Below are 117,365 nucleotides of genomic sequence, written 5' to 3'. Positions count from 1 at the left end.
TAAGGAGGGATGAAGATAATACAGCAACTGACTGGCTTAAAGAATCTGTTGTAGGAATGTTTTGGCAGGGCGGGCGTGGGCGGAGCTTCAACTGAAACCTGAATCGGACCGTTTCCTTCATGGGTATAAAATTAAAACTGATGACAATAACTCATATTTAAAAGAAATGACATCTCAATAAAGCCATTAGTAATATTTTATCATATATTGTGCCTACCATTGCCCTCAAAAATTAAAAAAAAGAATGATCTGGAACCTTTGATTTAAAACCACAAAATGTATTTGTAGTATAAGTGCTGTTATTTCCTTCTCAGTATGAGATCTTAGCTCGTCTCCATGGAGATGAGGCACAGAATGTTCTGAATTATGTTCATTGCAAAGTTTTGACCCTTTAAAGAACTGCCAACAAAGTACAGCGTGTTCTGTTGTTTGGGTTATAGGGCAGTCAGCGGGGGCTCCATGTTTATTATTGGATTCAGATGTTTTGATATCTAACAGAAAAGACATTTATTTGACTTTCTTTTCACTCATGTTCTCATTTTTCTCTTTTCTACTATAATAATAACAATAATAATAATAATAATAGTAATAATAATAACTTTGTTCAAATGGCGCCTTTGAGCAAAGCTCTGCACAGCATACCACAATCTAAAACAGCATCATCAGCTATAGTCAAATGGAGTAAAATATTAAAATCAAAGATGATATAAGCACATGCTAAAATAAGAAGTTATGTTAAAATGCCTAAAAAGTCATCAAACATTAAAAGCTGAAGTGCAAAGGTAAGTTTTCAGTTTAGCTTTAACCCTACCCACTGTCCTAATGGGTGTGACCCGCGGGGTCACCCATAAAGACAGTGGGAGGGTTAAACACTTCCACCGAGCATGCTCGTCTGACACCCTGTGGCAGACCATTCCAGATTGACACTCACCCAACGTCATCTGCTTTGTTTTTGGAATGCATACAATATTATAATATTGTATTATGCAAATATAAAACAAGCAAACTGTTTTATTATGAAAAATATATATTTTCACCATAAATGTGTTCAAATGACATTTTTCCTGTTAACGTTGCTGTTTGTTGGCTCAACCCATTATCAACTAATGTATGTTCAATTATCTGAATTGCATCAAAAACAATACAGAAATGAAAGCCATGCCACATTCAGTTTCTCTTCTTTCTGCAGAGTTTCTTCTGTTGTAGGAAAACCACATTTCAATTTTAAAACTAACAACTGGTTTACTCAGAATGAACTGATTTAACAGACTGGCATTGGACGCATCATTCTTTTACGTGTAGGGGCAAAAATGACAAATAAAAAACAACAGAGTGTGAGTTCTAAGAATCTGTCGTGTTGAGAAGAGCAAAAATGGACTGAATACTTTTTCTAAAGGTCAGCATGAACCACGTCAGCCCATGGTATTTAAACTAGACGGAGCTCATCATGGTGTCTCATGTTGAGTTCGCCCTGCAGTCTTTATACTTTACTGCTACAACGTATGTTTTATTTTATTATCTTAAACAGGTGAAGCTAAAAAAAATTGAGTATGGTGCAAAAGTCCATTTAGTTCAGGAGTTAAACTTAGACTGAGAGACCATCTAAAGGCTCAGGAGCCCTTTGCAGGTGTTTAGGATTTATGAGGCCCTGTCCACACGTAGCCGGGGATCTGCCAAAACATAGATATTTTTCTACGTTTTGGCCTGTCATCCACACGAAAACGGAGTTTTTTTCACACGAAAACGGATCTTTTTAAAAACTCCGGCCAAAGTGAAGATCTGCGTTTTCTCCGTTTTAGGTGTCTGCGTGTGGACGGACAAAACCAGAGTTTTAAGGTCCGCAACGTCACTTTCCGTGACAAAAAAATGCTGACATCACGTGTGCGACCTGTGTTTACACTAGCCAACAGCATGGATGCCCTCAGAGCTGCGCTCGCTTTATCAATTGTCCAAGCGCTTTTTGCTTGTTTGTTTTTGCAAGCGGAATTACTGCTCCTTGCGGAAGACCACAGACGAAGGACGAGGTTAAGAACGGGGGAAGTACTGCCGCCTACAGGTCTGGCATGTCCTTAACAACGTATTTATCCGGGTACGTGTGGACAGAGTTTTTTTTTTAAACGAGGTGGTGTGGATGCAAGTTTTTGGAGGGACGGATATTCGTTAAAAAAAACGTCTACATGTGGACTAGGTTTGAGTCTGAGGTTTTGAATTTGGAGTTTTCACAAGCTGTAAGCCATAATCATCACAATTACAACATATAAAGGCTTAACTTATCTGGCTTAACTTTTGCACCACTTAGACCATGAGTATGAAACAGCTTTGGCTGTGGAGAACTGGCTCAGCAACAAACTACATGTACTTGCCTCAAAGTAAAACCCATGCTTTTTATTTTTACTGAAGATCTTATTTCCTGTAAGTATTTTTCTCTACATTTAAAACCCAATTTCTCAATTCTGTACCTACAAAAGGCAGAAATGAGAAATTCATTCTACTTCAAGCTGTACGGGTGGTGGGGAAAAGAATGCTGAAATACATCCATAGGGATTGATCCAGAACATCATCCACCCTACACACTGGATAGACCATGGAGCAGCTTTCCTATTGGCGGCTCTGCTGTCGTAGCAACCAGAACATCTGCAACAACATCTACCACCTGGAGCTGTTGTAAATGTTGCCTTTGTAACTAATTATCCTGCTCATTATTTTTTCTTCTCAAAAACCTTCAGATCTTCTGTTGTTTTAATGTAGGCTAAGGTCTTAGTCGAAACAATCAGCAACTCGTTAGCGGAAATCAGTCTGACACAGAAAATCTGCTTTCAAAGGTGAGAGAAATGACACCATTCCTCTGAGGTTGACAGTTAGTTGTCTTTTTTCTCACAATAAGGAATTTAAATGAAAATTGTTGCATTTTACCTTTATACCCTCCACATTCACAGTTTTAAAAATATATATATGTATTTATTTTGCTGAACACGTGTGTGTCAGTGTGAGTCTCCCAGCTTGACTCCAGGGAATAAACACACCTCGCCAGGTTTGCACCTGCAGCACTGCAGCTATCTGTCATTCTGTCGGACTCTTCTGCCTCTCACTGTGGTGGTGACTGAAAACAAGTTGAGCTCACTTGTCTAAAAGTGATTCTCTGACTATAAACACGTACTAATGTACCTGTTCTCCACTCAGCAGTCTCCTCCCTACCTTGTCAGATCATCTTCTCCTCCCACCCACCTGACACCCAGTCGAAGCAATCCACATGTCAATAAAACATAAATGGTAGATGACAGTATGTATTTTGTTGGGATTATTAGCAGTTCCTCATATCCAGATTTCTTTTAAATTGTTGCACATTGTGTGTGGATTTTGCTTGAGGACATTTCTTCAGAGAAGCGTTTAATTAGAGCGTTTGTGACATTGGGCTTATATAATTTAACCATTTAATGTTCTAATCAATCATGAAGTTAAAAAACATGTTTGAATTTGAATTATTGTCATGACTGCACTAAGTTATTAGAAAAATCCAAAGAATCAAACAGTTTAGTTTGGAAGTTAAATGATTTTTAATGGTTGTGTCAATTTACCGGAAACAAGCTACACAAATGAGCAGTTTTAGGACTCAATGTCATTTAAAATTAAGTTTGAATAAGTGAAAGGAATATTGTTGATGTAATTTTATCAAAAGGTTAAAAAAGATTTAACATCCAAGCTATTGTAGATATTGTCCTGAACTTCATCAAGCTTGTAGAAATAGAGCTGATGACAAGGTAAGGGTTAGTTAGTCACACACTCATTGACGGCCTTATAAACTCCCCTGCCACTCTGGTCTTTACTCAAAAATAAAGAGAGAGTCCAATCCCATGACAGTAGAGGGCACCAGTGAGCACGCCAGTGCATAGCATGCTGCAAATTCATCAGAAGAAGGTGACGAAGTAGATGATTTCATGGGATTTACAACAATAATGGTAATGCTTATTAACGAAATAACTCTTAAAAAGTCAACTTGAGTTAGATGCTGAAAATATATTTCAGCTTTATAAATTTTAATAGTGAAGGCAAACTGTCAGATCGGGACTCGAAATCGGATCAGATTTGAAGCTAAAAGATCTGATCGGAATCTGAAGCCTAAAAGGCTGATTGGGACATCCGTATTTGTTGTGATGTGAAGCTGCTGATGCTAACAGTTAGCTTCTGCTAGCCAAGAGGTGCTCTACTCTCTCCTGAGCAATAAATCAACATGGCCTTCCGAGGTTGCAAGCCAGGCTGGGTGAGTCCATCGCTGTGTCTAAATTCAGGGTCTGCATCCTTCGAAGGACCTAGCCTACTCAGCCGACGTGGGCTGGGTCCTCCGTTGGCTGAGTAGACCGGATGTTAACGGCTGTGAATTTGGACAGGCCTAGCCTTCATGAATTCCCGCCACTCCCTCGGCGAACGTTCCGTCGCCTAGCAACCGTGGAACCGCTGAGCAGAAGGGAGAAGGAACTTAAAACGATGGAGCTCGAAGTTTTATTTAGCTTTTTAATCATTTCCTTGACCGTTGGAGAGCTAATTCAGAGAAAACACTTTCGGCAAGCTGAGCCTGAGCAAAGATGTGACAATAGTTTTTAATACTTTCTAAGGGTCATAATTTGACCAAAACCGATTTATCACCTTTTAAGACTTTTCAAGACCCATCAGATACCCTGTAATAAGCAATTCACATTTGTAAACAAAAATAAAATTCAAGTGTTTAATACAGAATTTATTTTATTTAGATATTTCTTTTATATGTACATGTTTAATCTTTCTTAACCATTTTTTCTAGCAAAGTAAAAAGCCTGTCAAAATTCTCCCTTCTCTCCTGTGCCCTCTGCTGCTCTGCCTCCCTCTGCAGCCTCATGTCCTCCCTGATCAGCTCCAGAAGTTGGCCATCGCTGTCACATGTAAGAAAAACAACAGGAAGAGAAAAGATAGAGAAAAGAGGACAACGGGTTATTCATTTCATGTTTTCGCAGAAAAAACTAAACTCAAACGATCGTTTTTAAAATATGAGATGTTATTGTACCTCCATGCCACAGCTGCCGAATACTTTGCTCCAGTGAACGTGGTCCATCTCTGCCCTAAGCTTAATAAAGTCTATGGTTTTCTCTTTTGTCCCTAAAATACAATCTTCTATTCAAATCAGGGGAAAAACGTAGCGTGAGAAGTACGACACCGAGCGGCCGAACATACGAGCCGAGACCGCAATACGAGCGCTTTTACTGTAACATTTCAAACTAAAATAACATTCATGTATCACAAAAAGCCCTTAACCTAACAGTTTTCAAGTTTATACTGACATTCATATGCGCAATCCTCTCCGACAGCTCCCGCTTCACTGTCCGCCATTGTGTTTAAAAGTTCTGCCGTCCGACCCGCAAGGCATCTTGGGAAATGTAAACCATTGAAGGATACACCGGACCCATCCTTCATTCAGGCGAAAAGAAGGCCGGATTCGTCAACTGCTTTTGAAGGAGTCTTTGAATTGGGAAAGGCCTAGTCGCAGCGCTGTGATGTAACCGGCCGACGAAGGATGCAGACCCTGAATTGAGACACAGCCTATGTCTCACGGCTGATCAGGGAATGCCTTAGGATTCCTCCGGAGGTGCTGGTCCAAGTAGCTGGAGAGGGGGAAGTTTGGGCCTCCCTGCTTAGGCTACTGCCCCCGCGACCCGACCCCGGATAAGCAGCCAAAAATGAATGGATGGATGGATGATAATTCATGTTTCTCAGTGAACTTCCCCTTTAAATTCTGTGAAATGGTAGACAGTAGATTTTTGTTTTAGATTAAAATAACACAACCAGATTCCTCATCAGCTTTAATGTTTCATCCTACCTCAACAGTAAACTGAACTGGTCTCGCAACACAGATGCTCTGTATAAGAAGGCTCAAGTCAACTCCGTCTCCTGTGGAGGCTGAGGTCCAAATAATCCCATCTGCTAAAATCCTTTTATCACTCAATTGTTGGCTCTGTTATCTACTCTGATGTGGTCTGTTGGGGTGCAGACAGCTCTGACTGAGACAGGAAGAGACTGAACATGCTAGTTAAAACTAGTGTGATTGGCTCCAGCTGAGTGGACGCTGGCACGTTTGGCTGCCACTGCTCTCTGGTCTTTCCTGTCCGTTTTTAACTTAGACGGTTTTTATCTGATTTTATTTTTATCTGTTTTTATTTTTTATCTGTTTTTAATCTCTTATCTGGATATCGGTATTTTTCTTTAATTAGTTGTGTATACCAGTGGTCTCTTGCTCCCTGTACCACCTGGACAACGCCCTAGCTACCTCATCCACTGTGCAACAGATGCTCTGAGTCACTAAAATCTGACTCTACTACCTGAACTATTCTTGGCTTCAACACTGACTTTACAAACTCTACACCGTATCCCTGCAGCCTGCTCTACTCACCATACCGAGGAATCCAGGAGATCTTGCGGTCAGCCTATCCACTGTGCGCCCAGACTCCCACCGTTGACAGGATCAAGCCGTAATGTGGGCCACCAAGATCGTCGCTCTGTATATATTTCTCTTCATCCTTCTCCCTGACTGTCGTCGCCCGGTGTCCGGCTGTACCAGTAAGTGGCCGCAGAGATCCTCAGACTCCGGTCCTCACACGCTGGTCCTCCACCTCCTGGGCTGCTGCTACATCCCGACATCGTTCTCCCTCCTCGGCGGAGATACACACACTGGGGGCCCGGAGAAGCTACAACATCAATGGAAATAAACCTCCATATTCCATCTGGTCTGTTACTCGTCGCCCTTCCAGGAGGCTTCCACGCTCCTTCGACCACTCTGCGCTAGCTTACCCAGCTAGGACCGCTAACGCTCCGGCTGGCCGACAGCCCTCCGTCATCAACTTCGGCCTCCTCAATACCCGCTCCCTGACGAACAAGGGCCACCATATTCTCGACCTCCTCTCCGATAATAACCTGGACTTTCTCTGCCTGGTTGAAACGTGGCAACATCCCAATGACTTCTCCTCGCTCAACGACGCTACTCCTCAGGGCTATGTTTACACATCTGAATCCCGCGGCTCGCGGGGAGGCGGTCTCGCTGTAATTCATCGCGAGAGTTGGAAAGTCCTCTCCGTGCCTGTCCCTCTGCTCAGCTCTATGGAGTGCCTGGCGCTTCAGCTCCCTGGACCCACTCCCACCATCATTGCTGTTATTTACCGTCCCCCTAAACCGCATCCTGACTTTCTATCCCAGTTTGCTTCACTCCAAGCCCATTTATCCACTCTGTCATCCAAAATAATGCTGCTCGGTGACTTCAATATTCACATGGACAATAACACGCTCCCCATCACTAAGGACTTTTCTTTATGTCTCCATAGTCATGGATTTCACCAGCACATCAATATTCCGACCCACAACAAAGGACACATCCTAGACTTAATCTGCTGCTCCGGTCTCATTCCTCTCAACTGCTTAGCTACTGATCTCCACATATCCGACCACTTCTTTCTTTCATTTTCTCTCCAACTACCTGTTAGCCGTACTAAGACACAACGTCTTATTCATTTTAGGAAAATCAACGACATCAACCTAGACACTCTCTCTTCACATCTTTCAACTATTAACTTCACTGACAAACTCTCCTCTCCCGATGAACTGACTAACCACTACAGTTCCAGCCTACAAAACATCCTTGACACCTTGGCTCCATTAAAAACCTGTATTGTCTGTTTTTCCACCTCTGCCCCCTGGTTCACATCTAACCTCAGAACATTAAAAGCTGAAGGACGCCAGCTGGAGCGCCTCTACAAGAGAATGGGCCTCTCTATACACAAAGACCTATACACCGCCCACCTAGCCCATTATAAGGATTCTATTTCTCATACCAAATCAGATTACTACTGTTACACCCCTCCAGGCCTAGGATTACCAGGAGGGGCAACACAAGTGTGGTGGGAGCAAACACGAGGACAATAAAAAGTCAAAAGGAGTTTATTTGACTAAAAGTATCCCTGGCAGGTGAAAACTGGTCCTTGAAAATAATAAAGCCAGAGGTCTGTTTAAACTAGTCTCTTAAAAATATAACTAAAGCTCTGGGCAAGGCCCCACACTCGTATAATACCCTCCCTTGGGTATGTTGTCCTCCTTTCGGTCCCGTGCTGCTCCTAACGTGGTTGGCGTCTCACGCTCTCCCGTTTCCTCTCTCTCTCTCTCTCTGGACGCGGATGGTTCTCCTCCAGAAAACATCCCTGTGTTGTCTCTTGTCAGTCATCTCTTGTCTTTCTCTTTCTCTGCACTCTTCTGCTGAAATCCGCGCTGCTGAACTCTGCTTTCTGCGCCTTCGAACCCCGCGCTCTGGATCCTTCTCACTGAACTCCCCGAACTCTCTGACTGGACTCCCCTTCTTTTTTTTCCTGCGTCCTCGCTTCTTCTGGCCCCACTCAAGCGCTCCTCCGCTCCCTTTGTAAGGAGTCCTGATGAGTGCTGATTACCCGCAGCCGGTGTCAGCGGGCCGGCGGGAAGGGTGCGTCTCGACGTGCCTCTCTCCATGGCGCTGATCAGCTGTCTCAGCGGTTGGAGAGAGGAGCTGTCCACGGTGCAGTGCTTTTAAAACGGAGCCCAGGAACGCAGGGGTCACAACACCCCCCTCCCAAAAAGAAAAAGAGGCAGGACTGAACATCAATAAAATCATGAGGCCTCTTTTGAACTAAAAACAATAAGTGACCAGCTGTGTTCCGTATCTGGGCGACGGATCTGCCACCACACTTGTGTTGCCCCTCTTGGTAATCCTAGGCCTGGAGGGGTGTAACAACTACTCCAGTCTCATCAACCATACGGAAACTCCAAAACTCATTTCTCAGTCCTCCATAAAATTTTCAATTCTCCCTCTATACTACCCCTCACTTCTACTCCACTGACACCTGTAATAGCATCCTTTCATTTTTTAACCATAAAATCACCCAAATCCACCAGAGTCTTAGCTGGTCACATGGTGTTAATCGCCTCTCGTAACCCCCTGTACACTACACGACGCTCGGCGCAAAACTTGCCCCGATCTCATGGCTTCTCGCATGAGTGGAAAATCGGCTCAAAAAAGTGAAAAGGTCGCACAGTGTACGTCCGGCTTTACCCTTCATTTGCTCCATCATTCATGCCTCCCTCCGGACTGGAATCGTTCCCTCAGCCTTTAAAACTGCAGCTCCAACCCCGTTTCTCAAAAAGCCCGGCTCAGACCCCAACAATTTCAATAACCTTCGCCCCATCTCCAACTTACCATTTATCTCTAAGATACTTGAAAAAGTTGTTGCTAACCAACTACACTCTCATCTATCCAGCAACTCCCTCTACGAAGTCTTCCAGTCTGGTTTCCGCCCCCACCACAGCACAGAAACGGCTCTGATCAAAATCACAAATGACCTCCTTCTTGCAGCAGACTCAGGCCAGATTTCCATCCTCATCCTACTCGATCTCAGTGCAGCATTTGACACCATCTCACACACAGTTCTACTCCATAGACTATCCACCATCATCATTTCAAAAACTCCTCTAAATTGGTTCAAATCTTATCTATCTAATCGCACTCAATTTGTCCAACTGCGCACCTTCTACTCTAACCCCAAGCCAGTTACCTCTGGAGTTCCTCAGGGCTCAGTCTTAGGTCCCCTTCTCTTCATAATCTACTTACTCCCACTTGGCAATATCTTCAGGAAATGTAATATTCATTTTCACTGCTACGCCGATGACACCCAGCTCTACTTCTCTACCCAACCAAACCCCCCCGCTCCCTTCATCCTCCGTTCTCAGTTGCCTCACCGAAGTCAAATCCTGGTTTTCTTCTAACTTTCTACAGCTCAACAGTAATAAGACTGAGATCCTCCTCACTGGCACCAAGTCATCTTTATCCAAGACCAGTTCATTCTCACTCAGCTTCGACAACACCACACTTCTCCCCACCGCCAAAGCTAAGAGCTTGGGTGTCATCTTAGACAACACCTTATCCTTCATTCCTCATATTAACAACACAATAAAAACTGCTTATTTTCATCTTCGCAATATCAATCGGCTCCGCCCCTCCCTCAGTCAGCACTCCACTGCTATTTTGGTTCACAGCCTGGTCATCAGTCGCATCGATTACTGTAATGCCCTCCTCTCTAGTCTCCCTCTAAAATCACTCAACAAGTTACAGTTAGTCCAAAATTCAGCTGCCCAGATAATCACCAAGACCTCCACTTTTTATCACATTACCCCTGTCCTGCAACAACTTCACTGGCTCCCTGTCAAATACAGAATTGACTATAAGATACTTCTTCATGCCTTTAAAGCCAACCATAAACTCGCTCCCCCATATCTTTCTAATCTCCTCCACATTGTCACTCCCACTCGCTCTCTCCGATCATCATCTTCACCTTCCCTGTCTGTTCCTCGCACTCGTCTCAGTACTATGAGAGCCAGAGCTTTCAGCCACTCAGCTCCAAAACTCTGGAACACTCTACCGCCTGACCTCCTCAATATAAACTCCTTCTCAACCTTCAAGTCTCAACTCAAAACTCACATGTTCCGCCTGGCGTACTCACTGTAACTGTCCTCCTTCCATCTACTCTTTTTAGTCTATTATCCATTGCACTGCTCCGACTCTACCCTTGGGAATTACTAATAGCATTTATTTCTTGTTGTTTGTATTGCTTGCTTGTTATATTTTGTCTTGTACAGTGACCTTGATAGCTTTGAAAGGCGCTTGAAATAAAATGTATTATTATTATTATTATTAAAATGCTAGCTTGGTTCGGTGCTGCCAACTAGATTCAGTTGATTCCTCCTAACCACAGCACCCAGCTCTGGACAGCTCTTTCAGAGCCAGACTGAGACGTCCCAGATGTAAACCAGAACGCTGCCGTAGGTCATTCATCCCCTCTGCAGTAAGAGTGTATAACTCCTCAGTTTAACTGGTACTGGCATTACCCTGTTACACAATAACATCAGTGCAATATTCAATATGTGTTCAATACTTGCGCAACACCTGACATGCATTAGTATGTATGTGTCCTTTATCCTGCATAGTTCTGGAAACACAAGTTTCCTTTTTATTAATTGTTTTTAGCGATTGAATGTAACAATAACTACTGACTTTTCTCTAAGGGTATGTGCTGCAGCATATGAATAAAGTCTATTCTATTCTAATCTATTCCATTCTATTCTATTCACTGGGCTGTTTGATCCTTAGCACCTCTGCGTAACAGTGAATTTAAAGTAGTAGCTGACCAGGTGACCATCCAGAGTGACAGCTCAGCCATGATGGACATGCATGTGTGAAACTTCTGTAAATGTGTAAAAATGAGTGCTTGGTTGGAACTTTCTTCTATAGAGGCAAATAATTGGAGGGTATTAGTCCGAGTTAGGTAAGCTCTCAGCATGTTGACATTTCAAAGTGGCAGTTCTTTGAGTTTAAAATTGTAACCTTCCATGCGTGTGTGTGTGTGTGTTCCTGTGGTTTATGCCATTTCTGGAGAATGTCTGAAGTGCAAATATAAAACCTGCAGAAAACTGTGTGTTAAATCTGAACTCATCTGTAATTATTATGAACATCATTTGAAATAATTGTTTTAAATGTAAAATCTTTCATTTGCTTTAATAGGACTGACCTGCACAGACACATGACAACATGCACGTTACACCAGGTCTTTATAATAAATAGGAATTTTCATTTATTGTTCATTGAAATTCCATTAGAGCCGACGTCAAATGGTTAGAGAAGTGAAGAAAAAAATTTGCCGCTAGAAGCCTTTCAGGGTAATTTTCATCCAATTATTTTTTTCATCATGACAAATATGTAAAAGCCCAATAGTGGCATTTTCACATCATCCAAATGTACCACGGGTCAGAACTTCTGCACGAACAGACAAAGCCTGACTCATGTGAGAGCGTTGTGTTCTTCACCCTCTTCATCCACCCATTACTGTGTAACAGCAAAGATCTCCAGTGGGTTCTGCATTGACACGGACATTTACCTTTAATGGCTCACAAGCTGCTGAAGAACCTATTTAGCACAAATCTAAAGTTCCACTTTGGCTTAAAGTACTTTACTGATGGAACAGGGATGAATCATGTAGAGAAGTGTGGCTGAACCCTTTCTTTTTTCTCACTTTATGTTTTGCAAAACACACAAAGCTCTTATGTGCTCTCTTTTTCTTTACCTGTTCCTGTCCAAAACTCATTTCCATATCACTTCCACTTTCTACAAAATTGCCCCACTCCTTCTCAGTCACAGCACAGCTGTGCCTACCCATTATTGTTGCTCTTCCAGCTTTCGCCATCCGGTGTCGGTCGAAGAAGGGCCCGGCGTCGAGTCATGTCCACCTTCCTCCTTATAAACCGGCCCGCTGATCAGCTGATTGGAAACAGCTGTTGCTCCCTCTCCTGAAACCAAAACACTCAGGGATAGTGAGATGATGAGACGAGTACTCACCCCGGCTCATGACAGCAGTAATTTTAATATTGCCTTTATTTTTGATTAGGACAATTCTCTGCGGCTGCACAGTGGTTAGAGCTGTTGCCTTGTAGCAAGAAGGTCCTGGGTTTTCTTACCAGCCTGGGATCTTTCTGCATGAAGTTTGCATGTTCTCCCTGTGCATGAGTGGGTTCTCTCCGGGTACTCCGGCTTCCTCCCACGTCCAAAAACATGACTGTTAGGTTGATTGTCCTTAGGCAAGGCCGGATTAACCATACGGGCAACTGGGCAATTGCCCAGGGCCCACGAACTTTAAAGGGCCCAGGGCAGCAAGGGCACGAGCAAGATACTGTATCTGTAATCTTTAGATTAAACCAGTGTGACCATACGTCCTCTTTTCCCCGGACATGTCCACTTTTTACTCTCTGTCCGGGGCGTCCGGGGGGTTCTTGTATTGATGAAAATGCCCAGTTTTTCATCCAGGAGCAGGGATCGAATTGTGGGGGAGCTGTATATCCTACACATCCAAGGGAGCCGGAAAAAAGTTTTCTACCTATATTACATCATTTATGGACTCTTCTGAGCAGAGACCACAGAGAGCAGAAGAGCGCTGATCGTTGTAGCGCAGCGCTCCAGACTGCTGCTTCCAGCGCACGGTCCATTCTCAAATTGGCGCAACCCAAAAACTATAATTAGCATACGATCGTTCATGTCCGCACATGTTCTCTACTTTCTGTCTTATTTGTGCCTGAAGCGCTCTGCTACTGCGGAGCTCATCACCTGTGCTGCGGTGATTTCACCTCACTGACGCAGCATCGAAACGCGCTCTCCGCTTTGCGGTCAGGAGATCCCTTTGATCTGCTCAAAAGTAACTGATGAGGTTAAAAAGTAAGAATCCAGGCAGCAGATTTTCTGGAGAGTTTAGAGGAGATGCAGGAAGATGAGAGACAGACAGGAAGAGTTAAATAAAACCAAGAAAACAAAACAAAGTGTTGAAAAGTAAAATGTAGGTAGATTTATCTCCACTACACGTTTTTACCTGTATAAAACAATAAATTACACACATCTAATATTTATACATCTGATACAATTCAGATCGCCTTCAAAACTCAGTCACACACCCAGGGCCGTTGCAAGACATTTTGGGGGCCAAGGCGACCCTGCGTGGACAAAGTGGGTTCAGAAAATGGATGGATGGAATTCTCTGCTTGAGGACACCTTTGAGGCAGCAAGGTGGTGTGCCACAAGGTCCTTCAAAGGAAACATTTCCCTTCCCCAGGTCATCACCATGGACAGGGAACTGCTTGCCAGAGGGCAGTGGAGAGGTTATGCTTCTGTGATGGCCTGGATGAAGAGGAGATGAATTTGCAGGGAACCGTTCCTGTTCATGTTTAATTTTCAATCAGACTATGAGGAGTTCTGCAAAGAAATTGTGGACAAAAGGAAGATGAAGGTGTTTTCTGGCTTTGAAATGCCATATTACAGCAGTGTCAAACTCAGTTTTTGCATTCTGTTTCCTCCTTACATCGTTTTTTTTAGGTTCTCTTGTTTTTTGTGTGCTTTTTGGTTCATTTGTTTGTACTTTTTTATTCCTGTGTTGGCTGTTGTTTGCTCTATTAAATTTACCTTTTTGAAGAATTTAGTCTGCATTCTTGGGTGTCTCACACAATGTCTCACCACCCCGCCTCAAACCCTGGCGTGTTTTAAGAAGTGTCAGCACAATTTAAGTCTCTGGTCCTCTTAATGTAGCTGATATAACTGGGTGTACAACAAATTTACCCGTGTCTGTCTATACTGTTTTACACTCACTTTGGAAATGACTATTAAAATAAAGGCAGCATTGATAAAATAAAATATTAAAATGGTTTTGACAGGTTCAATCTATCAAACGCTTGAACCTTTTATATAGGTACCAAAAGTATAGCTAAAAGACACAAATATCTATGTGCTATAAATACACATACCATACTCAAAAGTAGAAAAAAGAATAAAAATATCAGAACAGACTGGATAAAAAATGGCGCCTGTTTCATTTAACTTAATTATCTGCCCTTTCTTTAAAATTATCATGACATCTAGCAAACAAGTAATTTGATTACCAATGTTATGCTTTACATGGGTTTTGTGGGTTTTTAGGACTTTTTAATCCTTAACTCAGGGCCTACTCGCGGTTTCCCGGTTCCATTGAGAGAGGAGCAGGAGTAAAATGGTTGTCGTCGCCCACCTATAAACGTTTGATCCCGCCCACATTTTGCCCCGCCCCGATCTCCGGGAGGCAGTCAGGGGTAGTTGACTTAATCAGAGCAGAAATAAACATGGTTCAAAACACCATTTTAGCTTTATTAGGCAAGGCCGGATTAACCATATGGGCAACTGGGCAATTGCCCAGGGCCCACGAACTCTAAGGGGCCCAGGGCAGCAAGCGCACGAGCAAAATACTGTAGGCATGTCTGTAATCTCCCGCATTATATTAAACTAGGGTGACCGTATGTCCGGTTTTCCCCGGACATGTCTACTTTTCACTCTCTGTCCGGGCGTCCGGACTGGGGGTCCGCGGTCGTATTGATGAAAATGTCCGGCTTTTCATCCAGGAGCAGGGATCGAATTATGGGGGAGCTGTATATCTTACACATCCAGGGGAGCCGGAAACAAGTTTTCTATCTATATTACATCATTTATGGACTCGTTTGAGCAGAGAGCACAGAGAGCGGCACAGCGCGTTCTTGCGCGGCGCTCCAGGCAGCTGCTTCCAGCGCACGGTCCATTCTCAAAGTGGCGCAACCAAAAAACTATAATTAGCACACGATCATTCATGTCCACACATGTTCTCTATTTTCTGTCTTATTTTTGCCTGAAGCGCTCTGCTGCTGCGCAGCTCATCACCTGTGCTGCGGTGATTTCACCTCACTGACGCAGCATCGAAAGGCGCTCTCCGCTTTGCGGTCAGGAGATCCCTTTGATCTGCTCAAAAGTAACTGATGAGGTGAAAAAGTAAGAATCCAGGCAGCAGTTTTTTTCTGGAGAGTTTAGAGGAGATGCAGGAAGATGAGAGACAGACAGGACAGGAAAATAGTTCAATAAAAACAAGAAAACAAAACAAATTGTTGAAAAGTAAAATGTAGATTTATCTCCACTACACGTTTTTACCTGTATAAAACAATAAGTTCTACACATGTAATATTTATACATCTGATACAGTTCAGATCACCTTCAAAACTCAGTCACACACCCAGGGCCGTTTCAAGACATTTTGGGGGCCAAGGCAAAATGACCCCCCCACCCCATAACTGGGCTCCCCAGAAGCCTCTGTGTAATTCTTACCCTCTCCAGGAGTGTTAGTTATACAGTGTTTATAAAAGCCCCTCAGACATTACTGACATGTTCAAATGTTATCAGATGAAAAACTAAATTATCAGACACGCTGTCTCATCTGCTTCTTTTCTAAACTTGCAAAAAGTAACAAAACCAGTTGAAAGCCACTATTTGTGGATTATCTGAAAGTTTCCATGGAGTGTGTGACAACTTATGTTTTCATTGATCCTATCGTCTAATCTCACAGCTGAAACAAGCATCCTTAATAATCTGTGCACAGGAAGCGTACCGATGCTGTAGTAAAACAAAAGGCATAATAATTTATTATTAATAAAACCTTGTTGCAGCACTAAAGCAGAAAAATTAGATTTTGCAATAAATATGCTACATATTTACATATGAATTGTTTTAGAGCCCTTTTATTGGCAGAATCTGATATTAATTTAGTTCTTACAAAAAAATGGGTCCCAACGTGGTTTGTGTGGCGTTGCCATAGTGTGACGTCATAGGCACAGATCCCCTGTCCTCTTGTTTGGAAATGGAAATATGGTCACCCTACATTAAACAAACTGTCCACTTTTGTGCTGCACAGAGACGCTTCGCTGCCTATGACTTTGAACGTCAGTTGAGAGTCAGTCTCATGCAGACTGACCATTGAAGAGAGGGCCTCAAGTTAAGACCCTCTCCTCATTGGTCAGTCCACACAAGATGGGTCAAAGGTTATCCTGAGCGGGTTACGTGACGTCAGGCATTCAAGCATTGAGTATATTTACTGCATATTACAGAAAAATATTCTGTATGTGACCATATTATGGTGATCCTTGGGTCGTGATGATGGGGCCCTTGAATATTGTTGCCCAGGGTACAACGAAGTCTTAATCTGGCCCTGTTATTAGGTTTAGTTTACTGTCATGACAAATATTAGGGGTACATTTTTTTACCTTGTCCATTTAGATGTAATTAAAACTTGACATTATGAATCCTAATGGCAGCGTCTTTTTGACTGACAGGTAGCAGAGGAGCTATCAGCGCTAGCAGATAGCCTACTGCTTGCTCCAGGAAAGGCCTCAGCCAAGTGTTACAGGCTAGAAGGCGGATGGTTGAAGAGTTGTTGAATCACATATTTCTGGCTAAAAGTGCCCACCAAATTCTGTTAGCTTTGATTAGCTCAGTTAGCTCGTAGCTACATTGGCTCAGAGTTAGTTGTGTGTCTGCCCCCACCCCCTCACAGCCCTGTCATGAGTCGGGGTGAGTACTCCCGTCGCACATTCCATCTTTGAGTTGTTTTTCAGGAGAGGGAGGCTCCCAGCTGCGTCAGGTTAGCAATCAACGGCACTGGCTTCTTAAGGAGTTGGAGAACGCACCTCACCGCGGGATGATTATTACTACCCGGTAGAGTCCAGCCTCCTTGTGCATTGTGTTTTCTTGAACCGCTGGTGATTCCTCTGGATTTATTTATTTTTTGTGTTTTTATGCTCACACCTGCTTCAGGATTTTTGGAAAGTCTCTGTTGAAGGAACTCCTCTGGATTCTCTAAACTCATCAGGATCCTCACCGCCTCTACATAACCTTCTGGACACAGCTCCCCAGTGTTCTCCATCTCTCCAGTCGCTCCACTCACCTGCTTCCCCCACGCTCCCTCTCTTGGATATACTCCCCTCGACTCACCCAACTCTCGACCTGCCCCTCCCCATCCCTCCTCAGCTCTTTTGCCCAGTAAGTCTTTTCTCTGCACCTCCCTCAGTTAAGACTTACTTCTCAGGACTCACCTTATTTCTGCCCTCCCCTCCTCAGACGCTGCAGTGCGTGCGGATTTTTCTCCATCCACTGGAAGTTCCAGTGTGCTTTTTGTTCCCGTTTTAAAATAAACTCCTTATTTTGATTAAATTACCTGTGAGTGTGTTGATTCAGCATGTCCTGGGTTAAACTCCTTCCCCAGACCATGTCAAGCCCCACTCTCGGCTCCGTCTTTGTGTGTCCTAGGACTGAAGAGATGCGTGATGCTGCCTAAATGGCAGTGGTGGGAACTACCAACTGGACTTCTACTTGTCTCTTCAGATACCTACAGATGACGTTACAGAGGCTCAATCTAAATTATGTATTCAGTCAGTGGTTCACTGTGTACTTCAGAAACCACCAGTGAACTATCAGCAGCAGATGGAGCTCATTGTGCAACAGTGTATGGGGTCCTCATTTTAAAGTTTGCTCACGCAAAAACTGGATATGAAACAATGTGCAAGTCATTTTCTACACAAACTTTGTGATATATTAAATAACTTAATGGGAAAATGTGTGCAACTTTAAAAAAGGGAAATAAAACCATGTCTCTTTTCAATCTCCTTTGAACATTGTGGTAGTAAACACTTACTTCTCTTTACATTCAAACCGCACAATGCTGCAAGACAGTCATCTATTTGGCATTCTGAGATATATATCTTAAAACAATGATAAAATAAAAATAAAATTCAGACAACATTTAGACCTTTAGTGTCTGGATGCCTGAATTTGCCTTTCTGTGTCCACCTTGCTAAAAAATGACTGTATTTCCACCAATTCAAGTGCAATTTATCTTAAATTAACTCAAGACATCATGGTGTGCTGCATGAGAATGACAGTGATGAAAACAACTCAGAATAAACGTCGTTGTCATCTTCCTCTGCTTATCCGGGTCCGGGTCGCGGGGACAGCATCCCAACTAGGGAGCTCCAGACTGTCCTCTCCCCGGCCACCTCCACCAGCTCCTCCGGCAGGGCCCCAAGGCGTTCCCGGATCAGATTGGAGATGTAACCTCTCCAACGTGTCCTGGGTCGACCCGGAGGCCTCCTGCCGGCAGGACATGCCCGAAACACCTCCCCAGGGAGGCGTCCAGGAGGCATCCTGACCAGATGCCCAAACCACCTCAACTGGCTCCTTTCGATCCGGAGGAGCAGCGGTTCTACTCCGAGTCCCTCCCGAATGTCCAAGCTCCTCACCCTATCTCTAAGGCTGAGCCCGGCCACCCTACGGAGGAAACTCATTTCGGCCGCTTGTATCCGCAATCTTGTTCTTTTGGTCATTACCCAAATCTCATGACCATAGCTGAGAATTGGGACGTAGATCGACCGGTAAATCGAGAGCCTGGCTTTCTGGCTCAGCTCCCTCTTCACCATAACAGATCGGCTCAGCGTCCGCATCACTGCAGACGCCGAACCAATCCGCCTGTCGATCTCCCGATCCCTCCTACCCTCACTTGTGAACAAGACCCCGAGATACTTAAACTCCTCCACTTGAGGTAGGACCTCTCTCCGACCCGGAGTTGGCAAGCCACCCTTTTCCGGTCGAGAACCATGGTCTCAGATTTGGAGGTGCTGATCCTCATCCCAGCCGCTTCAAACTCGGCCGCAAACCTACCCAGCAAGAGCTGAAGGTCAGAGCTGGATGAAGCCAGGAGGACCACATCATCCACAAAAAGCAGAGACGAGATTCTCCTGCCACCAAACTCGACACACTCCACACCACGGCTGCGCCTAGAAATTCTGTCCATAAAGGTAATGAACAGAACCGGTGACAAAGGGCAGCCCTGGCGGAGTCCAACCCTCACCGGGAACGGGTCCAAATTACTACCGGCTATGCGGACCAAACTCACGCTCCTCTGGTAAAGGGATTGAATGGCCCTTAACAGAAAGCCACCCACCTCATATTCCTGGAGCGTCCCCCACAGGGTGCCCCTGGGGACACGGCCATAAGCCTTCTCCAAATCCACAAAACACATGTGGATTGGTTGGGCAAACTCCCATGCCCCCTCAATCACCCTTGCAAGGGTATAGAGCTGGTCCACAGTTCCACGGCCAGGATGAAAACCACATTGCTCCGCCTCAATCTGAGATTCAACTATCGATCGGACCCTCCTCTCCAGTACCTTGGAGTAGACCTTTCCAGGGAGGCTGAGGAGTGTGATCGCCCTATAGTTGGAACACACCCTCAGGTCACCCTTCTTAAAGATGGGGACCACCACCCCGGTCTGCCACTCCACAGGAACTGCCCCCGATGACCACGCAATGTTGCAGAGACATGTCAACCACAACAGCCCTACCACATCCATAGCCTTGAGATACCCAGGATGGATCTCATCTGCCCCCGGGGCTCCGCCGCTGTGTTGTTGTTTGACTACCTCAGCAACTTCTGTCCCCGAGATTGGACAGTCCATCCCCAGGTCTCCCGGCTCTGGTTCCTCCTCGGAATGCGCGTAGGTAGGATTGAGGAGCTCCTCAAAGTATTCCTTCCACCGTCCGACTATAGCCCCAGCTGACGTCAGCAGCTCCCCAGAATAAAGTTACAGTAAAACCAACGTTTGAGTCTTTCGTGCAGGTCATGGATTTCTGCAACAAGAGTCCAAAACATTTCCAACTCCATTCTTATAACTAACTGCAGCGTTGGCTTGGAGCAGACTCGGCAATCTCACAGGTTCACTGATTGTAAACAGTTACTACATCCCTTTTTGACCATTTTAAGGGAGAAAAAGGGACAACCACCCCAGCCGTCTGAGGAGGAAATCTGCTTCAATGTAACCTTCCTTCCAACATTATTGAGAAATTTAACTGTTGAGTGATTATTTCAATGTAAAATTTTTACATGTTGGTCCTATTACAAAAATCTACATTGAATTAAATGAAACAAAAATAAGCAATTTGATTTTATTTAATTTAGTTGCAATCTTTGATTTCCATACAACAGCAAACAAAGTACAAACTATCATTTCCTGAATTACAGGAAGTCTTTTTTTAATAAAACCATACACCTTCACATGTTTATGTACAGAAATTTTACTGATTTAAATTTTCACACATTTAGCTCAACAAAAAAAATGTATCAGTGACAATAACACTATCCTGATATATATATATTTTTAGTTTTTCTGCATTAATCTTTAAAGATCTATTTGGTTTAAGGAATTCAAATTATTCAACACAACAAAAATACAAATGCATAATAAATGTTACTGACTTTGACTTGATTAGTTTGGGTTTTGGAATATTATTTATTTATTCATTTTGTGTTGTTGCTCTGACTCACTACGTCCCAGAAAGTGAGTCTGTAGATATGCAGCGGTGCCTAATCAGTGCTGCAAACATTCATCTAATGTTTTCCAGATGTTGAATTTGACAGTGTGCTTTAAACTGTGTGTTGTTATCTGACATGGTTAGGTTGGCATTTCTGAGATTTAAAAGGGAACATGAAGTAAGAATGTCATCCTGTGGTCAAATTCTCCATTCTGGTTGCAACTTTAAAAATGAGGTTTAAAGAATAAAACATTTTAAAGTCACTTAAATAATGAACTATCTGACCTCATTCTGTGGCATAAACAATCTTTTGTTAATTATATTTCCCTCCCCTGGTCTCTAAAGCAAAACAAAGATATGGCATTGAACAATAGAAGTGTGTATCAAAAAGAGGGAGCTGTCAGTCAACGAGAATGCGCCCCAGGTCCTAGCATGCACTGCGGGGTGACACGCAATCACCTTAGCAAACTGACCTAGCTTTAATGCTAACTCAACCTGGACTGAATTCATGTCCGTCTGTAAACTTTAAGCTAACTGTGGAAAAGGAATAACTATACATTGGACTATAGTCTTAGCCTGTTTTAGCATTAGCAGGGATGTGCTAGCATCACGAGTGCCAGATTTCTGCACATTTTAGATGTTTCCCAGCTTGAACACTGCAGATTGTATTTAAAGCTACTAGCCAGAGGTACATTTTCTTTGAATGGCATATCTAAAAAGTATTAAAACACAAGTTTTTTAAAGACCGCAGTAAAAAAGAATAAGTTAGCCTGTGGTCTTGGCGCAACACTGATGCTTATGTCATACCGGGGGATTCCCTAACAAAGCTATTGTAAACAAAATGTATCTGCTGTTTCTTCAGCATTAGCACAATGGCAGATGACAGTGTTTCATCAGAGTCAGATGTAGCATCTGAAACCTTTGCTAGTCATTCAAGAACGAATATCAGTGTTATGGCCGTCGTCTGTGTTTGGGGACACCACCTGCGTTATTCTGCTTGCAGCTCTGCGCCGAGTTTAGCACCATCAGCAGTTCCCACTTGATGTGCCCCATGCAGATCAGCACCTAGGAAAGTGTCGCTAGCTGCACTAGATTAGCCTCATCATGACTAAACAGGCAGCACCTATAAAAGGCACAAGAAGACTTGTGCTCAGGGGAGAATATTCTCCTCTACTTGACGACGCCACACTATGGACCCCAGCTTTAAATGCATCTCTGACTCATTATTATGGCTCCTTATTTCTGGTTGAGTTGCAGAGTTAAATTTTTTTTGTTTTTTATTAATGATTTTGTTTTTCAAAGCTGTGGGAGGAGATTTAAAAAGCCAAATAATAACAATTGTGTTTCTGTCTTCGTGTGCTGACACCTTTGAATGAAAACATTTGCTATATTGTCTGATTGATGGTTTGCACTTGCTTTCACCAGTGTCCTTCCCTCCTCCTTCTAAACAGTTCAATAACAGCCTCATCACGACAGAAGGCAGACCTGAACATGTGTAAATGAAACATGTTGGGACTTGTGGTTCAGGTCCATTTCTTGTTCATCGTGATCAGAATTTAAAATAAATAATCACAACAGGATGGAAAAAAACACCAAAGCTCTTCTTGTGACAGACAGTAGAAGTCAGGCTGGTTGCATTCAGATTTTTGTACAATTTGTGCAAACAGAGACAGAGGTATTAGGAATGATTTGGTGAAAAAAAGTCCTTCTGTAAATATCCAAAATGGTCACAGTGTAATCAAGACAGTCAGATTTCCATCTGATTTGTCTTCTATCAGAGGAGCCAAAACACAATAACAAAGAAACTTTGGAACAGCAAAGATGAGGCGAAAGATGACTGCAAACTGGGATTTTAGTAAAATGACTTTAAGGTATGGCGGAGGATGTTTCTGACTTTCTGGAAATAACTGCCCTCTCGACGTTTAAAAAAAGTGTGCATGAGAGAGAACGCTCCGTTATCCTTGTGCTCACACTGTTTACAAATAGCTTCTGGCCTTGCAGCTAACTTCTTCTAGCAGTAATCTGAAACTGATTTCTCCAAATAGCATGCCGAACTTTAGCTTACCTGTCGAGCAGAAAACTAGCAACTGAGGCGTCTGTGGGGAGCCCAACCTTCGTTGAAAAGAGTCTCCTAAAAACACTTCAGGCACTTTTCCCTTCCGACTGCCATTTTCAAAGAAACCCATATTGCGTATTGCTCTACACATAAACAGAATGCACATGCACAGGAAGTGAAAACGAGTCCAGGAAGGAGCCCGTACGACGTCGGCCTTGCGTGAAAGCTTCACCAGAATGATTGACAGCTATGTGGAGCAAAGGTTCAGATGATCCACTCGGAAGAACACGATCCTCTGCTATACCTTTAAACAGGTGTCATTTTACGACACTAAGTAATAAATGACATTGTAAAACCCTCCCTGCACATTCTCAGGAGGACACAAGAATTTACATATGAATGCTGAAAATTCACAAAAATGTGTCATTTACGGCTCAGCAGTCTGGTTTGTGCAAAATTGAATTAAAGCCTCTGTAAAAGAAGACCGATGTGCTTCAAGTAGACAAACAATAAAAAGGTTCAAACAACGAAATGTAAGCTAAGTCCACTAAAGAAGCTCAATTTTTTGAGGAACTTGGAAACAATCACAAAGCTTTTAAATTGAAAATCTTCTCAATGGACTCCATTTAGATTTTTTTTCTGCAGATATGCAATTTGTGACAAAAGGAAATGACAGTGGCAAATGCAGAGTGAAAAAAGCTCATAAAGACAGTGAGGCTGTTATTTTATGAGCTTTTAAAGAAAAGCTGTCACAGAATTTGCTTTTTAAAGTCTTCAGGAAAGCTTTTATCTCTCACCCTGCAGCGCTGGACCAGCCAAACGCCTCTTCTTCTCATGTTTACTACTTCTTTTAGAATATTTTCCAAAATGAATCCAGGTTATCTCTCAGTCACGATGGGCTCCACTGAGAGGATATCAGTCCTCCCAGTGAGGGCCTGTCTGGCCGTGAAGAGCACATGTGCATCTTTCATGTTGTGTGATTGACTGGACGAAGCGTGGCTCTGCTGCAGCGAGTCCTGACTCAGCTGCGGCAGGGCGTTGCTCGGCCTCGAGGACTCGTTGTTGTCAGGCCAGGCGGCTCGGTGGCAGGGAGCACACGCGACTGCTGGGCGATGCTCCGGCGCCGACACCACCGCCGCTCTCCGCCTCCACTGGCACCTGTCGAGGAGGAGGCGCAGCTCCTGGCGGAAGGTGGGGTTCAGGCAGCAGTAAATGAAAGGGTTGTAGCAGGTGGAGCTCATGGCGAGCCAGTGAAAGCAGAAGTACAGAGCGTTGGAGGACTGGATGGCCTGGCTGGAGAGCAGCACCACGTAGCAGTTGAGGGGAAACCAGCAGACGGCGAACACCCCCACAACCAGGAGCAGCATGGCCAGCGTGCGGCGGCGCTTCTTTCTCCGGGTGGCGTGTTGGGCTGTCGTCGTGTCGCCAATGGCGTTGTGGCGCCACAGCCGACGGGCCATTGTGGTGTAGGAGGCAGTGATGATGAGCAGCGGCAGCATGTAAAGCAATATGAAGGTCAGGAGGTCAATGTACTGCCAGTAGACGTCTGATGGCTCTGGGAAGTCTGGCACACACAGGCTTCGCTCTTTTTCCTTACTGGAGACGGAATGTGGAAAAAAATGGCAGAGATGGAAAAAGTAAATTAGACCAGTCACAGTTCAATTGTGATAAAATCAGTAGTTTAAAACAGAATTCCAGAGTATTCCTCCTCTTAGGAATCATTATCTATTTCCCCTGATGCCAGAATTCAGACTTTGTGTATTTTTCATGTTCTGTAAATGTCAAAAACTTAAAATAATTAAAGAACCAGACTTCACAGAACTCAGAGCTGATAAGAAAAAAGCGAGAGACAAAGAAAGAGGCTAGATTGTAATAAAACTTTATCAGATGTCAGAAAAAAATCTATAAATCACAATAACAACATTTCTGTTATGTTTTATGACTCCCAACCTGACTCCCCAACACAAATAACTCATTCATCACTGATTAAATGTGCTGCTTGTGTTTATCAGATATTTACCTTTTCATCCAGGATTTAAAATTAATTTAGTTTCTTGATAATTTCTCAAAGCAAAGTATTGAATTATTAACTCATTCACTGCCATTGACGACTAATGTCATCATTTTAAATCCAACCGTTCACTGCCAATTCATTTGCATTTTTTACTGTGTGGGCATCAGAACGAGCCCCCGCACCGTGAGAACAAACCTCTCAGCTCTAAAGCCGATCTTCATCCGCATAAGTCACACGTCATGTGACCAGGAAGCAGAAAATCCATGTGTTAGGAGATCGTTTTGATCCGCTGCTGTAAAAAAAGTGAGGCTCGAACCGGAAAAGCTTCTGCCGATCACAATTCAACAACGGATTATGAAAGAACGGACAACGCTCTAAACACGCGGATTCTTCCTGATGTAAGACGTGAGTCTCCGCTTTGTTTTGGTTGTTTTGGTGTTGAAATCATCCTAGCGTGCAACGTTCTGTGACTCTTAAATAAAAAGTAAAATCGGTGAGAAACACTGGCGGCGAATGAGTTAAGAAAATGGGAATAAATGGATGATTTTTTTACATTCTGCAACAAAATATCTAAAGTAGGAATTATAACACAAGTAGTCATTGCAACAAGGCTCATGAAAAAGACTAACGCATAGCGAAGAGGAGATTTTAATTTAGGTCTTACTAATGGACACTAGGGGGTGCTGAAGGCAAGCCAAAACTGCATTGTATCCCTTTATATATATATATATATATATATATATATATATATATATATATATATATATATATATATATATATATATATATATATATATAATGTTTGTAACACCACCTTCAGTTGAACACATGATGGAAACATTGTTGCCATTGTGAAGAAGCAGAAAGAAAACTCAGTGTCTAACAGTCTCTTTCTGTGACCACGTAATGGTCTTTATAGATGTATGGTTGGAGAAAAAGTATTTGTGAGAATAGTGATGGATAAACACAGAAGCAGGTCATCTTTTCAGCTTAGTCACAGCTAGAAAGGTGCAACTACTGCACAGCTCCCAGGTCTGTCATCAAAACACATCAGCCACATTTTCTTCTTCTTAAAAAAACAGAATAAAATCTATAAAACAAACATCAAGATTCCACACAGATTTGGAGCTGGTACCAAACAGAATGAATATGAGTCATTTTTCCACCTACAAAGCCAGAATTTGACTGGTTTCTTCTAATGTTGGATTCCATCATGAAAAATGCAGCAGAAATTGATTTAATATCTATTTAAATTTATAAGAATATGTAAGAAAACAGCTGACAGTTGTTAGATTTTATCGCCTAAAGCTATAGTTCTGTATTTTTAATGCTTGAAATGACCAGAATGATGAAACTGACATTTGTTACAATACAGCATTCTTCCCAAAACACCAAACACAAAGTATTTCTAATAAAACACCCAAACATGTGTGTAAATGGAACAATTAGTTCTCCTGTCCACCAATTAAAACTCACAGTCATTTTTCTTTAGATTTCTGCGCAATAAACAATATTTTCGCTCCATTTAATTTGAACTTGTTTAGGCTGGTGGTTGACTGAGCTGCAGTTTGCCTACACGACATTGCAGTGAAGCATTTTCATCTAGATTAAAACCAAATGTAGTTAAATTGAAAGTGTTTCAATGATTTGCATCATGATTAGCTGTGATGAAAGGCAGTATCACCCATTGTTCTGCCAAGTTACAGAAAAGGGAAAAAAAAGTTCTAGTGAACAGCCTGAAATGTGCAGGTTTGAGTAGATTCTTGTGAAAAATATCACATAGAGGAGAAAAAAAGCTGCCTGTGAGTTCCGGTAAAAATGGCTGCCAAAAAGAGAAGGTGGCTGCTGATAAAAAGCAGTTATTACACAGCAGAACACTGTGGTACAAACTTCACAAAAGGTTGTGTTTTTTATTTATTTATTGTACAAAAAAACATAGTTTGTTGAAATTAAATAGAAATGTATCCACATCTTTATTTATATTCAGAATCAGTGTAAATGGATATGAGCAATAAAACTAAAGGAAGGAGATGTAAATTACGGGTCCTGAAGACTGACAGGGTTTATAAAAGCATTCTCCTTCAACATTATTTGGCTTATTATTTATTTATTTATTTTTTCCCAAGAAAAGTCCTCAAAGGTGTGGGACACTGAAAAAAATTATAATCCGGAATTTTATTTCTGTCTATAATCAGTCTATAATTCTGTCTACAATCAGTCACTCTGAGTTTTTCATGCAGGCTGAACATGAAACTAGTCTCCTACACCTATCTCCTGCATTAGCTTCTGATAGAAAATAGATGGTGAAACTCTAGGATTACCAAATCCTGACCGATCTACGTCACACTGTCACCTAACATTCATGGACTCTTCCATCTTGACTCATGACAGGGAAGGCTGTTGTTAGTTTAGCGTCTAGAAAACAGCTGAGAACGTCTCTGTTAGTAGAAGCTATCCGTTAGCATTAGCAACTCCACCACACAGCAGAACTCCTTCAGGCTTGTGTTATTTGTGGAGATAAAACATCAACGTTGCATAGCAAACAGATCAATGGAAGAGTTGCATTGCTGTTAGCCAATCACAATAGAGGAGTCCAAATACTTGTACTTCCTGATTCTGCCACATCTAAGCCACCCCCCCGGTTGTCACACAGATGTGTTCATGTCACACTGTGAGAACTCCAGAAAGGTGGCACACTGCACGATGCAAGATTTCTGTGACATCTCGCTCCAGGTGGACACGCTACGTCATGAGCGCACCTCCCGAAAGCATGTCACTAAGCCGACTGCTAGCCAAAAGAAAGCTGAAAAGATAAACAAGCTCTGCCATTAACACTTCTTTTTAGAGTCAGCTCATCTTCCTCAAAGAGGAAGAATGGTTTTCAAAACCTTTGCTTTGGCCTCAGACTCCTGCTGCAGGTCTCCTGAGCTCCTGAACTGAGCTGTCAGCTGGACATTCCTCCTTCTCTTTCTTTATACATAAAAAAAACACTAAACTACATCTCCTCTCACAGATCACATAATCACAGTTTTCACAAATCAGATGATGGTCTAAAACAGTAGTTTAATTATTTTAATATAACTACAGTTTCATTTGGGCTATTAACAAAAATAAAAACTGGTGTGTTGTTTACATCGACATATAAATATTGGACAATGAGTTTCCAAAGGCTCCAATAACACATTTTTGAAGAAAAATGGGAGGTGGCCACCACCGCCATTTTGACCGTGTCACAGGTTCCGTCAAGCCCAGACAATTCCACAAAAGGGAAGAGAGGTGGAGCTGAGGGTGAGGCTGTAAGGCTGGGATCAACTGACGACACCTGGTCGAACTAGCTACAAGCTAACCTGAAGCTAACCCAAAGCTAACGCGGAGGTGGGAGCTAAGCTAATGGAAGTAGCAACCTAGCTACAACCGGAGTTAACTGTGCACAACACCAGAGCTTCTGAGTCAGAGATACGCCGGGCTGACCCGGTTAAACAGTACATGTTAAAATCTAAGCTCAGCTCGGCAGTGACCTAAAATACATAAATATAATTTTACTTACAGAAAAAAATGAAGTGGAGACTCCTTGGACTCTATTAGTGCAATTAATGCCACAGCAAGTCATTTTGTGCAACAATTGCACAAAAAATATTGAAAAAAGAATATACAAACGCAGACACTCAAAATCCCGGAACAGTTTCCAAGCCAGACCGAGGCTCTACTGAGGCCTTTCCACGGAGCTAGCTCTGTGGTCACATGGGTCTGATGCTCATTAATTGTACAGAATTTTAGGCTTTTAATACACTTAAACAGAAGAGTGAGAAAAAAATTCACCCCCCTCAGAGTTGTCATGAGTGTAAACTAGATCATTTTTATCCAAAAACATGTTTTGGTACCAGGCTGTAAACATGTTTATTTCTGCTGTGAAATTGGTATTTTTAACATGGGAGTCAATGAGGATTTGCTCGCTTCTGACACCAGCCCCCAGCGGATGAGGGTGGAACTGCAATTTTTGTCACTTCCGCATTGGCCTCAATTTTTCACCTGCATTGTGGGGGCTTGGTTGTTTATAATCCGGATTTTAAACATAAATTGAAACCGATGCTCAGAGAGGAGGAGTCTTGCTGCTGCAGTGTCCCAAAGGTGTGTTTACATTGGTCGATTCCAGACAGGAGTCTTAGGTTTAGGGTTAAGACTGTTTGCGGCTGAGTTTGGTCATGTTTATCGCTCAAAAAGGTGTTGCAGAGCCGGTCCCACTATGCTCACAGACATACAGGTTCACCGTATTTTGTCACAATTCTGCTTCAAACTGACTGTGATTTAAAATATTCTGACAAAGATATTCTCAAAATGTTGTTGAAGCTCCACTGATCACGTTTTACAACAAAAAGAAATAAATGAATAACTCCTAACCTGCAAATCCAGAATCATGCAATTTTAAGTTTTGATTTAATTTTGTCTCTGCAGCTTCATTACCACTCCTGGAAAACTCGATGTTTTCACATCATTTCATCATGGCAGTGTTTCAACACTATTTAAAAAAAAAACTAATCCCAGAAAAGTAAGACTATGTTTAAATTCAAGCTTTCAACTCAAGCGTGACTCTGGTCCCTTGGGACAGAAAGCCTATAAGTCTGTTTTTGAGCTCATTATGCATGAGAGTGTGCAGACGGGTTCACCTGTAGGAGAAAGTCAGGAGTTTTTGGTAGATGGCGTGTGGGAGGGAAAAGCAGCTGGCCATTACCCAGATGACAGCCACCCAAACACCACCCTGTGCTGGAGTCATGCGTGGTCTTAGAGGATGTAAAATAACCTGGAAAAATAAAAACAACACAAACTAATCAGGGACTAGAGTTCACAGCAAACCCACACAGGCTGCACCAAGATAACAGATCTTTGTGTTTTTCTGAGGGAGTAAAATCACCCAGGCCAATTTGTGGAGCAGAGGAAACCAACTAGAGGGAAAAGAGCAAATCCGGTCTTTATGTCGTTGCTAATTAACCTGCAGCTCTATGTTATATCAGAGGAAGCCTTTAGCTGGGTTCACAACATAATTAAATGTCAGTTTGTTTGCTGTAGATATGAGTTCTTTTTACAGATGACCAGAGAGGATTAAAAGAAGACAAATTGCACCAAGAATACTCGACAGGCAGCAACCAAACAGGAAGAAAAGATGCATTCTGCTTCTTTCTAAGCTGCAAGATAAGGAATTAAATCCAGTTATGGGCACAGCTGAAGGCTGTTGTTGAAACAGTTGTTTGGATGCTGTTTTTCTTTTCTTTATTTTTCTGAACTGACCTTGTGAATCTTGTGATTGCAACACAAATATGCTAGTTCTGTTTTTGTATCTATAAACTTAAAAACTTCCTTGTTTTGTTTTTATTTAAAACTTTATCCATAGATGCCTTCAATGCCTCCCAACCACAAATAGATTGTTTATTTACTCCATGCTCCTGTTAAGAGCCTCGCTGCAGAGTTCTGGACCAACTGAAGGTGGTCAGGGGCTTTTATGTTAAAACATATGAAAAGTGTGCTACACTAATCTAGATGAGAGGAGATAAAGGCATGGATAACTATTTCAAGTTCATGTTTTGACAACAATCTTCGCAATTTGGAGATATTTCTGAAGTGATAAAAACAGTTTCGGACCGATGTTTTTGAGTGGCCTTGAAGAGACCTTGATTGGTCACAAATAAAACCCAATTTCCTCAAGTTGACTTGATGGCAGAAGTTAAATGTCCAGATTGTTGACTAATTATAGGAACCAGTGGCAATAATAAGACTTTCAACTTAAACTGAAGGAAGTTATCATCTAGCTAGAAAGCTAACAGACACTTTAGGAGTTCAGATATTTTATTAAACTCAGAATCCTTAAAGGAGCAGTACAGCTGAATGTCATCTGCATAGAGGTGATAAGAGACATTATGAAAAGAATCAATTGTCTGTCCAATAGGAGGTATATATAGTAGAAAAAAGGGTGAACCCAGACCAGAGCCTTGGGGTACCCCACAGAACAGATCAGTGGAATCGGACATGATTTGGTTTATTCTGTTAGAATGGTATGATCTGAACAGTTCCAGAGGTCCCCCACAGAGTCACAGATAATGTTAATTAAGGTGATTTGATCAACAGCGTCAAAAGCTGCAGAAAGATCCAACAATACTAAGACTGTGAATTTCCCTTTGTCTGCAGCCATAATGATGTCTCTGGAAACATTCAGCAAAGCTGTATCTGTTGAATGTTTTTTTTTAATGATAACAAGATTGGAATTTGTCGAAACTTTTGTGTAGTTCTAAAAAAGTAAGCATAAGAGAATGTTATGTAAAAAATATCACAGCTTAATTCATGGAATATTTTTCATTATTCTTCTAAAATGTGCTTATCAATATAAAATTGTATTAAAGAGGGAATTTTCCCCAATAATGCAAATTATCATTGGGGTGAAAGTCTTAGGGTGTTTCTCAATGTCAAGGCGCCTGGCCTTGCGAGGCAATGTCTTGCGAGGCCAGGCGCCTTGCTTATGAGGACACTGTCCTTCCTTGGTCAAAGAAAATGGTTAAATGGAGCATACTTGCATCACGTGACCGCAGCTTCCACGGCGGTCACCTAACGTCACAGGACACGGGAGATAACGTTATATTTTATACATATTAGTTTCAATATAAATATATAACGAGACTTTTACTTTTTAAATTGTGTATATGTTTATTAAATAAATAATATAAGTGAGTTACTACCCGCTAGCCACCGAAGCTGTAACTACTAATTAAGCAACTAACCAACAATAGATAACTTCTTTGGATCAAAATAAAACATTTTAAATTAGTTGACTTACTTTTAAACTTGAAAATTGTCCCTGAAGTAGCTGCCAGCTTCTGATCCTTTTGAAAATACTGCAGTGTGTTCTGGGTAATTTGTGACCAAGGCTAGGCTAAGACACCTCCCGTGTATCCTCGCTCAGCTAGCTGAACGGCTAACAAACGGAGAACACACGCCTCGGTAGAACATGAACAGTGAAACATGTTTTGGCAGCTCCCGATGACGTATCTCCTAGGCAACTGGGGCGGGGCCAAGACACCAAGGCAAGGTTCCTTGGCATTGAGAAACACCCTTAGTCTGTCAATCAAGACAAGCAGGTCGAAGCAAGTTTGTGATTGGCTGATCATTCAATCAGACATAAGCAATCACACACAGAGGATCGAAATAGGCCTGAAGGTACAAAACATATTCATGTGCACAAATAAACTAATTCGCGTCTGGCGAGCTGATAAAACTGAATGGTGTTTAAAGATTGGCCAATGGTGTTGGAGGTAGAAATAAATATGTACTACTGCATATATTTTGGAATATAATAGAAACTCTAAAACTTTATTATAAACCATCACTATCAAAGAAAGGGAATTTATAGTTTTTCTTCAATATTATAACTTTTGTGAGTTTTGTATGATTTTGTATTTGAAGTTTCTCACTACCACATATAGCTCCTTGTAGTTCTCTGAGCACCTCAACAAGAACAAAAACGTAATAATGAGCATAGCTAAACTTAAGGACTACAAACATAAACTGAGGGGTGTGTAAAAAACAGGAAGATTGACAGATTCACCAACAAACTGAACCCGTGCAAGAGGAAACAAGGGAAGACTGAAAAGGAGAACAAAAGAAATAAAACAAGAGTAGATGAAGCAAACAAAGTGCAAATAAACTAAAACCATAAAAAAGAAAATATGGAAACTAAATCAAACAAAAGACCATGTCAATAGGCTTTGTGTTTCTTAGCAGCAAAAGCACTTTGTGTCATAATTTGCCAGAAACATCTTTTTTAAACAGCACACTGTTGTGTAAAATTCCCCCAAATGTTCGGTCTTTCTGCATCAGAGGAATCTGGAAGATCAGTGCCTGGTATCAGTGGCCTTTGCTTGGTGTAAAAGCCTCATAAGGCCTGTCTGGAGTCTAAATCTGTCTCATATTGAAAACGTTTGGTGCATCATAAGACGGAGGGTTAGATGAGGATAACCACAGCCTGCAAAAATCTGCATTTTAGTGTGAAACAGTCACAGATCATTCTAGTGTTGTTCTTTGTTCCTGTGTTGCTTTCATAAGGGTGTTCAAGGCTGGTCCTTCAGAGCGATACAGATGTTAGAGTTTCTTCTGCTTCAGCACACCCGAGTTTACTCAATTGATGATTACCAGGCTGAACAGGTCATTCAACCATTGAAACGGGCGTGTTGGAGCAGGGAAACAACTAAAACATGACACACAGGGCCATCAAGTGCCAGGGTTGGACACCACTTGCTTAATATAAGTAGTACAGAACATAGCTGCTGAAAGAAACAGCACGCTGTGGTATGCTGGTCTAGCATGGAGGTCCAGAGATTATGTTTAGCAGCCAAATGAGGAGGATCTGAGTGAAGCGCCATGCTGTTTACTTTTTAGATAGACTACATTTCAGCTTTAAAGTGATTTATTTCCAACTTCTCTGTGAGGAAGAGAATTCTTTATTACTGGCCAAGTAATCACAAACAAAGTAATCACACACACACACATATACTCACTGGCCACTTTATTGGGTACAGGGTACTAGTAACGGGTTGGACCCGCTTTAGTCTTCAGAACTGCCTTAATCCTTTGTGGCATATATTCAACAGGTACTGGAAACATTCCTCAGAGGCTTTGGTCCATACTGACATGACAGCATCACCCAGTTGCTGCAGATTTGTCAGCTGCACATCCATGATGCGAATCTCCCATTCCACCACATTCCAAGAAGCTCCATTGGATTGAGATCTGGTGACTGTGGAGGCCATTTGAGTACAATGAACTTATTGTCATGTTCAATAAACCAGTCTGAGATGTTTCGAGCTTTATGACATGGGGCATTATCCTACTGGAAGTAGCCATCAGAAGATGGGTACACTGTGGTCATTAAGGGATGGACATGGTCAGCAACAATACTCAGGTAAGCTGTGGCGTTGCAGTTGTAGCGTAATCAATGTCCTGTTTATGACCTAAAGGTCATGATCTGCTGTGTCTGCTCGAGCAGAGACATAAAGTCTCTGACAGCCTAATCTACATGAGATAGTGGCCAAGGTCTCTCATGCACTCTGCTCATCTGAACTGCTTTACCAAGCAAAGACAAGAACTATTCTGAAAAATATATAATCAATAACTTTGTTAATTACCAATAATCATGTGAGCCCAATGTTCAATCAATCTGTGAAATGACAATGTTAATTACTTGATATTATAATCCTGTGATCAGCAGTATTTTACTTGATATTATAATTGGATATTTGCACTAGACACTAATGACACGTAATGCTAAAGTCACACGACACATTTCCTCTTGTCTCACCCAATCAGAACCTTCGTTTCTGGGGCTAGGCGTGGTTATCTGTGGTGTTTGTATAAACCCCCTTTTTGCATGTCAAATTCTGATTCGTAAGTAAACCAAAATATGACAATTATAAAAACTATTCCACGCCACCTTTTCTTTAGTTCAAGCGTTCTAGAGGGGTCTCAGACCGGCCACCCGGACTCCCTCTTCAGCCATAAAGAACCTCGACAAGCTGGATAAAATCTGTTGCAATTTACACCTGACCGCAACGGTTCCTAAAGAATAAAAGCTGAACCTCACGACCCCTTCAGGGTGTCGGAGGCGTCAGTGATAACCTGTCGTGACCTGGAAGCATTCCAAGACTAGTTTGGTCGGCACCGCTGCTTTTCTACCAGCTTCGGTTCCAAGGAGGGTCTAAAAGGACCTCGGCATTCGGGATCTGATCGGAGGCTTCCCCTGGGTATGTAGACTGATAGATGGCGTTTCATGTGTGTTATATATCTCCTACTAAAGTTCAGAGTGAAACATTCACTCCCACTCAGAACTAACTGCTTCTCCAGATCCGCTGATTCTGATAACATTCCACACACACACACACCATCATTTCACGTCTCACTCCACCTTAGTCCATCAGTACACAGAGTGTTAAAGTTAGTCTTGTTTAAATTGTGTAGAAATACATTTCTTAACTATTTTAAACCTGACTCTCTCTCTTTCCTTGGAGTTAAAACGAAGTGTCGCTTAATCCCTGAAATAAAAAGTTCTGATCTTCTGGTTAAAATAGTCAAAGATCCATCAGATTGATATTTCATATTTCTATGGAATCTCACATTTTATGGCTCATAAATAAGATGTAAACGACTCATCTCTTTACACAATGATGATCAATTAGTACTAAGAAACCCAAAATGTCCCCCATACCATTACACCAGCAGCAGCCTGATCCGTTGATACAAGGCATGATGGATCCACGCTTTCATGTTGTTAATGCCAAATTCTGCTCCTACCATCCGAATGTTGCTGCAGAAATCGAGACTCATCAGACCAGATAACATTTTTCCAGTCTTCTATTGTTCAATTTTGGTGAGCCTGTGTGAATTGGAGCCTCAGTTTCTTGTTCTTAGCGGACAGGAGTTGCATCCGGTGTGGTCTTCTGCTGCTATAGTCCATCTGCCTCAAGGTTCGACGTGTTGTGGGTTCAGAGATACTCTTCTGCATACACTGGTTGGAACGAGTGGATATTTGAGTTACTGTTGCCTTTCTATCAGCTCAAACCAGTCTGGCCATTCTCCTCTGACCTCTGGCATCAACAAGGCATTTTCGCCCACAGAATTGCCGCTCACTGGATGTTTTCCCTTTTTCGGACCATTATCCATAAACCCTAGAATGTTTGTGCATGACATCCCCAGTAGATCATCAGTTTCTGTAATACTCAGACCAGCCCATCTGATACCAACAACCATGCCACGTTCAAAGTGTGTGTCTGCTCTATCTTCTTGATCCCCAGTGAGTCGTGGAGGATGGCTGCTTATACTGAGCCAGGATTCTCTGGAGGTTTCTTCCTGTTAAAAGGGAGTTTTCCTCTCCACTGTCACTGCATGCTTGCTTAGTATGAGGATTGCTGTATAGTCACTGACACTAGTCAGTGACTTGATGCAATTTGCTGGGTTCCTTATATAGGAAACATTATTTCTGATTGGCTTAATGAACTGTGAATTGGAATGTTTATTATGTGAAGTGCCTTGAGACGGCTCTTGTCGTGATTTGGCGCTATATAAATAAACTTGAATTGAATTGAATTGAAAGTCACTTAAATCACCTTTCTTCCTCATTCTGAAGCTCGGTTTGAACTGCAGTGGATCATCTCGACCACCATGTTTCCACCATGTGATTGCCTGATTAGTAATTTGTGTTAAACAGCTGGACAGGTGTACCCAATAAAGTGACCAGTGAGTGCATGTTTCCATATAGAAAATAATTGAGATGTTTAAGTGACAAAGAAGGCAGAGCAGCTTACTAAGTGTGTGTTTTACTGATTCACGATAAAACTGAAGATATTCTCTCCTGCAGCGGGGGTCGCTTTAGTCATCAGCACCACTAATGGTGTGACCCACGTTTGTTGTGACAGTTCTGTACAGAAATGATGTGGAGTGACAATTTGTGGTAGCAAAGCCACCTGCTGTGGAGGAGAAGTGTTTTGATGAGTTTGTGCATGATACTGAAGACTGTAAGAAAATAAAAAAGATGTATTTAAGGAAAAAGCCTCAACAAAAACATGAGTGGATGTGATTTGTATTCATTTTGTTTACCAGCTTCATCCCCGGTACCAGGTGCATCAAGTGCATCTGTCCTCTGATGTTTGCACCATCCACTCTACCACTCTCTATTCATGGGGAAAGTGATTTAGCTTTTTCCTTTTTTGATAGTAAAAATGAGGGTTCTGCGTGGGTTTTTGTACATTAGAGTGACTAACTGACTGCAGAAATGTGAAGTGAATCCTCCCATCCTGTGCATGATTATCACCTTTGTGTGTTTGTAAATGAAGGCTGGCGTGTTAGCTGGTCTTTAATAAGACCGCGCCAATGAAACGTCCATTTGAATTCATTATAATTCACTTTAATACATATAAAGCTAGCAGGTGGAATATATTCCAGATTAAAGGAGCACATTGAATAAACATCTAAAACAGCTGAATATTGTAGACATGATACATAATAAACATCCCAGACGGGTGGATTTCTGAGGTTATTTAGGAGGAAAAAAAACGTCATTCTCATTTACTCTGATTTTAATCTAGTTTCTGTTTTCCTGCAGATTTGTTGCCTTGTGTTGCTCACATGGTGCTGTTAAGGGCAGCAGTCACTCAACAGGTTGAGCAGGTTGTCCAGTAATTGGAAGGTTGCAGGTTCGATCAGAATTCTGCTGTTGTGTCCTTGGGCAAGACACTTAACCCACCTTGCCTGCTGGTGGTTGGAGGGACCGGTGGCGCCTGTGCTCGGCAGCCTCGCCTCTGTCAGTGCGCCCCAGGGCAGCTGTGGCTGCATCGTAGCTCATCATCAGTGTGTGAATGTGTGAGTGAATGGATGAATGATACACTGTAGTGTAAAGCGCTTTGGAGTCCTTACTCTGAGAGGCACTATACAAGCGCGGGTCATTTATCATTTAAGATGCTGACAAGCCGATCAGAAGGTGCTGAGTCACTCTAAATGCATTGAGCTGCAGGTGGAATAAATCTTCATTTTTTCCTTTTTTGCATCATCTAAAAGGTTCTCAAGAGGTTGCCAAGGATATACAAAGATGGCCACCGACCGAGGAGTTTAATGAAAGGATCAGGATTTCTCATTTGGATTTTTTTTCTTTCAGTTTTTTAAAGACTTGACTTTCTGACACAGTTCATCTGCTACTGATTGACTTTTTACACCTGGCATCTTGTCTTTTCACCTCTAGTTGCCCACTTCTCCAATAGACACAACCTACAGACACCTAACTAAAAGCTGCCATGGTCAGATACAAGAACTGGACAGAAACTGGATGAAAGCTGCTTTCCGGAGTTTTCCTCTTTCAGAAATTATGTACGATTTGTCAGAAATCCTTAAAAGTGATTATTTTATCATGTACTGTAAAAGAAATACGCCTTTTTTATTTTTTTGCTAAGCACGCCCCCTGCCCCGCAGAGCTCCGTGCAATAGGAAACTGAGCGCCGACCAGAATTCAATTCAATTCAATCCAAGTTTATTTATATAGCGCCAAATCACGACAAGAGTCGTCTCAAGGCACTTCACATAATAAACATTCCAATTCAGGTCAGTTCATTAAGCCAATCAGAAATAATGTTTCCTATATAAGGAACCCAGCAAATTGCATCAAGTCACTGACTAGTGTCAGTGACTTTACAGCAATCCTCATACTAAGCAAGCATAAAGCGACAGTGGAGAGGAAAACTCCCTTTTAACAGGAAGAAACCTCCAGAGAATCCTGGCTCAGTATAAGCAGCCATCCTCCACGACTCACTGGGGATCGAGAAGACAGAGCACACACACACACACACACACACACACACACACACACACACACACACACACACACACACACACACACACACGCGCGCGCGCGCACACACACACACACAAGACAAAGTAATGTGTCTATAGTTATATTGTGATTTCTTAGTAAATATTCTACTTGGTGAGAGATAAACTTTATTGTATTTATCCTAATGGATCTATAATTAAACGGATAAACTAGCAGTAGAACATCCAACGTCAAGGAAAGCAAAAAGTTATTATCAGGAGAGGGGTAACGTTTTAGTGGTTAGCAGCAGTGTGCTAGACGATGGCCTCCTCCATGAGGCCACCACAGCTCAGCAGAACGTCATTGTAGCTTCTTCTGGGGAGAAAAACACTTAGAGAAAAAATAAAGTTAACAGCTGAAATTGTAGAAAATAATACAGTTAAAGAGCAGATTGTAGAAGAAAGTAGTAGAGTGTGAAAAGTGGTCAGTATGTCCTCCAGCAGTCTAAGCCTATAGCAGCATAACTACAGAGATAACGCTGGATAACCTAGCCTTTTTAGATGGAGGCATGTTGGAGGCAGGGCAAGGGAGAGCCATCTTTACCGACTGTACACTCCATCTCCCTCTACTCCCCCACTTGTCCAGATTTAGGCTAATATCAGATTTTAACCATAGGCCCTATCAAATAAAAATGTTTTAAGCCTAGTCTTAAAAGTAGACCAAGTGTCTGCCTCACGGACTAAGGCTGGGAGCTGGTTCCACAGGAGAGGAGCCTGATAACTAAAAGATCTGCCTCCCATCTTAATTTTAGATATTCTGGGAACCACCAGTAAACCTGCAGTCTAAGAGCGAAGTGCTCGGTTAGGAACGTATGGAACAATCAGATCACTGATGTATGATGGAGCTTGATTATTGAGAGCTTTATATGTGAGAAGAAGGATCTTAAAATCTATTCTGAATTTAACAGGTAGCCAATGTAGGGAAGCTAAGACAGGAGATATATGATCTCTCTTTTTAATTCTCGTCAGAACTCTAGCTGCAGCATTTTGGACAAGCTGAAGACTTTTAACTACATTCTGTGGACTTCCTGAGAGTAATGGATTACCATAATCCAGTCTTGATGTAATAAAGGCATGAACTAGTTTTTCAGCATCACTCCTGGAAAGGATGCTTCTAATCTTAGCAATATTCCGAAGGTGGAAAAAGGAAATCCTGCAAACCGGTTTAACCTGGGATTTGTATGACATGTCCTGGTCAAAGATAACACCAAGGTCCCTTACTTTGTTCGCGGAGATTAATGTAATGCCATTCAGGTCAGGTGATTGACTAAGCAATTTCCTTTTCTGGATTTCTGGTCCAAAGATGAGAACTTCCGTCTTGTCTTGATTTAAAAGCAAAAAGTATAGAGTCATCCAATTTTTTATGTCCTCAAGACAAGCCTGTAATCTACCTAACCGATTAGGTTCATCAGGGTTAATGGATAAATATAACTGAGTATCGTCAGCATAACAGTGGAAGTTTATCTCATGCTGTCTAATGATTTTACCAATTGGGAGCATATATATATATATATATATATATATATATATATATATATATATATATATATAGTAAAAAGAATTGTTCCAAGCACTGAACCCTGTGGTACTCCTTGACAGTTTCAGTACCTTCCAGAATGAGCTGTTTCAGGGCTCTGTCACTTTAAGTAAACAAGCTGGAGCTGGCCACACACCCATCTATTTCACACTGTGTGTGTGTGTGTGTGTGTGTGTGTGTGTGTGTGTGTGTGTGTGTGTGTGTGTGTGTGTGTGTGTGTGTGTGTGTGTGTGTGCGCGTGTGCGCGCGTGTGCTCGTGTGCGTGTGTGTGTGTGTGTGTGTGTGTGGTAGTGGTGGTGGTGGTGGGGGGGGGGGTTGCTTCACCATATCCAAATCTTCAGAGGAAGTAACTAATAAACTGAGGAACTCTTCTGCATTTACATGGATAATCAAGACCTTTATTTTGTTGCTGCTTGTTTGGGCTGCATGGTGGCGCAGTGGTTAGCACTGTTGCCTCGTAGCACGAAGGTTGCAGGTTCGAAACTCGGCCTCGACTGTGGCCTTTATGCGTGAAGTTGCGTGTTCTCCCCATGCATGCGTGGGTTTCCTCTGGGTACTCCGGTTTCCCCCACAGATCACAACATGCCCTATAGGTTATAAATTGCAAGTCGCTTTAGATAAAAGCGTCTCCTAAATGAATAAACATAAACATAAGGAGAGAAAAACACTGTTACCTGCTGACAAAAAGGCCCATCTGTTTAGTAGACATCTGTCCTCTTAACTTTAAACGAAGTCGCTGCAGTCTGCTCTTGAAATTTCCTCACTAAATCCACTTCTGCTAATTTACCTCCTAAATGTTTCAGCTATGGGCAACATGTATAAAAACCATCTGTTTCCAGGCTGTGAAGACATAAGTCAGATGATTACTTTTATTGTTTAAGGCAATAAGAGGAAATCTGAGGAGAAAAGGCCAGCTGAATGGGGGGGGGGGGGGGGGGGTTAAAATTGTGGGTTTTATTGACAAAAATAACACAGATTAAACTGGATTCTCATTTCTTGATCACATTTTTACCTAAACTAGCAAAAGCATTGATGCTATGGGAAGTTAGAAAGGTTTATAACTTCATGAACCACAGTTGCAAAACGTAAACAAGTCCTTGGCAGCCTTATAGGAACACTTACTGTACAATGTAGTTTTACTGCTGATGCTGCTGAGAATTTTGTTTCGATGCTGAAAATTAATTATCCTCCATGAATAATTGATGTTCGTCCAAGGCTTGCTGTAAGGGGTGAGTCTGCAACATTTAAGGCAGACTTACCTTGTAGTTAACACAATTATTGATAAGCATGGGAAAATGTGACTTTTATTGACTATTAATGCTAAAAATGACTAGCTACAGCCCAGGATAGGTCGTTTTTCTTGCTTTAGAAACATGTTTAGTTTAATAATGAGAAATATCAAGCAGAATCTAAAAATTTGTGGTGACAAAACACTGTGTGTGTGTAAGACACACACACACACACACACACACACACATATACATACATACATACATACATTCATACATACATACGTGATACATGTGTGTGTGTGTGTGTGTGTGTGTGTGTGTGTGTGTGTGTGGACTCAGAGACAACCTGCAGATTTCTGCTTTAAGAAACATTATATTTCATTATAAGCTTTTGCTTTTAAGCAAACAATACAGAGAACACATATGATTCCCTCCTTGTGAGATGAAATAATTAAAGCATCCTGCAAATCCGAGTCTTAATGAGAACTATTTGAAACAGAACAGCTCCAAATATTCTCACAGAATATAGTATTTTTTTTTTTGTTTCAGAAATTGCTGCAACGTCGGGTTAATAGTCAGGTGTTTTCAAGCACAGAGAATGTCATTTTATTTTTTTTCTAAATAATATATTCTCTTTCCAAGTGTTAAGTAACAATGAAATGAGACTTGAAAGAACATGTTTTACCTCTGGGGCGGTTATCACACATCCCAGCTAGCATTAAGTCAGCAGTGAGAATGACTATTAATCACTACAATCAGTTTACCATTCACTGCAGTCTTTGTGTTTATTATGACTCATATGGTGATGAAAAGCCCGGCTAGCACCACCTACAGCAAACCTGGGCATTTTACGGCCCGCGGGCCACATACGGCTCTTTGGTTGTCTTTGACCGGCCCGCGTAAGGTTAATTGGAAATTACAAAATAAATGTATTTTCTCATTTTACATCATGCATGGACTAAGGCTGCATTGCTTTTATTTTGAAGTTGTTTTTTTACGTACACAATGACACAATACGTTTAGCTACAGGTGCCCGCGGTTGACATGGTGATTGTAGCCTGCAGAAATGTCCGCTCATGCAAAAAAAAGAAAGATAGATGCCGAATGCAGGATTTTCAACAAAAATTGGACTGCTAAGTATTGTTTTACTGAAGTAAAGCCATGTGTTTGGTTTGCGGGGAGGAGACTGCCGTGTTTAAGGACTACAATTTGAGTCGGCATTACGACAAGAAACACTCGGAAAAATACAAGAACTTGTCTGATGCTGAGAGGGCACGGACATCCGAAGCTTTGCTAGCAAAGTTGCAAAAGCAGCAAGGCTTTTTTACTAAGCTTCACACATCCAGGGAGGCAGCAACCAGGACCAGCTTTGTGATATCCCACAAAATAGCTAAAAACAGCAAGCCGTTTTCGGAGGGAGAGTTTGTCAAAGAGTGCATGGTGGACTCTGCCGCACTAATATGCCCTGAAAAAAAGGTGCATTTGAGCAAATCCCGCTGTCCGGGCGAACCATGACCAGGAGGATCGAGGACATGGTGGGGAACCTGGAGCTTCAGCTGCAACGTGAAGTGGCAAGTTTTGACTTTTTCTCATTAGACGAGAGCTGTGATGTCCGGGACACAGCCCAGCTGCTCGTATTTGTCCGGGGATAACAGACTTCAAGCTCACAGAGGAGCTGGCAGCAATGCGGTCGGTGAAAGGGACAACGACAGGGAGTGATCTTTCTACAGAGGTAAATGCGTGCATGGACACTCTGGGATTGAAATGGGAGAGACTGTCAGGTGTCACAAGAGACGGTTGTCCAAATCTTACAGGGAAAAATGTCGGACTTTTGAAACGCATGCAAGATAAAATGACAGAAATCGATGCAGGTCAAAAATTGGTGTTTTTGCATTGTATTATACACCAACATGTGTTGTGCAAGTCAGAGCTAAAAATCAACCATGTTACTGATGTTGTTACTAAAATAATAAACTTCATCAGGGTGCGGGCAATGAATCACAGACAGTTTGTCGCTCTCTTGGAGGACTCCACACAGCTGTCAGATGGCTCAGCCTGGGGAAAGTGCTGAAGACGGTTTGGGACTTGAAAGCAGAGATTTGAGAGTTTTGCGAGAGGAAAGGCAAAGACATTCCAGAGCTCTCAGACGAGGATTGGATGGCAGATTTTGCATTTGCTGTTATGTGACTGCACTGATGAATGAACCGAACACCAAACTGCAAGGCAAGGGCCTTTTTGTTCATGAAGTGCACAGCCTCGTGAAGGCCTTCATGAGCTGCAGTTTCTTTCAAGGCAACTGGAATAGCAACACTCTCACTCACATGCAAACCCTGAACGAAGTCACACACTCAGCTGATCACCTCAGCAGGTACTCATCCATGTTAGGAGCATTACATGGTGAGTTTTCAAGGCGTTTTGAAGATCTCAGAACAGTGGAGGATGAAATGCACATGATTTCCTCTCCCTTTACCTGCAGTGTGGATAATGCACCCAGTGATGTGCAGCTGGAACTCATAGACCTGCAGTCTGATGCAGTACTGGCAGAGCACTTTAAGTCAGGATCTCTGCTGGATTTCTACTCTTCTCTTAAGGAGGAGAACTTTCCAAACCTGAGGAGACATGCTCAGAAGATGTTGGTTCTCTTCGGCTCTACCTACATTTGTGAACAAACATTTTCAATGATGAAGTTTACAAAATCCAGGTATAGATCCTCTCTCACTGATGATCATTTGTCAGCTGTGCTTCGCATCTCCACCTCAGACATTCAACCTGACTTTGATGCACTCGTTAAAGCCCAGCAGAGACTAGATTTCTCTCACTGAATAAGAAAAAAATCGCTTAAAAACACGAAATAAGGTGTTTGGACCACAAATGTAGGCAACTAGCAGTGAACTGGGACACTTTTTTTAAACCTCCTTCTCAAGATCACAGTTCAGTGATTTTATTTTACAGACAATAATGTGTGTCTGTAGAATGCTAAGAACCTCTCTCCAACAATATTTGAAACTCAAAATGTGTTTTGGAGTGAATGTGACTGAAACTGTTAACTAATATAAGTCACAAATGTTTAACAAAAACCAAATGTGCACACTTTGTTTACCATTGCCTTGGGAAAATTGAATAAATCACATTTTTGTAAGCCAACCTCACTTTTTCCTTTTTGCTCATTTATAACATATAGTCTACTCTTACCAGCTTGAAAAAACAATGGTATTTACTGCTTTTTATAAAGAAATACCATTAATATTATGCATAATTGACTTCAGCCTTTTGGCCTGGCCCTCCACAATATTTTCTGTTTCTCATGTGGCCCCGTGGAAAAATTAATTGCCCACCCCTGACCTGCAGCATGCTTAAGACAGTTCAGGCTCTTTTCCAGTGCCGTTCCATGGTGGAGAGATCACCAAACGCTCCTGCAACATCTCTACATCCTTTTATCTACACCCTGCTTTTCAACACCGTCACCACTGAGAGCATGACTAGTGTTCTTCCTTCTAACTGGTTTATCGTTGGAATCAGTAGTAACTGCACTGGTACATCTTCCTTTGTACTGTTGGACAAAAGCATCTGCCCAACACATAAACATCATTGTTGGTATTGTACAGTTAATGTTATGTAGTGATTAGAGACTTTTTTGCCAGCAGGAGGTCTCATTTAATGAACTTCCAAATCAGACCACATGCGGGAGGCGCTGTGAGAAAGGACCCACGGTTATATTCTTTGCAGACTGATTCGTAGCAGAAATGCAAAGAGAAGTTTGAAACCCTGATTTGGTGCAACTGATCCAACAGTCACAGATGAAAGTACAGAGGAGAGCAGGAGGTGTCATGGAGTTCACTTCAGACACGACAAGAACTTAAAAAGGAGAGAAAAGAACAGACCAATCTTTTATCTTGCATCCGCAGATAGACACAAACTTCCTTTTTCTGTCTTTTGCCATTTCTTCTTCAAGGGTTTAGAGGAAAATCTCAACAGGCATTTGATCTTTTTTCTTTGAAATTTTATCTTTTGAAATTGGATATTTTGCATTTCTTGACTCCTTCTAATCCTCTCATCAGATGATGCTAAGAATCTGATTCTTTTCAATGGTTCCATGTCCAATGAGTGCAGCAGTATTACGATTCATTAAAATCCACCTTCAGGTGGCCGGGAAATTACTCCTTTACAAGAGGTTTGTGAAGTAAGAACTAAATCATCTGGGTTTGCTGAGAAGCAGCACAGAAGATTTGTTTAATCTGAGGTTTTTTGGAACAAAAACTGAATTTATTCAAATTATTTGAAAGAGACTGAAATGCTTAGAAATAGTTTTACTCTAAAGTTTTATCGTTCTTGGTTCTTTAAGACCAAAAGGAAAGTGACATTGTGATATAATGATTAAACTTTAAAGTCAACAGTATTAAAGATGGCGGTCACCAGAGGTGTGGACTCGAGTCACACTCGAGTCATTATTAATGACTTCTGACTTGACTTGATAAAATCTATGAAGACTTACGACTTGACTCGGACTTGAACGCCAGTGACTTGCGATTTGAATCGACTTGCATTTATTGACTTGTTGATGACTTGAGCTTATTTGATATTTTAGCACAAAAGTGGCACGACATGGACAAAAATCATAAATCATTCTTCGTTCCAGATGTTGAACTTCTAAATGCAGCAGCACTTTGCTTAGAATCAATTTCAGTTACTATAGCTTTAGCTAAAGCTCAAGAAAAATCTACAAGTGAACAAACTAGTCTACTGATTTGGACCAAAATTAAAAACTGCAGGTGTGAAAATAATTTTCTCATCTACATCTTGAGCAAAAGAAAACATAATTTTATTTAAAAAACTGTTTTTGACAACTGTAGGAGACAGTCTGAATATTCATTGAGTGTTAATCATCCATCCTGCAGCAATTAAAGTGATTTCACAGAAAGCAGAACGGCACTAATGACAGCTTTCATCTCACCGCTCACAAAGGTGCTCTGCAACTTGCTGAAATGAGCTCTTCTCACACTGCTTTATTTTTTGTTGCCTCTTCTTTTTTTCTTGTCGTCTGTAATCTGGAAATCAATCAGAGCTCCATTACATGAAGGACGTCTCAGTTCCTGCACCTTGAGGATGGACTGGGGTGAAGGGGGTTGTTGAAAAAAGCTGTATTCTTTGCACTGTTGAGTCATAAACAGGTGATGCCTGAACGTTTCTCTTTTAGGTGCGAAATTTAGAGGAATCAGCATTGCTTTGTCCTCTTTATTATCTCTTTACCTCCCCTGTCTGCACCTCAAAAGGGGCCAAGTTAAGATATTTGATGAGAAGATGAGGAAAGGAATAAAAAGTGATTTGATTTCTTAGACAAACCTGTCGTCGGTCCAGAGCTATGGCGGTGAGGGTGAGAGTGGAGACGTGCAGAGAGCAGTACTGCACAAAACGGCTGATGTGACACATTATCCTCCCAAACACCCAGGTGCTGTTCACGAATCTAACCTGATGGAACACACAAAGTGTAAAACTCATCACACCCATCCAGTTTAGTCAGTCAAATCAGCACCAATTTAAAGGTGCATCATGTAGAAATGAAGTAAAAATGACATCCTGTGGTAAAATGTTGTTACTGCAACCACTTAAAAAAACTGGAGCTTTTAGCCGGCCATCGTCAAATTACAAATGTCAGCCCTGTAGTATTAGCTGGCAGGACACACAGCAACCCCACACTCACTGATGGTAACATTAGTTAGTCCCTCCTTCCTTTTGTTTTTGACAGGAGAAAAACTGACAATCCTGCAGCCAGCTGGATATGAAAAAAATGACTGAAACATTAGACTCTTTTGGCATTTTCTCACAGTAAAATTATCACTATAATCTCACATATTGCACCTTTAACAACCTGAAGTGATCTAATCATCTTATTAGATGGTCATCAATCAGCTTTACCCCTAAAACAGCAGATGATAAAGATTTTATTTGCTGGTTTTGGGAAACCACCAAACAACAACAGAAACATTCTGGCTAATTTGATCTGATTTTTAGAGAGAACGATTCAAATATAGAGGCGGTTTGATTCCAGGCTGGATTAAAAGTTCTTACCAGGGTGAAAGGTGTGTTGAGGACCGTGATGAAGATATCAGCCACAGCCAGGTTTAGAATAAACAGGCTGGTGGAGGACTGGGTGCGCTTGTTTTTGACCACCACATGACACACCAGCGTGTTCCCGAACAGAGAGACGATGATGATCAGAGAGTAAGCGGCCACCAGCAGCGCCTTCACCCTGCCGTCCTGAGACTCCTTCCCGCTCCTTTTCTTGTTGGCCAAAGAGCGCCAGTCCTCCAGCAGCCCTTCATCAAAGTCCAAGAGGAAAAAGCCCGAGCTCCGATTCCCAGGCTGTCCCGAAACATTCCCCAAACTCTCCGTGTGAAGCAACACGTCCTCCCCTGGAAGAAGTGAGGAGTCGTTAAGCGTGCGTCCCGCACTGCTCACCCAGAACAGCGCGGACAACCAGACGCACGCTGCTCTCATCTTCCCTTCTCCTGGTGGCGTTAAACAGGTGGAACTGTGGGGGTGAAGCCCACTGCTGTTCATCAGCAACAAGTGGTGTGGTGCGCCTCAGCAGCGCTCCTGTTCTTAAACAGGTGCATCAGCGGCTCGTGCGCCGCACGCGCGCGTCTGCATGCGCTCCAGGCGAATTGATGAGGATGGAAGATCTAATTCTTTATGAGAAATTCAAGGAAGTCCTCCCTGACACTAGGCATTAATTCTACATATTTATACTTAAGCATTAGGATGTGTTTAAGTCATTGTCTTCTGTGTGTGTGGGGGGGTGTGTGGGGGGGGTGAGGGTGGGGTTGGGGGGGGGGGGACCAGAAATTGTGTTTTACAGCTGAAAAGCACCAACAGCAGCAAAGGGGAAAAATACGGGAGATTTATTTGGAGTCAGGTTGTCTCTGAGTCCACACACACACACACACACACACACACACACACACACACACACACACACACACACACACACACACACACACACACACACACACACACAGCGGATTGATCTATTAAAAGCCTCTTCTGATGGACAGTGACCTTTCCATCACCGCACTTTTGAAGGTCAAAGTTCAAACCATTTCAGACTGAACCATTAAGACATTATTTACGGATCCTTCCGAGTCCCTAAATGGATTGTAGATGACAGAGCCCTCAATTGTCACGGCGCTTGAGCCATTTTACTGCTGAAGAGGACATAGAGCAGGGCTATTCAGTTTGGCCTCGAGGGCCGGTGTCCAGCTTGTTTTAGTGGTTTCTCTAGTCCAACACATTAGATTCAGTGGCTGAATCACGCATGCAGCAGCTCATCAGGCTCTGCAGATGCCTGTTGATCACTTGCTGATTGAAATCATGTGTTTAAGCATGGTTAAAACAAAAACGTGCTGGATATCGGCTCTAGGCCCAGAGTTGAATAGGCCTACCATAGAGCTATTTTGACTTAGTTTTTCTTTAGATTTTCTTTTCTTTTCTTTTCTTTTCTTTTCTTGTCTTTTTTCAGATCAAGCTGCATTTCTTTTGGTAGTGAGACAGTTTCAGAAGAAGAAGAATACAACAAAATGCATCAGGTATCATCTTCAGATAACAAATAACTCCTCAAGAAATATTTTCCCATCAAAAATTTGCAACACAATGATGTCACAATATGACAACCAATCATGGTAGCACAAGTGTCATAACATGACTCAACAACCCTAAGATGATGGTATCTCCATATGTTCAGAACATAAATCTGCTTGTCCTCCCGCAGCACTCACAAATGATTCTCCTCTCAGGATGTTTATTTGTGTAGGAGGTGCTTTCAACTGCATTCAACAACACTTTCTGTATATTTGCAGTGCTTCCTTGGGTTATATAATGACTGCCCCTTGAGAGAAGAAGTTTTTACCAACTTTGCAGAGAGATTTGGTGAGAAATTTGAGTAATAATACAAATTTAGTTTAGTTAAGAAGTGTAGTGGCCCTGAAGTAAAACTGAATGCAGTCTTTCTGCCTCGTAAAAAGGGAAATCTCATGGGTTAGATTGATTTGGCCTTTAAAGTGACATTAAATTACTTAATACTAGATCTTAAGTGGGTTGCATCATCTTTGACATTTTAGAGCAAATGGTACACTACAGTGTGTGGAGACAGCAGAGGGGATCCATTTGAAGCTTTAGCTAAGTGAGATGAATTTTCTGACCCAGCTTATCGATCATGACTCCTGGAGATGTTTTTGTCTACATGGATTGCTGTTTTTAAAGGGAGTCTTTGCAGTTGTGCTTTGCTTTTAGCACCCCCTAATGTCCAGTTAGTAAAACCAAAAGTGAAACTTATCTCCTTGCTGTGCTTTCTCTTTTTAACACTAACTGCTAACTGCTGAGATATCTTCTCAGCCTTCATTCTACAGGAGCGGTTCACCCTTAAATCAAACAAATCAGCTGTGTTCAGGATCTAAAACATGCAGAAAACGTGGAAGCAGACTGCAGCACCATGCCAGCTCCACCACCAGGATATGGCTCATTTGCCAACTTATAGCCAAGATGCCTCAGAGTTAGTTCAAACAAAGAACAATGCTTAGAAGATATAAAAGGAAATAAAACTGATGACAGATTTGAGCAAATAAAACATAATAAATGTTTTCAGTAAATGGCGAATGTTTGCAAAAATACATGTATACTAGCCTAGTGAACTAGACCAAATTCTTGCTTTGCAAAGTTTAGGCATGCTCCATTGGAACCTCAGCAGCTCCTACCAGGATTGTGGCTAGCCAATCACAGCTCTCTAGAGGGGTTTCAAACACATAAAGAGCTGTGATTGGTCCATAATGGTGGGCCAGTCATAGTGCTCTATCTGCTTAGTGAACAAATCACAGAGCTTTATCCACTTTGTGGGCCAATCAGGGCACTCTATATGCCTGGTGGGTGGGATTATGCAACAGAGTGAAACAAGAGTATGTCACATTCATTGTCCAGTGGAATGCGGAGATCATTTGAAAGACAACGGTAGAACCCGCCCCACAACCGAGAGCCGTAAATGGAGCATGGCCAGACTAAATAATAAATTTATTTAGTCTGGCTTGCCAGACTACATGTATACAGGAATACAGAGAAATCAGGAATGAATGGATGAATTTATGTAAATAAGAGTGATATGGGTAGTAAACATGGGCAACAAATACTAAAAACAATTTAACAAAAGTCCCAAAGAATGGAGAAGAGAAAATATTCTAAAAACGATCTGTGTGAAATCGTTTTTGAAGCTGCTGTAATGTTATGACTGATAAGATGAGGATTGTACTGATATTATAGTGATTCAATGCAACTATGCTGGGATTGGGATTGTTATAATTAGAAATGGGGATTCATTTTAAATGTTGGGTCATTCAAACGGAGCAGTTGCAGTTATAGCAAATTTATACAAGACTATCTGAAATAAAGATTAGTTTTGTCTAATTTTTACACAATCATGCAATCAGTTCTTCCTTCTTTTTCTTCTTCTTCTTCTTTGCAAAATTGTTTTTAAATTAGAGAGCGTAACAACTTCACAACATTTAATAATGCAGCCTGCTCGTGTTTGATGACTGACGAGAAGCAGCGAAAAGTTCGAGCTCAAACATGGGGGGTGGGGTAGAAACGGCCCAGATGAGCAAAAGGTGGCAGAACCCAGCGCAAGCAGCAACGGAACAACTAAAAATGACACCAGCGAAGAAGAATACAGCCGCTAGCGCTCTTGGGTACTGTTGTTTTTACAGAGTAACTCTCCCCTAACAGCCTTGGTTTAAAAACTACATTTCCAATGCGTCTTCACTCATGATGCTCGTTCGTTCAAGCATATGCTAGTGAAACATTTGAAGGTCCAGAGTGAACTACGTTATCTACAAACAAACCGACATAATCAGAGTAAAGGTAAATCAGGATTTTTCTTTAGTTTGGCTTCAATATGACGGTGAAATTCTGCGTAATAGCTCTACGTTTAACGTCTCTGTTTTGCTTTTGACGCTTGATTTCGCTTCTGCTAGCATAAACATCTGTACCGTTGCTGCGATCACTTTATTGTTTGTTTCATCTCACAATCATAGCGATTTAATTTCTGTTTTATGGAATTGAGAGCAATGAAAATAAATATAATTTAATTTTAAACACTAAATGCTCTTATTTTCAGACAGAACTGTTATTTAAGAATGTAACTGCCTTATTTTTCCCACTCTTTCATATTAAAAGAAATTATTGTTATTACAAGTATAATGACAACATTTACATTAAATTATTGCATTCTGCTTTATAATTTATAATCAATGAAACATCAGATAGTAATTTATCAACACACCAGTGGCACCAGCAGTTTGGTTAGACGTTTTATTCCAAGTGTCATATTTTCAGAGATAATAAAAAGAGAAAAGCTAATACTTTCACGTAAAATACCGGTAAATTTGCAGGGTTTGCATTTTTTTTCTTGCAACTGATTTCAACACAGATTTCTAAAACTCACCTTATTTGCAACACCTGGATGTTCTCATCTTCTGTGTGACCGCACCTGTATGTAATGCTGTAGGGGATTCAGTATCATCGTATGTTGCAAATGCATCATCCACTGCTCTTTAAAAGACCAGATTCACTGAGAAACATGTAAGACTTGTTATTTTTGAAATGCTAAATTTTACGTTGAGCTTCACATGCAGGCTAAATGTGAAAATAGTCTTCTATCTCTATTTCCTGCAGTAACTGCATAAAGAAATTTAATATGGAAACAATTGACCTTAAAAAAAGTCAATCAGATTTACATCACACTGTAAATTTGTATTCATGGAGTCACCCATCTTGGCTCATATATATTTAGCGTCCAGGAGAGGGCAGAGAACATCTGGGCTAGTAGAAGTTAACCATTAGCATTAGCAATTCCACAACATGGCAGAGCTCCATGTGTTGTTTGCAGAGATAAAACATCAACGTTGCAATTTTTACCCAAGACAGAAAAGTGAATGGAGGCAGTGGAAGAGCTGCACTCCTATTAGCCAATCAGAGGCAAGTGTTTTTCTCCTCAGGAGAAGCTACAATGGTATTCTGCTGAGCTGTGGTGGCCTCATGGAGGGAGCCATCAGCTGGCACACTACTGCTAACCACTTAACATTCTCCCTCCCCTGATAATAACAATTTTCCTTTCTTTGACATGGAATGTGCTACTACCTGTTGAATTAATTATAGATTCACTAAGATAAAGACAATGAAATAGATCTTATACTAAATCACTAAGAAATCATAATGTAGCTATAGAAATACTACTTGGCATATGTGTGTGTGCGTGTGTGCGTGTGTGTGTGTGTGTGTGTGTGTGTGTGTGTGTGTGTGTATCTGGAGGTTTTTTCCTGTTAAAAGCTACATGTTTGCCTAGTAACTTGAGGCAATCTGCTGGGTTCCTTATATAGGATTTTTTATTTATTTTTTTACTGAATGGCTTAATGAACTGAACTGTACTGGAACGTTTACTAAGGCCCTGTCCACACGTAGCCGGGGATCTGCCAAAACGTAGATATTTTTCTACGTTTCGGCCTGTCATCCACACGAAAACTGAGTTTTTTCACACGAAAACTGATCTTTTTAAAAACTCCGGCCAAAGTGAAGATCTGCGTTTTCTCCGTTTTGGGTGTCTGCGTGTGGACGGACAAAACCGGAGTTTTAAGGTCCGCAACGTCACTTTCCGCGAAAGTGCAAGCGGAATTACTGCTCCTTGCGGAAGACCACAGACGAAGGACGAGGTTAAGAACGGGGGAAGTACTGCCGCCTACAGGTCTGGCATGTCCTTAACAACGTATTTATCCGGGTACGTGTGGACAGAGTTTTTTTTAAATGAGGTGGTGTGGATGCAAGTTTTCGGAGGGGCGGATATTCGTTTTTTAAAAAAAACCCGGCTACGTGTGGACTAGGCCTTAGTGAAGTGCCTTGAGACGACTATTTATATAGCGCCGTGATTTGGCGCTATATAAATAAACAGAATTGAATTGAATATCATGAATAATATTGAGTAAGAAACAGGAGCGCCAAAGCTTTTTTGGAAAGTGAATGAGAGCTTTAATGGTTCACTATAGAATTAAATTCTGGCTGAGGTCTATAACCAAGTCGCTGCAAGTGCTGAGTCGCACACAGGATAATCGTATTAGTTTATGACTTTTGTTTTGGAGACGTTTCTTTTGTTACTCATGGTTGAGTTAGAAGCTGCAGGGTGGACCTGTGGCTACCAAACAAGCCCTCATCTCTGTCCCTTCACTACAGGGATAGATCGTTTGTGTCTTATGGTTAAACATCTCTTTGGTCTCATCTGTCCAAAATACATTGTTTCACAGGAGTTATTTACTGCGATGTCCATATCAAGCCTGAGCCCTGCTCTTATGATGCTTTCAGAGGAACTGGCCTTTTCTGATAATCCACCTTAACAAATCGGTTCAGTCTTACGCTTTAAAACTTTTACACTTTAACATGCTGAAAGAGAATTAGAAGTTCTTTTGTAGTTTTTCAGTTTTGCTGAATATTACACTGATTATCTGACACCAGGGTCACGCCCACTCAGAATAGCAGCTCCTTGGGATGTTTATCTCCTGTGAATGATTATTGTCTCTGCTTAGTAATCGACTTTAAACAGTTTGGAAATAACACCACAACCCTCCCCGGTTTAAAGGGCAGCATCAGTTGTTTTTCTAACATCATCTCTGAAGCCTTTCCTCCTTCACATCTTGTCGACACACACCTGAATCTCTCAGAGCAACGAAAGCCCAAAGATTTGTTTTTAGAAAACCTCCCATTTGCTGATGATCCGTTACATAACTGTCTTTAATTATCAGGATGTTGCTTCTTCTGCTTTTGAATGATAGCTCAGTTTTTGCTTATAACAGACTTAAGTGAATCGTGTTTATCTGAAGACGCAGCATGTATAAAATGGAAGAACTAAAATAAAACTTACTTTTGACCATAACTAAACACGCGTGGCATATTTCTGTCAAAAGGAGCTTGAGGAAAACAAACGATCTGTCCGACATCTAGATTCATGACACATTTATACATTATGAAACAGAGGCCCACACAGGGACCTTTTTAAATGAGCCTCCATCCTCAGAAATCCAGGTAAGGATTGACAGCTCCGTTAAAGACACCCCGAGGCAGTTTACATTTTAAAAGCCCAAAATGCTTCGGATATGATCACAAGACACTAGGTGGGACATACTAATTAGCACAAGTTGATTTTTATCCATTTCAGTGGAGGAAGACCTCAAAGTAAATGTTTATATTACTTTGGCCTGTTGTGCCAAAGTATAACGTTTCAAACTTTTCCCTCCAGTTCAGATTTTAGTTTTTACCAACTCTCTTCTCTTTGTAGTTCCATCGACAGAGTCATCCGGGAATGGAGTTTCCTGACGATTTCAACCAGCTCGAGCTTCTCGACACACATGGACTCCTGATTCCCAGAGGAGCCAGAAGCTCGTGGACGGCAAGCAAGGACGAGGACACCGATGTGGAAGAGGGGGACCGCAGTGAGGAGTGGTATCAGAAGAAGGAGGAAGCGCTCAAGGACAAACCAGATGAACTCGTTCTCTGGGCAGCAGAAAACAACCGCGTAAGTGTCCGCCTCGTTTTAAGCAGGGTTGGATTGGGTAAAGCCTTGTCACCCCAGGTCATTATCTCTCAGCAGGCTTACATTTCTGTTCTTATTATCCACATCATCGTAAACTCTCCTGAAACTCAGCATGGATTCCCTCTGTGTTCATTATTTTATTTAAAAAATAAACAATGAAATTAAAAACATGCATTTATCTATCTGAATCAGTCAAAATATTAAAAATTGACTGAACATAAAAAACCTAGCTGTTTTATTTATTTATTTTATTTCTGGTTTTTATTCTACATCAAAGTAAAATTGTGGATAATTACAATATTTCACTAACCTAGAAATCTAGAAAGACCACAGCAGGCACTAGGGCTGGGGGTACACGATTATTTTTAAAACGATTATTCTGACGAATATTTAATCGAATAGTCGACTGTTCTAATGACTATTTAGACAATTAATGAAATGATTATTTTTCTATTGCACAGTTAATAAAAACCAAAAAAATCTAATAAATTCCTCAAAAAAATTGATAAACTGGTACTGTAAGAGAATAAACACTACAGGCCTTCCATTTTGTATAACACTGCTTTAATTGTGTTGCGGTTGGTTATGTTCTGGTGACGTGTAGAACTTGGGAGTGCAGGCTGCTGCCTGAGAGGTGGTTGGAGACGGAGTGTCTCCATAGTGCTTTGTTTTGGTCACTTATGTGCCTGAGGCGAGTGGTGTTACGACCCTTCCTGGGGAGTTTGGCTCATGTTCAGAAAGGAAGGGACAATAACGGGATTTAAAAGTTAAAATGACAGACCTATCTGTGCCTATCTTCAGCGGTCAACGTGCAATCAGGCGGAGTACACCCTGGACAGAGAGTCAGTCCATCGCAGGGCAACACAGAGACACAGGACAAACAATCATGCACACACACACTCACACCTACGGACAATTTGGACAGACCAATCAACCTAATAGTCATGTTTTTGCACTGTGGGAGGAAGCCGGAGCACCCGGAGAGAACCCACGCATGCACTGGGGGAACATGCAAACTCCATGCAGAAAGATCCCAGGCCGGGAAGCGAACCCAGGACCTTCTTGCTACAAGGCAACAGCTCTAACCATTTAAACAAAAAACATGTTTTGGAACCAGGCTGTAAACATGTTTATTTCTGCTGTGAAATGGGTATTTTTAACATGGGAGTCAATGAGGATTTGCTCGCTTCTGACACCAGCCCCCAGCGGATGAGGGTGGAACTGCAATTTTTGTCACTTCCACGTTGGCCTCAATTTTTCACCTGCATTGTGGGGGCTTGGTTGTCACACAGTCACAGCGCTCTATTGGTTTGATGGGCCAATCACAGTGCTTGATCAGTTTTGTGGGCGGGATAATGTGCCTGAGCAAAACAGCAAAAATGACTGTATTGTGAATATGTAGTTTGAAACGGCTTTGGTATCAACTTTGACTGATTTAGGCTTGGGCTTTTTTTTCCCAGATATTTGCAGATAGAGGTACTTCTTCTACCTATTCAACAGTGTAATGTGGACTGTTGACTAATTTACTAGCCTAGCCTTGACCAAATTCTTGCTTTGCATAGTTTTGTCTAGGAACGCTCCATTGGAACCTCCGTAGCCCCTAGCAGCATTCTGGCTGGCCAATCACAGCTCTCTGGAGGGGTTTCAAACACAGTCAGGTCCATAAATATTGGGACATCGACACAATGCTAACAATGCTAACATTTTTGGCTCTATACACCACCACAGTGGATATCAAATGAGACGAACAAGATGTGCTTTAACTGCAGACTGTCAGCTTTTATTTGAGGGTAATTACATCCAAATCAGGTGAACGGTGTAGGAATTACAACCGTTTGCATATGTGCCTCCCACTTGTTAAGGGACCAAAAGTGCTTCTCAGCTGTTCCATGGCCAGGTGTGTGTTATTCCCTCATTATCCCAATTACAATGAGCAGATAAAAGGTCCAGAGTTCATTTCAAGTGTGCAATTTCCATTTGGAATCTGTTGCTGTCAACTGTCAAGATGAGATCCAAAGAGCTGTCACTATCAGTGAAGCAAGCCATCATTAGGCTGAAAAAACAAAAGAAACCTATCAGAGATATAGCAATAACATTAGGCATGGCCAAAACAACGGTTTGGAACATTCTCAAAAAGAAGGAACGCACCAGTGAGCTCAGCAACGCCAAAAGACCCGGAAGACCATGGAAAACAACTGTGGTGGATGACCGAAGAATCCTTTCCCTGGTGAAGAAAACACCCTTCACAACAGCTGGCCAGATCAAGAACACTCTCCAGGAGGTAGGTGTATCTGTGTGAAAGTCAACAATCAAGAGAAGACTCCACCAGTGTGAATACAGAGGGTTCACCACAAGATGTAAACCATTGGTGAGCCCCAAAAACAGGAAGGCCAGATTAGAGTTTGGCAAACAACATCTAAAAAAGCCTTCAGAGTTCTGGAACAACATCCTACGGACCGATGAGACCAAGATCAACTTGTACCAGAGTGATGGGAAGAGAAGAGTATGGAGACGGAAAGGAACTGCTCATGATCCTAAGCATACCACCTCATCAGTGAAGCATGGTGCTGGAAGTGTCATGGCGTGGGCATGTATGGCTGCCAGTGGAACTGGTTCTCTTGTATTTATTGATGATGTGACTGCTGACAAAAGCAGCACGATGAATTCTGAAGTGTTTTGGGCAACATTATCTGCTCATATTCAGCCAAATGCCTCAGAACTCATTGGGCGGCGCTTTCAAGTGCAGATGGACAATGACCCAAAGCATACTGCAAAAGCAACCAAAGAGTTTTTGAAGGGAAAGAAGTGGACTTTTTTGTAATGGCCAAGTCAATCACCTGACCTGAATCCGATTGAGCATGCATTCCACTTGCTGAAGACAAAACTGAAGGCAAAGTGCCCCAGGAACAAGCAGGAACTGAAGGCTGTTGCAGTAGAGGCCTGCCAGAGCATCACCAGGGATGAAACCCAACGTCTGGTGATGTGTTCCAGACTTCAGGCTGTAATTGACTACAAAAGGTTTGCAATCAAGTATTGAAATGTATAAGTTTGATTTATGGTTCTTATTCTGTCCCATTACTTTTGGTCCCTTAACAAGTGGGAGGCACATATGCAAACTGTTGTAATTCTTACCCCCAAATTCCACTACCTCCGCTCCAGTCCGCCCCCGCCTTCCGCAGCCGCTCGCTTCCGAACTCAATTTTTACTGGTACCCGCTCTACAACGGCTCCGCTCCGGTGCGGAGACCTGAGGTGGGCAAACAGGCATGCGCGGGATTTTCGAGATCTTGCGATACAGTCCGAGCAATAAACGCGGAAGTTAGATCCAAACACCCGTTGTGTGGGAGAAGCATCAGCATGAACTGTTTAATCTGCCCATCATTTGTGTTGAGGGATCAGCAGTGTTTGGATCAACAAAGTGTGACTACTTTGATAGTGGAAACTGTATTTATGGCTTACTTTTGTGCATTTAAACTTCAGCCGCCACTGATAGTTGTTAAAAGTTGTTAAACCTGTGCATATGAAACAAAAAACGCCTTTTGTTTATCGATGTATTGTGAATAACGGAAGTTCTGCTTGCTCCTTTTCCTGTTGGGCGTTTGTGATTTCTGTCCATTGACTGCGGAGGTGCTCCGGCGTCCGGCAAAAATAGGATCGATTCTATTTTTGCCGGACGCCGGAACAGAGGGCGGCGCACGGCGCCGCACTGCCGGAGCACAGCCGCAGTAGTGGAATTGCTCTGATTGACTAGAACAGGACCGATTTTGCTCCGGTGTTCGTGTCGGAGCGGAGCGGAGGTAGTGGAATTTGGGGGTCACACCGTTCGCCTGGTTTGGATGCAAATACTCTCAAATAAAAGCTGACAGTCTGCAGTTAAAGCACATCTTGTTCGTTTAATTTGATATGCATTGTGGTGGTGTATAGAGCCAAAAATGTTAGCATTGGGTCGATGTCCCAATATTTATGGACCTGACTGTCTAGAGCTGTGATTGGTCCAAATGGTGGACCAGTCATGACGCTCTATCTGCTTTGCTGACTAATCACAGAGCTTTATCCGCTTTGTGAGCCAATCAGGGCCCTCTATTCGCCTGGTGGGCGGGATGATGCAACAGAGTGGAACAAGATGGCGACAGCTCATTTGAAATGGCTTTTACATAAATTTAGGACTATTTAGACTTGGGGACTTTTATTAGAATCAAGAGCAGATAGATTTAAGTTATTTTTTTAGAAGAAGGATGTGTTTTCACCTTCTTCAACTGCGGACTACCTCATTTACCAACATCCGTTGTGGTGAGTACGTCATGTTGTTCATTGTCCACTAGCATGCGGAGATCGATTGTAAGACAACGGTAGAACCCGGTCCATGACCGAGAGTCATCAGTGGAGCGTTACCAGACTAAATAATAGATTTATTATTGCCAGGCTACTGATTTCCATCATTATGATAATGTCGTATTGTTTGTTGCTGTCATTGGTCGTAGCATTGTCCAATTGTGTGCAGAGACAGTTTGAAAGACAACTGTAGTAGTGCTGCTACGGCAGGCAAGGTGGGTTAAGTTAAGAGAAGATATTTGGCTTGAGAGAGGACTAAAAGAAGATATCTATGTCAAACGTAAAAAAAAATACCACTTTAAATAAGGGTGGGGGGGCTTAGATTTCACCATTCCATTACCTATAATGCAGCTTTGAATCTCATTCCAAAGCAGTTTCAGTCTAGGTCACACCTTCCTGCAATCAACACGACTCCCTCTCATAAGTTGTTTTTCCAGGGCCATAGCGTTTGCAAAACTAGATTTGCCCTGGCTCCCTGGGGAGGATTTTGGCATTTATAGTAGCAAAGCTGAAGCTAGAATAAACTGCCATCAGGCACCTCTCAAACCAAGACGAGATAAAGGGAGGTCGCTGGGCGCCCCCCCCCCCCCCCCCCCCGCATGTGACGTACAGGGTCGCGCATTCAGCGTCAGACGGAAGACATGTCAGACTGATGAAATTTATTTTTCAGGACCTTTAGCTTTGATGTGACCTGCTTTTTGTCCCGCTTGACGCTCAGCCAGTGTTTTCACCACTCTGTCAAACAACTGGCTGCCTCACCAACCCCATAAAAAGGCGACTAATTTGTTCGTCCCCTTGAACGGTCAAAAGCTCCATGGTCTCAGCGTCCGTCCAGTTTGCCATGTTGTAGGTGGTTGAAAGATACTAGTGAGAGGCCATGTTTATCTGTGTTTATATCCTTTCCGGCCGGCACTCGGCGCGCAGTATACGTCACTAATGCGACCTCCCTCCATTACGGGGGGGTCTCCCCCAGTCGCTCCAAAGGGATTAGCGGGGCTGACACACGTTTAGCTGTCAGAGGCGAGGGGCTCATGCGGCAATATTACTACGAGGCTAAGCACATCAGAATCGAGTTTTATCACCTTTCCCCTTTGCTCCTTGCCGCATTTACGAGACCCACAAATTCTGATTTATCACTCTGTAATGACACAATGGTCTGTCTTATAAAAGAGGCTTATAGAGGCCAATCACTCATCAGGGATGGAGAGACAGGATACCCAGAGTAGTTTCTGCTTGTTAAAAAAACAATAGACAGCTACAGCTTATAAGCTTGACTATCCCATATTCCAGTTAGAATTGACAAAGCTCCTCGGATGAGAAGGAAACCAAAGAAGTCCAGTTGCCTTCATTTTAACCCTTTGTGATTCAATTACAAAGTAAAATTAATGCAAAGCCACAATGTTGAAAAATGGCTACTGATGAACAGGCCTTAGTTTAAAAATTACTTCTCACTTCTATAAAAACAGGGGACGTGAATATGCATCAATCCATGTTTGATCACACAAACATATTAAATAAGTTGCTGATTTTCAGGTTGAAAAGATTCTTCGAGTGATTGAAATAACTTCATTAAAATCCTTGAGGTAAAATCTTTGTTTTTAACTATTCCTTTTAACAACATAACTCCAAACAACCCTGACATTACAGGTTTTAAAGCTGTCAGCTTCTTATTTTTTAATCTGTAAGTTTGCTGTGGTCTCTCTGGTATCAACGAGATTTTTTTCTGTGAAAATCAAAGCTCTGGTGCTCCTGTTTCATGGAGTAGAAGTTTTTTAAAGGGGGACAGAAGGATTATGAGTCTTTCTTATTTATAGTCATGATGGGCAAATATCTTACCTCTGATTGACTAAGAGCAGACCGTTTCGCTGCGTGTGTTGTCCATGGGGGGGGGGGGGGGGGGGGGGACCACGCCTGAGCCTTGGGGAAACACTGCAATGCCTCCCTGCATGACACACATCTTTAAGGGGTTGCATTAGGGGATTGAACCACCAAATAGTTCCCATGTGCAGCCATGTCTGCACCTCGCTGCTCCCCAGGAGATCGGTCGAATGCGGAGAAATGATTTCACTAGTCCGTGCTGACTAATGAGACTTTAACTTTACCAGGTAAGATTAACGTTCATATGAGGAAGTCAGGGACTGACTATGATTTACCGGAAATGATGAATGTGATGTTTATTCTACTTATTTTGTATTAGTGTTTTTATATTTCACTTTGGAGGACGCGCACTACTGTCCACTAGGGATGGGTACCGAATTCGGTACTTTTTAAGGTACCGACCGAATTCCATAGTACCGACCGAGCACCGATTCACGTCATTTCAAACTGTGCCTCGTTTCTGTACCCGTCCATCCTAACAAGAACTTGCCAAGACAGCTGCGCGTGCGCAGGAGCGTTTTGTCGTCGCTTGCTGCGAACCAGTTGTAAACAGAGCAGCATGGTAGAGAGAACGTAGGCTAAAGTTTGGGTCCACTTCACTAAATGTGATGGGTAACTGGATGATGAAACCAGCAACAACTATCTAAGTGAGACATCCTCATCTTAATCTGCTCCGGTAGGTAAATATAATTAACTTGATATATTAGCTTCCGTTTCGCTAATGGTGCGTTCGCTTTCTCCTCGGAACTCCGATTTTCCGACTAGAACAACATGAACGCGCTCTAAAGTTTGGCTTCACTTTACTAAATGTGACGGGTGAAGACGAAACCAGTGACGATCTAAGTGTGAGGCATCGTTTTAATCTGCTCCAGCAGCTAAATAAACTGTTTAAGATATCGTTAGCTTGATATGTTAGCTTCCATTGCCACCATTGTTATCAGCTAATGGTGCGTTCGCTTTCTCCTCGGAAATTCTAACTTCCCAGTAGGAAAAATCAAATGAAAAAAGACGGTAAAAGGAATGAAGATACACAGTAAATTTAGTTCACAGTAAAGATGTTTGCTTCAGTTTAATTATCAGCTTATAAAACTACAAGGGCAATGTCAAAATACAAACAGTTATATGTTATTTATCGTGATATTTATCAAATATTGTTATATATTGAGAAAAATATATATTTAATTATAAAAGAGAATTAAAATAATAAACACTCAAAAGTGTCGAAAATTGGTACCGTTAAGTACCGGTATCGATTTGTAGGTACCGGTAATTAGTACCGGATCGATTCAAATGTCTAAAGCCCCATTCCCATCTGTACCGGGTCGGCCCGGGCCGGGTAGCGTAGGTTGTTTACATATCTGGGTGGCCTGGAATTTTCCCGGGCCAACCAAGGCTCATTCTCGGCCCTCTTCCCGAGGGGTACTGCTTCAGGCCGACCAGGGCCAATACGCCCACTGCTGACAGCAAATTCACACCTTCCATTAGAGCAAGCCTCTGATTGGTGGGTAGAATCAGCCCATTCACACCTTCCATTAGAGCAAGCCTCTGATTGGTGGGTAGAATCAGCCCACATGGGCTTAAGGCAAGGATGTGTGGAATCAACCGGGCCAGGCTGGGGCCGACTGGGGCTACCCGGCCCGGGCCGACCCGGTACAGATGGGAATGGCCCAAAAGGTACCCATCCCTACTGTCCACTAGGGTTGTCACGGTATGAAAATTTAACCTCACGGTTATTGTGACCAAAATTATCACGGTTTTCGGTATTATCGCGGTATTTTTTAAACGGTGTTGCATATGTTCAGAAAGCATTGATAGTCCTGTTCTACACAAACTGAAATAGTTCTGAAAAGGTTTAACAGTGTTTATTAAACCTAAAATAACACAAAGCCTTAGCAAAAGTGCAACTTTTCACAAGTAAAGGAACACTTAGCTTATTTTTCTGGAACATGTTACAGTAGTCAGTGCAGGTTTAAATTATACAAATCCAAACATTCGAAACATAAACAATATGTAAACAAATCAAAGAAACACCACTTGTTTTCTCATATTCTTGTTTTCTTCATTATCAAAATGAAAATCTAAAACTCCAGTCCACACTTGACTTGAGCACTGTACAAGTCAACCTTAAAAAATATGTATTTAAAATAAATAGCCACTTTAAACAAATTACTAAAATAACTACTACACTATGTAATAAAATCCAAATGTTCAAGTATAAATGGCATTGAATAAGTAAACAAATCAATGACAAGGAACTAATTGTATATTTCTCTTCATCATCAACAAATAAGATGCTTCATCCAGCAACAGGGTGTCCGTGACACGGTTTAAATGCTGGCAGAGGACGCTGCGGCTGCAGTATATAGTGACTCGTTGCAGTCTCCCTCAACCAAAAGTCCTCACGTCATGCATTTAAGCTAAAATGCTAATGTTAACTTACCTTGCACTGGCTGTAGAGACGTGGGTGATGGTCACTCAGATGTGCCATTAGATTCGAAGTGTTGCTGCCTTTTGCAGACACTTGTTTCCTGCACGTTCTGCAAACGGGATAGCCGTCTTCTATTAACTGTCCCTCAGCATTTTTCAGAAATCCAAAATATGCCAATACTTCCGATTTAGTCTTCTTTGAGGGCTGATGGATGTCCTGGGCGCTGCCGTCTCCTCCTTCGGCCATTATTTCAGCTTCAAAGTTTTGGTTGCAAACTAAAAAGTGCGTGTGCGCGCCGCGGGAACTTCAGCAGAAGCGACGGTGGCTGGTAAGGGTCACCGCGCCTAAACCGCGGCCACGGTAAACCCACTGAGATAATTTAGTTTTTTAAAAACTGGACGGTTATTTTTATTGTCAACTTTTTTACCGGGGTTTACCGCTATACCGGTTACCGTGACAACCCTACTGTCCACTATTGTGAATTGCTAGATACTAATGATAGTGTTCTAAAGTAAGACTTCCTGTGTTAAAATGATGTTATTTATTTAGCACGATGAGCGTCAGTAGCTACGTTTACCTGGACACAAGTAATCGGAAGGAATGCCCTGTCAGATCAAAAATTCTTCATGTAAACATGTCAGTCGGAATATTCTGATCCGATACGAGCCAATCAAAATGAAATTCCATTCCGATTGAGAGGTGGTTTGTTCGATCATCATTCCGATTGATTGACGTTCATGTACACACTCTTTCGGATACTTGGAGAAGTATAATGCCCACTGCGCATGTGTGCAATTTTGGCGTGACGTCTCCACGCCTTTGTAGCTGCGAAAGTCGAAAACATGGTGGCAAGTAAACAGAAGTTATTCTGCTCTCCTCTCCTCTGGCAGAGCCTGTAGCTTAGTTACAGTGATCAGTAAAAATCAAAACCATACAGGTAAAAATGCAAAAAAAGGTACATAACAGAAAAAAACATAAGTTAACGGACAAAGCTATAGAATAAGAAAATAAAATGCAACTGGAAAGATATGCAGACAAGATGGAGTTTCCGGGAAAGACAACTCTAAACATTCTCAACCAATTTAATCTGAATGGATACTTGGTGTATATACACTTACAGCATGATCGGATCATTTCAGTTAGTGTCCATCTAAACAGAGATTTGGGATTTCCGATCATCCAAGATTTGAATGAAATAGGGTAAATTTGGAGCATGTAAGCGTAGCTAATGTTATGAGATATTTATGTCGTCCGTCTTCCCAGTGTGAGAGTAGCAGCTGTTCCTGCCCATGACCCAGCCAATGACAAAGAAACTGGTGTAGACCCAGATTTTTATAGTTTTTTAAAATTAGTTCCATTGTTAATCTCTTTCCGGAGTATTTGTCTTATTCAATGGCACCATCTAGTGGCTGACAAGCATATCACACAAAAAGTCTGTCGCTCAGTTTTTTTAAGATGGCGACTTCACGTTTTTTGTTTATAAATATTTTTCTGTAGTCAACAAACAGAGCTAAAACACACTGTTTTACAATATTGTTCTCATGTCATGTTGTGTTTTCATATTTTTATATTTTGAAGACTTTCTTGTCCAGGAAAAGTTTGTCAACTCTGCATCAGCCGAGGTATTCCTTAAATTTGAAGCATCTAAGCGATAGTCTTAACGCTATTGGTTAGTTCTGGTCGGCACTCAGTTTCCTATTGCACGGAGCTCTGTGGGGCAGAGGACGTGTTTAGCAAAAATAAGACATATTGTTTACATTATATCACTGTACATGATAAGATAATCACTTTTACGGATTTCTGGAAAACCATACATAATTTCTGAAAGTATTAAACTCCGTAAAGCTACTTTAAGTGAAACACTATTTATGACATAATGTTAAAAATCCAGCAGGCTGAATTCTGGAAAAGTCAGTGACTTGGTCAAATCAGTAAACAAAGCAGCAGGGAGAATGTAAAGCCTACTGCACACTGGAAACATCAGCGGCGTGGAACGGCAGAGGAACGTCACTCCTTCAGAATCCATTAGAGTCAATTGGGGTGATTCAAACCAGCCGTGACGCGGCAATATTCAGGCGCGCTCAGAAGCGGTACGCCGCACTGCTAAAGATGGGACCGGGTTCTGCTTTTGCCGTAAGTTGCTTCTGGGATGTGACAATTTCCGTAGTTAACATAGGGCTAGACAGGAAATCGCACACGGTTTCAGTGTAAAACCCCCGGTAATTTTATAAATAAAAGTCTATTGCAGTGATGCAGTGTCTCTCTATATAGATTACGTAAATACAAGAGACCTAACAGCTTATTTACTCCCTGCATCATTCCAGAAGTTTAGCGGTGTTTTTCATTGCTTTAATCCTGGCAGTGGATTAATTGGTTTAATGGCGGACGGCATAAACTCGAGGGATTTTGTGATCTTGCGAGTCGAGTGAGGAGCACACTTTGCGGCTAGGTGTGCTAAATCTTCCATTGAGTAAATGGGTTTAACTAGTAGAAGCCAGGCTAAACCAGCAAAAAATATATCTGTCAACCCTTTTGCCCTCTGTTCAATTCTCACGTAAGTCACTGTTGATGTCCACCAAGGCGTTTTTGATTGAAACTGGATCCGACCATTAAAGTAGATGATCTTTACCTGTTTCTAGTATAAACCTTGTTTTCCATAAAAATGCTGATGTTGCCCACTGGGTCTTGTTCTTTAACAGCAGCCAGGTTAGTGCTGTAACCATCTGAACGGTTTCGTTATAAGACTTTCTATTATATTTTCTTCTCTCTGCTTTCTTCTTAATTGCAGCATTTAGACCCTTTGTTACCAGTCATTTCATCTCTCCCACTGGTGCGGCTCTTTCTTTGCTTTTTTTGAGCTGTCTTTTGCTTTTAGATGAACCCAACATGGAATACAACATTTGTCAGAGACACATCTCTGGATTTAATTTAATGTAATTTAGTTTAAGTGATTGTTTAATTGGATGTGATTTCCAACTTACTGCAGAATTAATCTGGAGTTTGGTTTTATACGGCTCAAGCCTTAGAGATATAACATAAATTGTGAAAAATCTTTTGCACGTACAAATTAAACCATAAAACACAAACAATAACACACAAGATTAAAACGGGAAGAATTATCAAAGTACGGCGAAACATTTGCCCCACCCAAAGTACTCTGGAGTGCGGAACACGCCTTCAGGCGCTTCAGTGCAGTCCCAGCCTGCTGCTGTGGCTCCTTTGGCCAGTACGAATCTCCACCGGTGGCTCCATGAACCTTGCTCCAAGCTGGTGGTTCCTCAGCCATGCTCCTCTCTTTTATGCACTCCTCCTTTGTGCTCTCGGGCTGTTAGGCAGCAACAACAGGCCATCAGCTGTTGAATATTTGTTTAAAAACATGACTTCACAATAATTGTACAAGTCAGTCATGAGTATAGTTATAAAAAGCTCACAGACTTTGCTTTCTCTACCAGCATGTGTTTATGGAAGTAGGTCAAACATTTTATTGCACTTTTCAAATGAAGTCACAAAGTGCTACAAACACGAAGAAAACACAAAATCACGTTAAAAATTAGCATATTTTAAAAGATAAGTCCTGAGCTGATTAAATGAAGCCACTAGGTCTACTGATCTCCGTGTCAGAGGAAGAGCTCCAGTCTTGGAGCCACAGAAGAAAAGGCTCCGTCTCCTTATGTTTTGAGTCTTGTGTTTGGGACGATAATGGTGCGTTCCTGGTCAGCCCAGCCTAGTCCTGGCAGGTTAATTGTGTGATTTCCATGCTCAGCCAATGTTTTTTCCAACCTACTCCCCACAAGTCAGCTTTGTGCGGAGCAGACCCAACGTCTACTACTGACTGATTGGCCGGCTGAAGTTCACACCTACCTAGAGCCTCTGAATGGCGACGGTGGCACAGGAGTTAAGTGCTCGCCCCGTAATCGGGGGGTTGCAGGTTCGAGTCCCGCTGAGTCTGTCGCTGTCGTTGTGTCCTTGGGCAAGACACTTAACCCATGTTGCCTGCTGGTGGTGGTCGGAGGGACCAGTGGCGCCAGTGCTCGGCAGCCTCGCCTCTGTCAGTGCGCCCCAGGGCAGCTGTGGCTACATTGTAGCTCATCCCCACCAGTGGGTGAATGTGTGTGTGAATGGGTGAATGACTGATTGTGTTGTAAAGCGCCTTGGGGGGTTCCAGGACTCTAGAAGGCGCTATATCAAATACAGGCCATTTACCATTTTTACCATTTAAAATCAGCCAGCAGTGACTTCCTGCATGCGCGATTCATTATCAGTGGATGCAGTGGGGTAAACGTCTTGTCTGACTGCTGTTAGGAACCATGTGCTTTTTATCAGTCTCCAAAAGTAGCACTGCTCATGGCCGCTTTTGTTTACTAACTTAAGGAGGATACCGCAGACTGCTACGTGCATCATTTGCCCCACCCACATGCTCGGAAACATCCATGCTTTTGGGAAGGCTGCATGAACCACAGAGATCATGATGTGAACAAAACCTGGCCACGCGGGGGCGGGCCAATGCTACCAAGATCAGTCCAGGCCAGATGTGAAAATGTCATAAGCAGGCCATGGTCAGAGGACCTCGGGGACATGATGGAGCATAAGGATACTAAATGTCTCTCTACAAACACAGAGCACTGTGATTGGCTGACAATCAATGGTAGATCTGCTACAGTGTAGCATGGCTAGACCAACCTGCAGAGCTAAATCTTTAGCAACTGCAGTTAAACAATCGCAGTTGTATGGTGATTGCGTATTTTTTTAGATTTCTTTACTAGTCTCCCACCCCCACGTCCTCTGGTAATGTCTACCCTCTGAAACAGGGAGGACCACACCATGTTCATTGAAACAACAAGAAAATGAGAGCTTTAGGTACCTAGTCTACAGTCCAAAGCAATGGAGAGTGGAAAAGAGGTGAAGAAGTGTGTGTAGGCAAGTTGGAATGGGTGGAGAAAAATGTCAGTGTCTGTGTGAAGTGTGATGGAGACTTATCAATGTGGTGACAGAGCACATGAAGTTACTTGGTGTGAGGGTAGAGGGTGCAGAAGGTAAGACTAAACAGAGATAAATGATTCATTGTAGCGACCCCTGAAAGAAAAAGAAGAGTTTTTGGCAGTATTGCTGTTTTGTTTTAACAAGACGGGAAACTTGCCGAATAGATCAAATGTGTTTTACTGTGAAGCTGTAAGGTTTAGTAACCCTGTGTTTTTGAAGTAAAGAAGCAGTGTGCCTTTGCGTGCTGGGAGGTAATGAACAGAAACACACACACATTGAACTCGATGAATGCACCCAGAGATCATTTTGAATGCATAAAAAAGCATTTTTTTAAATCGCCCCCATGGCTAATTAATCTGCAAAGAGACTTAATTTGATCAAAGTAAACCATGTGCATTATACCCTTTGCCACGGTTGTTTGCTGCTAAACAACATTACCTGCAGGTATTTAGAAAATATTCACAACTTGGAAATGTTCTTGTTTTTGTGTACTTTGTCTGCTTGGAAGTGTGTGTGTGTGTGTGTGTGTGTGTGTGTGTGTGTGTGTGTGTGTGTGTGTGTGTTTTACTTCTGATGATCATTTTGAGTTTGAGACCCATATTGAACAGTATTTTATGCAGCAGAACGGCCCATTCTCAAACCCTTTGCAAAGAGACACTTTGTGTGTAACTATTGACAGCCACACCCCGTCTTTCTGCCTCTGGTGCATTTTTTGCAAGTAGTTACAGGAAAACCTGCCCCTGTGTGTACGTGCATGTGCGTGTGTTTTCCATGTAAGCAGTTAGTGTTGAATATTTACAGTCTCCTGATTATTTGTGGGGGTTTTTTTGTTCCAGGAGGGAAAAATATAAAAATGAGACTTTGCTGTTAACAAAAAGAGGGCAGGCATGTCAGGAAAAGTCTGACACAAAGGCTCGTTATCATGACAGCTGGACATTGTTGCATCTGAAAGTAAATCATCATAGGATTAGAAATCAATGAGGACTCATTTTAATTGTGTTTAGTCTACATGAGAAAATATAATCTTAGGTCTGAAAAACACATTTCACTTATTGATTCAGGCCCTGTCCTCACGTAGCCGGGGATCTGCCCAAACGTAGATATTTTCCTACGTTTTGGCCTGTCATCCACACGAAAACAGAGTTTTTTCACACGAAAACGAATCTTTTTAAAAACTTCGGCCAAAGTGAAGATCTGCGTTTTCTCCGTTTTGGGTGTCTGCGTGTGGACAGACAAAACCGGAGTTTTAAGGTCCGCAACGTCACTTTCCGCGACAAAAATAATGCTGACATCACGTGTGTGACCTGTTTTTACACTAGCCGACAGCATGGATGCCCTCAGAGCTGCGCTCGCTTTATCAATTGTCCAAGCGCTTTCTGCTTGTTTGTTTTTGCAAGCGGAATTACTGCTCCTTGCGGAAGACCACAGACGAAGGACGAGGTTAAGAACGGGGGAAGTACTGCCGCCTACAGGTCTGGCATGTCCTTGACAACGTATTTATCCAGGTACATGTGGACAGTTTTTTTTTTAAACGAGGTGGTGTGGATGCAAGTTTTTGGAGGGGCGGATATTCGTTTAAAAAAAAAAACCCGGCTACGTGTGGACTAGGCCTCAGAAATCTCATCCCGAACATGATTTCTGTCTGATTCTATCAGAAGCGAGTGTAAAAAAAAAAAAAAGGCTAAATAAATAAACAGTTGCAGGGCGTTCTTAGTGAATTTGGGCCTGAATTTGCAGTTTTAATATGATGCAGCTGAATTTTGGTGAGAGTGATGGGACTTGAATGTATTTAATCAAATACCAGTATGCTCTGGTTAACCAGGGGCCTCATTCATAAAACTTTACATAGAATCCTTACCAAACCTCAAACTCATCTAAATATCACCTATGCAAATTAATTTTGTGACCTGTAAAACGCTGCTTGTGCTCGTCTCCACGCAGTTTCAGCTTAAGAACTCACACCTGTCCCAGAAATGTGCTGAGGTGTTTTTGGATCACGTGCCGCTTCCTACACACCCACTTTCTACCACAAACGGACAATGCAAACTGTTATGATTATTGTGCTTGTAAATAAACGTGTTTACGGTGGCATTTCACGAGTAACCATGACAACCAAGATAGAAATCCACTCTTTGGGGTGTGACGGGAAAAAATGTATTATTGCCTCTGAGCAGCACCGCGCTGCTGCGGCGGTGGGCTGTGGAGCCACAGAATGATCATGGCTGACGTTAAAAGTAAATAAATTAAAGAAGTGGTCATATGGAGTCTAAGATGGCTAAAGTAATTCATACTATCAATAAAAGCGGCACAATGGTGCGCAGGGATTGCTGAGATATTCCAGATAAGGGGGACATTTAATTACACCCAAAAGGGCTTTAGACAGGAGATATTGTTCGTATCAAACAAATATCAACCCACCTGTCGGCTAATTCCTGGTTTAAGGAAAACCCAACAGCGCTGCAGAGTTTTGGTTTATAATTTGATTGACAACAGATACGCTGTCATGCGCCACACAATTCATGTGCCAATAAGTATTTTGAAGACGTGCATATGAACTTCACATCTTTAAAATAATATAGTCTTATTTACCCATATAATTTTTATTCTCAGTTCAGGGATGGGGGTGTGATTGCTGGTTTATGTGTGTGGACGAACGCAAGGGTCTACAAGTTAGAAAATGTGTCCTAAAGTAAACAATTTAACTTCTCATTGGCCGTACCTTTTTCTTTTTCTGGTGCTTTTTATTAACAGTCAGTAAATGAGAACTAACTGCGAGCCTTTATATTAGCTATCGGCAGAGTAATAATAATAATAATAATAATACATTTTATTTAACAGCGCCTTTCAGGACACCCAAGGACACGTTACAACAATGGGGGAAAAATAAAACAAGATAAACACAGTACAGAAATATGTCAAAACACTAAGATGCTAAAATTCACAAACTACGTGTTTAAAACTATGTGGTAAAAGCTTGTTTGAAGAGGTGGGTTTTGAGTTTTGATTAAAAAAGTGGGAGAGTGAGTGATGCGTAGATCGGGGGAAGACAATTCCAGAGGTGGGTAGGAATGGGTACCTTTGACATTTGAATCGATCCGGTACTAATTCCCGGTACCTACGAATCGATACCGGTACTTAACGGTACCAATTTTCGATACTTTTGAGTGGTTAATATTTTAATTCTCTTTTATAATTAGATACATATTTTTCTCAATATATAACAATATTTGATAAATATCACGATAAATAACATACAACTGTTTGTATTTTAACATCGTCCTTGTAGTTTTATAAGCTGATAATTAAACTGAAGCAAACATCTTTACTGTGAACTAAATTTACTGTGTATCTTCATTTCTTTTGCCGTCCTTTTTCTTTTGATTTTTCCTACTGGGAAGTTAGAATTTCCGAGGAGAAAGCGAACGCACCATTAGCTGATAACAGTGGTGGCAATGGAAGCTAACATATCAAGCTAACGTTATCTTTAACAGTTTATTTAACTGCTGGAGCAGATTTAAACGATGATGCCTCACACTTAGATCGTTGTCACTGGTTTCATCTTCACCCAATCACCTGTCGCATTTAGTGAAGTGAAGCCAAACTTTAGAGCGCGTTCATGTTCTTCTAGTCGGAATTTCGGAGTTCCGAGGAGAAAGCGAACGCACCATTAGTGAAACGGAAGCTAACATATCAAGCTAACCTTATCTTAAACATTTTATTCACCTACCGGAGCAGATTAAGATGAGGATGTCTCACTTAGATCGTTGTCGCTGGTTTCATCATCACCCAGTTACCCATCACATTTAGTGAAGTAGACCCAAGCTTTAGCGTGCGTTCTTTCTACCATGCTGCTCTGTTTACAACTGGCTCGCAGCGACCGATGACATAACGCTCTTGCGCATGCGCAGCTGTCTTGGCAAGTTCTCGTTGTGAAGGACGGGTACCAAAAGGAGGCACCGTTTCAAATGAAGTGAATCGGTGCTCGGTCGGTACTGTGGAATTCGGTCGGTACCTTAAAAAGTACCGAATTCGGTACCCATCCCTAGAGGTGGGGAGCGGAGCGGCTGAATGCTCTACTCCCCATAGTGACAAGGCGAGCGGCGGGGAGCCGATAGTTGAGGAGCAGAAGAGGAACGAAGAGTGTGGACAGGAGTGATGATGTGAATGAGATCGGATATGTAGGATGGAGCCAGGTTATGAAGAGTAATCAGCTAAAAGCTGTAAAGCAGGCAGAGAGCCTTCCTAGTGCACCTACCCGTGCAACTAAACTGTTAAGTGCGGTTTGTGGTTAGTAGAGGGCTAGAGAGTGCTGTACCTTCTATAAGTTGTTAAAAGTTTCTTACTCAAGAATCACTGAAAGTCGCTTAGAAAGGAATAGCTTAAAGTATTAAAAACTCGTTAGAGTTGCTTTAAACTTCTTTCTTGAGTATTGCTCTTATACGATGGCACCATCTAGTGGCTGACAAGCATATCACACACCGTTATTTCAAGATGGCGACTTCACGTTTCTGTTTATAAATGTGCTTCTGTAGCTGACAAACAGAGCTAAAACGTGTTGTTTTACGAGTATTATTCTCATGGCATGTTGTGTTCTCATATATTTATATTTCAGAGACTTACTTGTCCGTGAAAAGTTCATCAACTCTGCATCAGCTGAGGTACTTCCTTAAATTTAAAGCAAGTAAGCGGTAGTCTAACGCTATTGGTTAGTTCTGGTCAGCGCTCAGTTTCCTATTGCACAGCGCTCTTCGGGGCAGGGGGTGTGCTTATCAGAAAAATAAAAAAGACGTATTGCTGACATCATATCACAGATAATCACTTTTGCGGATTTCTGAAGAACCATACATAATTTCTGAAAGGGGAAAACTACGGAAAGATACTTTAAGTGTCAGATCACTGAAAATATTTTGAACAATAATAATTTTTTAATAAAAATTCATGTTCGACTAATAAATGCTGAAAGATTGGTTCTTTTTTTCTTCTTGCCAGTTTTTATTATGTGCAGCTTACATCCTTGTAACTTTTAGAAGCCTAAGGAAGATTTACCTTTTCTCCATAAAACTTTTCAAACAACCATTTTAAAACTCTTCATTTGGCCATCCCCGCCTTGGTATTAGTCACTGTGGAAACCTGATAACTCGGACATAATTCTTAATCTTTCTGAGGTCAAATATGTTTCTTTAGTCTGGTAATAATTCTGACCCCAGATTTTTTTATATCCTTTCAGCTTTCCACCATCCACCATTCGCTGGCTGCAGATCCTTTGCTGGTGAACTGCTGTGACGAGGATGGTTACACCCCACTGCACCGTGCAGCATACAGCGGCCATGTTGAAGTAGTTTGCATGTTAATCTCCAGTGGCTCCCAGGTCGACCCTCGTACCATCGACGGCTGGACACCACTTCACAGCGCGTGCCGATGGAGCCACGTCACGGTGGCGAGTAGCCTCCTGCAACACGGTGCTGAACTTAATGCCCAGACCAATGGAGGGCTTACGCCGCTGCACCTGGCTGCTTCCTACACAAGCACCTCAAAAACGGACTCCGCACACATTTTAGAGCTACTCCTCTCAAAACGAAAGCTGATTGCTGGACTCCGTAGCAGCAGCGGAGAGTCGGCTGCTGATGTGGCCCGGCGTAGCGGCCCACACTACTTTCTGTTTGAGATGATAGAGGATTGCATCAGTGTGCTGCCGTCTGCTGGGACATTTTAGACTTTTTTCAGTTTAGCTGCATTACTTGATAAAAACTAGGGATGTAAGAAAATATCGACATAGCAATATATTGCGATAGTTTTTCCTGCAATATATCGATATTCAAAAGCTGAGTGTCAAATTTTTGGAAGAAGCTTGATGTGATTCAGTAATCTTTGGATTAATCAAGAAAAGAATCAGCAAATGTGTTGTTTTAGTGATGGTTTAAAGGTCATGCAAGTAAAAATGACTTGAGACTCGGGAATTGTGTCGGAAGTTTGTTGGTGAAACAAATCATGTTGCCATACAATTCTAACATTCCTGAACAAAGATGGGTACCTTGCTGGTCTGGTGAGTGGATAATAAACGATTAGAAACATTGTGAGTACATTTATGTTCACTTCTATTTGTAGTTTCACTCTTGATGATTTATGTAAACAATCTGTTTTAAGTGGTTGCCTTAGGGAGATGTTTGTTTGTTGTTTGTCTTGTTTTTTAATCTCATTAAGTGTCAAAAAGCACTTTTGAAAATAAATTATAATGGACAATGGGAAAAAAGTAAGAGTCCATTTTTGGAAAAATAAATTGAAAGAGCGAAAACTGTAAAATGTAGAAGTTTTCTAGTTCTCAGAGATAAAGCGGTTAAAGATGATATTTAAAAATGTGCCATTTTAAACCATGCCCTTCACGTGGGAGCAGTTTGCTACAACCGGCACAGCCAACAGCATGTTAATCAGACCTGAGAGATCTGGAGTGCTCTTAAGCTTTAGGTCAGAAAGATGCATCAAATTAGTACTGTAAGAGTTTTAGAGGTCAGTAATAAAACTTAAAAATCAGCAGCTGAGAGACGAAAGCCTGGCTAACCACTCATGATGGCCATATTGGGATGTAAAAAAATTCCTATACGTTCTTATTTGTTAAGAAATGAAATAGACCACGGATTTAAAAAATCTGTTTTTAGAGATAAAATAAGAATCTAGCATCACACCATATCTGTAATGTGTTTATTGTGCGAGTACAAGTTTTAGGCCTCAGCTACAATCTTCCCTCCACTGTATTTTATTAAAAATCCCGCAACTGCTCATGTTATAGAGACAATGTGTAGTTTTTACCGTTAAACTCTGGAAACGTCCATCAAAATGTTGAGAATGAATTAAAAGATGCCCAGTTGTTGAAAAATATTAGTGGCTTTGTAACATACAACCATAAACATCTAGTCTAAAATACACGTGGGTGGGTCTAAGTCTCCGGGCGACGTCATATTAGACACAGTTTCCTCCTATGGGAGCCCATGAGGACAAAATGCATTTACTGATTTTTAACAAGCAGGTAAAATATTTTAGCCTTTTATAAATGCCATTTTACACATTTACCTCTTTGCTAATTGCCAGTGATGAAATCTGATGTGCTTATTTTGCTAGAGGTTGAATGATCTGACGAAGTACTCGTTGGAAAATTGTGATCCCAGGGATTTTTGACTCTAATGACCATCCGTTGATGAGGTCTCACTTGAACACAAAAATACTGCTTTCTCGCAGTGATTTAGGTATATACCGTACTGCCCCCTATTGCCTGGGAAAACACACACCAATGACATCAAAACACCAAATGAGAATAGCTTTAAGTTAGCTCGACAAAACGTTTCCAAAAACTCTTATTTTACTTTTAAATTGTTTTCACTTTTCTCTCACGTCTCTATTTAAGCACCTAAGTTAACAGATCAAGATATAGTCAAACATAAAAAAAAGCAAAGTGATGTTTTTCTTTTAGGTCACCACGTAACGGTGGGTGTGCACCAAATGGGCTGCTGCTTTATTGTTTCCTAAAATCTCTTGCCTTAAACAAAGTAGGTGCAAAATCTGCAGATCTTTAATAATATCTAAAAGACTGTAGATGAGGCCTTAATCTATTGGGACGTTGAAGATTTTGTGTAAAAGATGCACAAATAGTTTGACTTTCTTCACCTGTGTGACGGTGCAAATCATTATATCTGCTCTCCTTGCTCTGTATTCTTTCATCATCTCAGGCACCTGCTTCCATTATTTTTGTCCAGTTTAAACTCATTTAAAGAGCAAGTCACCCCTTACAAGAAGCATATCACTCCCAATTCATGTTTGAAAAATGCAACAAATGCTGTTGCCTAGCAGACCGAGAGGGTGGAGCCACTAACAAATACACACACTCACGACATTGTGACATCATAATGTACCAGTTTACATCACAGCATACCTCTTAGCCAATATCGATGGCAGATTTAAATTCAAATGCAGTGAAGAGTTTTTACCTGACAACGGCACAACTCTGACAGTTTCAGGCAGAAAATTAAAATTTTAACTAACATGCACTAAAGTGCAAAACTATTGACTACACGTGTCTGTAGCACGATTAGACACAAATTTATATAGTTTATCAGAAAAAAATTATTGATTTGGGGGTGACTTGCTCTTTAAATATTGGGTTCTCCTGCTCCTCCTTTATCATCTCATCCTTTTTTATCTTCTCTCCATCTTTTTTGTTGCCTTTGTGGTTTTTCTTCTTTTTTGTCAATCATCTTTGTCATCTTATTTCATTTAATAATAGACATGTAGATCTATTATAATAGCTCATTTTATTAATGTTTATGAATCTTGTTAAAATCTGTGTATATGTAAAAGAACTGTTCATTAGGCATTTTCTACCCAGCAGTGAGGTTCATTAGCAACTATTCATTATAAACACGTACTGAATCTAAATAGTGGTGCAAGGTCATGCAAAAAAAACTCACATTGATGCTAACAACATTTGTTACCAGGTTACTTGCAATGCTTGCAACAGGGGAAACGAGAGTTATGCATGTATAATTTTTCCACCCTTTTCCCACAGAGGCTAATTGTACTGTTCAACATGTAACAAGACATTCTTATCTTCATTTGTCGATGAGTAATTGTGCACTCATCTGGCCTGATGTGTGGATTTATTAAAACAGGGTGCCATGCTTACGCTGAGTGCATTTTCATTAGGAGATCTCAACGTTCTTGTTGAGCTCTGTAGATAGTGACTCCATCATCTCTCCACGCCTCAGAGACGAACAAAAGCTCCAGTATTAACGAAAAAGAACATGTATTTTTATTCTCATCTTGTGCTGGGGATAAACCTGACTCACAGGCGTCTAGAGCAGCCTTTCTCAAATGGGGGTACGCGTACCCCTGGGGGTACGTAAAGAAACTCCGGGGGTACGTGAGAAAATGTGCATTCATTTAAAAAAATAGTATCCATGGAAAATGTTTTAAAAAATAATTATTTAATAAATATTTTAGGAAAATATAAGTAAAAGTTCATAAAATGTGTTTTATATTCAGTAGAAGTAGGCTAAATTCATTATTCCAAAATCCCAGAGTCCTCCCCCCAATGCTTTTGCGCTCATTAGGGGGTACTCGGCTGAAAAAAATATTTCAAAGGGGGTACATCAGTCAAAAAAGTTTGAGTACCACTGGTCTAGAGGGAGGACCTTTGTCCTAATGATGACAAAATAATTAGCAGTTTTGTTGTGTTGTTTGGAAATTGATGACTAAATTTAAATGCGGCCCGTCATTTTTAATTCAACTTTATTACTTATTTATTCACAGACTCTGGTGGACAAGCTCTTAATTAATCGTGACTAAAAGAATCTTAATTCTTCATTCCTGCACCTCCATCATTTGACAAGGCTGAAGCTATTTTCTTTCCTTTTGTTTGTTCTGGTCGCTTTAGAAAACATGCTGTTCATTCTCTAATTACCTGCCCATTTCTTATTGGATGTAAGAGCATGTTTGAATTATTCCCACATATCTAAGCCTTAATTCAATTAAGTGAGACAGAATGAATATGCAGAGTTCAGCAGAATGTCTCTCTGCACTTAAAGAGAAATGTCAGATCTATTGAAGTGGGACACAAATGATGGTACCCTAGAAAAAGATCGGCCATGGGGACATGTGAAGCTAAGTTGTGTCCTGTCATCGGTGTGGGCGACGGTGGCACAGGAGTTAAGGGCTTGCCCCGTAATCGGAAGGTTGCAGGTTTGTGCCCCGCTCAGTCTGTTGTTGTCGTTGTGTCCTTGGGCAAGTCACTTAACCCACCTTGCCTGCTGGTGGTGGTTGGAGGGACCGGTGGTGCCAGCGCTCGGCACCTCGCCTCTGTCAGTGCGCCCCAGGCAGCTGTGGCTACATCGTAGCTCATCCCTATCCAGTGTGTGAATGTGTGTGTGAATGGCTGGTTGTGTTGTAAAGCGCCTTGGGGGGGGTTCCAGGACTCTAGAAGGCGCTACATTAAATACAGACCGTTTACCATCGGTATCATGCATGTCTCAGATCTGGTGACTCTGCCTGTTTAAAGGGTTAAAAGTAGCCGTCCTTCAGACAGATGAGACTAAACTGGAGCATCTTGTACATTGCATCAGTTCTATGTTCTCAGACAGGGATTTTCATTAGTTGTCAGTTATAATCATGCACATTAAAATAAATAAACATTTGAAATTCATCAGCCTGCGTGTAATGAATGAATCTAATATACACGTTTCCCTTTTTAAAGGAATTACTGAAATAAATCAACTTTGTCATCATATTCTAATTTTATGACCGCCACCTTTCTGCTGATGATTTAGAGATACATTTTTTTTTTGTCTTTTTTCTGCAGGTCTAGAAGCAGACTCTTGTTCATTATTGTTTATTTTTGTGGAACCCCCCCCCCCCCCCCCCCCCCCCTCTCCCCACCTTTTCTTGTCCTCTCTCTTTCACCTCTGTCTCCGTGTCTGGTCGGAATTACAAAGCATTCAACAACAATAACAATAAAGTTTTAAGTATCAGGCGTGACATTGAAAGCAAACGCTTTGATGCTCCACCTGAGAATAAATCTGTAAGGCTTGTCACCAGCATTCAGACATCAATTCTGCTTGCTTCACAGCCAGACAGGACACGGCAAAAAAAAAAAAAGATAAATTTTAGCTTCATTTGTTGGGTAGTTTGCTGTAAAGATTGAAGATTCCTTCCTTTGTTGAGCTCGTTCCACCAGCCCTGCAAAAAAAGCAGCATTTGTTTCATGTTTGCCAGCCCTCTCTCGTCAGGCCCGGCTCATTTTCTTCAGCTTCTTCTGCAGTCCTTCAAGTCTCTCATCCACTCACTGCTCTGTTGTTGCATTAGTCTGAGTTCACACGTTCACCGGCTTCTCTGCATGAAGTATTTTATGTTTTTGTTTCAAGTGGTGTTGTATTAGTGCAGGATCCACAGGCCTCTCTGCTGTTGGTCCTGCTTGTCTCTGCGTGGATCTTTAATCTGCCTGGTTTCTCCAGCCAGCTGCTCCCCTTAGCTTATAAATAACCCACACACACTCCCTTCCTCCAAATTAAATTCCTGTATTTGGATCCAACATCTAAAAAAAGTCAATAAAAGCTGTTTTATTGAGTGCATTGAGCCTGCTCATTTTCCAACTGTATGTTCGCTGCAGCTATGTAAAATCCTCAGATCTGTTTAAGGAGGAGGAGGATCACACCCTTTGCCCATCCTCGCTGTGCCAGCAGTTATAATGTGAGCATGATGAGGCATATTATTATTTACTTTGGGAAAAAAAGTCCTTAAGTGGTTTAACATTTAATCAGTGAGGCAGCTGGTGACGTTGTGCCAAAACACTTACCGCGTTTATTTAGAGATTTAATTTCAAAATTAGCGTTCAAAGTGTCAAAGAAACAGCAGAGTTACATATGAATGGGGAAGCAGTCCAGTTGTACTTTTGCACTCTCTCAAAATGTCATTCAAAGGGTTAAAACTAAGAAAAAAGCTACAATTACATTAATTTACAGTAATCCAAAGGGGTTTGAAAAAGGACAGTTGGACTTCTTTGGTTTCTTCAAGAATATTTGCTTCTCATCCATTCTGACTGGATTGTGGGAGACTCAGACAAGCTGTAGCTGTTGCTTAACGAGCAGAAACTACCAACGAATGCTCCACCTCCCTACCCCCTGAGGAGTCATTGGTGTCGTTAGGCCTGATTGTGTTGGAATGGGTTTTTTTATATGCAGTAGGGTGTGACCTTGACTTAAACTGTTTTGGAATTTGGTTTAGAGCTGCATCGTAGGAGATGGAAATGTAAAACCTAAAGTCTCCTCCCCTGTTTAATGTCGGTTTTCCTGTTTGACATAGATAGCTTCCCATTTAACTTCTCAAACCATTGATCTTCTCTGTCCAGAATGTGTCCTTTGTCATTTTCAAGGTGCCCCTTGTCCTTCAGATGTAAGTGGGCTGCAGAGTTTTGAAGAGGTGTTTCTGCTGTGTCGTGCCACGCGCTTGGGTAACTGTTTAGTTTCCCGGATGTCAGTGTTTCTCAATTAGCTCCGCCCCTCTCTTCACAAAGGTCCCAAAACATCGGGAGGAGCCAGTTGAGGTGGCTCGGGCATCTGACTAGGATGCCTCCTGGACGCCACCCTGGTGAGGTTTTCCAGGCACGTCCAACCAGAAGGAGACCTAACGGGAGACCAAGGAAATGTTAAAGGGACTATGCCTCTCACCTGGCCAGGGAAGGCCTTGGGATTCCCCCAGAAGAGCTGGCCCAAGTGACTGGGAAGAGGGAAGTCTGGGCCTCTCGACTTGGGCTGCTGCCCCCTGCGACCTGACTCCAGATAAGCAGAAGAAAATGAATGGATGGATGGAACATGCAGCCGCAGATCAGATCAGATGACAACAAAGCTGATCATCGAGCTTGAGGTAGCCTGGTGCACACATCATTTACCTCAGCTTGAATTCAATGAAGCTACTTCACCACTAAAATACAAGTATAATAACAGAAATGGCAATCAACAGCAGTAATTAGCTCTGAGGCGTTTCTTTGAACAGAATGAACTGGAGCATGGTGGTGCTGTGTTTGAAATGTGTTCTCACAAACTGTGAGTCAGAGCAAAGCCTAATGAGATTTCAGAACACATCCTCTAAAAAAATATGGGAAGTAGAATTAGTTGCATTTCAATTCAAACAAAGATAATTAGCTAGAGGATAATTAAGGTTGAAAACATAGATTTTGTCATGCATGTAAATGAAGGCTAAGACTGACTGAATGAGCAAGGGGCGATGCCCAGAGGTTACAGATGAATAATCCGTCTGCATCGTGGATGTGTTTGGTCATTTATATCATTGACATTGATGATGCTGTGTTATTGTTATGATTCCTTATAAACAAACAAACAAAAGTAATTTTATGTTGCCACTGTTACAAGCTCAATCATAGAAGATCCAAATAGAATTAAATAAAATCTTATCGGTAGACACATGGGCTCATGGACAAACTGCAGGGACTCAAGCAGTAAATGGTTGTATTGTGTGTGTTGCTGAGCTGTTGGAAGGAGTAAAAGTAGGTGCACCCTAGAAGATTTAGCTGAAATCTGAATTTTAACCTGACTTTGTGAGAAAGAAAAAACAGGACGGTATAATTATCACATCTATGGGACAGCAGTAGTTCAGGAGGTACAACAGGTTGTCTAGTAATCGGAAGGTTGCTGGTTCAATCCTGGCTCTGACCAGAGAATGGTAAGATGGCCGGCATTTAATATAGCGCCTGGAACCTCCCAAGGCACTTTACAACACAATCAGTCATTCACCCATTCACACACACATTCACATGCTGGTGAGGATAAGCTCTAGTGTAGCCACAGCTGCCCTGGGGCACACTGACAGAGGCGAGTCTGCCGTACACAGGCGCCACCGATCCCTCCGACCACCACCAGCTGCTGTTGTGTCCTTGGACTAGACACTTAACCCACCTTGCCTGCTGATGGTGGTTGGAGGGACCAGTGGTGCCAGCGTTCAACAGGCCTCGCCTCTTTCAGTGCGCCCCAGGGCAGCTGTGGCTACACTGTAGCTCATCCCCACCAGTGTGTAAATGTGTGTGTGAATGTGTGGATGTTTGTGTTGTGAAGCATCTTGGGGGGTTGTAGAAGAAGGCGCTCTACAAATACAGGCCATTTACCATTTATCATGGTGTGAATGGAGCTTTTTGGAGGTTCCTGCAGCCCAGGCATGTTCAAAGAGCGTCCCTCGGAGTGATTCGGTGTTGCCCTTTGTTGCATTTCTTGAATTGTGAATTTTGCCTGTCCAGCGTAGCCTATAGAACTAGACCAAATTCTTGCTCTGCAAAGTTTGGTCTAGGAACGCTCCACTGGAACCTCTGCAGCCCCTAACAGCATTCTGGCTGGCCAATCACAGCTCTCTAGAGGGTTTTCAAACACATAAAGAGCTGTGATTGGTCCATAATGGCGGGCCAATCATAGTGCTCTAACTGCTTAGTGAATAAATTACAGAGCTTTATCCGCTTTGTGGGCCAATCAGGGCACTCTAAATGCCTGGTGGGTGGGATGATGCAACAGAGTGAAACAAGATGGCGGCAGCTCGTTTGAAATGGCTTTTACATAAATGTTGGACTATTAGAACTTGGGCTTCATTAGAATCAGGAGCAGATAGATGTATTAAAGTGCTTCTTTTTTAGAAAAAATGATGTGTTTTCTCCTTCAACTGCAGACCGCCTCATTTACCGATAGCTGTTGCGGTGAGCATGTCACATTTATTGTCCAGTAGCATGCGGAGATCATTTGAAAGACAACGGTAGAACCCGCCCCACAACCGAGAACCGTCAATGGAGCGTTGCCAGACCAAATAATACATGTATTTAGTCTGGCTTGCCAGGCTATGTCCAGCGGGCTCTTGAGAGACAAATGATACTTTCAAATATGTTCAATTAAAATTTTACTGATCTGCCTATTCGGGACCTACTTTGATGAGCAAAATAAAATAAAAATAAAAAGCAAATCACACCAATCAACTTATTTTTTAATGTTTGCTCTGTGTTATTTTTTAAAATCAGATGACATATTTTTATGGTTCTTCGTCATACACAGAGCAAATAAAGCTTGTTTTTACCTTTTTTGACATGTCTGACGTCCGCCGCCACCTTCATCAAAGCGACCGCCGATGTTGATGGCATCACTTCCGTTTATCTGCAGGCAGCAGAGGACACTATCGCCCTCTACTTGCTCGCGTCCGAAGAAGCAACTGAGATAAGGAGATGTTGACCCAGGACTGAACACGGGTGAGGGAGTATAGACGCTGGTGGTTTAACATGGTGATCAATGGAGAAGGAGTGGGCACTAGAGGGCAATATCGTCCTCTGCTGCCTGCAGATAAACAAAAGTGATGCCACCAGCATCAACAGTTGCTCAGACAAAGGCGGCAGTGGATGCCGAAGCATGTCAGCAAAGGTAAAAACAAGCATTATTTGCAATGTGTATCATAAAGAAGCACAAAAAGTTAAATCATATATCGATATTTAACATTTCTTTGATTTAAAAACAAAATCACATTTCCGTGGCCTGCCAGGATTATTAACGCTAATTTTTTTTTTACCTTTGTCATGAAAGGTTTGCACACCCCTTTGGACAGATCGGTTTGTATTAGGTAAAATTGTTTGTTACTTTCATGATTTCCAGAAAACAGCTTGAAGCAGAAAGTAGAAGTAGGTTCCAGAACATGTTTGATTTTGGCCCTCTTTTATGTTGAATCCATTCCACAGTTTTCATTGGTACACTCAATCCATCCACTCAATCCAAATGTGTTTCACACATTTGTCCTTTACCAGAATGTTTCATCTATCTTGTAATTTCCATTTTGTATTTTGTAATTTGAATTTCTTTTATTGTTGATTTATTCAATATATTTACATACAACTGTACAATGATCAGCGCTTTGGGCTTCCTGACAGGGTTGCGGAAGGCGCTTTATAAATAAAGCTTTGATTGATTGATTGATTGATTGATTGATAGAATCTTTCATTTAATTTAAATGCACCTGCTCAAAATGAGCCCTGTTCTTATTCAACACACCACAACTTTTTTCATGGCTTGAAATTTGATCTCAGTGCAACTGAAACATAAACATGGTCTAAAAAGACTATTAGTCTCCCTTTCCATCTATTATTGTCTGCCATTGTACTGAATTACTGATTTCATAGAACTATAGATGACGCTTTTTCTATGCTAACAGGCACTGGAAACGGTTGTTTTCTGCTTTTTCCTCACTTCTGTTATATGAAAGTTGTATTAGTCTTAATCATAGGAGCACGGCTATTCTTGGACTGGTTCCTTCAGTAGTTCTAATCTTCGTCATATCCAGGATTTATTGTAATGTTCTGTTCTCTGAACTGATTTAAACCTTGGCGTTTGACATTTGAAAACATTCTCTATTTCCATTTAAAAGGCTCCAAGAGTGCTTAGTATTAAACAAGTTAGTAATTTTAACACATCACTAAATGACAAATGTTGAAATTAGTTCATGTCGTGTGTAAAAAATGATTTAATGTGGTAAACAAGTTATAAAAAACTTAAATCAAGGGTTTTTAAATCTGAGGGAGTTAGTAGCGAGGCAGAGGAGGAACAATAAAAATAGTTAATGGAATGGTCCGGATGCTGTAGGGTTCTGTGGTGTTATGAGCCTCTATCTTTAGTAGAAAATGATGTTGGTGTGAGTTCTTAACATCAAACAGGAGTGTTCTCCGAGGAGGCGAGCTAATGGCTAATCAAACAGAGGTAGGACCAAAGAAGTTTAAATTCAAAAGGAGCTAAATATCATCTGCATTTACAAAAAGTACCATTGAAACATTTGCATTGATAAAGAACAATACTGGTCTTCCATTGTTCTTGATTATTGCATAATAAACAGTTAATGATTTATAAGGGTATTTGTATCCACAAAAACCTGACCCGCACCCTTTTCCACACTACATTGCTGCGGTCTCCAACCACAGACACAAGTAAAGCCTTTCCTGCTGCCCCTACCTTCTACTTAACACCCCCACCCTTTCTCTGAACACTACCACGTGAAGGCGGGGAAAGATGGGAAAGGCATTCAACTGCAACATGCTTCTTATCATTCCTGTTAAAGTAATTTCACATTTATTTTTGAATCTCTGTTCTGGGCTGCACAGTGGCGCAGTGGTTAGCGCTGTTTCCTTGCAGCAAAAACGTCTTGAGTATAAATCCTGGCCAGGGGTCTTTCAGCAAGGAGTTTGCATGTTCTCCCTGTTCACGCATGGGTTCTCTCCACGTACTCCAGCTTCCCCCCGCAGGTTGATTGGTGTCTCTAGTTGCATATAACCCCCCCCCCACCACACACACACACACAACTAAAGTTGTCTTTAGTTGTGTGTGTGTGTGTGTGTGTGTGTGTGTGTGTGTGTGTGTGTGTGTGTGTGCATGGTTATTTGTCCTGTGTTTCTCTGTGTTGCCTTGTGATGGACTGACAACCTGTCCAGGGTGTTCCCTGCGTACTTGCCTGACCCCGGATAAGCAGCCAAAAATAAATGAATGAATGCAGTTCAACACTTCTTGACTAGTATGAGCTAACAGTTAGCATTAGCAACTCCACAAAATGGCAGAACATGTTCAGGCTTGTGTTATTTGGAGAGCTAAAACATCCATGTTGCATTTTTTATACAAAAGATAAAAGAATGAACAACTTTAGCAGAAGAGTTGCATTGCTGTTAGCCAGTCAGGGGCAAAACGTTCACATGTCACGACTTACTAATAAGTAAAACTCCTAATCCTGTCATGACTCCCGTCCTTCACCCTCCTCCACTTCCTCATTCAACCATGCATCACACCTGGTCACCTCATCAAGCTCCAGCCAAGCTGTTTCCCCAGCAACCACAGTCAACTCACCATCAACATCATCCAAACCACCTGTCTCTCATTAGCTCCTCATCAGCTCATCACACACACCTGCTCCTCCTGCTATATAACTCCCAGCCTGCTCTCCAACCGGTGCCAGAATATTGAATGTGTTTACTAGTAGATCTTCCAGCCTGCTTTCTGCCTCTGGACCTTGTTTTTTCTCCTGACCCCTGCCTGCCAGTTGGTCCTTGCCTGTCTCTGACCCTGCCTCAGCCTTGCCCTACGAGAGAGAGAGAGAGAGAGAGAGAGAGAGAGAGAGAGAGAGAGAGAGAGAGAGAGAGAGAGAGAGAGAGAGAGAGAGAGAGAGAGAGAGAGAGAGAGAGAGAGAGAGAGAGAGAGAGAGAGAGAGAGAGAGAGAGAGAGAGAGAGAGAGAGAGAGAGAGAGAGAGAGAGAGAGAGAGAGAGAGAGAGAGAGAGAGAGAGAGAGAGAGAGAGAGAGAGAGAGAGAGAGAGAGAGAGAGAGAGAGAGAGAGAGAGAGAGAGAGAGAGAGAGAGAGAGAGAGAGAGAGAGAGAGAGAGCTGCTCACAGCATTGACAGCTACACACAGATAATGGTTTCACTTCTCTTACTCAACTCTTTCAAGTTTCTCTTCATTCTCGGTGTGGACTGGATTTTTAATCGTGCAGAGACGAGGCTCACACAAGCAGGGTTTATAAGCATTTACTTGCATATTTAAATTGCTTAATTCACTCAAGTCCAGTGTAACGTCCAGCAATGGTCAGTTTTTAGGTACAGTTTGACCGTTCAACATCTGGTCAAAAAGGAGACACGAGGCTGCATGTGTTCCCTTTTAAATCAGCCTGCCTCCATCCCACCAGCTGGAGCTCAGAGCCTGCAGCTCTGAACAGATAACGAAATGTCAACAATAATGGTTTTTCCTCAAGGTCCAATCTTCCAGGTCTTCATGCCTCTATATAAGGAACACTCCAGCTTGGATCAGTTGCTAAATCAAGAATGATTTCCTAAATCAATATGAACATCTTCTACAACTCATAAGCTAGATAATCATTAAATGTTTGTTTATTGCTACTCCTAATAATTATAATATAATGAAATGCTTCATTAATCTGTGCTCAATGACTGAAGTTTGAAATTAATGTTATGTTGTTTATATGGCAAGGTCATCACCATTTGCACTCACACAAGAAAAAGTAAGGTTAAGTTGAACTTGTGACACATAAATAGTCTTTTACCCCAGTCAGAGCATCCGTATCAAAGAAGGTGTGTTTCTGAGTTTCTTGGTAATATTCCTCAACTTGTCAGCCTTTGGTTGGCTACACAAATCATAACATGAGAACATCAAAACTGGATCACTCTCGGGTCATCTCTCAGTTCTAGAGAAAGTTTCAGACCGGCCACCTGAAGCAAAACCTCTTTAACCCATCAAAGATTTTGACACGTCGTCAAAATCTTTTTGCACCTGCGAAGCTGATACGGAAACAGCTCCTGCAGAACAAGCTGCTATTGTTTAGACCCCTTCAGAGTCTCAGACGTGTGGTTCCATCCGTCTGTTGTGATCCGAGACATCTTTGGACGGAAACGCCGGTGCCACGGTATTCTACAGCCCTCCGGTGCCAGAGGTCAGCCGACCTCTCTGACCTTCGGATCCACCAAGAGGGCCTCCAAAAACGGGTGAAGTAGACACACAGATAGCGTCTGATGTGCTTTTGATAATCAACTTCATAGCTTAACGCAACCCAAATTCTTTTACATCCAGACCTCAGCTCTCCTAGATGTTCTGACTAACACCGCATTCACACATAGGTTTCATACACCACATCTAGTTCCATCCATCACAGTAAATGCTTAGTTAACTTGTCATGTTTTAATTGTTGGTAAAATAAATTCTTACTTTTATAAACCTGACTCTTCTGAATCAAAAGGAAGTGTGTACAATCCCCTAATAAAAGAATCCTAGATCTTCTGATAAACACAGTAAAGACCAAGCAGGGTTGATATTCTATATTTAGATAGAGTATCACAGCTTATTGGTCATGAGTAGAGGTAATATATTTATTGAGCTCTTAAAGCACTCAATTTCCTAAACCCTACACCAATTACATTAAGCTTCAGGTCACCCCAGCTTTGTAGTCACACCCAAACTACCTCCTTATTCCAAACGTGTAGAACCCTGGGTGATTTCAACTGCAGGTAAGATACAGATTAACATGCACAAGTCCACAGGACACCACTTCAAATCCTTAGAGCTCTTCTTTCAAAGCCTTTACTGTTAAGGCTCAAAACAAAAAGACAAAATGCGTAGAGCAGTTCTAGGTTCTTCACAGTAGCACCCTGACAAACTAATCCCAACTAAAGGCCTTTTTTAAATTTAATCTGCTAGTTGGTGAGACAAAAGCGATGCTGCCGGCTGTCTGAGGGGTTTGCTGGCTGCAAAGTGAATTTAGATCTTTGTGTTTCGCTCCACTGATCTCAGAGCAGATATTACCAATGCTGCTCAGGTTGTTTCTGCCATCGCCAGTAGCATGTGAATCTAGCAGACCAGAGAAAAAAACTCAGGAGACTTTCAGCAAAAACAGATCAAAATGACAGTGGATGATGGGGACTGACAGAAAAGGAATGGAGTTTGAAGAGCCGTTGATTTGTCTGCCACTTTCACTCGACACGGTTCAAACTTTTCATTAAGTTTGTCTCAAACGAAGATTATAGAATCCAGGTATTTGCATCATGGGATGTTTTTCTTCCACATTTCAGTGATGCTGCGGATTCTCAGTCCTGATTGGTCTAATATTATGACTGAAGTGAAAAATACAGTGAGAGAGGGGGATTCTCCGTGAATTAATTAATACCGGAACATTTTCGGTGAACAATAATTCAGGGAGATGGCGGGAGCAAGGAGCAAAATAATTTACAGTTTCCAGCCCAAAATGGATTACGTCACAACTCCGCCGCTCCCGGTTTCTCCACTGAGAGTGACTTCTTGTCTTCTGCACATGTGGGTCGCTTTGGTGCCGCGGAGTTTGATGTTGTATTTCAGTCACAGTGTGAACAGCCACACACACAAAAAAAAATCTGATTTACTCAGAAAATTGGAACTGAGCATCGAGGCCTGCAGTGTGAACGTAGCCCTAGACCCGCCCCCATGTATTTTAGACCAGACTTTCTTGGTTATATGTTACAAAGCCGTCAACATTTTTCACCAACTGGATATCATTTAATTAATTTTTAACAACATTTTGATGGATCTTTCCAGAGATTAATGGTAAAAACTACACATTGTCTCTTGAAAGTGACAGAGATGTGCTGAACTGCAGGAGGCGAATGGTGGCCAAACCAGATACTGACCGGTTTTCAGAAACCACCTGAGTGTTTTGTGGTTTTCCAAAAGCAAAAGCCTTGCTAATCACTAACTGACACATTTTCGAAAGGACACCAGAGCACCTGGAGAAACTCGCAGAAGTAAACCCACTAAAGTTTATTTTATTTGAAAGTTATAACAGTCTTGTTTACACAGACGGCTGAGCTCTTCAGACCGTGAGTCAGAGTGGTGACTCAGTCAGTTTTGATGAAAATTACTCGGCAAGGTTCTGGGTTTTGTTTGAAACCAAGTTCTGCGTTTCAAGTTAGCCTCTCCGTCTCAGCCGTGTCTCTTTTTGTTTTAGGATCTGACCTTGTGCTCATTAGACTGTTTTGCGTGTGTTTTTTTTTCAGCTCCTTCATTTTACACAGTTAGTCAAAACTACATTTTTTTTTTCTTAGAACTTACATGTAGTGGAAAGCGTTATTTACCGAAATGATGAGAACATGGCTACGGGCGACTTTATAGAGTTCTGTGCATAAATGAGGGTGTTTATACAGAAGTCCACAGAGCTCTTCTGAAATAAATAATAATTTTAGTGTCTAGAAAGTTCTATATAAGCTCTGTGCCATCATGCAGTTTCTTCTTATTTCAGGGTTGACTGATGCTCTTTAATTATGCTGCTGCCACTCTGGCTGGAGCAACAGCGCTCCAACATGAATCCAGCCTTAAAAATCACACAGCAGATGTTCTTTTGGCTGATTTTTATAACAGACTAGTAAATGATCTGGAATCGCCTCAAACAGAGGAGTTTATGTATCCTGGTGTGTTCACAAGCCAGATGTGAGAGATGAACTGATAGGTTGGAGCTTCCTCTGCAGTAATGAAGGCGTTACTCCAGTTTGTCGCAGTAAAAAAAAGGAGCTGAGCAGAAGTTGAAGCTTGTGATTTACTGGTGCTTCCACATTGCAACCCTCCTTTATGGTCAAGAGATTTAGATAATAGCTAATAAAACCAGACAAAAGGACGTTCCTCTGTAGGATCAAGCTCAGAGAGAAGGTGAGGAGCTCCATCGTCTGAGGGTGGCTACTCCTCAACAAAAGGTATCAGCTGAGGTTGTTCAGGTTTGCCAGGACACCCTGGGTTTCCTCCTTCTGCAGGTTTTTCTGCAGCGCTGAGGTGAGACGCCTGGGATTCACCAGGAGGAGGAGCCGGAGTGTGTTGATGGACGGATGTTTGCGTTGTTTCTTCCTCTCTTTTTCTATTGACGTTAAAATGCTTTCACGAAGTGGTATTGTTCTCTCTCTCTTTTCCCAACCTGCTGCATGTAAATCCTTTCTGTTCACTATTAGCTGTTTGCTCCTGAGTCTCACACAATTGCTCCTTGCTTCACTGCTTCCAGTTTATTTATTTATTTATTTTTTGATGACATAGTTGACTTTGGTGTTTTGCTTCAGCCGGTTCAGCCTAGTCATTTTTGTTTAGGCAAAGTAATGGATGCTGTTTGTTCAGTTCAGCATTGATACCATCATCCCGGACATCACGGTGGGGAAATTAGCTGCACACACACACACACACACACACACACACACACACACACACACACACACACACACACACACACACCATTTGCACCTGCTTCCTCACCAACTGCTCTCAGACAGTGAGGATAGGCCCCCACCATTCATCCACCTTTAAGCTCAGCACTGGCTCCCCTCAAGGGTGTGTGCTGAGCCCACTCCTGTCCACCATCTACACTCACAATTGCACCCCCACCCACCACACCAATACAATAATCAGATTTGCTGATGACACCACCCTGGTAGGACTCATAAGTAATGGTGATGAGTCTGCCTACAGAGATGAGGTACAGTGGCTGATCGTGTGGTGCAAGAAAACCCAGCTTCAGCTTAACATCAGTAAGACTAAGGAGGTGGTCATTGACCACAGAAGGCACAATATCACTGTTGCCACGCTGCACAAAGATGGTGTCTGAATGGTGAGGGTGCCCCCATTTAAATTCCTAGGAATCTAGATCTCAAAGGACCTCAAATGGACCACCAACACCAATGCGGTAGTCAGTAAGGCACAGCAGAGACTACGCCTTCTGAGAGTCCTCAGGAGGAGGAACAGTCTGGAGGAGAAACTGCTGGTGGTCTTCTGCACTCCACCACTGGGAGCATGCTGGCCTTCTCCATTACTGTATGCGGAATGCGCTGTAGCTGACAAGAAGAGACTGTAGAGGGTGATCATATCAGCTGAAAAATGGCCTGTATTTGATATAGCGCCTTCTAGAGTCCTGGAATCCCTCAAGGCGCTTTACAACACAATCAGTCATTCACCCATTCACACACACATTCACACACTGGTGGGGATGAGCTACAACGTAGCCACAGCTGTCCTGGGGCGCACTGACAGAGGCGAGGCTGCCGAGCACTGGCGCCACCGGTCCCTCCGACCACCACCAGCAGGCAATGTGGGTTAAGTGTCTTGCCCAAGGACACAATGACAGCAACAGACTGAGCGGGGCTCGAACCTGCAACCTTCCGATTACGGGGCGAGCACTTAACTCCTGTGCCACCGTCGCCCCACAAAGACAATCGGCTGCCTCTACAGTAGACAACATCGCTAGCTCATGCTGCATCACCAGAGCTGTGAAAAACATGGCCGACCAACAATACCCAGGTAACTACCTGTTTAACCTGCTGCCTTCAGGGAGGAGGTACAGATTAAAAATCATCTCCTTCCTGTGGGCGATCGAGACATTAATCCCTCTTTCTTTAAACTGCTAATGTTATTTATTATCTGCCGTTTGCACCAACTGAGCCTGGTTGCTGTTTTTGAATGTGTTTTTAGACATTTTATACTTCATCTTTATTAGTTTTTAAGCGCACCTTGAAGTGCCAATCAACACAATCAACTGTGCAAAGACAACAAATGCTTTGAACGCTGAACTAAAACTTCCAATTTGGTTGTCACGCAGACCCGCCAATCATTTGTGACATGATATTTGATATTTGAAGATAATGAAGAATCTGATTTTAATTTTTACTTTCTGATATTTGAAGGTTCTGATAAGAAGTTTATCATCCAACGGCGATTTTGATGTTTTACGTCTGGCCGATGCTTTGTGAGAAAAGCAGTTTGTGCCATTCTCTGAGTCTGTTTTTGGTCATGTTGTTGTTTCTGCCTTAAAACGTTTCTCTTTAAAGCAGAAGTTAATCGTTTCCTCTCCTTTCTGGCACAAAAGAAATATTTAGATTTCTTATCTCACCTGTTTTATTCAAAGGACTAAAAAAAAATCCCTGGTGAAGATACATATCTGCAGCCAGTGTCCCCAGGAAGTCTGGATAAGGATTTATAAGTCGTTTAATTGGATATGTAGCTGAGCAGTGTTTCAGTCGTGCTACTTTTCCTGGACTACAGCCTCTCAGGGGCTGCAGGATAAACTGCAGAAATTACAACAAACACAAAGGCTCCTACAGGCTTTTTACCAGTGCATGACCATTGGACTGAGGGTGTCTCATCACCAACTGTCCATGGAACTCATCAGTGGTGAAACAATTGTTTAACTTCCAGCTGGTTGTGCTGCAACTAAGAGCCGGGCTAAATTTGAATAATGATCATTAAAAGAACAGCTACAACATGCAAGAAGTTTAGCAAATGTGATTATATCGCCAGGGGAAGCCAGTGAATGTTTGTCATGTTCAGTGCATGTCTGTTCAGTAATCTGCATGGAGTCAGAGAAGGATGTGAACATAACCCTGGCAAGATGATTGGCTCAGTGAAGCAGAGCTGCCCTGCAGCCACATGAACCGCTCAGCCCCCTTTGAGATGACCCTGCAGTGTAAAAACTCATCACACGTAGGGAATCATAAGCACAGACCCAGCACACAGGTAATTCTGGTTCTGTCAGCCGAGCTCTGACTTTAATCAGCAACATGTCTGAGGATGCAGATTTTTCCAATCCTGCTCAGAGGATCTTGTTTTCTTTGTTGGTGTCACATAAAAATAAGGTAGTGGGGGAAAGTGTGAATCCCAGATGTGAAGGTAAAACGTAATTAAGCTCAGGGAGACAGTGCCAAAAAATGAGGAGTTAAGTAATATAATCCCTGGAAAACGTGTTTAGGTATCAGAAATGAGTGAAATAAACAAATTTGAGGGAACTGTGAGAAATATTAAAGCTGGAAATAATGTTGACATGAGAGCTGTCTTAACATAGCCTGTATTAGTGAGCTGGCAACAGGAGTAACAAACCAAAACCTGCTTTCAGATAATTAAAAAAGCCTAAATGACAAAAAAAAAAAAGAGTTAAATCTAAAGTAGCTGAGTTATTTTAGTCCTTTTATACGTAAACAAAATGTTTTCTGTAATTACACTTAAAATCGATCCTGAAACATACGGTGCAGTGCAGTGGTTCTAAAACTTGAGTGATGTGCTCCTGCCTCCTGGTCTTCGTCAGGACACGTCAACACATTCTTTAAAATAAATGAATGCCTTGGGACATGATCCCTGTGAGAAAAATAGTTCTGGCACTCCTGTTTCAGGAATTAGAAGTGAGCCAGAGCAGAGGTGAGCTAACACGGAAGGATTTGGATTTTTATTTTCAGATATTTTGGCAGCTCACCTCTGATTGGCTAACAGCAACGCAACTCCACCACTGACTCTGCTCTGCAACACTGATGTTGTTTAACACAAGCCCGAAGAAGTTATACAGTGTTGTGGAGTTGCTAATGCTAACTGTTAGCTTCTGCTTGTGAGACGTGCTCTGGTCTCCCCTAGACAACGTCAACAACAGCCTTCTCCGTCGCCAGCCGAGGTGGGTGAGTCCATGAATGCTAACTTTCAGTGTGACGTGGATCTGACTGGATTTTCTGATCTGAGAGTTTCCCTGTCTATTTTCTATGGACAGCTAATGCAGGAAACAGAGGTAGAAGACTATTTTCACCTTCAGCCTGCATGTTAAACTCAGGGTGACCGATCATATTTTTAAAAAATAACAAGAAAATATGGTTTCTCAGTGAACATGGTCTTTAAAGGTATGGTGGAGGATGTTTCTGAATTTCAGGAAATAACCACCCACGTTTTGGAAAATGCACACAAGCGAGAACCTTCTCAATTGCTTTGTGGTAGAGTGTCCGCCCTGGGACTGGTAGATTGGGGTTCAAATCCCAGTTGGGTCATAGCAAAAACTTTAAAAATGGGACCCAATGCCTCTCTGCTTGGCACTCAGCTTTAGGGGGTTGGATTGAGGGGTTAAACCACCAAATAGTTCCTGAGCGCAGCCATAGCTGCAGCTCACCGCTCCCCACGTGGATGGGTCAAATGCAGAGATAAATTTCTCCAGTGTGTGATGACAAATGGGACTTTAACTTTAACACCCAGTTATCCTTGTGCACGCTCTGTTTGCAAATAGCTGCCTTGCAGCACTTCTAGCATTAATCTGCAATGAATTTCTCCAAATAGCATGCCTAACTCTAGCTTACCTGTCGAACAGAAAACAAAAGGCTTCTGTGGGGAGCCCAACCTTTGCTTTCAACGCACAACTTCACTGAAAAGAGTCTCCTAAACCAGTGGTACTCAAACTTTTTTGACTGATGTACCCCCTTTGAAATATTTTTTTCAGCCGAGTACCCCCTAATGAGCGCAAAAGCATTGGGGGGAGGACTCTGGGATTTTGGAATAATGAATTTAGCCTACTTCTACTGAATATAAAACACATTTTATGAACTTTTACTTATATTTTCCTAAAATATTTATTAAATAATTATTTTTTAAAACATTTTCCATGGATACTATTTTTTTAAATGAATGCACATTTTCTCACGTACCCCCAGGGGTACGCGTACCCCCATTTGAGAAAGGCTGTCCTAAACAACTCTGGTCTTATTTCCCACTTTGGAGGCCTTTGTTTTCTTATCATGAACGTCAAAGACACTTTTTCTCTTGCGACTCAGCCCTTTTCAAAAGAACCCCGTGAGAAAGGTGAGGAATGAAGGCGTATCGCTCTATGTGAGAATGTGCATGTGCAGGAAGTGAAAACTAACCCAGGAAGGAGTCTAGGTACGTCTTCAAACCTGCATGCACGCTCTGTGATTGACATCTGTACGTTTGCAAATGTCAAACGCTATTGGCTAATGCTGAGTGGTGCTCAGTTCAATTTGCATGGGACTCTATAGACAGGAGGTGGGCTCATCAACTAAAATGGATGTATTGCCTGCATTATATCACTCTACAGGGTAAGGCAATTAATTTTACAGGTTTAAAAAAAATCATTCCTGAAAGGACACAGGATTTCTGTTTTAGCGTAAACGGAACGTTGTGAAGTTTAGCACAGTGGTGAGTGTTCAGACCTTCAGGAACCAAACAAAAACATGGTCACCTGCTGGTGGTAGTAAATCCTGACCACCACCTCCATGCTTTCTGTTTCCATGGACCAGCACACCTGGTTTGAATCAGGGGGTGATGCACAGGTTCAGCTGCCCTTGAGGGTTGACTACGCCTGACCTTAGACAGAGCTGTAAGAGTCTCCTCTTGGAATATCTCAGCAGGATCCTCTCTCAGATCCAGCTGCCATCATGGGTTAGGTCGTGATCATTTCAAGTTTGTAAGCTAAGACTCTACACTTACTATCAATATAGGTCCTTCACTCTAGGCCAGGGTTCCCCAAACTTTTCAAGATGAGGACCAAAATAATGAAGGTGGGGCACTAGTCAGCTGGGGTGTGAACACAACAGCGATGGCAAAGAAGGCTCAGCAGAGTATTTCCTGAGGGTCCTCAGGAAAAACAACATCTCACAAAAACTGCTGATGTCCTTCTATCGCTGTTCCATAGAGAGCATCTTGTGCTACTGCTTCTGCGCGTGGTTCTCTAGCTGCACATCAGCACAGAGGAAATCACTCCATAGGATTGTGGAGACCGCCCGGCTGTCGTTTGTCTTCTCTGGATGAACTTTTGCTGCCTCAGGAGAGTGGAAAGCACCCTAAAAGATCCCTCACACCCTGCTCATGATTTGTTCCAACTACTGCCATCAGGCAAAAGATACAGGAGCATTAAAACGAGGACAAAAAGACCACACAGCAGCTTTTATCCTGTGGCTATCAGGACACTGAATGGCAATTAACCCCCACCCCACATTCTTAATTCAATTTTATGTGCAATATATAACTAAACTGGTGCAATATTATTATGTATATATTGTTAGCTGTCTTTCACACATATTCAGTGTGAAATGATTCAAGTGCAGAGGTTCATGTGCAGTACTGCTCTCCTATTTTATTCTTTTGTATATATATTTTTAGATTATTTTTATCTTTATATATATATATATTTTTTTAAATCTAATTATTTGTTTTTGATTTCGGACACGGGGATTGCATCTAATTTCGTTGTACTTGTTGCAATGACAATAAAGGTTATTCTGATGAAGTTAAAACTCCTCATGGACCACAAAAAAAATCTTATTTTTTTAAATGCAAACATTATTTTACAGTGAAATATGTTTCAGTTGTTCTGCTCAGAATCATCTAAGCTATATATATTAGTACAAATGTGGACATAAAATATTAAAATATATGAATTTATATAAACAGATTCCTGGAGAGACCTAATTCCACAATTCTAAAAACGCCAGTGAAGGCCATGCGAAATCAGGGCCACACTTTGGACACACCTGCTCTGGGCACTAGTCAGCATAATAAAGCCTCCGCCACCATCTCAAGATTGGTGAGTCTTTTAAAAGTAGGAGGTTTCTGGGTTACTCACAGATAATCCAACATGGATCGATTAAGAACAACACTCCGGAGTCCTCACCACATCCCATCCAGCAGCAGCTCAGTCAGGTACGACGGCTGCTCTGGCTCTCACCAGGAGTCAATACAAAAAGTTGTAACAAAGAAATAAAAACTGCTGAGAGTATCCTCTGAGCTTCTGGTCTGCTAATACATGACCTATTTTAGAAACGCTGCTCCAGCAGCACTTGATTACACTCTTCTTGCCCTGAGGCAAAACTCCCGTAGCGCTGAAACGCCAAGCTGTGCAGGAGCTGCTTCACGTAATCTCTTAAATCTATCAAGGAATAAAAAATCCTGACAGATGTTTAAAAGTTAAACAAGTGAATGAATGTTTTTAACTAGTAAAACCTTTTGGCCACACAGTGTTCCAGACTTCAATCGAATTTACTCATGCAAATTATAATTAGACAAAAACATGACTGAAATATGTCCCATCATGCTTTAGGGTGACTTCTGTTCCCCAGAGTCTGTTTGTGAGGCGTCTTTCCTTTACTGAAAGTGAGGCCGTCGGAGGCAGAAAGGGACTTTTCAGCAGAATAAGTATCCAAAATCATATTTCCACAAGAGGGAATAAAGTGTTTTATATTATGTTAAAGCCCAGGTTTAAAAACAACTGTTGACAGAGACCTGGGGAAAATACAGATTTTTTTTAAAGTAATAAAGTTTTGGATTTTAGCAAAATGAATATGAAGGCAAAACTTCTTTTGGGTGTTGAAGTTTATAAACGCCCCAAAGAAAACCTGTGGGATAAAAGAGCTCAAAATCAAAGTTCTCCCATTCTCTAAGAAATCACATAATAAACATTATTATTAAATAATATATATATATATATAAATAATAAGTTTATCTCTCACTAAATTGAATATTTACTAAGAAATCACAATGTAACCATAGAAACATTACTTGGTATAAACGTTGTGTGTGTGCGTGCGTGCGTGCGTGTGTGTGTGTGTGTGTGCTCTGTCTTCTCGATCCCCAGTGAGTCGTGGAGGATGGCTGATTATACTGAGCCAGGATCCTCTGGAGGTTTCTTCCTGTTAAAACGGAGTTTTCCTCTCCACTGTCGCTATATGCTTGCTCATGAGGATTGCTGTAATGTCACTGACACCAGTCAGTGACTCAATGCAATTTGCTGGGTTCCTTATTTAGGAAGCTTTTTCTGATTGGCTTAATGAACTGACCTGTATTGGAATGTTTATTATGTGAAGTGCCTTGAGACGACTCTTGTCTTGATTTGGTGCTATATAAATAAACTTGAATTGAATATATATATATATATAATATATATATATAATTTATTTTTATTCGATTTATTCAGTCAGAAATGTAACAAAACATAATATAATCATAAAACATAAATCATTACATTCAAAGTGACTGAAGAGGCTCAGGCAGAAGCAAAATGCTCATATTTATGCCTGTCCTTTTTATTATATTATAATATAATAATGTCCTTGTTAATATAATAATAGTAATGAATTAAAACAGACTGTCAAACTGAAATACGCTCCTCAATTCTGTACCTGGTATAAATATTGATTTTGTAGTTATTTTTAGACAGAATCATAGTAACACATTTCCTTAGTGTCCCTCCATCCTACTCCACAGTCTTGCTCCACATACCGAAATACAAAAGGCTTTACTTGTTGTACGTGCAAAAGGAATTCTGAAATGAAATTGTTCCCGTAATTTCGTCTCAATGAATAATTTTTGGATGTTTTCTGGTAATAGTTTGTTTCTTGCTAGAAATAATATTTGTGCCGTCTGCAATTCTACAATGTCTCTGAATTTTAAGAGTGTTGGCTGTATAAATTATTTAATAGTGTGATCCCTATATCCTACCTTATGAATGATTCGTATTGCTTTCTTTTGCAAAATTATTAATGGTTGGATTGCACTAATGTAATTATTACCCCAATCTGCTGCACAATAGCTAAGGTATGGAAGTACTAATGAGCAATAAAGTAACCTGAGTGATTTATAATCCAAGACATATTTCACTTTGTTTAATACTGCAATGGATCTTGAAATTTTAGTTAGCACATATTTAATTTGTGGTTTCCAATTAATTTTATCATCTATAATTACCCCTAAGAATTTTGTTTCCTTCACTCTTTCAGTATTTACTCCATCTATCTGTACATTTAAATTCATATTAGTGTTATGTCTACCAGAAAGGATTCGTGTTGTTTTGCTCATATTTAGCTATAGTTTATTTATATCCAACCATGACTTTAATTTGATCAATTCAGCATTCGTCTCTCGTATTAGATGCTGTAAGTCACTACCAGAGCAAAATGTGTTGGTATCATCAGCAAATAGAACCATCTTAAGTACTTGGGAAACATTATATATGTCATTAATGTACATTCAAAAAAAGTTTATGGCCCAATACTGACCCCTGTGGGACGCCACATGTAATATCCTGACAGGATGAACAAACATCATCTAGTTTCACAGACTGCTTCCTTCCAGATAGATAACTTCGAAGCCAATCTAATGATTTCCCTCTGATGCCACACCGGTCCAGTTTTTTAAACAATATACTATGGTTTATTGTATCAAACGCCTTTTTTAAGTCTATAAAAATTCCCAGTGAATAATGTTTTTGATCAATTAAGTTACTGATTCCGTCAGCTGCATCAATTAATGCCATTGTTGTTTCTCTTGTAGGTCTGAACCCATATTGACTCTCCGCGAGTAGTTTATATTTTTCAATGATTTAGTCCAATTGGTTATTAAAGAGTTTTTCCAGGATTTTGGAAAATGGAGGTAATAAAGATACAGGTCTATAATTTTTGAATTGGTGCTTGTTCCCAGTTTTGTACACAGGATTGACGTTAGCTATTTTCATTTTATCTGGAAATGTACCGGTCTGTAATGATAAATTACAAATATATGCTAGTTGTTTTGAAATCTCCTCTATCACCTTATTAATCACAATCATATTCATTCCATCGTAGTCATCAGATGTTTTAGTTTGACAGGAAGCCACAGTATTTATAATATCTCTTTCATCTACAGCCTTGAGAAACATTGAATTCAGATTTCGGTCTATTAAATTTTCCACATCTTTTGCCGTTGTTGCTGGGTCAGGAGTTTTATCAGCAAGATCAGGTCCAACATTTATAAAAAATGTATTCATTCTGTGAGCCACTTCTTTCATATCATACTTTTCTATATCATTAATAACAAAATATTTAGGATAATTGGATTGTTTACAGCCCTTTTTATTACACTGTTTAATATGCTCCGTATACCTTTCATATTATTCCTATTATCTTCAAATTTTTTATTATAATATTCTTTCTTAGCTGCTCTTAAATAGTTATTAACTTATTTTTATATTTCTTGTATTTACTTTCTGTCTCCTTGGTTCTTTGCCTATAAATTCTCTGTAAAGAGTGTTTTTCTTTTTACAGGCTTTCTGTAGTCCTACTGTTATCCAAGGATGATCAGCATATTTTTGCTTTCTAGTCATAATTTTTACAGGACAGGTTTTTTCATATAATTTTAAAAATAAACTTAAAAATTCCCCATATGCACTGTTTATGTCCTCTTTCAAGTACACAGAGTCCCAACTCTGTGCCATTAAATCCCCTTTGAATGTTCCCAACGATTCTTCCGTTCTCATTCTTCTATATGCAGTACTTTGTTTTGGTATATTAGCCTTGTAGCCATCCTTATTTACAACAAAAATTGGCAAATGATCACTGATATCTGTAACGAGTAGTCCACCTTTTGCGCAGTATGAAATGTCATTTGTAAATATATTATCAATGAGAGTCACCCAGTAAGAAGTTATCCTGGTGGGTCTGGTAATTTTTGGGTACAGACTCATACTATACATTGTATTTATAAACAGGGCCAGATTAACACTTAGTTGTACCCTGGGCAAAAATATTGAAGGGCCTCATCATCACGACTCATAAGGATCTCAGCAATCTCTTATTAGTCAGAGCCTAAATTAACAGAGCTGATAGTCGAAGATAACGCTGCACCGCTTTCCATAAATTTGTCCAAATACTCATCCACAATGAAAAAAAAATCACTTGATCACCCAATTCCTGCAAGCACGTGCCCTTCAGTTGACCACACATAAATGCTTATTATGACCCTGTTTTTAAACTGATGTTAGATGTTAATGCACGCAGAAATGGCATAAATAAAAAGGCTGCCTCTAGAGTTCAGTGTCAGCATGACGTCATATTCATGGGAACAGATCATCACTGAGGAGATGCTGTTAAAAAGCCAAACAGTGCTGCAAGATGAAGAGCAGAAAACCAAGTGTGAGAATATTTACATTTTGCCTCCTAGTACTAACAGGTGAGACTTCTCTTTATTTATTGCAGTAAAAAGTGTTCGGACTTCAAAGTTTACATAATGCTGCCGACCTCCTGGTTATTAAAGCTCTGGTGTTTTAAAGACTTACTTATTTAGCTAGAGAGTTACTGACCTTTGACCTTAAAGACTCCTCCTCTGTTTAATTCTGCACAGAGAACGGGTCTGGGAACTCTCCTATTCAAATAACCCCACCCCCTGAGAATTCTAACCGAGCCAATCAGCGCTGAGTAGCGTACGTCACACACCACAACGCTGAGTTTGTCGTGAACATGGCGACTGAAGCGGAGTTCGCTGCGGCTCTTTCCTCTCTTCTAAATGACTTAAATGTCTTTAAAACCCCAACAAGTAGAAGCGCTATAGCCTTTCTTCTAAAAAAAAAAAAAAGATGTTTGCGCTGTCACCAGACGCCATTTTTGATCACAGCTAAAAAAAAAAAAACTACAGTGTCATGCGGTACAGTCGGCATTTCCGTCTTTTTTCTGATTGGTTATTTTTGAGCTGCCTAGTCCCGCCCCTCATGTGCCTCTCTGCCTGTGAGTTACCAGACTAGTTCTCTGTGTAGAATTAAACAGAGGACAGTCTGCCAGGCCAGGCTAGGTGGACAGAAAGGCTCCGTCTGTCATTGCATATACTGTCACCTACTGGCTGTGCTTGTTGTCATTATGCTATTTAGTTGATGCTGTGATTTTATCATGTTTTAAATGTTTTTAACTGAGATATTGACTTTATATTTTACCTTATTTAAATAGGTAGATATTATATGTTGTTGTGATAGGACGTTTTTGAATTTACTGATGCTGTGCTCAGCTCTTTTATTATTATTATTATTGTTATTATTTTCTAATTATTATTATTATTATTATTATTATTATTAATGTTGTTATTATTATTATGATTACTATTATTACTATTATTATTGTTGTTGTTATTATTATTATTATTATTATTATTATTATTATTATTATTATTATAGAGTGTTTTGAAATGGCACCCAGAGAAGTGAAACAGCAGACCCACATAGACCTGCTCCTTCGTAAAACAGCCTGAGAGTCGGAGAACTGTCAGTACACAGAACTGCAGGCTCCATTTGCTGTGGGTAAATTTAGGCAGCTCGTTCCTGGTCGCTTTGTTTTTGTCTCTTTACCACCATCTTTTGGACAAAAGTGGAAACAAACCTACTCTGCATTTTCTTTTCTGAACACATGATCAGTTTGTGTTTGGTGCAATACTGTCACCTAGAGTTTTTAATGTTAACTGCATGTAGGAGTTAAAGAAAATGGAACTAGTTTAACAAAAAAAAGTGCACATCTGCGTCGATATTTGCTTGTAATATGATGTATTTTTAAACTGGGGAAATGGAAAAACGACTGCTTTCAAATATAATAAAACTGTTTCCAACTACTGTTGAAAAGTTGTTTTAGTACAGAAAGGAATAATCTCAGTTACTCAGTTTTGTTGGTAAGTTTCTTTTTGAATGGAAAAGAAAAAAAGTTTATTTGACTTGTTTTATTGTTATTTGTAAAGCATAATTCAGCTTTAATAAATAGCATATAGTTTTAATCAGTGGTTTTCCTGACAAATTATATCTTCCATGCACATTTACTGACATATGCAATAAAAAATAATAATACAGAAACGGTAGAAACACCAGCATGAAAACAAGCTGGTGAGGAAGAAGAGGAAGATCAGGAGCCAGCCTGAGATGAGTTTTCGACTGCTTTTTAAAGATCTCAGGCTCAGACTGATGGTTCAGCTAAAATCTGACAGTCCCACCATGTTCAGAGCATGAACATTTGTATTTAGTTATTTATGGGCGGTTTGGACAAGACATTTAGCAACCTGATAATAAACTTGGCCTTGGGCAACACGACAGTCATCCAGTCAAGGTGGATAATTTCTTAGAGAGGACATTACAAGACACTGAAAAGTCCAAACTCAGGCATTATAATTTGTTGCAAATGAAGAATTATCATTGGAGGTGTACTGGAGTTTTATTTTTATTTTTATTATTTTTTAGCTGTTATAAATATAAAAACAAAAACTTTGGTGTGATGATGCTGAAAATGCCATAAGTTGTTCCTGTATTCCGCAAATCCTGAAAGGTGCATGAAGTGAGAATGACATCCTGTGGTCAAACTTGGGTACTGCAGCCTATGTATCAAAACAAAGAAGTACGTGCTGAGCAACTGTTCCCGGTTCCCCACCCCCCCCCACCCCCCACCCCCCACCCCCCATACACACACACACACGGCCTGAAGCGCAGAATACAGAATGCTGAATATCAGCAAGGGGGCAGATTGAGACAGAATGTTATGCGTCTGTGACAGTGTGAGAGTTATGTCACTGTGACCCAATTGATCATGCACTCTGGCTACTTGGCCAAGGGGAATGTCCCTTTGGCTAACTGGTTTTCGCTCACCCAGGAGTCTGGGGATCAAATCCCGATCAGACCATTTTTTTTATATCCGCCACAGATCTGAAGAATTCACAACATTGACGGCTTCAGCAACGCTGTGCCACTCTGTGGATTTTCTCTTCTTTGTTTTGCAAAAGCACTTCCTTTCATTTCTCCACATCACCCACAAGTACCTCAATTTATGCTTGTGAAATTCTGCTTCCTTGATCTGCGGTTGCGATCCTAATGGCGGAGCGTAGCAACGAGCCGGCTTAAGTATATGCATGAGATCCACAAGGCACTTTGCATTGACCATTTATGGCAGAAAGTGGGTGTGTTGAGGGCGGGATGTGACTCAGAAACAGCTGAGAACCTTTCTAGTTAGGCTCCGATTTATAAAGTGGAGATTGCGTGAAGCTACTCCATGTTTTATAGGTCACAAACTTACTTGGCGTAAGTACATTTTCTTTGCTGAGCTTAAGTACAGTTCTAGTAAGGATTCTACTCAATGTTTTATGAATGAGACCCGAGAGCCAGAAAATTCTAGTTGAGTGAAGATGAAGCATACACAATAAGTTTATATGTAGCTAAGTATATTTCACTGTAACATCAAGGCTTGATATTTTTAGAGCAGACTTTTTCTAATTTACTTTTAGCATTGTTAGCTCAGCGTTAGACTCTAGCCGTTTTACCCAATACAAAAAGATGCTGCGAGATCAAAATAAGTAACTTCAGGGCCGCTCCTTTTACTGGCTTCTATCCTGTCCACACGCTGCTGCTTTCTGCTGGCCAGTGTCAAACTACGAATGTGTGCACAGGCTTGGCAACTCAGCGGGCTCTGGAACCAGGAAGTGGACCAGATAGTAAACAAAGTCAGCATCCCTTTCTGGTCTTTCAAAACAAGAAACCTGGCAACCCCCGGCTGAGAAGGAAATGTGTCTCAGTGTTACCTTCCTTCTAACGTGATTGAGACATTAAACCGTTTTATTTCACTGTAGAATTTTAACTTGTTGCACCTTTAACATTTAGGAAACTAAAAAAATCTTATACATTTTAAATTATTTCCATAATGTAATGTAACAAAATAAAGCCCAAGACAAACGGAGGCATAGGTTTTAGTAAGATTTATAAAAAAGAAAACCAAAAAGAAAAGAAAAACATCACAATAACCATTGAATGTCATACATTGTTTTTCTTTGCTTTTCTGAGAGTATTTACAAAACAGACTTATATACAGATAAATCAGGCCTGGAGAAAGCTTTATGACGTCTAGCACAAACAGTTAGCGTAATGACAATATATTTATTATGTACAGTTTAACTGGCCTGACTAGAGCAAGAAAGTGAGAGACCGTAAAGAGTCAAACAACTTCAAGTATCTGCTTCGAGGTTTCGAGGAGGATCGAGTCTTTTAGACGCAGATTTTTATCAACACTGAAGCAAAACCAAACTGGTTGAGCTGTGAGATGTAGTGTGGTTGGGGAAAGACAGGAGGAGGTCTAGCCACTGGGAAGGACAACACATACACACACAATAAAAGCAGTTTGCTTCTCCAATAAATGCCCCCTTTTCATGTAACCTTTAACAAGATCTCCACATATAAAGTGATAACCAGCTCAACGGCCCATAGCACCTTCTTACTGCTTTGAATAACAACTGTGCAACAGGCAGCAACACAAGAAATAGGAAACACAAACATTTTGTCGCTTGGGGCGTTTTTCTAACCGCAGACATCTTGAAAAGCAGATGAAACAACAGGTTTCACAACAACTCGTATGTTTCTGGACTTTGTGACGGGACTCACCTTTACAGAGTAACTTCTCAACATTCTGATGCTAGATTCAGCTGGAAAAAGGTAAATCTTCATAACTATAAAACAGTTATATCATCTAGTAGCGCACGTGAAAATTACAAGGTCCAGGTATGAAATCATAGAGAACTGTTCACAGTAAGTTGTATGAAGAGGAGAACTAGCTTATCTGAGGATAATGTTAGCTGTAGCTTGGCCTACTCTAACCGTAAAGCTGCTATGAAGGAAAGTGTCACCCAGCCATAGGCTGTATGTCCTAGAATGTCTCCAATAGTGCATCAAACACAAATGCTACCTCACAACATTCAGAAAACAACACTGTAGATCAGCTTTCCTGTTTGTTTACATCTCAACATAGTGTTTACACTGTGGAAGGAGAAAATATTCATGTATGAGAACATAGGCGGTGCTGCGATGGAGTCTCTAAAACCACACGTCCCAGTCCACCGTACCCATCAGAATTGGATCACTTGGTGTGATTTTAAGACCTTACATCAGAGCAGCAGAAAGAAAAACATTTAAATTTTGTGTTCTTGTAACTGAAATACCACCTGGGGTCAGAACTGAACTAGAGAGCGGAGCAGAAATTAGGACTCTTAAAATTAGTGCATTTTGAGGGCAGCTTGGTACCATCTGATCAGCTGCTCTGAATTAGATATCAAACACCCCCCCCTGCCACCACTCTCACACGCACGCGCGCACACACACACACATTCTCAGCAGACAGTGAGAGGAAGGGGATCACTGTCGCGGCGTTGGTTCTTCTTCAGCAGCTGAATGCGGTTGTGGCAGTAGAACTTGACAGCTCGCCAGTCACGTTGGTTGCTGACCAGCAGGGGGCACTGCTCCAGGCAGCGTTCACATTCGGCCTTTGCGGGGACACGGAGCTCGTTGATGTTTTGAGTCAGGTGCTCTTCAACCGCTGCACGCTCCGCCTCTGACCAGGGACGTTTCAGGACACCTCGCTTTCCTAAGAGACAGGACAGAGTTAGAAACGTCTCCGTTTAACTACTTTAACAGGATCTCACATTTGGTGAGAGGAAGAGAAGAATCCACATCTTCTAATACTCAAGCTTAAAAAACAACTGAGAAATTACCAAACTAAACCAAACCAAAACTAAGCACACCTTTTTTTCTAAAGAAACCTTGTATGACAGTTATTTTTTCCCAAGATGTCTGTGCCTTAGCTGCACTTTTCTGTTTGATCAACACACTAGAGGGGAGGCTGACCTGATCCTCTCCTTCGAATGGCTGACAGAAGTGGTGGAGAAGGAGGAGTGAGGAGAGAAGAAGGAGGATGGATGTTCTTGATCTTCTTAGGCCGTCCCACCCGCCCGTTGTTCTTACCCTTCCTGACATAGAGCAGGGTCGGCGGAGGGCTCAGAGCGGGAGTTGGCAGGAGGATTTCAGGCTTCTCCTTCCTGTGCTCCCCGTCCGAATCTGCCTCTGAAAACGAGTCGGCAGAGTTTCCTGACATAACTGGAGAGAGAGAGAAGATGAAACGGATTAATGAACCAGCTTCACCGAAGCAGCAGACTCAGACATCCGTCCAGTTGTCTCACCATCCAGCTCCAGACAGATGTGGTTCAGGCTCATTCCTCTGAACAGAACTCCATCTCTCTCTCCACAAAGTACGACTCGGCCAACTCTGCCCATCAGACCAGGGTCGTGACCAATCCCAGCGCAGTTCTGTGTCACATGGTATTCCCTCTCAAGGAAATGCTCCAACCGCTCAACGGCGCATCCTCCCAGCTGCCCTGGCTCCTCTCCTTCTCCCAGGAGCAGGAGCTGGGTCAGAATCGCCACCTGACGGCGGACCCTGGTCTGCGTCAGGGCACGGGGATTGCGGGTACCGCTGGAGCGAGCCAGGCTGCGAAGGAGGTCAGTACCCCGCAGAGGAGTGGCAGGAGAGTGGTAGGGCCGAGCAAAAATGTACGGGTTAGCAGGGTCAACCCCTACTTCCTGTCGCGTCTGCAGGAGGAGCTCCAGGCAGGGTTCACAGTGGGGAGGAAGGATGAGGGGCTGGACCCGGCCGCGTTTCCCTTGGACTCCGACTCTAGGGAGATGAGGGAGTACCAGTCGCTCAAAAGGGGAGAGGGAGGCCTCTAGCGGCGTGACAGCAGGAGAAGCTCCAGGTGAGATAGGAACGGAGCTGTGTGGAGTCGCACGAGAATGATACTCCACGATGGTCAGCTTGGAGACCTCACACTCACGTCTTCGGTTATAGAGGATGAGGAGCACCAGGCTGGAGTGGCAGAGCAGGCGCCAGGCCTCAGCTGACTGCAGCTGCCGGGAAAGGGACAGGAAAGCAGAGTGCTGGAGACGCCGGAGGTAAAGGACCAGAGAGGACAGGGATGAAAGGAGGGGCAGCATGTGGTGACGCCCCGAACTGCAGGAGGAAAAATAAAATGAGAGAGAAAAAGAAACTTGTTTAAATCTTATTTATCAACACTTCGGTTTTGTTGTATTTAACAAAGGAAACTACTGGAAACCTGTTCAGAGTCTAAAAACATTAGTCTACCAAAAATGTCTGTCGATTTGAAACCGTGTTGAAGGTTTGAACCCAAACGAGCCGTGGATTTATTCATGCGTTGTTTCGTCTTTGATATAAACACCATTTTGCTGAAGCTCGTAACTTGATCACAGATGAATGAACAAAAACAAACCTCAGCAGGTCTTTATCCTTATCCTCGGCTCCACTCTCATCTTCCACCTCCATCACTCCATTCTCCTCCTCTTCATTGTCCTCATCCTCGTCCTTTTTTGGTATCTCTCCGTCTTTGGCCGTCTTGCTGCTGAAGGACTGAGGACACCCCAGTTCCCACCCCACCTCCTCCTCTTTGGATCTATTTACTACAACGACCTCCACGTCTTCATATTCATCTTCCACATCCTCCGTGTCCTGCGATTGTTTTTCTTTCTTGGGTCTCTTTATCGCTCCCTTCCTGGACGAAGCCACGGTCACGGGGGGAGGGCTCCTTTTTAGGACAGACACAGCCACTGCATTCTGTCCACGGGGGGGAGTCAGCGCAGGTGGTATGAAGTTCCTCCCAGAGGAGGCGTGGGACTGGTTGTCTGCAGGGAGAGTGGGTGGAGACACGGACAAGTCCTGGGCACCACCTTGGACAGGATCTGAACAGCCACCCTGTCCTTTGCTGAGCGCGGTCGCGAAAAGGCTCTGACCTTGTAGGCGGGGCATCTGCGTGTAGCGCTCAACGAGGGCGGAGCACACATCAGGCTGGTGGGCGTGGTGTTTGTCCAAGTGTCGGCCCAGGGAGCGGAAGTGGCGTCCACAGTACTCACAGGTTTGGCGAACAGAGTCGGTGGAAGCTCCGCCTCTTTGGAAATTTGTGGTGATGTTTCCTGTGAAGCTGGCGCCCAGCAGAGTAGGAGACTTGAACTCAGGCTTAATGAAGGTAGAGGACGATGAACAGGGAGGAGAGGACTGGGACGAATTAGGTGGACGACTGAGATGCGGGACACCAGAAGGGCAGATAGGTGGGGAGCGCCCAGGAGGCGTCCGATGAGGGGTCTTCTTCTTAGAAGGAGCACCGCGACGTTTCTTTCGCCGGCGGGGGGCATGTCCACGTGGGCTGGACTTGTCCTCGTCCCCAGCATCTGAGTCACTAGCATCAGAGTGAGATATGGGGGAGGAGGATGGGGACAGGGACCAAGAGGGCGTGAGGTAGTCCTGTCGTCGCCGCCGCTGCTGGGCGGTTAAAGGGAGAGGCTCCTCCTCCTAGACGAAAGAGGAACGAAGTTTCATTTGGGTTAAAAACTACTTTTATTAAAGTTTAATTTGGTATAACTTTTGTGACTAATAACTGATAGAATGACAGCAGTTTTAATAATTCCACCATCTTTCTTTGATGAAAGCGTTTTCATCACCACATCAGTAGGAACGAGAGGTCCCAGTACCTCGGTTACCATGAGCCGGGACTACACTGTGTGGAATGGACACTACATTAGTGGCAATTTACATAAAGGTGCAGAAAATAATTCTTTAGCATCTACAAAAGAGTGAGAACTCTGGCCCTCACAGACCTGTTGCTTTTAAAGAAGCTTCCTATCCTCCACTGTTATAATGGTACCTGCTTTAACTTGCCATGTGTATAAAAGACACATGTCCACAACTTCAGACAGTCAGACTCCAACCTCCACCATGGCCAAGACAAGATTGTACACCTGCTCACGAGTGGAATGAGCCAGTCTGCAATAGACAAGCAGCTTGGTGAGAATCCCTCGACCCGGGGCTCTATGCAAGATCTCAGCCCAGAACTACAAGCAAGGAAACTGGTCAATGACCAGAAGAAGCTGGGACCACAGTAACAAAGGACACTATCAGTAACACACTACGTTATCGTGGATTAAAATCCTGCAGCTTGTAAAAGGGGCCCCTGCTTAAATCACTCACCGTATTTCCAGGCATGTCTAAAGTTTGCTACAGACCATCTGAATAATCCAGAGGACTGGGAGAATGTCATCTGGTCAGATGAGAGCAAAATAAAACCATTTTTTATAAATGTCACTCGCCGTGTTTGGAGGGGAAAGAATGCCAAGTTGCATCCTACGAGCACCATACCACCTGCCAAGCATGGGGTGGAAACATCATGCTTTGGGGCTGCTTTTCTGCAAATGGGACAGGACGACTGATCCATGTTAATAAAAGGATGAATGGGGCCCAAACGCACCACCCGGGCAATGAAGAAGGTGCTACATAAAAAAGCTTTTCCAGGTTCTGGAGTTGCCTAGCCAGACTTCAGTCCAATAGAGAATCCGTGGAGGAAGTTCAAATCTGTGTTGCTCTAGAGAAGATCTGCATGGAGGAATGGGCCAAAATACCAACTACAGCGTGTGCAAAGCTGGTGACGCCCTCTGGGACATGTTTGACTTGTTAGTGCCAACTAAGGTCAAGTACTGAGGTGAACTTTACCACTGACCAAATAATAATTTTCTGCACCAATAAACATATTCTTTAATAACCGTATAATGTGATTTCGGGGATTTTTTTTTATCTTCTGTCACTTGAATTGTTTCTATGATCAAAATTATGGACCTATCATCTTTTTAGTGGAACAACTTGCATAAATACTTAATGTTTGCACCACTATACAAATATTATATATGTTTCTTACCTTTTTGATATTGTTGCCATTTTCAGTGTCAGAGTTGCATTCTTGTTGTGCTGGAGAAACAGTGGCACGAAAACCCTGTGGAACACACAAAGCTCACATTAAGTCCGTGTTCATTATTATTTGCCATTACAGTCAGCCTCATGAAGCAGAAAAACACCCCTCCATCTTACGGATAGAACCAAGACAAAAAAGCGGTGTGTTTTGAAACTAACTTTGCATTTATGCTTTATGATGAAACTGCCCTTCCATCTGGGACAGTAAGTAAGGACCAGATCAATCCGATGGAACTACCTAAAATAAAAGTATCAGACGGGATTATGGGCCGCCTTGGCTCCGCTTCAACCTCCGATGTCTCTCAATTCTGACAATTTAATTGTCTAAAATCGATTCTGGTATCACTATTTTGTAGAGTAAATTGATCCAATCTAATGGGATCCATTAAGTGAACAAATGTCAGGTAATAACCATGGTAACCATTGCTAAAGTACTATAGGTAGAGGGAGAGCTGGAACTCAGCCATCACCATGGTAACCCTATGCTGTGCGAGTGTGTGTAGACAGTGACTGAAGCTTATCAGTGGTGTGTTAGCACATGTATGACAGCCTGTTGTATGTTGGAGTACGGCTGTGTTTCTAGTTTTACGTCTTGATAACAAGAACTGGAGTCTTCATTACTTTGTTGAAGAGGATTGTTTGGCATCTGGAGTTTGGACAATGGGGTAAAATCACATTTTGCAATGTTGCTTTTAAACTGTAAAAAAACAAACTAAAATGAGCAGAGGGCTCAGTCTGAACAGTGTGTTATTTATTTAAAGAGCAAGTCACCCCCAAATAAACATTTTTTTTTTTGCTGATAAACTAAATAAACGTGTGTCTAATCGTGCTGCAGACACGTGTCGTCAATAATTTGGCACTTCAGTGCATCTTAGTTAAAATTTAAATATTCTGCCTAAAACTGTCAGTGTTGTGCCGTTGTCAGGTAAAAACTCTGCACTGTATTTTAATTTAAATCTGCCACCGCTATTGGCTAAGAAGTATGCTATGATGTAAACTGGTACATTATGATGTCACAATGCTGTCGTGAGCCTGAGTGTGTGTGTATTTGTTAGCGGCTCCGCCCTCTCGGTCTGCCAGGCAACAGCATGTGTTGCATTTTTCAAACATGAAGTGGGAGTGGAGTTACTCTGGTAGGGGTTGACTTGCTCTTTAAATACTGTAGAAGATTAAATGTTTCAAACTAAAAGCAAAAGTAGGAGTACTAGTCCAGATATGTTAATTAAAACTTACCAATCGCACTGAACACCAGAATGATTTATAAACCATTATTTATTTACACGAGTTAGTGCAGTGACATCAGTGATTGCAGAAATATACGTGTGTTTATTGTATTACTGACCAGATTCTCCCCCCACTCGATCAGGCTGTAATCAACGGTGATTTCCTCTCCCTTTGTGATGTCTCGAATGGCGATAACAACCAGCCGAACCTGGCTGCCACAGTGGACCTCTCTGATACGACAGTTAGGGGAGGGAGGGTAGGACATGGCTGTCGGGGCGGGAGCAGAGGCTGTTGGAGCAGCTGGAGCGGTGGAAGCAGGGGTCAGAGAGGGGGCCTGAACCGAAGCTGTGGTGGTCGGGGCACGAGCAGGAGCAGGAGCAGGCACAAGTGTTGGAGCTGAAGATGGAGCTTGTGTGGAGCTTAAACATGAGCTGGATTTACATCCAGAGGTGGCTTTGTCCAGAGTGTGCTCTGGTGGGCTGCTGGAAAGGAGAAGTGGTTAAGAATGGTAAAGAAACCAACAGGAGATAACATCTGCTATTCTCACTCACCTCTTTGGATTACAAACACAGGCTGTATTTCAGTATTTCTATGAGTAATGCTAAAATAATGATTTCTTCACAGAAAATTTATCAACAGTAATTCCTACAAAGGAGATTGATAGACTTCTTATTAGAGCTGTGCTTCAATGATGGTGTTGGCTTCAAACAAACCATCACTACTCTGCCACCCCCTGGCACAAACTGGTAACTGAAGTTGGTCTAAAACGTGAACCCTGGATGTTTTACACACTCAGAAATTATCCACGATAACATTTTTATGCTTTAAAGACAAACCCTTTGTGTGATTCTGACAGAGTCACTCATTATAAACCAAGTATGGAGAACTGGTGAAGGCAACACCAGTCACAGTAAACTACCTAGTGCTCAGGTGTGTCGTGGATCCAGAAAGCTGCACCACAACATGCTGTGCTTTTATTTAAAGGGGGGAAATAAAATTCAGCATGTTTTCCAATTCTTGATAATTAATAATGATATAAATACTGAACTAAATGTTTGTGATTATGATTTCTTCCCTTGATAAAGCAGCCTGACTTTTTCCTGACTTTCTAAAGACACAGAAAAGACGCTGGACAACGGTTAGTTCTGTGTATTTTATAATTAATGTGTGTTGAGAAATAATGGTGTATTTTTAATGTAAATTAGCAAAAGTAAAGGCAACTTCATTTTCTCACAGACTTTAGGTAAATTTTTATTTTGAAACAGATGTCCCGCGCATGGTTCCTACAGAAAAACTGTAAAAAAGAAATCATACATGCTTGCACTGAGACTTCAGAGCACTTATTCTTAAACTGCCCCAAAATCTCAACTATAAGTCAGTTTGATTGTGTCGTAACATCAACATTTGTATGGCTAGACCTTAAGGACTGTGCTCAGACTAAGCTGTCTCCAAGTGGGATTCACCATCACATACGTGACTCAAGTCGAAGCAACAAACTGATTTCATACTCACCCGCTGTGAGGAGCAGGCTCAGAGTTAGACAAAGGCCCGTCCAGGGTGGGGCGTTTATTCTGTCCTCCGTCCCTCCGATCACCTGAGAGCATGGCAACAATCAGTTTAAAGGGATTACAGTGCAAGGGTGCACACACAGTGGTCCACTCCCACCTCCAGGAGCGCGTGGAGACACACACACACACACACACACACACACACACACACACACACACACACACACAAGTACTCAGGTGCACATAGCAACACATACATAATCAAGCGCACACACAAAAGTAGGTCACACACACACACACACACAGTCCACCCCCGCAACAATGACAGACACATAGACAGATGTACAAGCAGAAAGTGTTCACACACACACACACACACACACACACACACACACACACACAGTGAGAGTGGACATGAACATATAGCATTAACACAAACCTGGGGTAAGGCTGCGTTCAGGCACGCTCTCTTCTTCCATGTGCGGTACAAAAACTTTAACAGGGGTTCCTTTTCTTTTCCTTCCACAGCCACGCCTGCAGAGATCACACACATGCAGATACACACACTCAAAAAGGCTCCCAATTGTCATTTAATCAATGTGCCTAGTGGCCAAACTTCACATCAGTCAGGTCAGAGAGATCAATAAACTGATAGTCAGCTAGTGGATCAATACAAGCGCTCTCACTTAAACCAATAACAAACAACATGTAGCAGAAGATGTTCTATCTGAAGGAAACGTCCTCATGCCAACTAAAACCAAATATAAAGAAACCACAAAACATTCAAATCTTTAAACGTTGCAATGGATGCGTAAATGCTCGTAGGGTGCCTTAAGAGATTTTACTTACATAAATACTTCAAAAAGTCCATTTGATTAAGTAATGTTATAACATTTTCACTTTACTGCTATAAACACATGCATGTCTTCTTTGCAGGGTGAACTTACACTTTTAAAACAAAACAACAAACTGATTTTTTTAACCAACAGAAGATTTTGTTTCTACAAGAGTTAATGCAAAAAAACTGATGAGATGAAACAATTTAACAGTACTGCTGCACAAAACTCAAGCTGAAGGTATGATTTCTAAATAACTCCATTAAGTGGAGTCAGTGTTTATCTGTGAGCGTAGGGACTTCTGACCACATGGAGCTTGAACGCAGCCACTCGTGTGAACAAGTCAGATTATCTTCTTCAGACTAAATCCATGCTACAACAGCCAAGCTCCAAAGAGCCGAACAGATCCCAACTCTGCCGAATCTGGGCTAGTTCTGTTACCACACATCTCAACATTGTTTCATCCGTCTATTTTCTCTCACATGACACAAGAGTCTGCTAAAAATGGGCCATGGGAAGATCATGCTTTGGATTTGGTGGTGATCATCACGGTGTGTGTGTGTATGTGTGTGTGTGTGTGTGTGTGTGTGTGTGTGTGTGTGTGTGAGTGTGTGTGTGTGTGTGTGTGTGTGTGTGTGTGTGTGTGTGTGTGTGTGTGTGTGTGTGTGTGCGCACGCGCGCATGCGAAACTGTGTCTTTTTATGTAAACAAGAGAGTGAAGGAAAAGGAAAAGAAGAGGAAAACAGTACACAATCATAATAGGACCAAAGAAATGAAGAAGCAGAATTGAACATTGAGAAAAACCAGAAGAGGAGGAAACAAAATAGATAGGAGACACAAACTCAGCAGATATTAACGAAACACAGTCTGTCAACTTCACTCCAATTTAAACTCAACACCCTGTCTGCCAATATTTCACCTCATAAAGCTTTTCTCTGTAACTACACACATAAACCTTCACTTAAAAAAACAAGATAGGAGATTAGAAATGTGTATTATGAAGCACTCGCCCACCATAGAGCATTTGACTGTGGTCCTCCACTTATCACAACACTGTGAAAGTCACATGGACTTGGAAAAGCCCAACTGTCATGATAAGACATTGATAAGATTGTGTGGATACAAGCATCCCTCAGCAACACAGATTTATGCCAGGCTCACCTCTGCCCCTCTCATATATATCTGGATTATGCATATAGAAAGTTTTACATGTGCATTTCAAGTGGGTTCAGGGAGTATGACTAAAATTATTACAACAACAAAAAACATACTAGGAAATTCATGGTATCAAGTTAAATTTCTACTTTAGAAGCACTATATATTTTTTTTAGCAAATACTGCTTGTCTTTTTGTCTCAGACAAGCACATAGGCATACTACCCATGAACTATGGTTGAACACTATATAAACATTTAATATTTGTCAGCCAAAAAAGACAACGGGCGACATATTTGCACAGGAAACGTTTAGATGTTCTGTGGGCCTGACACACAGCACAGAGCGCTCCAATCACAATTGTTCCTACTCAAATTGTTGGAGCAAGCCATGAGGGTTCCACGTAAAATTCTAGGTTATTTAAGATGATCTTTGTTGAGGCTGTGCAGTGGCGCAGTGGTTAGAGCTGTTGCCTTGTAGCAAGAAGGTCCTGGATTCGCTTCCTGGCCTGGGATCTTTCTGCATGGAGTTTGCATGGAGTTTGCATGTTCTCCCTGTGCATGCGTGGGTTCTCTCCGGGTACTCCGACTTCCTCCCACAGTCCAAAAACATGACTGTTAGGTTAATTGGTCTGTCTAAATTGTCCTTAGGTGTGTGTGTGTGCATGATTGTTTGTCCTGTGTGTCTCTGTGTTGCCCTGCGATGGACTGGCACTCTGTCCAGGGTGTACCCCGCCTGATTGCCCATTGACCGCTGGAGATAGGCACCAGCCCCCCCCCCCCCCCCCCCCCCCCAAAAAACACATTTATCCATCCTCTTCCACTTATCCGGAGTGTCAGGTCGCGGGGGCAACAGCCTAAGTCGAGAAGCCCAGACTTCCCTCTCCCCAGCCACTTAGACCAGCTCTTCTGGGGGAACCCCAAGGCGTTCCCTGGCCAGGAGAAAGACATAGTCCCTCCAGCGTGTCCTGGGTCTCCCTTTAGGTCTCCTCACGGTTGGATGTGCCCTGAAAACTCACCAGGGAGGCGCCCAGGATGCATCCTAATCAGATGCAGTGTTTGCAGATACTCAAGCCACCTCAACTGGCTCCTCTTGATGTGAAGGAGCAGCGGATTTATTTCGAGCCCCTCCCGGATGACCGAGCTTCTTACCCTATCTCTAAAGCCTAATTTATACATCTCCGTCAGCTCCAAAAGGGAGAAACACGCACGCACGGACAGAGACATTTTGCCCTCATACTCCTCCATCTCCTGGGGAGTGTTGCAAAGCAATTCCTCGCCAGGACAACAGAGGGCGTAGCGCTGTTCTGTGGTATCCGTCATGTATCCGGTCCAGGATAGTGTGTTTATATTTTTTTTTTTTTTTTTTTGTATATAAGAGACTTTTTAACACAGACAAATTTGTCTCTCATTCTCCTCCATCTCTTCATGCGCTTGGCACCCAAGCCCCCACAATGCGGCTCAAAAATTGAGCCCAACCTGGAAGTACCAAAAATTGCAGTTCCACCCTCATCCACTAGGGGCTGGTGTCAGAAGCGAGCAAATCCTCATTGACTCCCATGTTAAAAATACCAATTTCACAGCAGAAATAAACATGTTTACAGCCTGGTACCAAAACATGTTTTTGGTTTAAATGATCTAGTTTACACTCAAGACAGCTCTGAGGGGGGTGCATTTTTTCCTCACTCTTCTGTTTAAGTGTATTAAAAGCCTAAAATTCTGTATAATTAATGAGCATCAGACCCACGTGACCACAGAGCTAGCTCCGTGGAAAGGCCTCAGTAGAGCCTCGGTCTGGCTTGGAAACTGTTCCGGGATTTTGAGTCTCTGTGTTTGTATATTCTTGTTTGGATATTTTTTGTGCAATTGTTGGACAAAAGGACTTGCTGTGGCATTAATTGCACTAATAGAGCGTCCAAGGAGTCTCCACTTCATTTTTTTTGGTAAGTAAAATTATATTTATGTATTTTAGGTCACTGCCGAGCTGAGCTTAAGATTTTAACATGTACTGTTTAACCATGAAATTTAAATGTAATAGGGTAAAACCCAGTGCATTTAACATAATGCTGCACTTTACAAAATGGGTTGAAATATAACATGTTGGTGGAGCTGGGTTCCGACTGTCGGCTTGTGGAGCTCTCGGGAGACCTGTTTTCCACCCGTTTCTCCCCTCCCCGCAGCCCGGTGCATCTGTCTGATCGCGGCTTCTGTCTGCAGCTTTCGGGAGACCTC

General features: G+C 41.9%; 3 protein-coding genes across 5 annotated transcripts in view; 1 reads left to right on the top strand and 2 right to left on the bottom strand.

The window, feature by feature from the left end:
* Positions 1-1,645: 1,645 nt before the first annotated feature.
* Positions 1,646-47,644, bottom strand: gpr83 (G protein-coupled receptor 83). Its single transcript, XM_070552825.1, has 6 exons — positions 47,052-47,644; positions 46,326-46,451; positions 29,492-29,625; positions 22,823-24,409; positions 5,036-12,375; positions 1,646-4,904 (listed from the first exon to the last, which is right to left on the bottom strand). Exons 1-4 carry the CDS (start codon positions 47,541-47,543, stop codon positions 23,692-23,694), a joined length of 1,470 nt encoding a protein of 489 aa, XP_070408926.1. The 5' UTR covers positions 47,544-47,644; the 3' UTR covers positions 1,646-4,904; positions 5,036-12,375; positions 22,823-23,691.
* Positions 47,645-50,757: 3,113 nt separating this feature from the next.
* Positions 50,758-74,467, top strand: ankrd49 (ankyrin repeat domain 49). 2 transcript variants are annotated; one of them, XM_015943603.3, is made up of 3 exons: positions 50,758-50,885; positions 54,346-54,582; positions 73,445-74,467. In XM_015943603.3, the coding sequence occupies exons 2-3, from the start codon at positions 54,370-54,372 to the stop codon at positions 73,928-73,930; spliced, it is 699 nt and encodes a 232-aa protein (XP_015799089.3). In that variant the 5' UTR covers positions 50,758-50,885; positions 54,346-54,369; the 3' UTR covers positions 73,931-74,467. The 2 variants fall into 2 exon arrangements, with proteins under 2 accessions (XP_015799089.3, XP_054600762.2); XM_054744787.2 differs by lacking the exons at positions 50,758-50,885; positions 54,346-54,582 and adding an exon at positions 71,786-72,875.
* A 31,340-nt stretch (positions 74,468-105,807) lies between these two features.
* si:dkey-117m1.4 (uncharacterized) overlaps positions 105,808-117,365 on the bottom strand; it is a 16,700-nt gene continuing 5,142 nt past the window's right edge. The window contains exons 2-9 of one of the 2 annotated variants that reach the window (XM_015943601.3): positions 113,584-113,678; positions 113,149-113,230; positions 111,755-112,118; positions 110,360-110,434; positions 107,891-108,963; positions 106,787-107,613; positions 106,455-106,703; positions 105,808-106,194 (exon numbers count right to left, since the gene is read on the bottom strand). In XM_015943601.3, coding sequence (XP_015799087.3) covers positions 105,941-106,194; positions 106,455-106,703; positions 106,787-107,613; positions 107,891-108,963; positions 110,360-110,434; positions 111,755-112,118; positions 113,149-113,230; positions 113,584-113,678 — 3,019 coding nt within the window. In that variant the 3' untranslated portion in view covers positions 105,808-105,940. The remainder of the gene's footprint in view (positions 106,195-106,454; positions 106,704-106,786; positions 107,614-107,890; positions 108,964-110,359; positions 110,435-111,754; positions 112,119-113,148; positions 113,231-113,583; positions 113,679-117,365) is intronic. The other variant, XM_015943602.3, reaches the window with a different exon arrangement.

Source organism: Nothobranchius furzeri, chromosome 6 (genome assembly GCF_043380555.1).
Source record: "Nothobranchius furzeri strain GRZ-AD chromosome 6, NfurGRZ-RIMD1, whole genome shotgun sequence".
NCBI lineage: Eukaryota > Metazoa > Chordata > Actinopteri > Cyprinodontiformes > Nothobranchiidae > Nothobranchius > Nothobranchius furzeri.
This window is presented reverse-complemented; position numbering and strand designations above follow the sequence as displayed.

Excerpts from the sequence above, each read along its gene's own strand:
- gpr83 (XM_070552825.1), bottom strand. The coding sequence starts at position 47,543 with ATGAACAGCAGTGGGCTTCACCCCCACAGTTCCACCTGTTTAACGCCA. Across the intron at positions 46,452-47,051 it reads TCAACACACCTTTCACCCTG|GTTAGATTCGTGAACAGCAC; the intron begins GTAAGAACTTTT and ends GTGTTCCATCAG. Across the intron at positions 24,410-29,491 it reads CTCCTGACTTTCTCCTACAG|TAAGGAAAAAGAGCGAAGCC; the intron begins GTGAACCCGTCT and ends TTCCGTCTCCAG.
- ankrd49 (XM_015943603.3), top strand. The coding sequence starts at position 54,370 with ATGGAGTTTCCTGACGATTTCAACCAGCTCGAGCTTCTCGACACACAT. Across the intron at positions 54,583-73,444 it reads GGGCAGCAGAAAACAACCGC|CTTTCCACCATCCACCATTC; the intron begins GTAAGTGTCCGC and ends ATATCCTTTCAG.